This window comes from Emys orbicularis, chromosome 1 (genome assembly GCF_028017835.1).
Source record: "Emys orbicularis isolate rEmyOrb1 chromosome 1, rEmyOrb1.hap1, whole genome shotgun sequence".
Taxonomy (NCBI): Eukaryota; Metazoa; Chordata; order Testudines; family Emydidae; genus Emys; species Emys orbicularis.
Window position 1 is genome coordinate 320,703,340 of NC_088683.1, and position 124,443 is coordinate 320,827,782.

At 43.2% G+C, this 124,443-nt stretch overlaps 1 protein-coding gene across 1 annotated transcript; it reads left to right on the plus strand.

Annotated features, from left to right (window-relative positions):
* The first annotated feature begins 20,969 nt into the window (after positions 1 to 20,969).
* LOC135878182 (NEDD4-binding protein 2-like 2) lies at positions 20,970 to 121,588 on the plus strand. Its single transcript, XM_065403774.1, has 12 exons — positions 20,970 to 21,109; positions 23,286 to 23,337; positions 24,018 to 25,474; positions 41,375 to 41,499; positions 51,517 to 51,605; positions 52,005 to 52,081; positions 60,645 to 60,825; positions 107,119 to 107,242; positions 110,110 to 110,195; positions 112,872 to 112,917; positions 116,110 to 116,308; positions 121,455 to 121,588. Exons 2-11 carry the CDS (start codon positions 23,335 to 23,337, stop codon positions 116,298 to 116,300), a joined length of 2,379 nt encoding a protein of 792 aa, XP_065259846.1. The 5' UTR covers positions 20,970 to 21,109; positions 23,286 to 23,334; the 3' UTR covers positions 116,301 to 116,308; positions 121,455 to 121,588.
* Positions 121,589 to 124,443: the final 2,855 nt, after the last annotated feature.

A 124,443-nucleotide genomic window follows, 5' to 3' on the forward strand; every position in this document is an offset into this window, starting at 1 on the left:
TGTAGACCAGGCCTCAGACTAACAGGGCTACCCCTCTGATACTGTGCAATCAATGTGACAGATGGGAGAGAAAGATACAGTCTATTTCACCGTGCAAAAGAAATATTTCCTAAAATTAGCTGGAATTATAAACTACTTCTAGTATAGCAATCATGAATAAATGTGTTTAACCTTGGGAGGGGGTGAGAAGGAGAGCTGAGCAGCTCCAATAAGTGCATCACTTTATTGGGAGGAAAGTGAGAACAAATGTGGTTTATTTCCATCTCCCAGGTAAACACTATGAAAGAGGGGAGCCAGGATATCAGAAGACAAAACTAAGCAGTTTAAACTGCAGTTATGTTTTTTAAAAAGTGACGACACTTCACTCAACAAGTCTGCTAATACAAGTGGCTTTGTCTAAACTAAAAATAACTTATTTTTTTTCATTAGTTAACATGTTACCCTAGCGTAGACAGGTTTCCTAGGACTCTCCTCAGCTATCTAACACATTAAAATACAATATGTGTGATCTTCACTGAAGTTTTAAAATATGTTAAAATATGCTAACAAAAACATCTTTTATTATAGTCTAGATAAAGCCTACAAGAGTAAACTGGATCCTTCATTGCCAGAATTGTTAGTTTAATCCAGTTGCCAGGGCCAGGCCAAATCCTGGCCTTCTTTACATCTTTGCAACTCTGTCTGCTCTCGGTTATGCCTGTTCCACCATTCTTGAAAACAAAAGCATCACTGCACAGGTATAAAAGAGGGCAACATTTTGCCTGACAAATCTTTATTGCGGGTGATAATTTACCAAAAGTAAAGAAGCCAGCTCGACTTTCAGGGCTCAGAGGAAATTTGTTGCACTGGCAGTTCAGGAAAACATTTTTACTTGCAACCTGAACACATACGATATGTCAATAATAATTAAAATAAATTTCCCATGTGACCATGTAAGATTATTTTCCTTTTCTGCCCCTTTCCCAGTCCTCTTCCTATTGTGGTGATCTTTACCTAGATTATAAGATTTTATGGTCAGGAAGTCTGTCTTTATCTTTATTTGTTGTGTGAAGTGCTAGACACATATATAAATCTCTATACGTATCTCTTTCTCCTCATTCCTGGGGCAGGGAAGGATACTTATCCCCTCCATCTGATGTCAGGATGCCTGTCAGCTATGGACAGACATTTGGAGACTGAAAAATGGTGAGGTGGATGCTGTGAGGAAGCCTAAGACTTGATCCCAAGTTACCAGAAGGTCTTCATAAATGCCCACACATTTGAATGTATCTGCACTTAGTCATTCAAAAATAACAGGAGTACTTGTGGCACCTTAGAGACTAACAAATTTATTAGAGCATAAGCTTTCGTGGGCTACAACCCACTTCTTCGGATGCATATAGAGTGAAACATATATTGAGGAGATATATATACACACATACAGAGAGCATGAACAGGTGGGAGTTAGTCATTCAGTCATTTCAGAAGTTAACGCTTTTAAAGAAATCCCTTTATTTTTTCTCCCCTCCTCTACCAGTGTTAATTTTCTTGTAGGGGTTAACACACAAACAAAATAAAACACCCACCACTAGTTTACAAACTATGGTACTTAGCTACTTCTTACTGCTTGGTAACTCAACAGCAATATCTTTCATGTTCCTCCAGAGGGGGCCCTTACAGCACCACTTTTCATGAGGGTTAGCTGCTGTTTCCTCCTCAACTGTCCTATAGGGGTGATGGAACTTGGATGCTAGGAGTGTGGCTGCACCTCCAGGCTGGAAGTAATAATAGCAGCTGAATGCACGGCTTTCATCACATTCAGGGTTTACAATTCTGTTCAATGGTGTTCAGCATCCCCTCTATAAAAATTGTTCCAGTGCCCGTGCTGTTATTCCCAACTGCCAGAGATTGTTCTGATTCTAACATCCCCTCTTCTTCTTGTAAAGGGACATGACTCAAAACATTCAAACACTGAAGTTTGAAAAGAGGAAAATAATCACTCCATACACACACCCTACTATACATGCAGCAATTTTTCTGCTCCCATTGTTCCAGCACCACCCCTGGAGTTAACTTATGGCAGAAAACAGCTCCTGATGCTACAACTTCAGAGAAACGGACGAGCAAACTACCGTAAATTGGATACTTGCCCAGGGTGGTGATAATCAGCAGTACTGCCCTGCCCACATAAGCTGCAGGAGGCAGCGAGGAGCTGCTGTTACCCAAACACCAGCCAAATCCAGGTGCATACTGACTGAGGCCAGTGATGAGGCTTTGCAGAACACTCTCATATGTTGCATTAAATGTCTATTAAAATTAAAATTACAGGGTTATGCTGCTATAGTCCCTGTAGTATAAACATGAGTTGTGTCTCAGCTCTCCATCTGTAAAAATGAGGATTATAGTACTTCCCTACCTCACAGGACTACTCTGAGAATAAATACTTTAAAGACTGCAAGGTTTTCAGATACTATGGCAATGATCCTATATAAGTACCTTAGATAGAGAGAGGCACATGAAGAAACAAAATTCAGTACACATTCCCTTGTTCTGGCTCTTCAGTGCAAATAAGAGTAAAAAGCAGTAATAATGGCCACAGGCTAAATTGGCCCCTTTTCCTATGTACTGTAAAAGATAACAGTATCCCAGAGAAAACCTGGAAGAACACTGATTCAATTTTTCCACATCATTCTCCGGACTCTTTCCTCACTGAAATAACCCTGAACTCAGAGGACAAAGATGTGTGTGTATATACAGCTGGAAAAAGTTTTCAAGTGAATAGTTTATTCCCCCAGAAAATGCAGTTTCAGTCAACCTGAAACTATTGTGAATTGACCTAATTAGTTTCAGGTGAGAAAAAGATTTTCAGGGCCATCTTCAGAAAAGAGAGTGAGTGTGAGTGTGTCTGGCCATCTGATAACACTAGCCCAATGGTTAGGCCTCTCACCCAGGATATTAGAGACATAGGCAAGAATGAATCCCCATTCTATAGCAGGGATATCCCCCTGCTAACCACCAAACTATAGGCTATTCTATTCTCAGTCACTCCTGTTTAAGTTGTTCCACTTCGTATAAATACATAAATATTCATTGGGCCAAAGAGATAGAGAGAGCAAGAGAATGAGAATGACTCCATAGCCTGGTGATTCATAAGACATTCACCTCAGAGGTAGGAGATGTGGATTCAAATCTTCTCTCCCTGACTTAGAGGAGGGATCTGAATCCACATGTCCTACCTCTCTCTTCGGGCCAATTAAATAAGTATATATACAAAGTGGAATATCTTCTATAGGAGATGCTGAGAGCAACCCACCTCAGAATAGCTGATAGCCTGATGATGAGGATGATTACCTGAGGGAGGGGAGACATACGTACAACCTGAAACATACTTTTCTGATTTTCTGACAAATTCCAAATATTTTGTGAACTGAATCTAATATTTTTTCTGATTTTTCAGTTTGCTGACTGAACAGAGAAATCACTTATTTCCCCCAGCTCTGTGTATATTGATCTCCTTACCATCCTCTCCTTGAAGGCCCTACTATTCTCAATCTCTGATTTAGTTTCTTATCCTGGCCTCCGAAGTCTCCTTCACTACACCCACGGTGATAATCTCACCATTCTATTTGTTTCCCTCTCCCACCTTCATGACTTCTTCAAAGTTGCCCCTTACATAGAATGACACCCCAACTTCAATACAGCAGACCCTACAGTTTCCTCATTCAAATCTCTTCTAAAAACTCACTTTGTTTTATTGTATCCAGCATTCAGGGCATAGATTATTATTCTTTCTATAAATCCAACACATTACCAGCATTGATTATACATAATACATATGTGGTCATAGTATCTATGAAATAATTCCTTTATTTCTGCTGCCATGAAGTAAACTGCATTTATTCTGGACCTTCTGCACTCTGTCCTTTGATTCATATTCAATAGGGTAAGGGCTAGCCTTATTTGTAGGGCCCTAACTTGCTGGAGGGACGTAACAGGCTATGAAATGCCCCATTCTCTAGTTCAGTGGTTTTCAAACTGTGGTCTATGGTCCCCTGGGGATCCGCAGACTATGTCTAAGATTTCCAAAGGGGTCTGCACCTCCATTTGAAATGTATTAGGGATACGCAAATGAAAAAAGGTTGAAAACCACTGCTCTAGTTACACAACCAGATGAAGAGAAAGGGCCAGTCTGAGAGTATAGAATTTGAATAAAACAGAAGCTCAAGCAGCCAATTGCTTTGCTTGTGCTTGAAAGCATCCCAGCCCAAATTACTTGCTTCCAAAAGTCCAAACCTCTATCATTCCAGAACAAAATGTTTAACAGAACCTACCAAGTATGTTTTCCTCTCTCTATGGATCAGGTAAAAGCAGGGGTCTGAAACAAATTTTGTCAGAGATATCCAAAAGATAAAAGTTTTGTTTTACCTTTCTTCCCCTTAGTGGCTTGACCTTCCTTTGTAATGTGATTGTGACAGGCTAAATAAGAGAATGCAAGCTCTGTTCTAACATTTGTATCCCTTCCCCTGTATCAGTTCTCTTCTTTTCCTGTTCCCTGTTATAATTATTAAACGTAACTGATTTGCTGTACCAAGAACTGTGTTTGGTTAGAGAAGAAGCTAAATGAGTACAGATCATTTATAGAATAACACCAGCCCATTGGTATGGTTTACAACAATTGGGAGAGGGAGGTAGAGATAGGGCCCTATATAGACCGTACTTAACACTCAGTCTGTTCCAGTACCTGGGAAAGAAAAATATCGTTGATTCATTGGACTGGTCCTATATATCTCTATACATAAATAAACAGTTGTTTATTTTTAACTTGTTTGCACTCAATTCTATTTATAAATTTATGAAAAAACATTACTGCCTATGTGATTGAATAAGCATATAATGGTACACAGTACTGGCAATTTGGTGGTGATTTAGCAGCTTGTACAGAAATTAAATTTTCCCTTTAAGTTAAAACAAGAAAATTAATTTTCTAGCTTTCATGGCTAAATTATGTAGTTCTCCACACAGTAGTGTCTTACTGGTTCTGTGGATAAACTGAAGCAGTGACTCAGAAGTGACACATATTAACACTTAATTGAGCCAAGTGAATTCGGAAGCTGAATAAGGAGAATGTAAATGTCAATATTAACTGTTTCAAAGATAATCACTTCAGTAGATGCATCCAGCTATTCTTGCATTGTGGCACTATTTATAATATACAGTGAAAGGGCAGAAGTCAACTGAGAGGATATAGACACATGAACTACTTGTAAAGCATTAAACTTTGGGGCTAGAGGACAAAATCAGCTAATGGCAACAAAATCCACTTATTTTGTCTATCACAACCCCAGCAGCTCTCTAAATAGGGCTCTTTACAGCTGATGGGAATGTTGATCTTGCAGGACAGTTCAAATCAGACTAAAGTGACTATCACCAGCAGCCTTTTAATACTGGTCTTTTAAAAAGGTACTATGACTCTAACAGTTATGTGGCAGTAGCTTCTCTCTCTGATTTCCTTACTCTTCCTGTTTTCCCTCTTCATCTTTAGGTCCTGTCTAAGGAGAGCTGTACTATTAGAGTCCCTTATGACAAAACAGTAGAAAAAGGTGCTTATGAGCTCTTCCATGTGATAGCAAGAGTAGGATTGGGTGACATCCCTCAAATTGAAAGCTCTTTGGGGCAGGTACTGTCTTTGCACTGTTTACAGTGCCAAATGCAGTGAGATCCCTATTAATGATTGGGATATCTAACTGTTACTGCTATCGAAACAATTAATAAACCTGGATAGCAACAGCAGTAGGTGTGTTGGGTTACAGAATATTTTTTCTCAAACCTTTTCCTTAGGAGCTTCTGACACCAGCTTCTTTCATGGCTTCCTGACAGTTTTCTGTCTCCAACTGCCATGGAACCTTCTCTGGTGTTTTATAACACCACTGACAGTCTGTCTCATACATTAACAATGACAACTCCAGTTTTTTACAGAGTATACAGCTGACAATATTAATTTTAATAAAGAACACAGCAGTTACTATCCAAAAAATATGAAGCTTGAGAAAATAATTGTTCCTGTCTCTACCTTCTTTCACTGTATGGAAGATAGATGCCTTGCTGGCAGATTGGGTATCAGAGATCTAGCATTCTTGGAGACTGCAGGAGCAGTCTGCCTCCTTCCAAGGTAACTGACTGGCATCCATAGAAATGGTTTAACCCAAAGTTGTTCAAAGCCCTATACTAATCTATACTAGGATACAGTTCTGTATCTGATTTCACAGTTGCTGCTACTGTATTTTTGTTTGTTTGTTGTTTATTGTTTTTATAGGTGGAGCGTGGAGCTCTGCATATACTTACAGGTGCCTAACACTTTCCATTATAAGACTCTGTTTTCAATTGCTTATAACGTTGCCAAACTTAAATCCTTTGAGCTGAAATTTTCCATGATGGATATCTGCTTTGGACTAAATACTTTTGGAACGTTTGAGCTAAAATGGTTCAGCTGTTTCTAAGAATGAGGTTAAGGGAAAATTGTTTTGCCCTTGTTAAAAAATTCTTATAATCATTTCACTGAAAAGATCTAGTGTCTCCCATGTTTTGGTGCAGGGACTTGAAATTTTGCAAGGGAGGTGCTAGTGTCAAGGAGGTGCTTTTGGCTGCTCCTGGGAAAATCCAACCAAATTTGGCCAAGTTATACATTTCTGCAAAATTGAAGGTTGCACATACTCAGTGGAGGTTTGTTGGAGTCTGGCAGCATTATTCTCCAAATTTTCTATCTGCACTGAGCATACTTCATTCCCCCAGATCTGGCTCCTATTTGCTGACTGGACTGACCATGCTCCATTCCAAGTTTGCAAGGGCTGACTAGGACTTTTTCTGCAAAAGTTCTTCATAGCTATTGGGAGCTATTGTGGCACCAGGTATCAGAACTGAGAGTAGGGAAACCATGTCACCTGTGCTTTCTATGTTCCCGTGCTCGAATCCAGGCATCAAGAGGAGGAGAAGCAGCCTGACCCAAATGCAAAAGAGCAGCAGAAGAAGGGGGAACCAAGGTAAAGTGGAAGTGATAGGAATATGGTGTGGTGCAGTATAGGAGCACAGGGGACAGGGACAGGAAGCAGGATGGTGGTGGGTAGCAAAGAGGAGGATAGGGAGAGAAGCTGGGGGGTGGTGGCCATCTTATTCCAGAATTAAGTTTGCCCATGGAACCTTAACTCAGCACTCTGTGCATATGCAGTCTCTACTGTACTGTGCACTCAAGTGCATACAAAACACTAACATGATCAAATCAAAATATTGTTTATAATTAAAACAACTCTTTGCAAAAATTCCCTTCCACTGTTCTCTCAGCTGTACTAAATACTACATTGCATTAATTAAAACAAATGTGACCACTTCTGCCCATAGTATTGTATCAGAATGAGCAGTCAATTTCCAATGTCTTGATTCCAGGGCGAAAATACAAATACGTAATTTTTACACTTCCTCCTTTTTAACATTTTCCAACCAATGTACAGATGAGTAATTACTCAACAGGTTACTAACAGTAATTACTGATCTGTACATTTGATTGAAAATGTTAAAAAGGGAGAAATGTAAAAATTATTTATTTGTATTTTCGCCCTAGATTCAAGACATTGGAAATTGACTGCTCATTCTGATACTATACTATGGGCAGGGGTGGTCACATTTGTTTTAATTGATGCAATGTAGTATTTAGTACAGATGAGAGAACAGTGGAGGGGAATTTTTGCAAATAGTTGTTTTAATTATAAACAATATTTTGATTTGATCATGTTTTTTTAATACCCAGCAGACAGACTTTTTAAAAAATTCACATTTATGTACAAAAGTAACCATACAACATTAGTTTTAACTTTTTTAAGGAGGAAATACTCCAGCGTGTAAAATGCAGTATCAGTGCTAAAATAAATCACCGGTTAGCAATAAAAATATTATTTAACAGTTATATCACAATGGAGGAAAGTTAGCTTAGGGAACCAAAAAAGTAGGATTCCTGAGTTCTATTCCCAGTTCATAAACTAGCTTGCTTTGTGACTCTGGGCACATCATTTAGACTCTTTCTGCTTCATTTTCTCCGTCTGGAGAAGCTAATATCTGCTCATCTTTGTAAAGCATTTTGAGATCCTTGAGATACTATAGAAGGGGAATACAACATTTATTTGTAAATGTTTATTAATGCATGTTTCAACCTATAGGTTGTTGGCTTGAGAAACTGCTTTAGTCCAGTTATGCATACTGTTTTATATAGAATAGTGTGCATATGAAAAGCTGTTCCAAAGTATCAATCTAAACAAAATATGTATTTTCATTTCTCATTAATGATAATCATATTAAGGAAGATAAACCAACATGTTAACTGCAAATACCCTTTATCCCCAGATGACGTATGATTCATGATTTATCTCCTTAAATGTAGAAAATCATTCAGTATTGTAAACGTGCCCAGAGGCTTGGGCAATGGGAATATGTGGGGTTTTTTTTTTTTATAAATCTAAATAAATTAGCACAGCATCAACATTTGTGCAAGACAGAAAAATCGCTTCTACTGTGCCAGGAGACCCAGACATCATTATTTGGTTCTGTTTGTATATATATTGGGACTTCTAGTTCTTAGTTTGGGTTACCTCCTACACCTTTGACCTATGTCAATATCTGTTATATTTTACAATACTGTAGGTGTGCATAAAAGGAACACATAAAAAGACAGATCCCTATTCGGTGAATTTACCATCTAACAGTATGTCTATATTTCAAATTAAGTTTACTCGTGAGGGCATTCTGCGCCAAAAAATTTAAAATTCTGCAAGTTTTATTTGTCAATAAATAAATGCAGAGGGGAGCATAGGCCACTGGCTGCACGAAGGTGGGAGAGCACCCTGCAGACCCCCCATCCCCACCCTTGGGACACGATTTAGCGGTGAGGCTGCACCTGACTCTAACACAGCACAAGGCCTGGACCTGCCCCTCTGCGCCAGGCACACCAGGTGTGTGGCAGGCAGGCTCAACCAGGCAGGATCCAAATGTGAAGGGGCTCAGTGTGGGGGGATACAGGTGTGGGGTGAGAGGGTTCTGTGTGGGACAATCTGGGTGCAGGCAGTTCATTGGTGGGCCCAAGTGTGGGGGAATCTGGATGCACAGAGGCTTGTTCGGGGGGTTCCAGGTGCAGGGGCAATGGGACTCTGCAGGGGCTTCCAGGTGAAGGTGGTTGGGGCTCAGCAGAGGGATCTGGGTGCTGGGGGAGTGAGGCTTGGTGGGGTGGAGGTCTGGGTGCAACTAGTTGGGGGTAAGTGCTGTGGGTGTCTGGATATGGGGGCTTAGGGTGGTGTGGGAGGGATGGGATTCATCAGGGTGGGGGTTTGAGTGCAGGGAGCTCAGTGGGGGGAGGCCTGTGGTGCAGGGGTGGGGGTCCAGAGTCAGGAGGTTTGAGTGCAGGGGGGCTGCAGATGCAGGAGTTGAGATTCAGTCAGGTGGGGTTCAGGTATGGAGTGGTAGGGGGGTTCTGGGTGTACAGGGTGAGGCTTGGCAGGGGTGTCTGTGTATGGAAGGTCTGGATGCATGGGGGTTGGGAGGATGGGGGAGCAGCTCCCCATACAATGACCCCTCCCCCCAGAACTGAGGAGTGATGGGGGCAGGAAGGGAAGGGGAGGATGCTGAGCTTCCTGCAGGTGTGGGACATTTCTGGGTGTGTCTGACACAGCCCTAGCCACTCCTTGCAGGGGAAGAGGAGGTCCCGTCCTCTCCTGCCTCCAGCCCAGCCAGGACTAGCAGCTGATCCTGGTTCAGGGTAGGAGCCACTGGCTTAGATGTCCCCAGACTCGTGGTGATTTACCTCTCTGCCGGCTGTTCCAGGTGCCTGAAATGATGTACTTGTGCTGCTAGGGAGTGGTGCGTGACTTCTCTTGCAGCTTCCCTTTGCTTCCCTGTCAGAAAGTCATTTTTCTTTGGGGAAGCACAGAAATCTGCAGGTGACATGAATTCTGCGCATGTGTGGCACAGAATTCCCCCAGGAGTAGAAGTTGTAGTGATAGAAAGGTAGACATACCCATGCTAACTTTAATCTAGCTAGCACAGTTAACAACATTAATGAAGATGCAGCAGCACAGGCTTCAGCATAGGTTAGCTGTCTCCATACAAGCCCAGCAGGTGGGTACTCGGGTTGCTGGCCCTTGCTGGCCACTGGGTCTTCACTACTATTATTATCTGCACTAGTTAGATTAAAGTTAGTGTTGCTATATCTGTGTTACAATTACACCTTAATTTGCAGTGCAGACATACCTGAAGACCTCAGTCCTGTTAAGCCTTACAAATATATTAAACAGGGGCAGCCCTGCCCCCCTGCCTGCTGGAGCCCCAAGCATTCCCCCTCATGGCCAAAGGAGCCTCTGCCTGTCCACCCCTGCCAGCCCCAGGCCGCTAGTGGGCTGGCAGGGGTGGACGCCCCTCCCAGTGCCAAGCTGAGCCGCTGGGCCAACTCCCTCCCTCCGCTGGCCCCAGCACTGCCCCAGGCCGCTGGTGGGCCCAAACTCAGGGCCGCCAGCTGGAGCTGAGCCCCTGGTGTCCTGAGAGCTTCAGGTAGAAAGGGAGGGTGCGGCCTCAGGGTGCAACATGAGCAGGGCCACATCCTGCGTCAGGTAGGATTGCCAACTTTCTAATCACACAATACCGAATACCCCTTCCCTGCCCTTTCTCTGAGGCCCCGCCCATCCCCTGCTCCTTCTCCGAGGCCCCACTCCCCGCTCACTAGATCCCCCCTCCCTCCATTGCTTGCTCTTCCCCACCCTCACTCACTCTCACCGGGCTGGGGCAAGGGGTTCGGGTGCAGGAGGGAATGTGGGCTCCGGCTGCGGGTGTGGGCTATGGGGTGGGGCCGGGAATGAGGAATTTGGGGCGTGGGAGGGGGCTCTGGGCTGGGGCAGGCGGTTTAGGTGCGGGGGGGTGAGGGCTTCGTCTGGTGGTGGGACTGGGGATGAGGGCTTTGGGGTGAAGGAGGGGACTCCGGGCTGGGGCCAAGGGGTTTGGAGTGTGGGAGGGGTGTGGGCTCTAGAGTGGGGCCAGGGATGAGGGGTTGGGGTGTGGGAGGGGACTCTGGGCTGGGGCAGGGGGTTGGAGTGTGGTGGGGGGTTGAGGGCTCCGGGTGGGGGTGGGGCCGGGGATGAGGAGTTTGGGGTGCAGGAGGTGGATCTGGGCTGGGACAGGGGGATGGGGTGTGGGGGGGTGAGGGCTCTGTCTGGGGCCACAGGCTCTGGCTGGGGCCAGGGATGAGGGGTGTGGGGTGCAGGAGGGGGTTCTGGGCTGGTCCAGGGGGTTGGGGTGCGGGCTCCAGCTGCGGGTGTGGGCTCTGGGGTGGGGCCAGGGATGAGTGGTTTGGGTTGCAGAAGGGGGATCCGGGCTGGGCCAGGGGGTTAGGGTGCAGGGGGTGGGGTGAGAGCTCCAGCTGGGGGTGCAGGCTCTGGGTGGGGCCGGGAATGAGGGGCTTGGGGTGCAGGAGGGGGCTCCGGGCTGGGCCGGGAGATTGGGGTGCCGAAGGGGGTGCAGGCTCCGGCTGGGGATGCAGGCTCTGGCTGGAGGTGTGGGCTCTGGGTTGGGACCAGGGATGAGGGGTTTGGGGTGTGGGAGGGGACTCCAGGCTGGGCCAGAGGGTTGGGGTGTGGAAGGGGGTGCAGGGTCCTGATGGTTCTTACTGCGGCTCCGAGGAAGCGGCTGCCAGGTCCCTGCAGCCTCTAGGCACATGGGTGGCCAGGCGGCTCTGTGTGGTGCACGCTGCCTTTGGGCCCGCAGGCACCGCCCCATGCAGCTCCCATTGGTCACGGTTCCCAGCCAATGGGAGCTGCAGAATCGGCACTTGGGCGAGGGCAGCGCGCAGAGCCTCTCAGTCCCCAGCCACCCCAGCACCTAGGGCCGCAGGGACCTGGCGGCCACTTCCGGGAGCCACACAAAGCTAGGGCAGGCAGGGAGCCTGCCTTAGCCCTGGGCCTCTGCTGCGTCATCAACCGCACTTTTAACAGGGTCCCTTTTTGACTAGGCGTTCCGGTCAAAAAACGGATGCCTGGCAACCCTAAGGTCAGGGGAGGTTTAGCCTGCCCTGGCCTATGATACCCGCCATCCATGATATTAACTTTATGCATTGTGAGTAGTCTCATTACAGTACATGCAAAAGTCTTTACAGGATCAGGATCTTAGTAAACTTTGAATAGTATTTTAATTTTTAACTTTTCAGAGTTTTACAGAAGAACTATTAGCACAGTATTTCCCAAGCTGGGGGGTGGGGCAAGGCTTGGGGTAAATGACAAGAGCAGCAAGGGCCAGGGAAAGTTGACTGATTCTAGATTTAACCTTGCACAGTTGCACTCCTTCTCTTCTCCTCTCCTTTCCTTCCCCAATTCCCCCATTGCAAACATGCTTCTACTGCAGCGGCTGGCTCCTTGAAAGCCACCTACCAACTTACCCACCCACTGTGCTCCTACAGGAGCTTCTAATGCAGCTGGGAGAGAGCTTGGAGAGAAGTTCATTCTACTATGGCTTGGGGAGCCATATTCCAGGAAGACTATTTTTATCTATATAATAACCAGATATAGCAGTTTCCCATGTGGGAGCTGTAGCAACTGTAGTCATATCATCAGGGAAAATTTATTTTATCACCTTCATTGAGGTTAAAAAAATTAACATTGGGGTATTGTCAATTATACAGTTATGTGGTTTATTTAATCAGGTACATCAGTACTGAGAGAATTCCCAAAATGAAATATATCTGAGACAGGAAATGACAAGAGGCACTTGAGATTGTTGTTATAACAAGAGGCACTTGAGATTTTTCATCTCCAGATACTGGCTGCAAAAGACACAAATGAGGAAGCAAATACAGTATATTGTTTTCCTATCTAAAAGGTTAATTTTGATGTTTCATGATTTAGCTTGTCTAGGGACCTGAGCAGTAATGATTTAGGATGGGATATCTTGAGCGGGGGCAGGGAGGTCTTTAGGAGCAAATAATCAACAGTACCAGTATTCAAAGTTTTTTTTTGCCATCGAAATCAAGAACACTTTGTGCCCAAAATCTTCTTACATTTGAAAAATCAGGAGCAACTCCAATGACGTCAGTAGAGTTAAACTAGTGAAAAGCTGGTGCGAGTGAAAAGAATTGGATTTGTCTCCATTTTGAAAATGGACATTCTAATGCCCTTTTCAAGTTAAAGTAATAGTCCTGCTTGCATGCATAATAAATAAATGAGTGTATCACTCTCCTAGCATCCAGTCCTCTTGTTTTAGTTTTTCCACTGGAAAAGGACAATTCTTTAAACCATTTCTATTTTCTTTCTCATGAGAGTTCCTGTACGTTTAAATGATACAAGCTCCTTTACACATTCTTTTGCTGTGGGCTCTGAAAAATTATTAGAGCAGTCAGGTTTCATGTCTCCAGGCAGCGGTGTTATTGAAGAAAACACTGTTCCAGCCCAGGCAATGAGTATGTTGGAAGAGGTCCCACCCTATTTCCTGGCCTGGAGTGCATGGAGACTGTGCCAGCTCTGCTCCCTTGGAAGAAGCTATACACTGGTTTCTCAGAGTATATCTACACTGGCAGAGTTACATCACTGGCAGTTACATCGCCGCTCAGAGTGTGTTCACATTGTCAGCTGCCTGAGCAATAGCGTGTTCACACTTGCAGCACTTGCATCAGTATTCAGAGCGGTGCACTCTAGGCAGCGATCCCTCAGAGCATCTCTTCCTCTTCTGCCACTAAGAGTTGTGGGAAGGCGGAGAGGGTCACAGGGCATCCTGGGTCCTGTCCCAATGCCCCGTGATGCATTGCTTCGCATCCCAGCAATCCCTGCGCTTCCGTCCGCATTTGGCGCCATCTTTCAACGGTTTGTGTACTGTGTGCTCTGTCTCTTCGGTCTGCAGGAATGGATCCCGCACTGTTGACCGATATGCTCCTGGCTGTCACTAACACGTCTCATGAGTGGCAGTGGAGCCTTAAACTACAAAGGCAAGAGGACCACGCCATGCGTAGTAGCTACGACATGAGATTGCTTTTGGCATTCACGGAGGTGCTGACCACAGTGGAAAGCTTCTTTGGGGCTCGGGAAACAAACACTGAGTGGTGGGATCACATCATCATGCATGTCTGGGATGATGAGCAGTGGCTGCAGAACTTTTGGATGAGGAAAGCTACATTCATGAGACTGTGTGATGAGCTCACCCCAGCCCTGCAACACAAGGACATGAGAATGAGAGCTGCCCTGTCATTGGAGAAGTGCGTGGTGATTGCACTGTGGAAGCTGGCTACTCTAGACTGCTACTGATTGGTCGCTGACCAGCTTTGGAGTGGGAAAGTCGACCATTGGACTCGGGTTGATGGAAGTGTGCAGGGCTATTAATCGCATCCAGCTTGAAAGACTGTGACTCTGGGCAACATGTGGGAGCATTTCACAGACATTAACGCAGGCTGGTCCGGAAAGGTGCATGATTCATGCATCTTTTGGAACACTGGCCTGTTCAGGAAGCAGCAAGCAGAGACTTTCTTCCGGGACCAGAAGATCACAGTAGGGGAAGTTGAAATGCCCATTGTGATCCTGGGAGATCCTGCCTACCCCTTAATGCCATGGCTTATGAAGTCATACAAAGGGAACCTTGACAGCAGCAAGGAGCACTTCAACAACAGACTGAGCAAGTGAAAAATGACTGTTGAATGTGCTTTGGGCTGTTTAAAGGCCCGCTGGTGCTGCCTCTATGGGAGACTGTACCTGGCTGATGACAATATTCCTATGCTTATAGCCGCGTGCTTTACTCTCCATAATACTTGTGAAGGGAAGGGTGAAAGCTTCACTCAGGGCTGGACTGCTGAGGCTCAGCACCTGGAGGCTGAATTTGAACAGCCAGAGACCAGGGCTATTAGAGGGGTGCAGCACGGGGCCATAAGGATCAGGTATGCCTTGAGGCACCAATTTGAAGCTGAAAACCACCAATATTTGTTGCTATACTCGGGAATGCAGTGCTTGTAATGCTAGGAGGTGATTGTGATTGGTGCAGACGATACACTGTGAAGGTTTAAGAAAATTGCCTGTTGCTTTGCAGGGCTCTGTTTGCTTTCAATTAATGGAATAAAGATTGCTTTCAAACCAAAACAATTCTTTTATTAAAAAATAACAACCGGAGGAGAGAGACAATCAAAAAACCACATCAGCACTGTGGGGAATGGGAGAAGGAAGAGTCCCAGGAGGAGGTGGAGTCCCGGGACGGTTAAAGATTTGTGTATGTCCAGGTATCATATGCAACCTTGTCCTTTGGAGTACAGTGCAGCGGATACTGTTCTTCAGCAGGCCTAAAGTGCAGAGGGACGGGTGTTGAGTGCAGTGGGTATTGGGAGTCCGCAGGGCTGGACTGTGACGGGGCCGGAGTGGAATGCAGTGGGTACAGACTGGAGCCAGGAGTCTGATAAGAGTGTGTTGGTGGTGTCTCGGGGGTGCATGGGAAAGAGTTTTGCGACAGCGGCTGCAGGGAAGGGTGGGCGCAGAGCTGCTCGGTTTGCAGTTCTAGTAGCGCCTAGAGCATGTCTGCTTTGCGCTCCATAACATTTAAGAACTGCTCCGTGGTTTTGTTCTGGTGTGCCACATTCTCCTTTCGGTCCCTCTTCTCGCTGTCCCGCCACTCCTTGAATTCTTGTTTTTTGGCCACGGAATGCATCATGACATCACGCAGAAAGTCCTCTTTAGTTTTGCATGGCCGCTTTCTAATTCTGCGCAGCTGTTCAGCCTGCGATAACAAAGAGGGAGGTGAGGCTCCTAAGGTCATATCTGTGAAGCCAAAATGCAACATTTTATGGAAGCAGTATTGTTTGCAACATACAGACCACTGATTCGGTGATTTAAAACACAGCCACTATTCACATACCTGTCACTAACTGGCTGAGCCCAGGCAAGCACACATGAGCCACAAGACCCCCAAAATGGTGAGTAACCACAGGGGAAATCAGTGTTCCAGGACCGTACTGTACACTGGGCACGTGGCTCCTGGGGAGAGCCAGCACTGTAGTGGGGGGTCTTATAATCATTACTGTCCCCACATTTTCCATAGGCTGTGTTCATTATGGAAAATATCTCGCTGCTTAGGGTGAGCAGGGAATCAAGGGAGGGTCTTCTCCAAGACTGCGGCTTCTGCCCTGGCCCTTATGCAGCTCAACTGTGTGCAGCAATGCCCCCCTCCACACACCCCCAGTGATGGCAGAGTGGCGCAGGAAAATTACCCTTAATGGGGCAAGAAACAAAGCAGCTCTGCCAAAGAACCTATGGCAGCAGATTGCCCAGTATCTATATGAGAGTTTTGTAGAGATCTCTGAGGCAAATTCCTGTGAAGTGAGGGAGTCAATCAACACCCTGTTCCGCTGCTCAGACTAGGCATGTGGTGGTACGTGCATCATACAGACACAAGCCTGCTTTCTGCAACCCTCCTGCCCCCAACAACTTGCTTCAGTGATTCCCAAAATCAAAGCTGCTTACCAGGGCCTCCTCTCCTGTTTGCGCTTCGCCAAGCTCCGACTGCTGCGACTGGCTAGCTTCCTCCAGGGTAGAGAAGAGCTCCTGGCTGCATGCATCTCTGACCTCCGAGTCATCCTCTGCCTCTGGATCCGCCCCCCCTTCATATCCTCGTCCAAGATTTCCTCCTCCTGGCTTGGTCTACTCTCGACTGGCACATGAGCCATCGAAGTATCCATAGTGGCCTTCACAGTGGAGGTGGGGTCACCACCGAGTATCATGTCCAGCTCTTTGTAGAACCAGCAGCTTGTGGGCGCAGCACCGTAGCGGTGCTTTGCCTCCCGCGCCTTGTAGTAGGCGTTCCGCAGCTCCTTCACTTTGACCCTGCACTGCAGTGTGTCCCAGTCATGGCTCCTTTCTGTCATGCATCGTGAAATCTGTCCATAGGTATCATAATTCCTACGGGTGGAGCGCAGCTGGGACTGGACAGCCTCCTCTCCCCAAATGCTGATGAGGTCCAGCAGCTCGGCATTGTTCCAAGAGGGGATCGCCTGGTGTGTGGAGCAGGCATGGTCACCTGGAAAGTTGCGCTGAGATCACTGCACGCATCACCGAACAAACAGGAAGGGGACTTTCAAAATTCCCTAGGAATTTAAGGGGTAGGGCTCATGGTTGGTCACCTGAGGGCAGGGCTGTAGAGTTCAAATCGATGACCAGAGAGGCAAGAACAGACATTGTGGGACAACTCCCAGAGGCCAACTGCAGTGCAGTAATCGACCAGGGTGTCTACACTGGCAGCGCAGTGCTGTAGCCCTGGCGCAGAAAGCTGTATGCCTCTCGTCGGAGTGTTTTTTTACAGCGCTGCAACTGAACAGTTTCTGTGCACTATGTGGCTTGGCAGTATGTACACCTTGGGAGTTACACCGCAGAAAGCTGCTTTACTGCGTAGAAACTTGCCAGTGTAGACAAGGCCTCAGGCTTGGTTGTGGTGAAGAGGAAAGTTAGCCATGGAAGATAACACACAGCAACCACACCCGAGTTGTCTCCATTAGAGCAATGCTACCACGACATAAGAGGTAAAGCTACACCCTGCTCACTGGGACTAATGTATATATAGGGAATGGCTGACATAGAAGTAACAAACACTGTGAAGTGCTTGCTGCATATACTAACTGAACTGGTGTCGTTGAGACCTTTTTCCCATCTTACAAATCACCGTTTATGCAACAGAGTGATATGAAAGTTTAAATGTTTGTTTTTTAATACAAGTAGTTTTAATACAGTGGTTCTTTTAAGTAATTTGCCAGTATTAATTTTACATATCTTGTATAAGAGACCATGATAGGGAAGTATCAGAGGGGTAGCCGTGTTAGTCTGAATCTGTAAAAAGCAACAGAGGGTCCTGTGGCACCTTTAAGACTAACAGAAGTATTGGGAGCATAAGCTTTCATGGGTAAGAACCTCACTTCTTCAGATGCAAGTCTTGCATCTGAAGAAGTGAGGTTCTTACCCACGAAAGCTTATGCTCCCAATACTTCTGTTAGTCTTAAAGGTGCCACAGGACCCTCTGTTGCTTTTTACATGATAGGGAAGAGTACAAAAGAACAGCACAGGCATGTAGGGACTAAATCAGAAAGGCAGGAAGGATGGGCTCCACCTAAATCAAAACAGAACCAGATTGCTGGCATGTAAAATTAAAAAGGTCCTAGAGGAGTTTTTAAACTAAGGGCTGGGGGAAAGGTATGGAGGAGCACACTGTTCAGACAGAGACATCAGCTAGGTGAGGATCTATTAACAGGGATTCTCTGTAAGCTAGTGTAGGCCTTGCTGGAGCCCTAAGCATAAGTAACAGTATGAATCAAAGGCTGTGAACCAGACTAAGCCTGGCTTTGTCAAAATAGTGATGTACAAAGGTGTCAGCTAACCGAGTAAGCACATTCCTGACCGGAGAAGATGGTACAAAAACACACAGATCTCTCAAGTAACTGTAAACACATTCTGAAGAGATGATACAACGTTCATTCCCTCTGAAGCATCTGGCATTGGACACTGTCGGAAGACACGATACTGGGCTAGATGGACCATTGTACTGACCCAGTATGGCCGTTCTTATGTTTTTATCTTAAAATCTGTGAATGTCTTTTTCTTGAATCTAAAGGAAAATTAATAAAGGGGACCAGTTTCTTGGAAGTAGTGTGGCTGCTTTGTTTCACATTCCTAGTAGCATCCGGCCACAGGAGTACTATCCCATGTAGGGTATTCTCTGGTATATTTGGGACGGGACCAGCACACAGCCAGCCCAAAATCAGGGGAGTGCAAAGGTGAGCTTTACATCCTGCTCTCCCAACCCTGCATATAGTGTGCTCCTTAAAGGCAGTTGAGGATGTGGCCAATTACCCTTTTTCCTTAAAAGATTGCAAACTATTATTGTTTAAATGACCTTGATGCTAAGCAAGCTTTTTCACAGATTAATAGAGTTTAAGACAAGAAAGGACCATTAGATGATCTAGTCTGACCTCCTGTCTATCACAGGCCATTACATCTCACCCAGTTACTGCTGTATTGTGCCCAATAACTTATGTTTGACTAAAGCATATCTTCCAGAAAGGCATCCACTCTTGATAGGAAGACATTCAGATATGGAGAATCCAATGCTTACCTTAGTAATTTGTCCCAAACGTTAATCATCCTCATTGTTAAAAATGTGTGCCTTCTTTAAATTTACCTGGCTGCATTTTCGTCAGTGGTTATGCCTTTCTCCACTAGCTTAAAGAGTCCTGGAGTACCAGTATTATCTCCCCTTATCAACTGTAATCAGTGTATATGACTATGTGTTATGACAGTTATTATTTTTGCCATTATCAGTAAAGCATTGCTCTTGTGTGTTTGACTTTCCCAGTCCCTATGATCCAAATGATCTGTTCTCAGGAGGAATTCTGCTGTCAGCTATGCTGATGTAAATCTGGAATCACTGAATCTCTGGAAAGCTTGCTTCTTGGTTAGGTAAAAAAAGAGCTTCTGTTTCTATAAATGTATCTTTCATCATATCTGCATCTTTAAAATGGATATATGGAATCCTTTCTACTTTAGTGCCAAATCCAAGTCCTCTGAAATTAATAGTAAAACTCCAGTTTAAGTAAATGGAACCAGTATTTGGTCAGTAATTTTTATAAACACATTATTTATAATTGTTTAGTTGACCCTTATTTGTCTCAACTGGCTTAACACAATAGAAATTAGCTATACATTTTGCTGAAAATTTAAAATAAATGTCTAAATTAAAAAATTAACCCATGTTTAGGACTTGGATAAACCTGGGGTTTAGTAACACAATTTGTCACCTTTCACAGCCAATTTTAGGAGTGTGGGCAAGAGAATCAGAAAATCAGTCTTTTCATGAACAGCTAGAGAAAGAGGAACAATTCTGAAAAATATGTAAGAGAGGCAATATACTGTAATCTGTTTTAGTACAAGACAAATGCAAGCCAAAGAAAAACGATTTCTCTAAATCTCAGAACTCTCTACAAAAGAAAACTGATTATGTCGTTTCTTTGCATAGTAAAAGAAAGTTAGTCTGCTGAGATACAAACAGCCATGGGGATGGGGGAAGAGAAGTATACTAGTCAATATTCAAATTCATATTGACAGAGCAGTTACTAGCCAGGATCTACCACTGTAGTTTATTTGTAAGAAAAATAATCCAGTATTAAAGAGTTCTAGGAAGCAAAACCAAACAGCAGCAACCACAAATCGGAAACAGTTTCAAAATGTGATTGTAGGTATAGTTTGCAACCTTCAGCAAGTGGCCACTGAGAAGAAACCACAAACCATCAGCCATGCCCCATGTTTTCAACAGCATCCGAAGAGGTTTTATTTTTCTTTTAAAGCTTTAATACTTATAATTTAAAGAAATCACACTTATTACATGTCTGCAGTCCAACTCTGTAAAACTAACACTGACGTTCTCCCCTCATTCCTAACACTCAGGGAGAGGGGGCAAGAGACTATAACAAATGCAGAAACCCCCCGCCCCCTCCTACCAGCAAACAGATCATTCACAGAGAGGGAGACTGGAAACAAGGGCCCTAAAAACCAAGCCCCAAACAGGGGATATCCCATCCCCTCCGGAACAAGGGGAGCTCCCCGCTTCCCAGTTAAGGGCTCCCCCCAAAAGAGGGGTCCGCACCCTAGTAATAATGTGCGTTGCATATTCCCGCCTGTCACGTCATCCCCAATGCAGGGGTCTCCTTGTGACTCATCAATGTACAAGGCATCACCCCAGCCCAGACAGAGCCTGCGCTCACACACACGAGAGACCTTCTCCCCAGCCTGCCCTGGTTCACCACGGTCAAGCAGCCTCTGCCTGCGCTTCTCTACGGACCTTCCCCTGCCCTGGGCAGCCCCGCGCCTAAGCTGTGGCGGAAGGGCCGCCCGCCGGGCATTCTGGGAGTTGTAGTTCTAAGCCCGGGCCGGGCTGCACTACAAGCCCCACAACAGGCCGCGTTCGTCCCGGCGCGGCTGCTGAGGTTGCTAACGCCATCTTGAGAGTAAAGAGCCGTAGGAACTCCCCTCCCCCAACCGCCCGGGACTGCGCTGCTGCGAGCCGGAGGCCAGGCTAGGCCGCGGAAGGCTGTTGCTGTCTCTGCCTGGAGGTTGGTCCCTTCACCCAGCCGCGGTTGTGATGAGAGGGGGGCGGGCGGTGCCGGGCGCCTCCCCGCGTGAGAGAGGGCGGTCGAGGGGGGGTCCCCCGAGAGTGCTGCCGGGTGGGCCGCGCAGTGCTGGCCGGGGCCCAGTGCGAGAGAAACCGAGTCAGCAGCAACACCCCCAGCCCAGAGAGAGCCTGCTGTCACACACACACACACACACACACATGGCAACACCCCCAGCCCAGAGAGAGCCTGCTGTCACACACACACACACACACACGGCAACACCCCCAGCCCAGAGAGAGCCTGCTGTCACACACACACACAGGGCAACACCCCCAGCCCAGAGAGAGCCTGCCGTCACACACACACACACACACACACACGGCAACACCCCCAGCCCAGAGAGAGCCTGCTGTCACACACACACACACACAGGGCAACACCCCCAGCCCAGAGAGAGCCTGCTGTCACACACACACACACACAGAGCAACACCCCCAGCCCAGAGAGAGCCTGCTGTCACACACACACACCCCAACACCCCCAGCCCAGAGAGAGCCTGCTGATACACACACACACACACACCCCAGCTCAGAGAGAGGTTGTCACATGCACAGCAACACCTCCTAAGCCTAGAGAGAGTCTGTCACACACACACAGCAACACCCCCAGACCAGAGGGAGAGTCTGTCCCACACACAGCAACACCCCCAGACCAGAGAGAGACAGATACAGCAACACCCCTCCTCCTCCCAGCCCAGAGAGAGGTTGTCACACACACAGCAACACCTCCCCCAACCCAGAAAGAGTCTGTCTTTCACACACAGAGGAACACTCCTCCAGTCCAGAGAGAGTCCGTCTCACACACACAGCAACACCCTTCAGCCCAGAGGAAGAGAGACTGTCACACAGCACCCTTAACTCTCAGAGAGAGAGCACGTGATAGACACACACAACAACACACACCCCTTCACAGAGGGAGAGACTGTGTTACACAAACAGCAACACCCCCTACAACCCAGCCCAGAGAGAGGGGAGAGACTGCAACACACGTCATTACCCCCAACTCACCGCAGAGAGAGAGACCTTCTCGTGCGCACAGCAGCACTTCCCACCCCAGAGAGAGGGGTGAGACTGACACACAGTAACACTTCCCACCCAACCCTCCCCAGAGAGAGGGGAGAGACTGATACACACAGCAACACCCCCCAATCCACTTCAGATAGAGGGGAGAGACTGTGACACACACACAGCAATAGCCTGCACTCTATCCCGGAGAGAGTAACGTTCTCCACCCTAGCCTGTATCATTCTTGAAGTTGAGGGTTGCGGCACGGATGACAATTGGGGAGACAAAGGGGTGTGTGTGTGTATGTGTGTTTATATATGTGTATATACACACACACACAATCTGCATCCCAAGAGAGGAGAGAGATTTCTTCCCTTCCCAGTCCAATCTTATCCCCAGAGTAACTCACAACACAGAAAACAGCAAAGTTCTCTTCCCACCCCTTGAGATGGAAGAGACTAATATGCGCATAGCAAATTTATTCTTATTTCCATATTGGGGCGGGAGGGTGGAGGCTAACCTTACTCACATACAACAAAACTTTTTTCTGTAAATGGAAGACTATAAAAACTACGTAAAACTTCGTGTTTAGATAAGGGAATCTCACTCTCCCTGCAAATTAGAGAGTTCTCTTTTAATTTTATTACAGTTCAGTTAATGGATGCCTGTCACTTTCCCGAGTTCAGAAGTTTAATAGGTTACAGACACTAGTAGAATTAACCCTCTAGTAGGAACTTGAAACTGGAAATTGTCTGTTATCCACCATCTTGTCTGATGCATTTATCACATTATTTCATGCCAAAAAAATAGCATATGTCTTGTCTTTTGAAAGGCAGTTGATATTGCATTCCATCTACTTTATATACCTCTGGAATGCCATGAAAGACCATGTACTTTTGAGTTAGGTAACTTAATATGTAGGTGACTGGATGACATTCAGAGGAATGATAATGGTGGCATTTGGAAACTACTGCCTGTCATGCTGACCACTATTATGTCACTGTTTCCTTGTACCCTTCCATCTGTTTGTATCCATATGTTGTCTCTTGTCTTGTACTTAGACTGTAAGCTCTTTGAGGAAGGGTCAATCTTTTTGTTCTCCATTTTTACAGTGGCCTTTTACAGTGAGGTCCTGATCCTTGGCTGGGGCTCAGAGGTGCTATGGTAATACAACTAATAATAGATTACAGCTTTAATTTTTAAATCTGATCTACTTTATTATTGATTAATAACTGGCATCTAACAGATGTTTGGTGGGCTATGAGTTGGATTAGTCCAGTGCATATCATAGAAATTACATCACAGTGGCTCTAAGTAACAGTTTGTTGGCAGTCTGAGTAGAAAGGTCAAGCATTAACCAAATGTCTGTGCTCAGTTATCTAATTCTTAGGGGGGATCCCAGCAGAAAAAGGATTGAAGCTTGTTGGCAATGATGTAAGTAATTGCATTGCTAATGCCCATACTGAACCTGTACTGTGGATAACTAGAGAATTCCAGTATTCAGGCTGCTGATCTAATTTATTTCTGAAACACTAAATTCACTTTTAAAAAATAGCTTAGCACAGATAGTAAATTGCTAATATTGTCACTGAAATACGAGAAAAGCTCTACACTAAAATAGTTTTTATTATAAACCTACTGAAATAGGTAACTTTTATTTAAAACCAAAACTACATTAGCCTATAGTGGATGCTTTCTTCAATGAAATTAATAACTAACTTATTTTAGTTGTGAAGGTAGATAAACTCTGATGTTACAAATTATAGCTTAGAATAACTTCTAATTTTGCATAATGTATTCTAAAGGTGTATGTTTTGTTAATATTCTTGCTTTTTTTCTTTAAGATGCTTCATGCTGAATGTAAAGTAAGGCCTTTGGAATGTCAAGATGAAATGACAATTGAACCGTGTTCTAAAAAAATTAAATCAACAGAAGAAGCTCATGATAAATCCTGTGATGATGGTTTCCAGGGATCTCTTATGAAAACAGACACTGAGAGAATAAACAAAGAATGGATACCTTTATACATCTCTGATGACCAAGGAAAACAGGAAGTGCAGCAGAAAGAGAATGAATGTTTCCAAGACATCTGTATTTTCAATGACGAATTCCCTGGTAATAGGCCAGGGATTATTGAGTCTACTCATTCAACGATCATGCAGAGTGTAAATCTTCCAATAAAAGACACTGAGGTTACAGAAAATAGATGCCCATTCATTACTGAAAAAGTTGATGAAGCTAATATTAAAGAAACTAGCAAAAAATCATTCACAGTAAATGGAGATGAAGTAGAGGCTGAAGAACATGGTACAAGCAAAGTATTTATTGGGCCCGTTTACAGACCTGTGGAGGAGAACAAACAGGATGAAACCAGGAATTTTACTAAATTTAGCACAGGCAAAGAGAAACAAAATGTTGTACTTTACCACAAAAATGACAAAGAAGCAGCAAATAAAATACAGACTCTCTCTTGTGATGTATCAGAAATAGATGATGAATTGTGCCAATTTTATAAAGAAATTCAGCAGCTTGAAAGCGATAAAGATGAGTTAGAAGGTCACTTACAGGAAAAAGAAACCGAATCATCTCAGGAACGATTTATATCATGTAATAAATATAGTCAGTCATCTCACGAGGATGAACAAGATACCTGTTACAGTAGAACACAATCATATTATGACCATGAACAATGTTTCTATAATGAACCAAGTGACCAGAAGACAGTCAGTGAACCAAAATGTTTTGACAATGAAGCAAATGGCTGGAGAAGTGAGAATCATTTTAATTGGCAAGCGGATTCTAAATTCTGGAACCATTCAGTCCCTCAGTTTAGGCCGGCATGGCAGCCAACACAATCTTTCATAATACCTCAGGGACCTCTTCCTCCTAGGTTCAACCATCATTTAGATGTTCAAACTCTTAATTCCACACCACATCAACCAAATACTCTCCATCCTCAGAATGATGGACTTCCTCACAAGAATTATGCAGGTTACCATGGAAATAGTGGCAGTACTAACAGGAGCTGTCCATTGTTTGATCAGAATAATAGTTATGCTGGTCATATTGGTATCCATAGTATGCAAGTCTCCAGAAATGGATATAGCGACCAGGATGGATGCATGAATAATGGTTTCTGTGAAACCAGAGAAGAGTGTTGGAAAGATCCTAGAACTTACCAGAAAGAGGGAATACACAATTTTAATTTTCAGCAGTTTTCAGAAGACAAGTTATGTAGGTCGCAGAAATTACTTCTAATTTTAAGAGGTCTGCCTGGCTCAGGAAAAACAACACTGTCTCAGTAAGTATATGTTGAAAATAATTAAAAAAAAAAAAGTCTGCTAGGTTGTTCTTGTTTTAGGTCCTGATCCTGTAAAGATTTACACAAGTAGTATTCTTGAAGTCAGTGGGACTACTCATATGTATAAGTCTTTGCAGAATTGAGGTCCTAATTGTTACATAGTGAAGGGGTATAGTAGTGAATATTGGAAATATTAGTCACTTCATTGTTAGCTGTTCTTTTGGTCTTTTTCAGTAAGAATGCTGATGATCACAGAAAGCTGTTTTATATTTGTTTTAAAAATATTTTTTTCTTCTATCCAGTGACTCATGTATTCTTCCATGCTGACTTCTGAGGGCTGGTCTACACTAACCCCCCCACTTCGGACTAAGGTACGCAAATTCAGCTACGTTAATAACGTAGCTGAATTCGAAGTACCTTAGTCCGACGTTACCGCGGTCCAGACGCGGCAGGAAGGCTCCCCCGTCGATGCTGCGTACTCCGCTCGCCGAGCTGGAGTACCAGCGTCGAAGGCGAGCACTTCCGGGATCGATCCGGGGCACTTCCGGGATCGATCCGGGATCGATTTATCGCGTCTTAACCAGACGCGATAAATCGAACTCAGAAAATCGATTGCTTACATCCGGACCCGGATGTAAGTGAAGACGTACCCTGAAACTCCAAATGCTTCTAATATGAAAGTTAGCCACTCTCTGGTCTTTCAGATTCCTTTCTTAAAATGTCTTCTTCCAAGTCTACTAATATTAATTCATCTAAATTAGAAGTGCTCTTATATGCCATTAAAATAAACTTTAATGGGACATTATCAACTTGAAAAATCTCATATGAATGTTTTACATTTTCTATTCTTATTTAATTTTACAAATAACACTTAAGATTATTAGAAGCGAAAGAGACTAGAGAGAGAGAGAGAGAGAGCCTCTTGTTTTTGGTGTGTTTCATTTGTGCATAATTAATTTAATAAAACTTTGTTTATAGTCACTTCCACTGTTTTTCCAGTGTAGTCAGTCAGTTTCCACATTTGTTGGTGAAGGCCTTTCCCACAACAAAAGGGGATAAGTTTTTTAAAGGAAGATATGCTAGTTAAACTATAGAAATTCTCAGGGACTCAAGTCTGGTAGGAACTGACACCACTTCTAATTTTTTTTAAATTATTTTAATTGACTAGTTTTCAAGTTCATAGTGTCTTACAACATTCTATGACAATGTGCCTGTCATCATGGAGCATAGTTTATGTATCTGTCACATCTAAAAACCCTACATTAAGAGAACTTTGAGTCAGTAGTTTCACTCAATTTAATAAAATCACCAGAAACAAAACTTCCTGGATGATTTAAAGGAGCTTACCCAGTTAAGTAGAGAGATCTGATGATCATATTACTGCATATTATTTCTCGGAACAAAAAAAAGCTCACTGTTGTAATAAATAGTTTTTGTGTTTGATTTGTAAAGCTGCTAAAAGTTCCTTAAAAAAGAAAAAGAAAGTTATTAAAGGGGGGAAAAAAACAATATTGAGCATGCTAAGTCAAGCACTCAAAAGTTAGGAAATGCCAGAATTAAGTTTGTCTTAATTTGAGCCCCCTTGTGCATATGCATTATGATATGGTCTTTATTTATGTGATGAAATATTGTTGTTTCCACAGGACCTTGCCTTATTCAGGGCATAGAATAGACCAGGGGTCGGCAACGTTTGGCATGCGGCTCGCCAGGGTAAGCACCCTGGCGGGCCGGGCCAGTTTATTTACCTGCTGACGCGACAGGTTCGGCCGATCGCGGCCCCCACTGGCTGCGGTTCGCTGTCCCGGGCCAATGGGGGCGGCGGGAAGCGGCGCGGGCAAGGGATGTGCTGGCCGCGGCTTCCCGCCGCCCCCATTGGCCCGGGACGGCGAACTGCGGCCAGTGGGGGCTGCGATCGGCCGAACTTGCCGCGTCAGCAGGTAAATAAACTGGCCCGGCCCGCCAGGGTGCTTACCCTGGCGAGCCGCGTGCCAAACGTTGCCGACCCCTGGAATAGACAGTCCTCACTTAATGAGCAGCTATTTGATATTTTGTTTCCTATGCTTTTCTTACTGCATCTTATTCAAACCCTGCTCCAAAGACAGAATTGTTAATTTCTTAATAGGCTTTTTATGGAATTTGATGCTATAGTATATGAGTGCTTCACAAACATTAATTTGTTTTCACAACACCCCTATTAGATGATCTGGTTTTATTATCCCAATGCTACATATGGGGAGCTGAGAGACAGACACTTTAAGCTCAGAAGTATCCACTAACTTTGGGTGCCCAGCTTGAGACACCTAGAACCTGATTATTTCAGAGCACTTAACTTATATATAACTTTGTACGTTCAAAGGACAGCTCCCAGTGATTTCATTTGCAGTTGGGAGTGCGCAGTACTTCTGTAAATTAGACCCCAGGGTCTCAAGTCAGGCATCTAGAAAATGAGGGACACGCAATTAGTGACCACCTGTAAAAAGTTTGGTTTATGTGATGCTTGGCAAATCACGTAGGAACTTGTTGGCAGAGGCAGGGATAGAATCCAGTTCTCCAAGGCAGCATTCAGCTGCCTTAACTATGCTACAATTCTTTCTCTTCTTGCAGTTCCGTCTCATTCACTACACACCTTTCAATTTCTGCAACAGAGTTAGGGCAGACCACAGCTCTTTTAGTTCACAACCTTGATTCATTCCCAGAACAAGTCCATTCTGTGCGCTGAAAGAGGCATGGGTCCTGTGGAAAAAATAGTCTGTGATCATGTAATTAAAGACTGAATCCTTAATAACATTTTAAATGTAGATTTTTGTGTGTAATTTCCTAGATTTTTTGAAAAACAAAGTGAGCAAACCGAAATTCCATCGTGACATCATATTAACACCTACCTGATTCATCAGCAGGGATGGAACCTTTAGATCTACTACACAGATCTGTGCCACTTGAGCTAATGGAGTAACTGGTAGAAATAGTAGGTTGTCATCCTCTTTGCAGACCAGCACTATAGGGCGCTGAGACGCACACTTTGCCCAGGGGATTTCATAGATATGTACTGACATCAGAGAAATGTCTGGAGTGGAATGTGGTCTAGTAGGCAAGGACTTTTCTGCTCATTCCCTCAAAGTTTGACCCCTTCTGCCTCATCCCCTTCAAGCTGTCCCAGTCCTATCTGTTTCCCATACCATTCCCCTCATCCAAGACCCAGGTCTCTACTCCTCAATCTCTAATCCCAAACCAAGTTTCCTCATCCAGCCAGTCCTGGTCACCACCTCCTGACTCCCTATCCCAGTTTTCCCCTCCCAGTCTCCTTGTCCACCCATTTCCAGTTCCCCCAAGCCCCTTCAGCTCCTTGTTGCCAGTTTCCTTGCCTGGCCATTCCCATCCCTCCTCCTTCCCCTCTACTCCTTGTTTGATATGTCTTCCTCCCCACCCACTTTTCCCATCTCCACTGGGTCCCAGTCACAGTTTACCTCCCCGGTCTCCTTATCCAATCTCATTTCCCACCCCCGGCTCCTGGCTCTTTGCCCAACCAGTCCCAATTCTCTCTCCATGCCCTGTCTCCTCATCAAATCTTTCCCCCGTACTTCCTTCTGCCCTTTCTAATGGTTCCAAGTCTTGTTGCCCAGCTAGTCCCAATTCCTACTCCTCACTTCCTGCCTGGTCCACATCTAATTTAAGTTTTCTCCCCCACCTCCCTGGAAACTGGCTCCCAGACCCAACCCCACATTTCCCACCTTGGCTCCCATTCCTAAGCCCTTTTCCCAGCCAGTCTCTTCCCCTCCTCCCTGCTACTTGTCCCAGTTTGCTCCCTAATCCCTTCCTCAACTCTTGTCCCCTCTGCATCTGAATCAGGCAGCTTCCTCTTCCATGCTGCCTGGGACCAAAAACACAGGATTGACATGCTCCCTGCTCTTGCTGGCAGCAGCCCAGAGAAACAATTGTGGCGGAAATACTTGCTCAGTACAGATGGAATTTTCAGAGATTTTAGCTATGCTAGCACGTGTCTGCTGAATATATGTGAACTGACTTTTTTTCAAAGGTTTATAACTTGGCCAAATTTGGGTTGTTATGGGGATGGCATATGGCCCACCTTTGGCATTAAGGTTACCCCCTGCCAAATTTTAAGTCCCTGCTTCAAAGCATGGGGGCACTAGAACTTCTCAGAGAAAAAGGTTGCCAGAATTGAACATTTGCAAAACGCTGTATTTTTCCATAGCTTAGTTCTCAGAATTTAGCACGACAGACACCTCTCATAGAAAATTTCTGTTATAAGTTATAAGCAACTGAAAACAAGGTTTTATAGGTCATGTAGGTAGTCTGGTGAAATGGAATTGAACTCTGGTCTCCTGAGTCCAAGGCTAGCATCCTAACCACTGAACAGTCCTTCTTTTATAGATTCATAGATTTTAAGTCCAGAAGGGACCATTAGATAATCTACTCTGACCTGTATAACAAAGGCCATAGAACTTCACCCAGTTACTCTTGCATTGTACTGTCAGTTTCATCTGTTAATGTGAGTCTTCAACATAGCAGCAAGAGGGGAGAAAGAGACATTTTTAAAAATAGGAAAATGTGGATTTTTTGATAAATTTGTAAACAAGGGATTAGGAGTCAGGCCACCTAGGTTCTAGTTACAGCTGTTCTGCTGACATATGTGATCTTGATGTTAATTTTTTGTCTATAATACTTCTCTGTCTTCCATGGGTATCCCATGGATGTAATCTTTGTAAAGAGCTTTGAGATTTTTGAATGAATTATTAAGCATTAAAGTCCAATTCCTCCAGGACTTGCTCTGTGGAAGTATATGTTCAAATAATGAGTTTTATAAAGAATATCCATTATATCGTGACATGGATCTATGTAAAAATCCAAGAATTTAATATAAATCTATGAAAAATTACTTTTCTAGTGACATGGACCTTCAATTCTTAATAACATATGAATACAAGAGTGCATTACAAACCGTCAAAATTAGTCCTGTTATTCTTTAAATGTACTACATGTCAAGACAGATGTCATGAGGTTAAATTTGGCTTAATCTAGATTTTGTGAAAACAAGCTTTTACAAATCATTTTAACTGTTTACGTTCATTTTTAATTGTAGTTTAAAGATTTTGTTGTTGTTTATAAAGTGCTGTGAGAATGAAAAATGTTATATAAATGCTAAATGTTATTAATATATTTAGATATTTAGTAGTGTTTGCAACCCAAACAGTGCAACATTTTATTCCTTCATGAGATCCTGCAGGTGGAATTGACTAGAAACTGACTATGAAGTTGTATGAGCAAGTTTAATTAGCAGGGAAATTTAGGATGCAGATTCTGACCTGAAACCTTTCTTGGGGACCATCCTTTTTTGAAAGTGAGGTCTCCGGGTCCCCCAAGTGTACTATAGAGCTGAGGGTTTTGCCTATAAAAAGGCTCAGTTATTCCTCAGAGATGGTGGAAACCTAGTAAGTCAAATTGCATGTTTAACTCCATGGACTACTGAGACTGGTGGCATCTTCAGATATCTAGACTGAGGCCCTGTTTCTACACTGCAGGATTTTGTGAACACAAGTTACGCAGATGATCAAAACCCGCTATAATTACATTGCTTTTGCATGTTGACACGACACTCCTTTCGGCGGAGCGCATCCATAGTTGGTGCTCTAGCATCGACAGTGAGAGCAGTGCTGTGGGTAGCTATCTCACTGTGCTACTCACCACCTTCTGCAGCTAGGAGTTATGGGAAGGTGGAGTGGATCACAGTGCATCATAAGAGTGGGGTCAGTGTCCCATTATGCAGTTTTTTCTGTCCCATCATTCCATGAGCTTCCGACTGCATTTTGGGTAATTTTTCAACAGTTCCTGTTTACAGCGCGACTGCCATCTCTGCCTGAAGGGATGGATCCTGCACTGCTCTCTTCTGTTATGGTCACAGTTAAGAAAACCTCACGGCTGGTCATGCAGTATATCATGAGTTCCCAATCCGAATAGGAATCCTGATCTGACCTGCTATATGCCATGAAAAGAAACAATGCCAGATTACTTTTGGCATTCATGGGGCAGATGCATACAGTGGACCATCACTATGGGGCTTAGGAAACAAGTACTGAGTGGTGTGATCACATCATTATGCAGGTCTGGAATGACGAGCAGTGGCTGCAGAACTTTTGGATGTGGAAAGACACCTTCCTGGAACTGTGTGCGGAGCTCGCCCCAGCACTGTGGTGCAAGGACACCAAAATGAGAGCTGCCCTCTCAATGGAAATGCGCGTGGCAATTGCTGTGTGGAAGTTGGCAACTCCAGACTGCTACCGGTCAGTCACAAATCAGTTTGAAATCGGGAAGCCCACCGTTGGGGCTGTGTTAATGCAAGTGTGTAGGGCCATTAATTGCATCCGTCTAAGAAGGACTGTGACTCTTGGAAATGTGCATGAAATAGTGAATGGCTTTGCGACAATGGGATTCCCTAACTGTGGTGGGGTGATAGAATATAAGAATGGCCATATTGGATTGGACCAATGGTCCATCTAGCCCAGTATCCTGTCTTCTGACAGTGGCCAATGCCAGGTGCTTCAGAGGGAATGAACAGAACAGGTAGTCATGAAGTGATCCATACCCTTTTGCCCATTCCCAGCTTCTAGCAATCAGAGGCTAGGGACACTTCAGAGCATGGTTTTGCATCCTTGCCCATCCTGGCTAATAGGTGAGTGACCCCTAGTTCTTCTGTTATGAGAAGGAGTAAATAACACTTCCTTATTTACTTTCTCCACACCAGTCATGATTTTATAGACCTCTATCGTATCCCTCCTTAGTCATCTCTTTTCCAAGCGGAGAATTCCCAGTCTTATTCATCTCTTCTCATACGGACGCCATTCCATACCCCTAATAATTTTTGTTGCCCTTTTCTGAACCTTTTCCAAGTCCAATATATCTTTTTTGAGATGGGGCGACCACATCTGCACACAGTATTCAAGATGTGGGTGTACCATGGATTTATATAGATGGAATATGATATTTTCTGTCTTATTAGCTATCCCTTTCTTAATGATTCCCAACATTCTGTTCACTTTTTTGACTGCCGCTGCACACTGAGTGGATGTTTTCAGAGAACTATCCACAATGACTCCAAGATCTCTTTCTTGAGTGGTAACCGCTAGACCCCATCATTTTATATGTATAGTTGGGATTTTGTTTTCCAATGTGCATTTGTATTTATCAGCCATAAATTTCATCTGCCATTTTGTTGCCCAGTCACATCAGGAGACTGCCCTTCACTGGGTAGGTTCTTATAGCTGTGTGTAACTCCAGATGTCATTTTGGAACCTGTCCGAAGGGGTGGAGTGAATGGGGTACTGCGATGTGCCAGGAAGATGCAAGGAATGTGTGAGAGGAGTTTGGGGAGGGGATGGAAAGCAGTTCTGTATGGGCTGTAGGGGTGGGAGTGAGCACTCATGTATTCTGCCTGCAGTGCGATTAGGGACTTCAATATTTCCGTTTGCTCCTCCATCACTTCTCCTTCCTCTCCTACCTATCTATTTTATTATTTTAATTTACAGTCTCTCTCCATGCCCTGTGTTCTTGTCTTTTGGCATCTGAGGATTGGAGCACCTCTCGGAACATGTCCTCCTTGCTCCACCTTGGTCGCTTCCTTATCTGGCAGAGGCATTCCACTGGTGTGTAGGGGGTTCCCCTGAAAGCCACATCAGCAGAAGCACAAGAAACAGTAAATTATAGCATGATGGTTAGTGCACTCAGAGCATCGAATCATTATAGTAATGATTCCCTTTGTTATCTTTCTCGCTGTCCATTGGCAAGCATGCAGCTTGGCGAAAGCCCTAAAGATGGTGAGTTTGGCCTGGGGTGTGTGTGCTCAAGATGGGGAAAAGGGTCTTGGTGGTTTTCTAAGGGGATCACTGCAAGTGACTAGAGACAAAATTGTAAATTAAGCTACCATTTTCCACAGGCGGGGGTCATTGAAGCTGATATCTCACTCTGAGGGTAAGCAAGAATGCAAGGGTGCATCTCCAGCATGTGTGTGGCCTCTGACTGGGTCCCTCTGCTTCTCGCCTGTGTGCTACTTGGGTCCCTGTACAAGGGATTACCAATAAACGTGGGAAAGTTTCCTACAATGGGGGAAGGAACAAAGCAGCTCTGCCAAGGAGCCTTCAGTAGAGAATTGGCGAGTACCTCCAGGAAAGTTTCTTAGAGATCTCTCTGGAGCATTCCCGTGAAATCTCAGCATGCATTAACACACTGTTCTGTCCCACAGCATAGCTGCACAGGGGAATGTGAAGCACACGCAAACACAGCTAGTCTTCTACATTTCTATCCCTTAACCCACTTCTAGCATATAACAAAGCAAAGGACAGTTCTACTTCATATAAGCAAGCAACATCAACACAAAAAGATCACTCTCCTGCGTCATGTGTGCCAGAGAAAGAATGCTGGATTGGCTTGAACCCTCCTGGGTCGAGAAGAGGTCCTGGCTCACCACGTACTGGACGACCCTGTCGCTTGTCCCCTCTCATCCTCCAACTCGACCTCTTCATCCACCACTTCATCCTCGGGGTTCATTCCACTGTCCGCTGTCTCCACCCTACCCCCGAAGTATCCACAGGGCTCTTGGTGGTGGAGATGGGGTCACCGCCAAGGATAGCGTCCAGCTCCTTATGGAATCGGCAGGTCTTCGGCGCAGCGCCAGAGCGACGGTTTGATCCCTTGTCTACTGGTATGCCTGCTTCACCTCCTTTATATTCACACAGCATTGATGCGTGTCCCATTTGTACCCCCTATCCAACATGCCACGAGAAATCTGACCATAGGTTTCGAAGTTCCTACAGCTGGAGCGGAGCTGGGACTGCACAGCCTCCTTTTTCCACAGAGCCAGCAGATCCACCAACTCAGGTGTGTGCCAAGCAGGGGAGCATTTGCTGCCATGGTCAGCTGGGAAGATGCGATGTGACCCTCCATGCCAAGCAAATGGGAAGTGGAATTTCAAAAATTCCTGGGCCTTTAAAGGGGGAGGGTCTGATGCCTGGTCTGGTGCAGGGCAGCAGAGTTCGAACTGCTCCTGGAGGTTATTTACAGTGACATAACCAAGCACAGTGTCTACACTGACACTTTGTCAATCTAACTTTGCCACAAAAAGTTCTAAGCCTCTCATCAAGGTGGTTTTATTTTGTCAGCAAAGCAGGAGAGTTTTGTCAGCGGAAGGAGCATTGTAGTGTGTACACCTCCACTGTTTTCCTGACGAAAGCTGACTTTTGTCAACAGAAGTCTGTAGTGTAGACAATTTCTGAGTAGTAGTAGTAAGATAATGAAAGGGTAAGAATGAGGGACAAGGAAGTAGCTAAAATTTGTAGCTCAATTTTAAGTATATTTTGTTTTCCTTCTGTTTCTATTTAAGTGTTGGCTCTTTTAATATTTGTTTTGTTGTTTCACGCCTGTTGCAAGTGACATATTTCTATTTTTGTATCCCTTTACTCACCTTAGTAATAGTTTAGCTTCTTATTAAATGTTATCTTTTAATCCCACACCTGAGCCATTCTTTTTAGGTGACAAATCTGAGGAACTGTCCCAGATTGAGGTGTCAGTTGAGGAGTTTTTGGAACAAATTGATAAATTAAACAGTAATAAGTCACCAGGATCAGATGGTATTCACCAAGAGTTTTGAAGGAACTCAGATGTGAAATCGCAGAACTATTAACTGTGGTATGAAACCTACATTTAAATCAGCTTCTGTACCAGATGACTGGAGGATAGCTAATGTGATGCCAATTTTTTAAAAAAAAGGCTCCAGAGTCGATCCCGGGATTACAGATCAGTAAGCCTAATTTCAGAACCAGGCAAATTAGTTGAAACTTTAGTAAAGAACAGAATTATCAGACACATAGATGAACACAGTTTGTTGGCGAAAAGTCAACCTGGCCTTTGTAAAGGGAAATCATGCCTCATCAGTCTACTAGAATTCTTTGAGGGGGTTAAGAAGCATGTGGACGCTGGTGACCCAGTGGATATAGTGTACTTAGCCTCTCAGAAGCCCTTTGTGATAGGGTCCCTCACCAAAGGCTCTTAAGCAAAGTAAGCTGTCATGGCATAAGAGGGTAGGTCTTCTCATGGATCAGTAACTGGTTAAAAGATAGGAAACAAAGGGCAGAAATAAATGGTCAGTTTTCAGAATGGAGAGAGGTAAAAAGTGGTGTCCCCCAGGGGTCTGTACTGGGATCAGTGCTATTCAACATATTAATAAATGATCTGAAAAAAGGGATAAACCGTGAGATGGAAAAATTTGCAGATGAAACAAAATTACTTAAGATCGTTAAGTGATCTGCAGAAAGGGGTAAACAGTGAGGTGGCAAAGTTTGCAGATGAGACTAAATGGCTCAAGATAGTTAAGACCAAAGCAGACTGTGAAGAACTTCAAAAAGATCTCACAAAACTAAGTGATTAGGCAACAAAATGGCAAATGAAATGTAATGTGGATAAATGTAAAGTAATGCACATTGGAAAAAATAACCCCAACTATTCATAAAATTAGCCCCCATCATATTGAGCTACAACTAATCAGGAAAGAGATCTTGGAGTCATCGTGGATCTGAAGACATCTACGCAGTGTGCAGCGGCAGTCAAAAAAGCAAACAGGATGTTAGGAATCATTAAAAAAGGGATAGAGAATAAGACGGAGAATATCTTATTGCCCTTATATAAATCCATGGTACGCCCACATCTTGAATACTGCATACAGATGTGATCTCCTCATCTCAAAAAAGATATACTGGCATTGGAAAAGGTTCAGAGAAGGGCAACTAAAATGATTAGGGGGTTGGAACGGGTCCCATATGAGGAGATTAAAGAGGCTAGGACTTTTCAGCTTGGAAAAGAGGAGACTAAGGGGGGATATGATAGAGGTATATAAAATCATGAGTGGTGTGGAGAAAGTGAATAAGGAAAAGTTATTTACTTGTTCCCATAATATAAGAACTAGGGGCCACCAAATGAAATTGATGGGCAGCAGGTTTATAACACATAAAAGGAAGTCCTTCTTCAGACAGCACACAGTCAACCTGTAGAACTCCTTGCCTGAGGAAGTTGTGAAGGCTAGGACTATAACAGGGTTTAAAAGAGCTAGATAAATTCATGGAGGTTAAGTCCATTAATGGCTATTAGCCAGAATAGGTAAGGAATGGTGTCCCTAGCCTCTGTTGTCAGAGGGTGGAGATGGATGGCAGGAGAGAGATCACTTGACCATTACCTGTTAGGTTCACTCCCTCTGGGACACCTGGCATTGGTCACTGTCGGTAGACAGGATACTGGGCTGGATGGACCTTTGGTCTGACCCAGTATGGCCGTTCTTATGTTTTGTTTATCATTTTTACAGTGCAAATATTGTAATAAAATAATATAAAATGAGCACTATATACTTTGTATTCTGTGTTGTAATTGAAATTGTTATATTTGAAAATGTAGAAAAACATCCAAAAATATTTACTAAATTTCAATTGGTATTCTATTGTTTAACAGTGAGATTAAAACTGCGATTAATCGCAATTAATTTTTTTGAGTTAATTGCATGAGTTAACTGATTAATCGACAGCCCTAATTTTAATCTATTTGTTATGACAGTTTTAATTGTGCTGTAGTCAGAGTTTTGGCTGGGGGTAACCAATACATGGAAAATAAAATAATTTATTGTGTTTCTGGGATTGCAGGACTTTCGTGCCATTGTCAATGTTGACTTTAGCAAATAGGAGAATACAGCAGAATGTGCTCGATATGTGTCAGTACAACATAAAACGCTATGTCAATTGTACATAACAACACTGTAAAATTTAAAATAAAAATGCAGGTCCCACATTTAGCCTTGCAGAGAGACTTGTTGAAGTCATTGGGGCTCCACAGAGGTGCATGAATATGGCTGTATGCAGCCAGTTGGTGTATTGTGGCCTAGTTATCTACTAGCTGTTTCATTAAGGTAGGTACTTTCTCTTAAGATAGGAGATATTTTTGTTTATAAGAATCTACTGAATTGTCAGTTATTGCTTGGGGAGAATAGCGACACCTGAAGTACATGTGTTTTATACAGTAGGTGAATAATATGGAAGCTGGATCTCATTGCCAAATGCAGAATCATCTTTAGCTGAATAAGAAAATCAGCTACTTGTCTGAAATCATGGCTTCCTGACTTGGAATGTAGTATCTATAGAATAAATTTTGATGGGGGGAGGGGGAGAAATGAAGTGTTGTCAGACATGGGCAAAACTCACCATTTACCTCAAAGTTGTTAAAAAGGCCTCAGTACTATGAGCTTTATTTGCCCAGGAGGAAAATTGTGTTCAAATTCTTATATGTTATATCCCAAACCAGCCCAACAAATCTTTTGCTAAAGGAAAAAATATTCCACTCAGTTTACTGTTGAACAATTGAACCAAAAGTATATGGAATTATACATTTAAAATGTCATGTCATAAATTGTATTACATATGTTGATAAAGATGTTTATGTAACCCTATCTATAGGGGTGGGGGAAGAAAAAAAAATTGTTCTTAGCACAGTCTTGATCATACTACTTGGATCATTAGTAACTTTTGGACTTCATTATTCTTAATGCCATTATAAATTGCTGTGTTAGGACACTATAAATGAATAAGTAATATAAAATATACACAGATTAGGTACTGTGTTATGAGCTTTATCTTCATGATTGATCTGGCAGAGTGGCATGTCAGATTCCTTCTGTGGTTGAATTTTTAAAGAAGATGTGTGGTTTTGTGACTGGTCTACAATGTTAGATTATATACTAATGATCCACAACCAGTCTCTTGCTGATGACAGTGGGTTCTGTGCACAAAGTTAGAGGAGAGAATTGTGTAATAACGAAACTTTTAACTAGTAAAGTTATTATTGCAAATTTTTATGGACAGGTATGGTAATTGAGAGTGCAAATGGACACACTTATGCTTCTACGTTATTTGTGATTTGGCCTGTTCTCCTCCTTTCCTGGTCTCTAAGCTGTAGGACATCCCAGAGTACAAGGCCCCACATACTGCTCTATTTCTTATCCTCTGGCTACTCTGTCTCCTTTTAAGGCAATATAGCATAGCTGCCTAGATTTCCCAGAATGCACTGATAGAGATATCAGTGTGATAGTTGTGGACATGTGTTGGTAGTGACAGAAAGACTGCTGTGTACATACAAATTTAACCATGTTTACTTGAAACCTGTTAAAGTAATAGTGGGTCTAAGAAGTGGCAGATAAATATGAATATATTAAGAAGTCTCATTCTGCCCAGGGGTTGAGATTTTGATTGTGCTGGTGAGGTAGCAGATAATTCTGTTCCTATAACTGAGCTGTAATAAATCAACGTTGCTCATTCACAAATACGTTTTGGCAAAACTAGGCAATATTTAAATGAATTTTGGATAAAACAAAAGTTTGTTAATTTTAGTTTTATTCAGAATTTAAAAATTGAAAAGAATAAAATCATTCATTTAAAAATTGAGACCTCTTCTGTAATGGCTTATTTATCATGGTAGCTGATGACAACATTAGATAAAAATATAGAATTATAAAAATGTGTGTATAGTAGATTTTGGTGACACTGAGTGATATGTTTTCCCAAGACAGAACTGCTTTTGCATTACTGATTTGTATATTTGAGATTGCAGTAGCATTTCCAGTGAAAATAAAATGCATATTCCCTTAAAAAGAACTGCACAGACAGACCTCCCATGGCTTCAGTGGGGCTTCATAGTGTTACATTGATAGATTGTGGCCTTAATTATGTACATACTGTTCTTCTGATGGATACTACAGGAGCTGCAGAGGGCACTTGATGGATTTGTTTGGGGGATGATATGGCTTTTATAAAATAATAATTTCCTGGCTCTGTATATTTGAAATCTGAAAACACTTGATTCGTTAAATAACTAATAATTAAGTGTTAGGATGTCTGAATTAAAAAATTAGTAGTATTAAATGGATCCAGTCCATGATACAATACCAAACTGGCATTGACAAATTTTAAAAGAAAATGTTTAAAGTGGAGAGGGAGGTGAGGTGGTTTAGGAGGATAAATTAGTAAGAGAACAGGTAAAGGAAAGAAGAGCAACAAAAGGAGAATGATTTATGTTATATGAATTTCTGCTTTCTCTTTTTCTTCGCCATTTCTTTAAAGCTTTTTAAGAAACTATTGTCAACCAAGATTGTTTAATGCATAGAAGTAAATATTTATTTATTTAAAGTGTTGGCAAAGGTTTTATTTTAAATTAAAAAATACTGTGCATCAAATAATTATGAAATGTAAACGCTTAATTATTAAAATTAAGATATTTAATTTTTTGGCATTAGGGAGTGATAGTGTGATGATTAGATTTAGTATTACATTGATGGAGGAATGACTGCTTTTTTTTTTTCCTGGTTGAGCTAAGAGTGCATGCAGTGACACTAAAACAGTGTTTTCCAAGTTTAGGAAAGATGGAGGGTAGAAGGAATCATCAAATGATTTCTCTTTGTGACCAAAAGTGGGAGAAGTTAAATTTGGGGCGGGGGGGGGGGGAGAGAGAAATCAAATTGCTTGTCTTATTTTAAAATAAGTTACTGTTGCAGTTCTGACTTTCCTCAGTAGAACAGCCCTGCAGGATTATTACATTGGTTCTGCTGTCACTGCCTGTTTTTCTTGCCTGTGCAGCAGCAATAGAGTAATTGACGTGTAAGTCTTGTTAGTTTTACTGTGCTGCTCCAGCTAGGCATGTACAGTACTACATACTAGAGCAAGGGTTCTCAGGACAAATTTTTTGGTGGCCTCAGAGTATGGCTACCAACTCTTGCTGGTGGCCGCTCTCACACTTTTCCCTAAAATACTTAATTAGCTTTAGGAAAAAACAAATAAATATGCACATAGACAGTCCAAAACATTGTTATTTATTTATTGCTAGTTAGAAAGTCTGTTGTGAAAAGTGATATTAACAAACATGCCAGTATCACGTTTCACTGCTGACTTACTCAGCCCTGCCCTGCCAAGCCCTGGATGGGGGGCTGGGAGAGGCAGTGGGGGGCTGGAGCCCAAAGCCTTGGAGCCTGGGGTCTACCGCTTCATAGCCGGAGCCCGGGACTGGAGCCCAAAGTCCCTCAGCCAGAACCTGCCGCCCTGCCACCCCAGGGCTGAAGGCCAAAGCCTGAGCCCCACTGCCCTGGGAAGGTGGGGAATTCACTGGCTGCCTGATCCTCCAGCCTTGTGCCTCAGGTGTCTCCAGAGGGGGGCAGAGCCCAACTGCTGCTGGCAGCCCCAGCAATCAACACTATCATGGTGCATCCAGGAGCAACAGGGAGGGGGAGAGGCTGCTATTTTGCCACTCACCCCCACCCCATCACAGCACAGGAGGGTGTGGCCGCTAGAAAAGCCCCTGGCGGCTGCATGCGGCCATGGTGGCCGCATTTGAGAAACAATGTGCTAGAGTTGCACAGGTACAAATGAGAGAAAGGATGGTCTAGTGGTTAGGGCACTGGTCTCTGACTCAGGAGACCCAATTCAATTCCAAACTCTGCCACAAACACCCTGTGTGATTGTATCCCATACTACCCACCTGCAAGATGGGAGTAATACTTCCCAGGAGTGTTGTGAAAATATATACATTAAAAGATTTGGAATGTGCTCAGTTGTTACTGTCATGGAAAGTAGGCACAAATGTGCATCCTGTGAGGAAGGGAGAAAAACCAACAAATAAGGAAACAGCGGAGATAAAAGAAAATGCTTAATTTTGGGTTGGAAATTGTTGGGTTTCTTTTAGCGACAAAACTGAAGGTATCGAAGATCAAAAATAGTACAACATTAAACTTCCCTATATCACTTTATTGTTTACCCTCTAAAGAATAAGATTTGGCTAATTTGTAATGGTTTTGCTTTTTCCTTTGTTTGACAGTATTCTACTTGGTCAAAATCGTGATGGCGTGGTGTTCAGCACCGATGATTATTTTCGTCAGCAAGATGGATATACATATAACGTTGCTCAGCTTGGTGATGCTCATGACTGGAACCAGAAGAGAGGTGTGAACACAGTAGAGGAATTATTTTAGATCTCGAATGGTTAGAATGTGCATGTATAGCATAAACATGTATATACAAGTGTCAGTGGTCAGTTTACATGGAATTCACAAATACATAACTTCTGTACCCTTCTTTAAAACTAAAGATTCAGATGTGAGAAGACCATAGACAAAAATCCTTTTTCTTCTTTGTGCAAAATCCACAGATCTATTACAGTGGGTACTTCAGCCTGCTTGCAGATTCAGGGCAGAACCAGATCTGTTAGTCACTGGTAGCAGGGGAACACACTGTGTCCTGAAGTTCCCTCCAGTGACCAGCATCTCTGCCACCCCTCCCTGCCACAGAACTTTTCTGTGGGAAATTCCTGACTTTTATTTCAAAATTTTAGACTAACACCTGTCCTCAGTAATGTTTCTGTCTAATTCCCAGTCATGTCCCATGGCTGCACTTGATTTTGGGGGCAGTTGTCCCCTCAGCTCTGATTCCCTTTCTGAGGTGTTTGCAGCGAATGGTGCCTCTGCAGGCTTCAGGGTCCAAGCTAGGTCAAGAAAAGCTAGAGGCAAAAGGAAGGCCCTTTTGTCTCCTGCTCCCCCACTTACTTAGTGTCTCACTGGGTATCTCAGCTGGCTCTGCAGGCAGGACAGTTTCCCTCTCCGCCCAGGCATGGCAGGGTTGGCTTGTTCCCTCACCTGTTCCTGGGAAGAAAAGGAACCAGACAGTACTGGGGAAGCCAGCTTTGCTGGGCAAGATGCAGCTCAGGCTTGGTGGCGTTGCTTCAGACCCTCTTTGCCCAGTAGGAAAGGAGTCAGGTAGGACTGGAATGAAACTGGCTCTAGGGCAAGCAGCTGCTCCCTTTTCCCTTCCCATGAGGGGAGTGAAGCCAGAAGGGCAGCACACTAGATGGAAGATTACATCTGAGTTCCTATAGCCTGCACCAGCAGCTGTACCTCTGACTGAGGAGCTCAACTGCCTCCTCCCTGTCCCCTTCCACTGTTCTGTAGGTCACAAGTGGAGGGAATCGGACACAGCATGGATGCTGCCAATACTAGAGACAGTGGTAAAGGGCCTTTGGACCCAGCTCCTTCCCCATCCTCTCAACTCTAGAACTGCCTCCTCTAGGAATCCCTACTCCTATTCCAGGCTGAGTCCTTCTGGGAAACACTGACCTATCTGGACCATGTGGATCCCAGGCAGTAGAGAGGGGTGGAGCTCCTGGGGAAGCCCATCTTTGAGCACCAGGACAGGGCCATCCTGAGAGACCCGAAAGGAAAACAAATACGTCCAGCCTCATTGATGACAGAGATATCAGTAGCCACTTGAAATATTTCTGGAGCAATTTGGGACCAGTTTCACTCCCCCTTCTGAAGCAGGATTATGAGGGCAAACTCCCAAAGAGGGAATAAATTAATATTAAAATTGGCGCTGTTTCCCCTGCTGACCTTCACAAAGTGCAGCAGGGCAGATAATCCTCAGTGAGAGTTCCTCTGCTCGCCTTCAAAGTGCAGCAGGGCAGATCAGTGCAGAAAAGACTAGGCCAGGGGTAGGCAACCTATGGCACGCGTGCCGAAGGCGGCACGCGAGCTGATTTTCAGTAGCACTCACACTGCCCGGGTCCTGGCCACCGGTCCGGGGGGCTCTGCATTTTAATTTAATTTTAAATGAAGCCTCTTAAACATTTTAAAAACCTTATTTACTTTACATACAACAATAGTTTAGTTATATATTATAGACTTATAGAAAGAGACCTTCTAAAAACGTTAAAATGTATTACTGGCACGCGAAACCTTAAATCAGAGTGAATAAATGAACACTCGGCACACCACTTCTGAAAGGTTGCCGACCCCTGGACCAGGCCATAGACGTGTTGATTCCTCTAGGCGTGCACCTCCCCCCCCCCACTTAACACACATGCAAAGGGAATTCTTCCTGCTTGCAGGAGGAAGGCCAGCAGATGAAATCAGAGTTAGAAAATCAAATATAAAATACATTTAAACAAATAACACAGCAGAGGATAGACACTGTTAGACAATAGAGTACTGAGTATTGTGAAACAACATATAGGAGGTCTGCAGTTTCTTACCCAAGAAAGGTTGTAGCCATATACTTTTCCTTATGCACTCTGGGAAGATGTACTAAAGGGATAGGGATTTCTGGCCAGACCAAAAAGCCTGGGAAAGTATCATGCTGTCATTCCCAGCTGCTACTGTGCATCACCATGCCGTAATATCCAGGTTATTGTTTCCAACCTCTGTTGCAGGTTGCCATGTCTCTCGTCATCACTTCCATCCCTTCCCATCAGACAAATGGCTATGGGGTAATGAAAGAGACAGCAACCCAGATGTGAAAGAAACAGTGGGCAGTGTTGGGCCTCTTGACTCACCATTTATTTATTTCTGCCCTGGCCTCCATTTTATAAGGCCAGAAGATTCCTCAGTGTTCACTAGTCAATATTTAACATAGGATTGGTGTCATAGATAAATGTGGCTGTTTTCCCCTGCGGTCAGGGATTCAGTGTTTTGAACTCAGGGAGATTTTTACTTGAAAGAATGGCCTCTTCACTATACAGACCCTTTACAGCTAGCCAAGTTCAGTCATGCATCATCTCATCGCAGCCTTCTCCTTTGGGCATGGAAACTTTTAGGTGGCATCAGACGAACAAAAATAAACCAATATGAACTGTCATCTGACACGCTGAGTGTCTCCCCATGCTTTCACAAGCAGCTCTAACATAAGTGGAGATTATTGCAACCTAAAAATTGCCTGGCCTAAGGACTTTTCCCTGGAAAGGAGAAAAAAGGGATTCATATTTGTTTCATGCATGTATATGGGGCTTTGGACCTTGGAATTAGATGCTCAGACAAATCAGTTCCCAGCTATCTTAGTGATACAATGGGAAACTTTATAGAAAGCTGAGGCTGCTCATGATCAACAGAAGAGTCTTTACAGTTCTGACTCCTGCCAGACATCATCAAAAGGAATACAGGTCATATGGCAAATTGAAGAAGTTTGTGAAGTGTAGCCGATGAAAATACATCTTTACAAGTGGTAGCTAGAACAAGTGCCAGGTCAGTAACTGTCCTCTGTTGCTTCAGAGGTATCTGCGGGTCTCACAACCAGCTTTAACTGGAGGTAGACACCTGATTTGTGACAGGCTCTCTTATTTTGCGGGCAAAAGGTCTTACCTGTAACTTTGATCAAATGGGGTCACTGGACATTGTCCAGAGTGAACTACCTATGGAGCTTTGGAAGAATTTCAGAAATATCTTTGTCCCATTCCCAGCTACTTACAATCATAGCATTGTAACCTGCTCCTAGTTCTAGTCACACAAAATTGGGGTCAGGCAGAGCAATGTCCTTCTCTGAAACATCTAAATAAGTTCCTAATGCCGGTTTGTCATCAAAGCCTTCCCATTTTACCATCATCAGGCAATTTTTATGTTTTCCAATTTCTATCTTTACCGTATGATCTTATGTGTGCTCCAAGGGTCTCTCGCCAGGATCAGGGTACCAATAATATTCGCTTTAGGGAAGAAGGAAATTCACTCATCTCTTGTCCAACTATTTGTCTTATCGGGGTTCTGTACAGATAGAAAGCTGAAGAAGCAAACACACCCAGAGTGATGCAGTTCCTGGAGTTCCTTTGGATTCAGGACAAACACAGACATATGGTTCCAAGGAATTCAGTCATAGGCCTGTGATGAGAATTAATACCATTAGGTACAAAGGAACATTCATCTCAGAAAAATGTTAACAGAAGATGAAGATGGCCATAAGGGAAAACAAGTGCTGTCACAGAAACAAAAATCCAATTCTTATTGGAGCCTTTTAGGAATTCTGATATCGTACACATACGATACTGTTCATACGATACTTATCCAGTAGATTTGGGTATCCCCTCCATATCTTGCACTGTCTTATCTGTTGGCAGAGAACAAGCTCCATTTGTATGTTCTGTGCTCCTATAACTGGTGTATGTAGAAAATCAGATATTTTGAAGGGTTCCTCCAGATCAGGGTACCAAAAAAAGGGAGATCATGGCATCCACTAGCTGGAACACAATGAATTGAACTGAGATATCAGAGCATTGCTCCTTCTATGGATAACAGACCTGTTTGGGTCATGATAGTCAACGTAACTGATAGATTTTCATAATATATGGGAAGAACATAATCAGCTCTATCCCAGAGAGAAATTCTGTCTTCGGTGGAGCAGAGTTTCCTCTCTCTCTGTGTGCACTGCCCATCAAGGAGGCAGTGGTCATCAAGATTTACACATGGCAAAAGTCAGATTAGCAGAGTGACTTCTACACCCAGAAATAACTTGCTAATTTTAAATCAATTTGGTGGGCTGATGATTGACCTCTTTGCACCTGGAAACAGTAAATAAGTGCCCTGAGGCCTCTCTGTGTGTCAGGACCCAGGAAGTAAGGTGGTGAGTGACATCTTGCTAAGTTGTGCAGGGTCCCTCCTATATGTCTTCCCACCTTTTCCACTGTTCCCCAGAACAATACAAAATATAGGAATGAGAAAACAGTAAAATATCATTTAAGCCTTTCTGGAAGAAGGTGCTGTGGTTCTCAGGTCTGGTTAACATAGAAATGGATCTTTAGATGTCCCTATTTCACAGAAGAGATCTGCTGTTGCAAAACGAATCCTTCCTCTGGGACAGGTTTAAAATGAATATTTGGATGAGGTGACTTATTGCTGTCATGGACTCCAAAAGAGAAGGAAACAAATAGAACTTAAACTGTGGACTGTGCACCAGCCAGTAGAATAACTACCATGTTAAATCAGTGAAACATATCCTTGAGTGGCCATAGCCTGGAGCGCATTATTGTGAGAGCATGAGTGTCCCAGCAAAAAGGTCAAGGCTCTGTAGTATAATGTTCTCAGCATATTCAATAAAAGGCAGTTTTTTACACATCCCAACATTAAATATCTCTTTAGGGCATCAATCTCACCCTAATCTCACACAGTCAATGTGTCACACAGGCATGGTGTCCTGCTCCTTACAGCATTGCCCAGATTGAAACCTTGCAGGAAGGGTTGTTATACTTCCTATCCATTAGAGTAGACCTCCAGATAGCTACTATCTTCAATCAGATGTTTCTTTTTTTTTTTTTAAATAAATTGAGAGCTTTTTAACTGAGATTTAGTATTGTACTTTTAATTCAGACAGCTGTCATAGCATTCATTCCTTAAATAAATTCAAGAAATATTCCTCGTTCAGTTAAGCATCAAAGTCCAGTCCTTAGGAGCATTGACAGTGTCAGGACAGAGTAGTCATGTCTCTGCTATTGAGATCTGCCAGACTTCACCATATTCTGAATATTTGCTCATCCAGTCTTAGCCAATGCCATTTCCTTTCTTTGGGCAGAAATTTTATCCACACCTTAATGCCCAAGGAAGGATGGAGGCAATATTTATATAATTTACTTTGTTTTGGAAGTCCATTTTTAAAGCATGTACCTGCTTCCCATTGTGGTAGGACACTGTTATGAAAATCCCGTTGTAATGGATCTGTGGATCTATGCACCAAGAACAAGAAAATTTATCCATGCTTACTTGAAAATTTTCTTTCTTTAAGTAATAAGGTCCACAGATCTGGCCCACCATGGAGACAAATAGATCATAAAGAATAGAGATGGAAATTGACATCCAAGGATTTGGGTTTGTTGCTATTAGTTAGAATTTACCTTGCTTTGCAGTAGGAGAAATTGTTGTGTTTTTCCTCAAAGTATATTTAGCACAATCTATACATTTAAGTAGGTGTGAATTATCCTGGCTGTGGAAGTTATCTGAACTGGAGGGAACTTCAGGAAGTAGGGCATTCCCAGGCTGGTAGGTCTGGTTCTACCTTCAAGCAGGCTGAAGTACCTATTGTAAAGGATCTGTGGATCTTATTATTTAAAAAAAGGAAATTTTCAAGTAAGCACAGATACATATTCGTATTCCATCAAAATAGTGGAACAGCAACAGTGTAGGCTTCATCCACTGCTTCTCAATAGTGTTATAGAGGGACCAGCTTCAGGAGTAGAGAGTAGGTTAATTGATTCAATGGCCGTTTGTTTAAAACTGCCAACTATGGTAATTGTGGTGGATTTTCTGATATAGACACTTGTTCACTTGGAATGAAACTGTAACTCATTTGGTGGCTAATCTCTTCCTGGTAATGGACAACAGTTGTTTGACTATTCTGATCCTTTAAAATCTGTCAGCAATCTTTGATAGTGAGGTTTTGTTAACCTGCCTGTGGCCACTAGTTGAAAGTTTCCTCTCCAAAGCTTTGTATAGAGTAGGGGAAAAGGTGCTTATTTTCAATCAAATTAACTCAATTCAATTTAAAACCCAATTTAGCACCAGTATAGACTTAGTTTTATATCCTTTGCTCATTTTTAGTATGCCAAGGCTATAATTCACCTGGTAAAATTGAGCTAATGTTGTTAATTCCGTTTAGCACCAATATACATAGTTAAACTCAATTTGAAAATAAGCACCTTTTTCCTACTCTAGACAAGGCCCAAGAGGTATTGGAGAGTGGTTCTGAACAATTGCTCATCTGTTCTGAAGAATCTCTTATAAATGGTGTGAAATTTTGGGTCATCCTTATGCAAATGACGTGCTGCTCTGCATTTTCATTTTTATCAGACCTGGATGATGATGTGTCTGTGCTTTCTCAGCACCTGGCCAAGATTGGGACTTGGATGAGAATAATCTTTCTGTGTAAACCAGACAAAATAGAAGTGGCTGATGGGTTAAGGGAAACAATTATTTCTACTCCTTTTATTTGCTCGTTTTTTGTCCAAGGAAATTTAAACGTGGGAATGCTCTTTGACCCCTGTAAACCTGGGTGGTGGGTGTGGAGGTGGTGAAGAGAGGATTTTGGTTTGTTTGTTTGTGTTTTTTTTTTTTTTTACATCTGTCTGGCAAGTTCAAAAAAGAACTAGATAAATTCATAGAGAATAGGTCCATCAATGGCTATTAGCCTGGATGGGTAGGGATGGTGTCCCTAGCATCTGTTTGCCAGAAACTGGGAATGGGCGACAGGGGATGGATCACTTTATGATTACCTGTTCTCTTCATTCCCTCTGGGGCATCTGGCATTGGCCACTGTCGGAAGACAGGATACTGGGCTAGATGAACCTTTGGTCTGACCCAGTATGGCAGTTATGTTCTTAAGTTGTTTACAACATTTTCTTACACATCCAAACCTCATCACAGTTATCCATGCCACTGTGTTTTCTGGATTTGATTACTGCAAAATGCTCTGATTTGGGGTACACAAGACTTCTTCAGTGTGGCCCAAAACTAGTGCAAAATATGGTTTCCTGCATGCAGGAAATGTATTACAGAAGTCTTCATAGTTTTCCAATTCATTTCTCGATATAGAACAGAGCTTGACTTTAATCTTGAAAAGCTTTACTTGTTCTAGATCTTAGCTATAGAAAAGACCACTTTTCTCCCAGTGAGCCAGCATGGTGAATCAGGTCAGCTGAAGTGCTTGAGTGAATAGATTCTAGATTTAAATGTTCAGTGATAGAATAGTCTCAGTTCAAAAAAATGTTCCTGTGTTGGTCAGTGATAATCTGGTATGTTGACCTTATGAGACAGTGTTTGATAAGAGATTGTTTTGGAAGGGAATTTTGTTTTGGAGAACTGTAATTTTTTTCTTCTTCTGGTAGAGGGCAAAAAATATACATTCTTAAGTGTTTTTTGTCCCTGAGATATGTTAGAGGGCATTTTATAAATAAAAATATAAATAAAGGCCAGCAAACAGTCATATCATAATGATTTTTAGTAATTTGATAATGATTTTTAGTCATTTCTGACCTGAGACTAGCTCAAACTAGTGACCTAGAGGTGAAAAGCTCTATATCTCCTTATCCATTTATCTAAGTTATCCAATATTTCTGTATTTCAATATTTAATAGGAAAACTATTCCTATTTTTTGAAGCTGGGGTGTGTCTGTGCAGTACCAGAACAGCTGATTACCTTCAGTTTTAGCTTGCAATGAATGCCTTTGTACAGCTTTGGGTGCAAGCAGCTATTAATTACATCATTATGTAGGTGGTGGGGAGGTGCATACATTTATTCATAGACTTGCTAAAGTGCTTTGTAGTCCTACACACGTATATAAGCCTTGAATACTACTTATACTAGGATCATGGTGAAGAAAGCAAAAATGAAAGTACACTTCCCAAATGAGGAAATTAGTCAGTCAACGAAAATTTATGAAATTTTTGTAAAGCTGAAAAGGTAATTTAATGTTATCCCTGTCAGAACACTTGAGAGTTACCTGATACCTATTTTACAAAACTACTGATTAGATTTTAGCTCTGAGTGAAATTTTAGACTCCAAAATATTAATTTGAAAATTAAATGTAAAGATTGTAACTGATACTAAAGCAATTTGTATATTATAATTATATATTGCATTTAAAAAAACTGTTAAAAAAGTAAGGTTGCAAAGTCAAATAGTCAAACATTAGGAAATACCAGAATTATGGTTGCTTGTGCATATGCATTATGCTACTGTCTTTAATTACGTGATCACTATCACAGTTACAGGGTGACCTGTACCTGAGTCCCTCTAGTGCACCCTTCCAGTGATAGACTTCACTACTACAACTTAAGTAACAAAATGCTCTCTTCTCTAATAAGATATTGCTTACCCAAAATGCTTTTCATGGTGTTTTCAACCAGAATGGCTGAGACCATCCTTTCATGAGACCAAAGGCCTGCTGTCACCTTGTCTTCTTACCCCTTTTTTGCTTTTGAGTCAGTCTTCCCTCCTTCTTACCACCCCATGTTGCCTAGTGGCTAGTCCTTCCTGGAATACTGCATTCCGTTTTGGTTTCCACACTTAAAAACGGATTTTGACAAATTGGAAAGGATTTAGAAAAGAGCTGCCAGAATGATTTGAGGTCTTACAGTGAGACTAAAACTCCATTCAACAAAGAAAGTTGACTGGTGATACTTGATCCGTCTATAAGTATCTATATGGGGGAAATATTTCTGGTAGTAGAGGCCTTTTCAGTTTAATACATGAAGCCATAACAAGATGGAGTGACTAGAAAAGTGGTTCTCAAACTTTTGTATTGGTGACCCCTTTCACACAGCCAGCCTCTGAGTGTGACCCCTCCCCTTATAAATTAGAAACTCTTTTTTACATTTAATACTATTATAAATGCTGGAAGTGAGCAGGGTTTGGGGGTGGAGGCTGACAGTTCATGACCTCCCATGTAATAGTCTTGCGACCTCCTGAGGGGTCGCGACCCCCAGTTTGAGAACCCCTGAACCAGAAGCTGAAGCTAGAATAAATTAAGATCAGAAACAGGGTGCAGATTTTTTTACAAAAAGGTTAATTAGATATTAGTACAATTTACCTAGAAATGTGGTGGTTGAAGTCTTTAAATCAAGATTGAAGGTCTTTCTAAAATATATGCTCTAGCTCAGCCAAAAGTTCTGGGCTTGATAGTTTGCAGTTACACATGTGGGATTTTATTAATGGAAATATTAGTTTCTTAAAGCAATAAAGTATCTTAAGCATAAGTTTTTCTAGAAGCATTTTCATGCCATCTCTGTCACAATAAATGTGTATTCCATGTAATGTGGCCCTGGTAATTATTATTCTAGGAATTAACTGTAAATGTAACTATAAAAGTTTAGCCAACAACTCTTCTTGTCTTGTTTCCCACGACAAATGCCTCCATAGCTTCTTATTAGGAATCAAGAAGGCAATAGGCAGTTTTCCCTGTTAACTATATAGCTCTGTTAGCACTTGTCTCTGTTAAGTAGATTACTGTTTGTTGGTTTACCCTGAAGCTGTGGCCTTCTTATTTAAGTGGAATCTAATTAAATAGAAATCCAGTTTAGATTGCTTAATTAATCACGACATACTAATGCAAACCTCTTGTAGAACAAAAATGCTTGTCATTATTTTACTTGAAATAGAATATTCATTCCAATTTTTCACTCAGATATTGAGGGTTGTATTGTAATCTTTATTTACTGCAGCAAAACAAGCAATGGACCAGGGAAGATCTCCCATTATAATAGACAACACTAATACTCAAGCCTGGGAAATGAAGCCGTATGTGGAAATGGTAAATATAACTACTGTGTAATTAAATCCATTGTTGTTATACTGTGGTTGTGTTGTTGTTTTTTTGCAGACCTACCTTCACAAAGCACGAATGCAACTACTTTGTCTAGTAATGGGTCTTCCTTGTTGACATTCCTTCCTCTCCTCGAACAGGCTTTTTCTTTGACATAGCCACTAACAGGTAGTCTAGTTTGGATTGACTTGACCTCATGTTTTTAGCCTAAGATGAAACCTAGAGGTTGTGGGGTAAGTGATCTAAAGTTCAGTGGGCTAAGACTGCTTCGTATTTAATTTTAATAACAATCTGGTTTTCATTAATATTTTTTCTATTTGTTGCAACATAAACTGGTATAATAATGTTACACCTATCATGCAGACTGTATTTCTTTGTTTGCTGTAGGCTCTAGGGAAAGGCTACAGAGTGGAATTCCATGAGCCAGACACATGGTGGAAGTTTGATCCAGAGGAGTTAGAAAAGTAAGACTTGTGTTATAGTAGCCATCATAGTTCTGTTCTTTTTCTTTTGTATTGTGGTTTAATTTAAATTTTTCTCAATACTTCATCAGTTGCTTAAGTGCTTTACCGCTAACGTGTTTTCTAGTATGTACTGACTTCTGTTAATATTTATGTAAATATACTGCTTACTTAAATATCAGCTCAGGAATACACAGAGGACCCTGCGTCCTGGTCCCTTTGAAATCAACAGCAAAATTTCCATGGACTTAAGTGGGAAAAATAATCAGGCCCATAGGACACACTTCCTTACACAGTGGATGATTAAACTAACCTGGGAAGTCATTGCTACAAGATGTGACTGAGGCCATGAGCATTTATGTAGATTAGACATTTATATAGATAAGAACACCCACAGTTTAATTAGGTAAGATAAAACATTTTATAAGGAATAAAAATCCTCATGCCTAAGGGTGTAACTCCACTCCTAACTAGTGGGGATTAGGAAGAAAATTCCCATATAAGCAGGCTATTCCATAATTGTCCATCACAGTGTTACTTGAAACTTTTCTCTGTGCCCCTCCGCCCTCCCCCCCCCCCCCAAATCATCTGGTATTAAGTACTGTTGGAAATGTGATACTGGATTAGATAGACATTTGATCTGATCTGTTATTGCGGTGCCTATTTAATTTTGTTTGTTAATTCCTGATGTTTGTCATCCACTCTAGATCCTCTTGAAATTATGGGATTCAGTGCATGCCAGGCAAACTTGGGAGAAGTCAAATGTATAAATATTTTTACTATTTTTTCCCCATCTCTTGTTGATATGGTATCATTCTAAGGCTACGATATGGTATCATTCTAAGGCTACCGACAAAGTGATTGGGTTGAGTTAGCCTTGCAATGGTATGTTAACAAGGGATAAGGAAAAAATAGTAAGAACATTCGTCTTCTAACTAGATAGTAGAAGAGCACGGTTTTTGGTTTTCTTGTTTTGGTAACTAAAAATATTAAAATAGTGTATATAAAAAGAAAAATAATTACTAAACACTAAGAAATTGCATGAATAATCTCACTCAAATTAAACTAAACTCTTTATGACCAAGTATCTGAACTCTTTCAAAATGTAGGTTATAATGAAAACTTACATAAAGAAGTGTAATGGCTCTAATATAATACTGGAGTGAAACAAAAGTAGGCATACCAATTCAGTATCTCATCAGCTCTTAATAGCTAAGCAGGGGAAGGTCTGGTTAGTACTTATGTAGAAGGTCATCAAGGAAAATGCAGGGTTGCTTAGGAAATGGCGTTTGGTGGTTCAGTAAGACATTCTATCCTCAAAGTCAGTATTGAACAGGCGTTGCACATGTCAGAGGCACTTTGCTGTGAGAATCAACATCTTACCGATTAGTTCTGACCACATGTAATTATGAAATAGTCCATGAAATTATTTTGCAAGAGTTAGGGAAGTTAACACTGGTGACCTGGCCAGATTCCTCTCTTGGTAATTGCACTTTACATTTCTCCTGCAATTGGGTACAGTATTGGCGTGGAGTGTTGCTATACTCTGTTAAACAGTTGCTGTTTCTCCCTCCATAGAGGCCTGCCTTCATTCATTCATCTATATAGGTCTAAAGTGAATTGTATGTGGAGGTACAAAATTGTAGTTCCTTGTGCTGGAGAGGTTCATTGTGCTTTGGGAGAATTTACAATAGGGTAATGGCAAGTGGTGGTTCTACTATCCCACTTCTTCAGGTTTTATGCCATTGGAGGGCAGCCTTATGCTGCATTCAGTGTTCCTTAGAAATCCTGTCTGTGGACACTATTGTGGGGATGTACTGAACGAATGCATCAGCAACTGTGGCCATGCCCCCTCCACTGTCAGCACCGCGCACCTTTGTGGCCTTATTGGCTCTCTGCAGATGCCTTCCTCAGTGCAAATTCTTTGCATCTGCCTGTGCCACTGGACGCTGCCCTTCCTCCCCACATCCCTTACCAATTCATACAAAGGAAGACTTAAAATAGGAGTGACCACATACTAATTCTGTGCTAGGGGCTGAATTATTATGGCATTGAAAATCAGAGAGTTGGGAGTAAAAGATTGACTGGCAAAATCAGAAACATCAGCCTCCATTGTTAACAGAAGAGGTCTAGATGGACAAGGATGGAAGCAGAAATGAAAGCCTCTTTTAGCCGATCGAATACCTGTTGAGTCTCCGCAGACCAGACAAACCAGGCTCCCTTTTTCAGAAGGGCCATTGGGGGGCTACCAGGTATCGAAATCTCAGATGAAACACTGGTAGAAGTTAGCAAACCCTAAGAATCATTGTATTCCCCAGACATCCCTCGGAGCAGCCCACTCTGGGATGGTAGAGACCTTATGTGGGTCCATAGCCCCTCTGGGGAGACAACTATGAATTTAATTTAGTGTATAAGTCGTCTGACATATTATTTCTAGAACATGGTTTACATGCTGTTCATTCTGGTTCTTGTTTTCAGAGAATATCAGGATGTCATCTAAGTAAATTACTACAAAATGGTCCAATGTATTTTTGAAAATGTCATTTATAAAATGTTGAAAAGTAACAGTGGCATTGTGTAGTCAGACCAGCATCACAGTGTATTCAAAATGTCTGTAACAGGTGCAGAATGTAATAGTCAACACACAGGTGTAGGAAACCATCCTTCTTGGTGACAAATAAAATTGGAGCCCTGGCCAAGGACTTGGAGGGACAGATGAACCCCTTGCACAGACTCTCTTGTAGGTAGCTTCTAAGGGCCTGCAGCTTGGGTTCTGAAAGGGAATAAATATGTCCAAAAGGAATTTCCACTCCGGCCTGGATATTTATAGGGCAATTATAGGGCTGATGAGGCAGCAAAATATTGGTCCTCCCTTTGTCAAAAATATCAAACAGGTCCTGGTACTTTGCAGTTATAGCCATAGTAGTTGGGGGGCTGGCTGTGTCTAGTGAGGCCCCTCCTAACCTGCCTTAGCCTGGCTTGGAGAGAGACAGCTTCAACAAGTATAAGATGGGGGCTGCCTCTTTCCCCTGACTGAGGTTGAGACGGCAGGTCTGACATGATTGCAGAGAGGTGAACTTGATCATGCTAGAGCTCCAGCAGTTGTGGGGGTCATGGGTGGTTTGCCAGGTGATGCCAGAAATAACTACAAAGAGGGGGAAACAGATTAGGCCAAACTGTAAGGTCTCCTGGTGGTCCTGGATAGTGGCGACTTCTGAAGGAGCTGTTTCTCATGTAACTGGGCTGGAGGAAAATAGAGATCCATTGACCGCTTCAGTGAGGTCTGGGATGGAATTGACTCATGTTGGTATCTGGTGTTATGAGATGCTCCTGTGTCCACGAGGGCTTCCAGGTGGATGTCTGCCATGGCCAGATGTCTTAAGCAGAGTGGGAGCTGAAGGTGAGTAAGGTGGAGCACTGCCACTAACCTGTGAAGTGGTACTGGTGTATCGAGCTAGATCCAGGGGAATTACACCATCCCCAACCAGGATTCTCGTAGAAGGTTGAGGCCTGGTATTTCCTTGCTGGGAGACGGACTGACCTTTAGCTGGGCAACTTGAGCTGTAATGTCTAGTTCTGCCACAGTAAAGGCATAGGCCTTCCAAGTGGCATTGGTTCTTTTCACCATCAGAAAGGCAGGACCAGACAGTGTCAAGTTGCATAGGATCTGGTTGCGGCAGGAGGTCGGTGGGGAGCTCAGTCTGAGCATGAGTGACCAAGACTAGTGTATGATCAAGGCACCGTTGCCTTTTCTTGGCAACGTTCCAATAGCCGGCTATCAATGCTTATGTTTATGTTGATCGGGGTGCCAGTCTGGCCAAGATTTCTGCCCAGGCCACTTCGTCCTTCTCTTCATCACTCAGACCATGACAGAAGTGGTGGTGCTGCATGGCCTTGCTCCATTCCGTGTCAGCTGCGAGGCAGCAGAACTTTGTGGCATAGCTAGTGACCAGCTTGTAGCCTTGTCTCAGGGCTTGAAGTGCTGATTCTGCTGTATGTGTCCGGTTCAGGTCATTGAAATGTGTTGTCATGGCCTGGATAAAGTTCTTGAACTCCCCCAAGAAGGGACTGGCTTACTCCAGAGAGGGGGAAGCCCAGGCAAGCACCTTCCAATCAGGAGACTAATGATGAGCCCCACCTTGGCTCTACTGATGGAATAGGTCTGTGGTCTTATCTGGAACAGGAGTGGCATTGGTTCAGAAACCCATGAGAAGCCCTGTGGTCCCCATTGAACTTGTCTGGGTGGGGAATCATAGGACTGGAAGAGACCTCGAGAGGTCATCTAGTCCAGTCCCCTGCACTCATTGCAGGACTAAGTATTATTTAGTCCATTCGTGACAGATGTTTGTCTAACCTGCTCTTAAAAATCTCCAATGATGGAGATTCCACAACCTCTCTAGGCAATATATTCCAGTATATTAACCACCCTGACAGGAAGTTTTTCCTAATGTCCAACCTAAATCTCCTTTGCTGCAATTTAAGCCCATTGCTTCTTGTCCTATACTCAGAGGTTAAGAAGAACAATTTTTCTCCCTCCTCCTTGTAACAACCTTTTATGTGCTTGAAAACTGTTATCATGTCCCCTCTCGGTCTTCTCTTTTCCAGACTAAACAAATCCAATTTTTTCAGTCTTCCCTCATAGGTCATGTTTTCTAGACCTTTAATCATTTTTGTTGCTCTTCTCTAGACTTTCTCCAATTTGTCCACATCTTTCCTGAAATGTGGCGCCCAGAACTGGACACAATACTCCAGTTGAAGCCTAATCAGCGCGGAGTAGAGCGGAAGAATTGCTTTTCGTGTCTTGCTTACAATGCTCCTGCTAATACATCCCAGAACAGGGGTGGGCAAACTACGGGCCGCATCTGGCCCATCAGAGCTTTTAATCCAGCCCTCAAGCTCCCGCCAGGGAGTAGGATCGGGGGCTTTCTGTGTGGCTGCCAGAATCAGTGGCATGTCCCCCTTCTGGCTCCTACATGTAGGGGCAGCCAGGGGGCTCCACATGATGTCCCCCCCGCCCCCCCAGCTTCTATTGGCCAGGAACTTTGGCCAATGGGAGCTGTCTGCGGACGGGACAGCGTGCAGAGCCACCTGGCCACGTTGTGCCTCCGCGTAGGAGCCAGAGGGGGGCATGTCGCTGCTTCCAGAAGCTGCGGGGGCGGTGCCTGCAGACGGGGCAGCGCGCAGAGCCGCCTGGCCAGCATTGTGCTTCTGCATAGGAGCCAGAGGAGGGACATGCTGCTGCTGCTTCGGGGAGCTGCTTGAGGTAAGCGCCACCCAGAGCCTGCACCTCTGAGCCCCCTGCGGCCCAACCTCCTGCCCCAGCCATGATCCCCCTCCCGCCCTCAGAACTCCTCGGTCCCAGTCTGGAGCACCCTACTGCACCCCAGACCCACCCCAGAGCCTGCACCCCCCAGCTGGAGCCCTCACCCCCCCCCCTGCACCCCAACCCCCTGCCCCAGCCTGGAGGCCCCTCCCACACCCTGAACTCCTCATTTCTGGCCCCACCCCAGAGCCCGCATCCTCAGCTGGAGCCCTCACCCTAACCCCCAATTTTGTGAGCATTCATGGCCCGCCATACAATTTCTATACCCAGATGTGGCCCTCAGGCCAAAAAGTTTGCCCACCCCTGTCCCAGAATGGGATTTGCTTTTTTTGCAACAGTGTTGCACTGTTGACTCATATTAAGCTTGTGGTCCAATATGACCCCCAGATCTCTTTCCGCAGTACTCCTTCCTAGGCAGTCATTTCCCATTTCGTATGTGTGCAACTGATTGTTCCTTCCTAAATGAAGTACTTCGCATTTATCCTTATTGAATTTCATCCTATTAATTCAGACCATTTCTCCAGTCTGTCCTGATCATTTTGAATTTTAATCCTATCCTCCAAAGCACTTGCAACCCTTCCCAGCTTAGTATCGTCCGCAGACTTTATAAGTGTACTCTCTATGCTATTATCTAAATCATTGATGAAGATATTAAACAGAACCGGACCAAAAACTGATCCCTGCGGGACCCCACTCGTTATGCCCTTCCAGCATGACTGTGAACCACTGATTACTCTATGGGAACGGTTTTCCAACCAGTTTTGCACCCACCTTATAATAGCTCCATCTAGGTTGCATTTCCCTAGTTTGTTTATGAGACGGTCATGTGAGACTGTATAAAAAGCTTTGATACTGTCAATAGGAATGAAAAGGAATCTTTGGTTCCTTTACTGTATACTCCACCTGCAGAGTGCTATTCTGCGCCTCTGTGGGGAACCCAGCAGGTCAGCTAAGGAAGGACCTCCGTGTGCAGAATCCATCCCTATCAGTGGCTCTTTTCCCTGCCCCTCTCTGAGTCTTCTCTTCAGTTTTGTGGGCTGCTCAAACTATAATGAACAAGCCATGGGCAGCCTTGCCTATTGGTCAGGGTGGGAGGCTGGCTTAATGGTTGGAACAGAGGTAACCAGGCTTAGTGGCCAGGTTTGGAGCCAAATTATCACGTTTGGGGGGCTAGCCGAGAGCCAGAGACCCAGAGCCAGGGGCAGAGCAGTGATCAGAAACTCAATGTCAAGCCCAGGGAGTGAGCCAGAAACCAGGAACCACGGGTCAGAGCTGTGGTCAGAAGATGAATACCAAGTCCAGCAAGCAAGTCAGAGCCAGGAATCAGGAGTCAAGGGTCAGAGCCAGAGTGTAGGCCGGAGCCAAGAGCAGGGACTAGGAACTGGAAACCAGGATTAGGAATCCAGGAACAGAACCAGAGACAAGGAACAGAAAGCAGGAGCGGGGATTCAGAGTAAGGGCTAGGAGCAAGAAGGGAGCTGAGAGCAGGACCAAAAACATAGCTGCTGCTGTGGAATGCTGTGGAGCAGCCAGGAACCTAGGGCTGCTGCAGTGTTTGTTTGAGACTGTGAGTGCTGAAGTCTTCAGCCAATCTGGGTTCATTAGCTGAGTCAGCCAAGTACAATGAGCAGGGTCTGTGTTCAACTGGGGGTCCCTGATATGGCCCCCATCACGGTTGTATCTAACAGCATCATAGTATCTGATAGGTAAATAGAAAGAAGAGTTATCTTAGAACAGTATACACATATTGTCCATATTAACAGTGTGTAAGATATTGCAAACCCATGCAGTATCTTTGGGGTCCATTGTTTTAAATAAATGGTTTATGTATGATTGTGTTCTACTCCATGAGGGAGGATTACCATAGCTCCTCCGGGAATTAAAAACAGTGGGTCATGACTAAGGTAAATCAGCCAGGTTGTAACCCTCCCAGAGAGGTACCACTTCCTGGAGAGGCTCACATACACTATTTTTAAGCAGATTCTCCAAAGACCGATAGACAAAGAAAGGACTTTTGGATAAATAGCCTGAGTTTAAACCAGGGGTAGGCAACCTATGGCACATGTGCCGAAGGCGGCACGCGAGCTGATTTTCAGTGGCACTCACACTGCCCAGGTCCTGGCCACCACTCCGGGGGCCTCTGCATTTTAATTTAATTTTAAATGAAGTTTCTTAAACATTTTAAAAATCTTATTTACTTTACATACAACAATAGTTTAGTTCTATATTATAGACTTATAGAACGAGACCTTCTAAAAATGTTTAAATGTTTCGCGTGCCAGTCATACCTTAAATTAGAGTGAATAAATGAAGACTCGGCACACCACTTCTGAAAGGTTGCCGACCCCTGGTTTAAACTGACTCGGGGTCTTATTTCTAGCCTATCAAACAGACAGGAGCTGCTGTCCAAGGGAGGCCCTATCCCTTGCAGAAGAATTGGAAAGACTTTGGCCTACTGGGGCCCCATAAGACTAATGGGTGACCTCTGGTAGGCTGTTTGTTTTTACATGTTTGTTTACCTGATGAACAAATGTACTTGCTTAGAAAAAGCTGTGTGGTGACCTGTAACAGCCGGTATTCACACTACTTATAGCCCTTGGAGAGAAAGCAAAGCACAGGTCTTGTTTTTTTTTAGGCAGAATGGTTTGCTGCCGTTATTGCAGTAGAAGACCGGGAGCTGTGCAGCCTTAAAACCACTGGTTGGGGGGAGTGAGATGCAGGTCTCTGCCCAAGAGAGGTGATGACTGGGAGCCAGAAACCTTGAATTGGGTGACCTCAAGGGACCACAGGGGGGAAATACAGGTGCAGTTCTGCTGAAACTGTGACAAACAGCACCACATTTCTGTATAAAGGAAAATACTTTTTTAAAAATATTTTTGAATGTACAGTATATACAATTAATTGTGTTAAAAAGATGGAATACAATTTGGATATTATAAGATGGTAAATATTGTGTAATTAAATCTGAACTTCCACCCACTACAGCATATTGTTTTTGAGAAGTGTGTAGTCAGTTGTAGTGAATTCATCTGTTTCAACTATATTTAAGCTTACTGTTTTGTAGTGTTGGAAAAACCTATGTGATCCTTCTGGATCTTGAAAGTGGGCAGAAGATTAAATGATGGCATTTGATAGTCTGGATAGATGGAGAGGATAAAACACAAGATACTCTTCAAAAGTTTAAGAAAGACTGAAAACATATAAAAAGTACCAAACAGTTTATTTAAATTATTATTTTTGTAGGAGGAATAAACATGGGGTCCCTCGTGAGAAGATTGCTCAGATGTTGGAACGATATGAATATCAAATGTCCATCTCTGTTGTAATGAATTCAGTGGAACCTCCTCACAAAAACACACAAAGGCCACCTCCACAGCGAAGACAGAGGTGGGGAAGCTGTATAGACTCTTGGAATTCTTTCAGTGTTTCAAATAACCGATAACTCAGGTTATATTCAACTAACACCATTTTTTTGATCACCCTTTTAAAAATATTGAACAGTGGACTTTCTCCTGAGGTTTAAGTAGGCTTAATGCAATTAAAGGACCATTCTCTCTTGGAGATTGTTCCATTAAACAAAGTTTTGGAGGCTTAAATGTAAATAAAATTTAATATAAAAATGTATGTTAAATGTTTTTACAATCTCTATTTATTACATTTGTACTAACTTTGGTTTTGGATAGTATGAAGTAAACAAGTTTTCCTTTATAGTTGGGTCTCAAATAATGTTGTCTAAGGAGGATACTGTTGAACAGTTTTTTGTTTTTGTTCTTTTTTTGAGGAAGTCCTGACAAAACTGTTTTTTAAATAGAACTCAGAAAAGCCTAGAGGAATAGGTTATGTGTGTAGTTTACTGCATTTTAACTATTTCCACTGCTTTTTAATATTTTATCCAACTTTTACCAGGTTTTTATACTGAACAATTATGTTTTCTATTTCTTGGTGAATGCTTGTTCATTTTAATTGGTATCCAAAATGTTGTCACACTTATAACCCAGATTTTCTTCCCTCTTCCCTTTGTTTCCATCTTCACTTTTGGCCCAGAGTTTCATCTGGAAGCTAAACCAATGTGCTGCAATTGCAGTATTCACCAGCCTGAAATTACAAACCATCTATCTACTGAAATACCAAATGTAATTGTGCCTAGAGACTATCTAAATTTATTTTTTGAGATTTTTGTTGGCATGAAAATGTACAGCTGCGTTTCTTTAAGTTACAGCATTAAGATGCTTAATTAGAACTGAGTCTTTTGGGGCCAAGTGTTCTAACTGGGCAAAGAAAACAGAATACTTAAAATATTAGTCTCTCAGGGTCCATCTGCAGCTGGAGTGTGTGCAATTCCACCAAGTAGGTACAGGTGGACAGTGGTCTCAGTTCTGTAAAACCACATTACATTCTTTTCAGGATTTTGGCACAGATAATATTCTCTTCTTAGCAGATACCTAAAACTGAACCAGCATGGAGATTGATCATTTTATTGCCATAGATCCTTTTTACCTTAGGCTTAAACACTGGTATGGTAGTAAGTTTTAAATTTAATCCTTGCATTTTTCCTGGTCCCTGGACTAATAAAGTATCTCTCTGTCTATTATTGCTGCCATTGTTTTAGTAGTCCAATGTAAGTCTGACAAAATTAATGTTTTGTTCTTATGTTTTATGGTTTTATAGTACTTAAACAGCAGTTGATATAGTGCATCTTTGGACTCTGCCAGATTGGATTTTCTGTTGTGTGTTAAGAAACGTGGGGGTGATCTTGATGGCAAATTTGTTCAAGAATATTTGTCCATTGCATAAATAGATCTTAATTTAATATTTAATTCTGTTCTTCAAAGACAATTGTAAAGAACTTGGTTGTGTGCGGTACTATCAGCATAAGATAGCAATTATATTGCAGACACCAAGATGCATTTTTTACAATGAATGGATACGTTTATCATGCCTCACTGAACATGTTTATACTGTAGTGATAACGATGGCAGAAAAAAGAATCGGCATATTTACAATGGCTGCTCAAGTAAACTGCCTAAAGCAAACCTCATTAATTTCAAAGAATGTAATATGGTATCCATTTGTACCTCTACAATAAGGGGCTGTTCATACAAGATATCTACAGGGAATGGGATGAATTTAGTGATCTTTAGATACTTGTAAGGAGAGAACAAAGGTCATTGGCTGTCTATATGCTGTCTGACTGATGAGAACCACAAAACAAGTTTTCAAATCTGAGGCTCTTACTTGAAAAGTGGTTGATGCAATTAAGACTTCTGTAATTGTGTAGGAAACTATAACAAAACAAGGAGGTTTTTTCAATTTTTAAATAAAATCTAAATCTTGGGTCTAAAAGTACTTGACTTTGTCCTTCCCATGGCACAAAGTGCATTTGTCCCAGGCACCATTTATTGGGAGTACAGATATGCAATGCAAACTTTTAGGACTTTATACAGCTGTCATTCTAGTATTCTAAGAAGAGTATATGATCAGGCCCCATTATAGTGGTTTTGAAGGGGAACATTTGAACTTGTAATGGGGTCAGGTTGAATAAACCATAAAATCATTATTTCGTTTTTGAGAAAGGGAAGAACAGAAAGGTTAAGGCGAAGTTGTAGATGCCTTTGAAGGATGGCTTCATATAAAAATACATGTCATATCACTAGGCCTCTCAATTAATCGCAGTTAACTCATGTAATTAAGTAAAAAAATGTAATCAAGATTTAAAATATTAATCGTGGTTAATCGCAGTTTTAATTGCATTGTTAAACAATAGAATACTAATTGACATTTATTAAATATTTTTGGATGCTTTTCTATATTTTCAAATATACTGATTTTAGTTACAACACAGAATACAAAGTGTACACTGCTCACTTTATATTACTTTTTATTGCAAATATTTTCACTGTAAAAATTATAAAAGAAACAGTATTTTTCAATTCACCTCATACAAGTACTGTAGTGCAATCTCTTTATCGTGAAAGTGCAACTTACAAATGTAGATTTTTTGTTGTTGTTACATAACTGCACTCGAAAACAAAACAATGCAAAACTTTAGAGCCTACAAGTCCACTCAGTCCTACTTCTCGTTCAGCCAGTCGCTAAGACAAATAAGTTTGTTTACATTTATGGGAGATAATGCTGCCCACTTCTTATTTACAATGTCATCTGAAAGTGAGAACAGGTGTTGGCATGGGACTTTTGTAGCCCTTGCAAGGTATTTATGTGCCAGATATGCTAAATATTCGTATTCCCCTTCATGCTTTGGCCATCATTCCAGAGGACGTGCTTCCATGCTGATGATGCTCGTTTAAAAAAATAATGCATTAATTCAATTTAGACTGAACTCCTTGGGGGAGAATAGTATGTCTCCAGCTCTATTTTACCCACATTCTGCCATATATTTCATATTATAGCAGTCTCGGATGATGACTCAGTACATGTTCATTTTAAGAACACTGTAGCTGCAGATTGACAAAACGCAAAGAATGTACCAATATGAGATTTCTAAAGATATCTGCAGCACTTGACCCAAGGTTTAAGAATCTGAAGTGCCTTCCAAAATCTGAGAGAGATGAGGCATGGAGGATGCTTTCAGAAGTCTTAAAAGAGCAACACTCCGATGCGGAAACTGCACCAAAAAAGAAAATCAACCTTCTGCTGGTGGCATCTGACTCAGATGATGAAAATGAACATGCATCAGTCCGCACTGCTTTGGATTGTTATCGAGCAGAACCTGTCATCAGCATGGACGCATGTCCCCTGGAATGGTGGTTGAAGCATGAAGGGACATATGAATCTTTAGCGCATCTGGAATGTAAATATCTTGTGATGCCAGCTACAACAGTGCCATGAGAACACCTGTTCTCACTTTCAGGTGACGTGAACAAGAAGCAGGCAGCATTATCTCCTGCAAATGTAAACAAACTTGTTTGTCTGAGCGATTGGCTGAACAAGAAGTAGGACTGAGTGGACTTGCAGGCTCTAAAATTTTCCATTGTTTTATTTTTGAATGCAGGTTTTTTGGGACATAATTCTATATTTGTAAGTTCAACTTTCATGATAGAGATTGCACTACAGTACTTGTATTAGGTGAATTGAAAAACATTATTTCTTTTTTTAAAGTGCAAATATTTGTAATAAAAAATATAAAGTGAGTGCTGTACACTTTGTAGACTGCATTGTAATTGAAATCAATATATTTGAAAATGTAGAAAACATTCAAAAATATTTAAATAAATGGTATTCTATTGTTTAACAGTGTGATTAATCGCAATTAATTTTTTTAATTGCTTGACAGCCCTACATAGCACTAGAGAGTAACAAGGTCCATTGCACAAGATAGTAGAGCACTGATTTAAGATATTGGTTTTAGAAGAATCATCTGTATTTTAAAAAAAATCAGGATTTGGTAGTTAAGAAAAAAGGTTTGAAATTTGCTAAGATTTTTGAGATGGTTTTCCATATAAACATATTAGGCAATAAATAGAAATACTTGATGTTGAACTAATGTTTTAAATACACTTTTTGGTTTAGTGGGGTTTAGTTTTGAAGACTTGCGTCAGCATGCTTTTGTTTTATTATGAAGCAATTGTGAAAACAGTATTTTAAATTAGAGTCTGAGAAACATCAAGATTGAAAATCCAGACATTTAATGCAGTCTCTTTCTGTGGTTCTGTACACCTATTGTGCAATTTTAAATTTGTACAATGTGATGTATATCTAACATAGTGTTTTGATAAGAAATTTTATTAAAACTAAAAGTTGACATACTATTTTGTTTTCTTTTTAGTAACGGTTTTAATCATTTGCAAGTTATTGCAGTTAAGATGTTTTTGTAGTCAGTGCATGAATTGTTAAAATATTTGAATTATAGTGTATTTCATAAGTTAACGTTCTATTAAATACATCCCCTTATTGTATCTTATTCACAGCCACTTGTATTACTTTTTCTTCAGTTTTCATGTCTGGTTATCAACATAAATATACTTAAAGAAGGCATAGAAATCATAGGAAAAAGACTCAATTATTTTTCTATATCCCAAATCTTTGTACACATTACTACTTTAAGAAAAAAAAAAAGTGTTAGGAAGCCTCATTTCACTTACCATTGTGATTCTGTCAGTTTCTATAGCCCATAATTAGGTTAGAAAATTACTTGGTTTTGTCTTCAGTTTACATCAAGATATTATAGAAAAAATAGCCAATGACTGGAATCTGATTCGTTTTTGTAAGGATTTTGCAATAACTTAACCTTCAGCTTTTAAAGGAAGTTTGGAAGTTGACACTGAGTTTTAGTTTTCACTTGGAAATTTTTGTTTAAATTGTGAGGTTTAATTCTTGTCTAAAAGGTTAAAAAACAATGTACAGGCATCTTCTATGTTTTTGGCCTGTCTGGAATTATAATTCATGGGTCGTGGTTATGTTTTTGGTATAAAAAGCACACAGATGAAAGTAGGCTAGTATGTATGAAGAATATATTACTTTTTACAACTTAGCATGTTACCAGCATTTTCTGTAAACCTGTATTCTACCTCATTTGTAAATCTATATTCTAAGGTAAATGCAAAGGTGTGGTAAGTGTAAACAAAATGAAAATGCTCTGCTGATTGTATAGTATGTGTCCTTTGTTATATATATATTTTTTGCTATGTTTTATTTCCTTGTGTTTTCTATATCTGTATCTGCTGGGGGTATGAAAAGTCATTGTAATGAGCACTAATTTATAAATAATATCAGAACATTAAGCCCTTCATGGCAGAAACTTTGCCCTCTTTTTTGAGTCTATGTCCTTAGGGGTGCTCCACCATAGGATGTACATGTGCCTGTGTGCTCTCAGTCGGAGACTGCAAGTTAATGTCCTTAGACCTGCACAGAGTAGCACCTCATGTGCTAAACAAGGGCATATAGGGAGGCGTGAGCCCACGCCCACTCAGATCCTTCTCATCTGCCTGCAGCTTGAGATAGAGGTCTGCTGTATTCACTTCCCGCCTTCACTTTGTGAATTCTTTATTTTGTTTATTTGTTTTAATAGTTTTTCATTATCTATTTTCATTTGATATCTTTATTTTATTTAGTACTCTTGTATTAGTTGAGGGGCAGGGGGCTCTTTCCTCTTCTCTTTTTTTGGTCTTTTGTTTGTGTCAGAGCACAATTTGTTATGCCCAAGACCCCACAGCTTAGGACCTGAGAGATTTGCCACATGTCATTTCCCCATAGTGAGGAACACTCTAGCTACCTGTGGTGTTTGGGGACCCCTCACAACACTTCTAAATGCAAGATCTGTCTGGCTTTGAAAGGAAGATGCAAGAAAGACAGGGAGAATAGACTTAAGCTCCTATTAATAGAATGTGCTCTAGCTCTGGAGGGGTCTGCTTCCCCTCCCTGTACATTGGCCTCTACATCTCAAGCTGCCTCAGTCTCAGTTGCTGCCTTGTCTGCAGCCCTGGACAATAAAACTCTTAAAAAGAAGAAAACATAGGTCTCAAAGCAAGGAAATGGAGAAAAAGGGGCAGGTCACCCCATGAGACTCGCTGTCGGGAGACCTCTCATTCCTGTAAGGATACAGGAGATGCTCTGACTGAGCCCAATACCAAAGCAGAAACCAGTTTTGACATACCTACCATCAGAGCAACTACCATGGCAGCACCATCTGATACCTTATAGCACTGTGAGATACACAGGACTCCTATCCATGCCCTGGTATCGGTATTTCACTGTACCTCTGAAAGGGGAGATGACTCTGCAGTTTACCTCAGTTCCACAATAGCCTCCATCTCACCTGCCAGTAACTATCCAAACCTTATGTGAAAGCCCTCCATCTCCTTCCAGGTTCCTTTCATCAGAGGATCTCATTATCTCTGATGCACCTGTGTCGCCAATGCTGGCAAGATCTACCAGTACCACCACCTTGGTACCACTACGAAAGGAGCAAATTGAGACTTGTTTATGTCTCAAGGCTTCAGTACTGGTTAGAACACCAGAGTGCAGCTCCCTCCTCCTTAGTTCAGGGGAAGTTTTCTCTGATTCAGAGATCTCGGTACAGGGATACATACCAGTACTGTATTACCCTACCCTCATGAGTCCCTTTCATGAAGAGGATCCTAGAGAACCTACCAGACATCATAGGCTCAGAGATTATGATTATCATTGAAGTCCCTTCTCTTATCCCCTTCCCATTGGGGTTACTGGGATCCATGGGGTACTACAGCAACCAACTCCATCAGGTGCCTAAGAGAAAGCACTGGCACCCACCAGTACCCTATCAGCCACTGGCACCTACAAATCACCTATAGTATTGTGTGCATCTGTACCACACACCTCAGTACCACACAATTCTCCAGTGCTGGACAATATACAGGAAGAGCAAGAATTGCAGGCTGAGGAGATCTCCCTTTATTTCCAGACTAGGCAGTAATGCTACCACCTCACTCTTACACTGATGATTTTAAGATCTTCCAGGATCTCCTGAAAAGACTAGTGGACTTACTTCAGATCCCACTAGAGGAAGTTCAAGAGTCAAAACATTACTTGATGGGCATCCTGAACATTAGTCTCAGAGAAAGGTTGCCCTACCCATCATTGAGGCTTTATCATCTGCTGCACATACCCTTTGGGAAACACCTGCCACAATCCCACCAACCTGTAAGTGGACAGATAAGAAATAATACATCCTACCGAAAGCAGTGAAGTACTTCTTCCACTCTAACCACACTTTCCTTGTAGTGGATGCAACCAGTGTAAGGAACTGTCAAGCTTACTCTAGATTCCCTGTCAGATGGAGATGCCTAAACAGCTGGACTTGCCAGGAAGGAAGAGCTACTCATCAGCCACTCTCCAATTTTATATTACCAGCTACCAGGCCTTGGCAAAATATGATTTTTAACACACACTCCAAATTTACCCATTATATTGAGCACGTGCCACAAGACCAGAAAGATCAATTTCAGTCTGTCATCACTGAGGGGAAGTTGGTTGCAAAAGCCTCCCTGCAAGATGTTGTAGGTGCTGCTGACACAGCTTCCAGGTCCATGGCCATGGCAGTAGTTATGAGAAGAGCATTCTGGTTCCAATCTTCAGGCGTTGCAAGGGATGTACAAAACACAATGAAAAATGTCTCACTTGAAGGGCCCAAGTTCTTTAGTGAACATACAGACTCCTCTCTTTACATGCTCAGGGATTCCAGAGCAATGTTGCAGTCACTGGAAATGTATGTGCCTGCAACGAAAAGGCCTTTAAGTAGATTCCAAACCACTCAAAGATCAAAACCATTCCAGTACCATCAGCACACTTTCTCTAAGCCTCAGGAGCCCTTCAGGAGAAAGGCCAGGATACAGAAACTGGGGCCTCCAATCCCTACTTCTGCCCAATCAGCCCCCTCCCTCTAAGAGGCACTTTCGACACCTTGGTCTAGAGCAGGGGTTCTCAAACTGGGGGTTGGGACCCCTCAGGGGGTCACGAGGTTATTACATGGGGGGTCGCGAGCTGTCAACCTCCACCCCAAACCCTGCTTTGCCTCCAGCATTTATAATGGTGTTAAATATATTTTAAAAGTGTTTTTAATTTATTGGGGGGGGGTCGCACTCAGAGGCTTGCTATGTGAAAGGGGTCACCAGTAAAAAAGGTTTGAGAGCCACTGGTCTAGAGCATCAACCAATTCAGTCCACTGGATCACATGTTGTGTGACCATCCCTCCTTTGGAGACCATCACGCAACCTACTTGTCTGGAGTACCTTATCTCAGATCAGTGCATCGTGGAGGTTGTCAAAATGGGCTACTCTGTACACTGGGTTCTTTTCCTCCTTCCTACCCCCTTTCCATTCCTCTTCAGGGATTCTTCTCATGAGCAACTCCTAAAAGAAGAATTTCATTCTCTCCTCCTCCTAGGAGCAGTAGAACCAGTCCGACTAGAGTTCATCGGAAGATGGTTCTATTCCAGTTACTTGTTCCCAAGAAAGGTGAACGGTGGACACCAATCCTTGACCTCAGGAACTTTGAACAGCACTTGAGAATGGTGTCATAATTCCATCCCTAAGTCTATAGGATGCCTACTTTCATATAGACATCCACCTCTCCCAAAAGCATTTCCTAAGATTTGTGATGGGGCACACTGTCAATATTGAGTTCTCCCCTTCAGACTCTCCATGTCCCCAAGGGTATTCACAAACATTCTCTCAGTGGTAGCGGCTCACAATGTTCCCATATTTAGATGACTCGCTTCTCAGAGGCCGGTCACCGCAAGATGTCCAGTCGGCAATGTCCAGAGCAAGAACACTATTCCAATTTCTGGGCCTCCACATCAACCACAAAAAATCCATACTAACTCCAGTATAGACAATAGACTTTATAGAAGCTACTCTGGACTCTGCAACAAGAGCTACCTCCCCAATGAGAGATTCTTCACCCTGTCCAACCGAATCTCAACATTACAGTGCAGGCCGCAAACTGTGAGACTTGTCTGCAGGATTTGGGCCACATGTCGGCCTCCACATATGCGACTCCTCACAAGGAAGCCTCCAGACATGGATAAGAACAGTGCATACCCCAGACCCAACCTCTCCAAATGTGTTACAGTGCCTCAGAAGGTGTTGGACTTTCCTACATGGTGAAAGGACTCAAGGAAGGTCTGTGTTGGAACCACAGTCTTAAATCAAGCACTTTTGAAGGCCCTTACAACATGCATCTCTGTTAGAATGGGGAGTTCAGCATAGGGAGACAGCAAAGGGCAAATGGTTGTCACAGGAATTGGTGTTCCATATCAATATCTTGGAGCTAAGACTGGTACATTATTTTTGCCAACACTTCCTTCACACCATATGAGGTCACTCGGTCAGAGTAATGCCGGACAACAGGGCAGTGATGTATTACATCAACCTCCAGGGCAGAGCAAGATCCCAGTCCTTATGTGCAGAGTCATTAAGGCTGTGCAACTGGTGTATCTACCAGCAGATAGAGATATCAGCAGTCTGTCTACCAGGGCTCCAGAAAACAGTCGCACAATCCCTGAGTAAACACTTACAGTAAGATCAGGAATGGGAGCTCAAAGACTTTTCCGCAGCATCTGCTACACATAATGTAGTCTGTTCTACTCCAAGGGAGGTTACAGCCACAACACTCTGGGGGATGTACTGACAACACGATGATCCCATACCCTTCTTTGTACTTATACCTATACCATTATCCACAAGACTGTTCTCAAGCTGCCCAAGAAGGAGCGAGAGCTATCCTCATAGCACCTGTTTGTCTGAGACAGATGAGGCACTCAAACTTGGTCCGCGCCTCAGAGGTAAGACCCCTCAGACTTCCTGTGTTCTATTGACACAGAACTCAGAGTCCCTCATGCATCCCAACCCCTCCTCCCTGAATTTGAGAACAGGGCTCCTCAATGGCATTCAAGCATGGAAATGACCATTTTGGATAGAGATCAGTCAGTTCTCTTATCCGGCAGAAAGCCTGGTACTTACAAGACTTGCCTCCAAAAGTGGAAGCACTTCCAATCCTGGGGCTCCCTTCCATCTTCTCAAGCCTCAGAAGTTCCACTTTCCAAGATCCTGGACTACCTGCTAGAAGGAAAAGCACAGGGTCTCTCAATGAGCTCAGTCTTAGTCACATCTGACCGCCATCACAACCTTCCACTCATCTATCAAGGCATCTCAGTCTTTGCCCACCGTACTGCAGCCAGATTTCTTAAAGGCCTATACAACTTGTTTCCTGCCATTCAACAACTGCCCCCCCAATGGGACCTCAGTCTGGTTTTAAACACTCTAAGGAAACCCCGCCTTCAAACTAATGGTGACCTGCTCCCTCCTCCACATTTTCCTCAAAATTTTGTTCCTAATTGCCATCACCTCAAGGAGAATGGGGGAGCTAGGAGCGCTCATGATGGACCCAGCATACACCACCTTCTACAAATACAAAGTTACATTGCATCCCCATCCTTGCTTCCTCCCAAAGGTCTAATCCTAACATCACGTTAACCAAGAAATTCCCCAAGTTTTCTAACTGAAACCTCATATCTCCAGAGAAGAATCAAGCCTTCATTCACTGGATGTCAGAGAGGCCCTTGCATTCTATCTGGACAGGACTAAACTATTCTGGGCCTCTCCCAGGCTATTTGTATAGGATGAAGGCCCAGCTGATTTCCACAAACAAGTTGTTTAAGTGGGTTTTGGGTTGCATCTTGAGCTGCTATGAAAATGCAGTCCCCTCACAGAGTAACAGCACATTCCATTAGAGCTCAATCCACAGCTATAGCTCTGCTGAAGAACATTCCCATAGCAGAAATCTGCAGGACTGCTATTTTGTCTTCTGTTTATACCTTTACCAAACATTACCCCATCTTACCGAAAGACACCACCTTTGGTGATGCACCTTTGAACTGTCCTGGACTTACCTCTTCAGCACCCACCTCCTCATTGAGTTACTGCTTGGGAGCGCACCCACAGGAACATATACTTAAAGGAGAGGTTACTTACTTTACAGTAATTTGAGTTCTTAGAGATGTTTTTTCCCTATGGGTGCTGCTCCACCTCCCACCCTCCTCCTCCTCTGCTTTGGAGTTCGGCTTCGCAGTTGAGAAGGAAATAAGTGGCAACCAGCTTGCACTTCCCTATATGCCCTTGTTGAGAGCACAAGGCACTTCTCTGAGCAGGTGCAGGCCCGCAGATGTTACTTTGCAGTCTCTGATCAAGAGCATTGGACACGCATAAAATATCTTGAAGAACTCAAGTGACTGTAAGGTATATAACCTCCCCTTCTTGCCTGTTTGAAGATCATAGAGCACACTGAGTGCTATATAAATAAAAATAAGAGGTAATGAATAATAATAAAAGAGGAAGTGAAACTGAAGGGAATTGCAGGAGAATTTCCCTTTGTATCCTTAAAAGTAAGGAAAATCACCAATTTTGTCAGCAAGGAATACTCCTTGAGGAACAGACTCAAACGTGGGGCCTAATCCTTTTAATGCTGTCAAGCATAGTGCTTAATACTGTGAATAGTCTTTTTTTTTTCTCAATGCAGTAAACTGTATGTATATACTCATTCATAAGCCTAATTTTTTTAGTAAAAAAAGGGAAGCACCAGGGAAGGGGGTTGGCTTATGAACGGCTATAGAGAGGGAGAGGGGGGACACAGCCCCTCCCCCCAACAGAGGGAGCAAGGAGAGGTAGCACAGTCAGCAGAGCCAGAAGGGAAGAGGCGGGGCCAGAGTCTCTCCGCTTCTGGCCATGCTGCTCTCCCCCGAGCCTCCGAAGCAGCTGCAGCTCCGGGGCTGGCAGGCTGCAGCTGTGTCGCTCAGCCCCACCCCCAAGAGCAGGCTGTGGCTGCGCCGCCCGGCCTGCCTGCCGGAGCACGCTGCAGCCGTGCCGCCCGGCCCAGCCCGCTGGAACATGCTGTGGCCAGATAAGGTGGGGAGGGATGGGATGGGGAGAGTGTGGGGGTCCCGGGCGAGGGGTGGGGTCATGTGGAGGGTGGTCCCAGGGGTTACTCCCCTGACTCCCAGCTTCTTTCCCCCCAAAAATTTCCCCACCAGTTGCTGTCTCGGCCCATCAGGGTAAGCAGCTGGCGCGCCGGAACACTTTGTTTACTTAGGTTTACCTCTGTGTCTGCGGACGCTCAAGGCAAACAAACCATCTCGGCCCACCAGCGGCTTATCCTGATGGCCCGGGATCCAAAGTTTGCTGACCCTTGAATTATAGGATCGGCTTATGAACGGGTTATAAAAAAATTCCATTTTTACTTATCCATCTTGGGGGGGGGGGCGGCTTATAAACGAACCAGCTTACGATCGAGTATATACGATATATATATCCAGAATCAGGTCCTCTTTGAATATTTAAGTAACCAACTTGTAACGTAAACTGCCAGTTCCTTGTATTTTATGAATTAGTGGAACTAGAATTTGCTTTCTCAGTAGTTAATATACAGAATTGCTCAGTTTTCTAATCTAAATAATAGCCATTGAAGTAGGAATACTCTTTAATGCTGATACAATGGCATACAACAGAATTTAGCTAATCCACATTTTGCTAATACTTTTCATAATCTACCCCAAACTATCCATATTATCCTTACCTCTCAGCAAAGATTCAATAAGTGCTATTGCATGGTATTACAAGAAGTTCTTGGAATGTATTGGAGAAAATTTTTTATTTCAGAAGATGCAGAAAGCTCCTAGGGGAGAGGCTGTTCTAGATTTGATTTTGACAAAGAGGGAGGAACTGAGAATTTAACAGTGGAAGGCAGTTTGGGTGACAGTGATCATGACATGATAGAGTTCATGATTCTAAGGAATAGTGGAGGGGAAACAGCACAATAAAGATAATGGATTTCAAGAAGGCAGACTCTAGCAAACTCAGGGAGTTGGTAGGTAAGTCTAAGGGGAAAAACAGTCCAAGAGAGTTGGCAGTTTTTCAAAGAGACATTATTAAGTGCACAAGAGCAAACTATCCCACTGCGTAGGAAAGACAGGAAGTACAGCAGGAGACCACCCTGGCTTAACCAGGAGACATTCAGTGATCTGAAATTCAAAAAAGAGTCCTACAAAAATTACAAAGGATTAGTATAAACAAATAACACAAATATGTAGGGACAAAATTAGAAAGGCCAAGGCACAAAACGAGATTAGCTAGAGACATAAAAGGTAACAAAAACACATTCTATAAATACATTAGAAGTAAGAGGAAGACCAAGGACAGAGTAGGCCCGTTACTCAAAGACGGGGGGAAACAATTAACAGAAAATGCGGAAATGGCAAAAATGCTAAATGACTTTTTTTGTTTCCGTTTTTACCAAAAAGTTGAGTAGCAATTGGACATCTAATTTAATGAGTGCCAGTGAAAATAAGGTAGGATCAGAGGCTAAAGTAGGTAAAGAACAAGTTAAAAATTATTTAAACAAATTAGATGTCTTCAAATCACCAGGGCCTGATGAAATACATACTAGAATACGCAAGGAGCTGAGAGAGAAGATATCTGAGCCATTAGCAATTATCTTCAAAAAGTCATGGAAGATGGGAGAGATTCCAGAGGACTGGAAAGGGGCAATTATAGTACCCATCTATAAAAAGAGGAATAAGGACAACCCAGGGAATTACAGACCAGCCAGCTTAACTTTCAATACCCAGAAAGATAACGGAGCAAATAATTAAGCAATCAGTTTGCAGACACCTAGAAGATAATACGGTGATAAGTAACAGTCAACATGGATTTGTCAAGAACAAATTGTGTCAAAGCATCCTAATAGCTTTCTTTGACAGGGTAACAAGCCTTGTGGATGGAGGGAAGCAGTAGACGTGGTATATCTTGACTTTAGTAGGGCTTTTGATACTGTCTCACACGACCTTCTCACAAACAAAGTAGGGAAATACAACCTAAATGGAGCTACAATAAGGTGGGTTCATAACTGGTTGGAAAGCCGTTCCCAGAGAGTACAGTAGAACCTGAGAGATACGAACACCTTGGCAATGGAGGTTGTTCATAACTCTGTAATGTTCGTAACTCTGAACAAAATGTTATGGTTGTTCTCTCAAAAGTTTACAACTGAATATTGATTTAATGCAGCTTTGAAACTTTACTATGCCAAAGAAAAATGCTGCTTTCCCTTTATTTTTTGTAGTAGTTTACATTTAACACAGTACTGTAATGTATTTGGGTTTTTTTTTGGGGGGGGGGTGTCTCTGCTGCTGCCTGACTGTACTTCCTGACTGGTTCCAAATGAGGTGTGATGTTGACTCGTCAATTCGTAACTCAGAAGTTCTACTGTAGTTATTAGTGATTCACAGTCAAGCTGGAAGGGCATATCAAATGGGATCCTACAGGAATCGGTCCTGGCTCTGGTTCTGTTCAATATCTTCATCAATTATTTAGATAATAGCATAGAGAGTACACTTATAAAGTTTGCGGACGATACCAAGCTGGGAGGGGTTGCAAGTGCTTTGGAGGATAGGATTAAAATTCAAAATGATCTGGACAAACTGGAGAAATGGTCTGAAGTAAATAGGATGAAATTCAATAAGGACAAATGCAAAGTACTCCACTTAGGAAGGGATGTTGTACACATACAAAATGGGAAATGATTGCCTAGGAAGGGCAACTGCGGAAAGGGATCTGAGGGTCATAGTGGATCACAGGATAAATGAGAGTCCACAATGTTGCAAAAAAAGCAAATCTCATTCTGGGATGTATTAGCAGGAGTGTTATAAACAAGACACGAGAAGTAATTCTTCTGCTCTACTGTGCACTGATTAGGCCTCAATGGGAGTATTGTGTACAGCTCTGGGCACCACATTTCAGGAAAGATTTGAACAAATTGGAGAAAGTCCAGAGAAGAGCAATGAAAATGATTAAAGGTCTAGAAAACATGACTTATGAGGGAAGATTGAAAAAAAATAGGTTTGTTTAGTCTGGAGGAGAGAAGATTTAGGGGGGACATAACATAAAAGGTTGTTAAAAGGAGGAGGGAGAAAAATTGTTCTCTTTAACCTCTGAGAATAGGACAAGAAGCAATGGGTTTAAATTGCAGCAAGGGTGGTTTAGGTTGGACATTCGGAAAACCTTTCTAACTGTCACGGTAGTTAAGCACTGGAATAAATTGACTAGGGAGGTTGTGAAATCTCCATCATGGGAGATTTTTAAGACCAGGTTAGACCAGTGCCTGTCAACCTTTCCAGACTACTTACTCCTGGGGGAATTCTGCACTACTGTGCACACGCATAATTAATGAGACCCACAGATTTTTAATTTTTTGCACAGAAAAAGCTGCCAAAATGTTGCTGCAGTTCCATCTTTTGCGCACCAGACAGTGCTGTGGCAATAGCCTCTTTGTGGCCATGTCTGGGGATTAGCTCCATTTAGGTCTGACACCCCATCTCTTCTGATGGATTGCTCACACCACATCTCTCCTTGCTCTCCAGGACTTGCAGTGCTTCCTTTTTGTGGCTCAGTCCTCCAGCCAGGTCACTGTGTAATCTCCCGTTCCAGTCTTCTGCTCCAAGGCTGGGTCCTATGCCACTTCCCCCTGTGATTGACTGGGGAATCCAGGCCCACCCACTACTCTGAGTTCCAGTCCAGGGACTCTATGTCTAGCAACTATGCTCTGCTTGCTCCCAGACTCTGTAGCTATTTGCCTGGACTCCTTCCTACTTCCTTGCTCTGTCTTCTGCCCCCTCCTTCCCTGGGGTTACTAGCCCAAATTCCCTCCTTTCAGGGAGTACCTATAGGCTACTTCCCTCTTGGACTTCTTGCCAGACTCTGTAGCCCTAAACACCCCTCTCTTTTCCCAGGGAGTGACTCCAGATTACTTCCCCTGCGGCTCCCTTCTGTTCTCAGCTTCCTGGCTTTCTACAAGCTCAGCCTATCCCTGCCCAACTGAACTTCAGTATCAATTAGACTTTCAGTTGCTGGCTCTCCCCCAGGTGCAATGTACCAGGTTAATTGGCCTGACAACCTGCTTTGCCTTGTGTGGGAGAGCACACTCTCCACCCTATCACAGAAATACTTTATTTTGGGTTGTTTCATCCCAAATGGGAATACTATGTTTTTTGAACTGACCAGGAACATTTCATTTCAAATGAGTTTAAAAAAAATTTAAACTGCATTTACATACAGTGCATTGCTGTATGGGTGCTGTAGTTATTATTAATTTGTATTACCAAATTGTCTAGGAGCCCTACTTATCGACTAGGATCCCACAGTGCTAGGTGCTGTCCAAACATAGAACAAAAAAAAGGTCCTTGCCCCAAAGTTCCATTCCCTGTTCCCTTCTATGGGCTAGGTTCCCTGGAAGACATCATTACATAATGCAGTACATTCCCCATAATGCTTTTCCTCTGTATGATGCATCATGGCTGTCACATGAGTCTGGGTGCATTATGGAAGATATATTTTGGCCAGGAAGCCTGGCCCATAGGAAAGAATGGGGGTCTGAACTACAACTCCCATAAGGGAATAGGGAAATGCAGTTTAATGTTGAAATGCAGTTCAACAAACTGAGACAAAATTTCTATTTAGGGAGTATTTTGATAAAAAATGTCAAAATAAGTTGTTTAGACATTTCTGAATCATAATATCTTTGAATTTGTCCATTCTGCAAAAAATTTCAACCTTCAACTTTTTGTCCTATTTCAGGAAGAAAACAGATTTTGAAATATCAAAATTTGTCCTGGAATAGAAATTAATTTTGCTCGGCTCTCGTTAAATATTTGTGCCTTATTTCTATTTTTAATTCGTCAGGTTTTAACTACTAGACATTGATTCTTGTTATGCCTTTCTCCACTGGATTAAAGAGCCCTGTAGTACCTGGTATTTTCTCCCCAGGAAGATACTTACTGTATATACTCATTCATAAGCCGAATATTACTAAATAAAAATATGCAGTTAGCTTTATCAACCAAACTTCATCAATCTCATAAAAAACAAAGTCAGGTTTGATTGGCATTAATTGTATTCCCATTCTTTTAATTCTTTATTAATAGAATCCTGCATCAGCTTTTCCATTATTTTGTCTGAAACTGATGTCAGACTAACTGGTCTATAATTACCTGGGTCATGCTGCTTGTGCTTTTTGAATATTAGCACATTAATACTCTTCTAGTCTCCTGGAATATTCTATTATTAAAAATTAACATCAGTGAGCCAGAGATCTCCTGAGCCAACTCTTTTATGACTCAACTTGGGTGCAAGTTACCTGAGCCTGATGAAAATGTTTATCCCTAGTAGATGCACTATAACATAGAATCATAGAATATTAGGGTTGGAAGAGACCTCAGGATGTCATCTAGTCCAATCCCCTGCTCAAAGCAGGACCAACACCAACTAAATCATCCCAGCCAAGGCTTATTTACTAATAGACTGAAGAGTTCTTCATCGTCTTCCTGTGATCTGAGTACATCATTCTTCTTTCCAAATAGAGAACAGAAATATTTATTGAATACTTCTGCCTCTTCTTATTTATTATTAGAAATTTGACCATCTCCATTTAGTAATGGCCATATATCATTGTTAGGTTTTTTGTTTCTGATAGATTTTAAAAACTATTGTCTTTAGCACAGCCAACCATGCATTTTTTCCTTGATGCCTTTAGATTCCCAATCAGTTTTCCTCACCACATGACTTTCATTTTTGTATTGTATGTTAGTTATAGTGTGCCTTTGTTTTTAAGTGAGTTAATTATGTGAAAAGTTTGAATGAGTATTAGGGTGTTTTACAGCTAACAAGGCACAAAAGTAAGAGAAGTAAATTTTGAATCAGGCTAATTTTACTTACATTTAATTCAAACTTTGACCAATTTTCTTCACACTTTACAGAAAAATTCTATCCAGCCTTTAGATTAAACCTGGCAATTTTTAGGACAAACCAGTTTTACTATTCAAAGATATAAAGGGAATAAATATAGAACTGCTTAAGAACCTCGTTGTAGCCTTTATTGTGAAGAGCAATATTCTCTCCATAATAGACGACTGAATTGCTATCAGACAGGGATGACTTTTTTTTCCCTACCACCTGGGCTGGAATCAGATTGCTGGCCTAGAGTGGGAAAGCTCTGTGGCATTGTCTGCACTAGCCTTTTTTTCTGGAGAATTTCTCATTACTGCTAACACTAGTGCAGTTTCACTGGATTGGAGTGCTAGTGTAAACAAGGCTTCAGACTGTTGGCATTTTAACTACTGTGTCTTTTAAACTTTCTCAAAACAGGTCTACACAAGATGGAGGTTAAAACACCCATGGCTCCCTGGAGCTTTGTCCAGAATAGCACTGTCACCACAACTGAGCAGAACTGATGATAGAGTTGATGTGGAATTTTTTCAGAAAATAGATTAGCACAGACAGGACACTAGCTTGAAAATCTTCACTTTCTAATGCTGCAAAGGTACAGTTAACAGGGCCTGGGTCTAGGAGTCACTGAATGGCTAGTTCTCCCACTGACTCTGCATCTCTTCTGTAAGATGATAAAATATTTACTTTTTAGAGGATGACAGATGAAAACACTATGTAAGTGCTTATTATTATTAATTTTCTTCAACATAATTATTATATGGAGAAGTGAAAATCCTATTAAGCATTAGAGTATCATCTTCACGAGAAAAGAAGAGAAACTTTTCCCTGTAAATCAAAAACGATGGAAAGTAAAACATCTGGAATTGGGTAAGTCAAAAGGTCCTAAAAATCCTAACCTTCTGTATTTTAGACTTTAGTAAATACTTACTCTGGTGATTTAGGTTCAATTTACAGATTATATAGCAGATTACTGCATGGTATATGCTCAGAATATTCAGATAAGTATATATGAAGAAATTCCAGATATTTTTTTTAATCTCATGATGACTACAGTTGGAAGAGGGTTTGCCTTTGGCCACATAGGAAAAGTAAAAAAAAGATTTTGTTCCATTTTAATATCCTCATTCATCTTCCACTTTCAAAAAAAAAATGGGTTTCTGATTTTCAGCATCTTAAAGTTTAAATGATGAGACTATCTTTCACAAAAAGTATGAGGAGAAAAACCCTTTCTGTTTATTTTTCTGGATTTTCATAAAGGAATTACTTATAAAACACGTTCAATGAGAGATTGAATAGGCAAAGCATAAAGAGCTAGGGGCTAGGAGGCAAAAAGTAGAGGGAAAATATTCAAATATTGGGAAAAGTAGAAGGAAAGAGACTTTTTACTGTAAAACTATTTTAAACATAATTCTAGAAGCTGCATTTTATATAATATGCAGACCTAAAAGTTACTTGACTTTGTTTTTCAGCAATCCATACTAAGCGTACCAGTTTCTAACACTATGTTCAGGTTACTCCACTAGAATGTATTTATAATGTTGTCTTTGGACACTGCAAATTAAGGGCAAGATCGTGAGGAAATGATCTCCTATGAACAAGGGCAACACTCCCTCCTGGTTCCCCTGCTGCCCTAAAAGGGAATAAATTGGATGCAGGATGGTCCTGTGGTTAGGTCACTAGCCTAGGGCTTGAGAGTCCTGAGTTAATTCCCTGTTCCACCACAGATTTCCTGTGTGACCTTGGCAAATATCTTAGCCTTTCTGTGCCTCAGTCCCCTCTGTGTAAAATGGGGATTATACCTGTGAGGATAAATACATGAAAAATTGTGAGGAGCTCAGATATTTTGGTGATACGAGGTCTACACAGTGGGGATCTACACCCCCAGTTTTGTGGAGACAAGGCTTTTCCCATTCTTCATGCCATTCCACCCCCTCCCACCCACTTGTTCCAGATGAAGGGGAAGTAGCAGCTCTGTAGAGCCTGCTTTCACACTCATGCTATGATTTGTGATGTGCCCCCTTTTGCCCACGTGCTGCTGTGTTAGCTAGGCCATAATCGGGACCATAGTAAGTACAACAGTTGCACCCTCCTCAGGTTTCATCTTCAGAAATTAGGACTATGTTCGCTAATAGAATAATACTTTATACTTTTCATTCATAGATCTTAAAGTACTGTACAGAAATGAGCACTATGAAGTTCATTTATAGATGAAGTAATTAAAGTTGTATCAAGTCAAGTTGTATAAAGTTGGATAAAGTGGCCAGATCCCCCAATTCCTGGCTCTCTTCTCTAATTATCAGACAATAGCTGTCCCCCTCTACTCTTAGCTTTATTGTAAGGACAGATTTCCCAGTTCACTTTTCTTCCTGTATAAGTGCTACAGTAAATTTTTCCTCTCAGTAGAAAGGGAAAATATCTTTCTACTGTCTTAATCCCTGTATTCCTCTTCCTTGGCATAGCTGTCTTGGAAAAATGATCTTCCCATTTGAATTGTTGCCATTTAACTAAAAAAAGTAGCATTTTCTAATCTTCATAGGAAACCTAAATACATGTATTAGTAGAACCCTACAAATTCTCAGATATCCACTTTATATCTGCAGACCATTTTTGCAGATCACGGATCAGATGTGGATAGAAATTTTGTATCCGCACAGGGCTCTAGGTATTAATATCTATCTGTTCTGTTAGAGGAAAGTGATTAATGGAAAGGGGTACATAATACTTCTCCTGACTGACTCCAGAAACTACCCATCCGTGCCAAAATTATTACATTTGGAAAGAGAAATTTGGGCTCCTACATAAAGGGTAGCTTTAGCCTCATAGTTTTTCTTTGTATAACTTCTGCTCTCCCCTTTATACTTTGATTTCTTTTTAATGGTGCTTAAGCATTGGTGAAAGGTATTGAATTGACAGATGTTTCCTGAGGTCCTCTATCTAGCCACAGAATTGGAATAATGGGTATGTATGCTTCTTCATGCAGTGCATGTTTCTTTGTTTCAAACATGTCGTGGAGGGACCTCCTCAAAAAGTAAAACGGTAGCTGACCACATGCCTGTTGAGTCTTTGGTGCCTCCACTGAGAGCACCAACAAAGATGCTGAGGAGCAGTATTGAGACAATCAAATGATTTACATATAGGCCTCAGATGTTAAGAATGTGAAATCACTATCAGGTCTGCTACAAGAATTTACAGGGCGTCAGAAGTAGGGTTCTACTGGTGCACATTGCACCCTCACCCTTGTGAGAAACCTATTGTCTCATGGTTCAACCTCCTCTCCCAGAGCAGCAGCTGAAGGCACCAGCCAGACCTTCTGCTGCATTTACTTGGACTGATTATTCTGTTCTTCAGATGCATTCATGAAATGCCATCAATCCAAGCACAACTACCTTGGCTCATCTCTCTTTCCCATCAAGCAGTGGCCATGACTATTACAATCTTGTGTCAGATTCATACTTGTCACCTAGACATGCAAAACTTCTGTATTCTATTATTTATACCTTAAATAGTTCTGATTCTAAATTCACTGACACCAATGTCTGTTGATGACCATCAAATTACCGGATGGGGACATACATGATTGTATGGCAACATAAAACAATTCTCTATCCAAACCACTTCATTTTATCAGAATAAAAAAGTAGTACTTGTAGTTGTACATTTCTCCAGATGATAAGACGAGTATGCGACAGTTCTTCGAGTGCATGCTCATGTCCATTTCATATTAGGTGTGTGTGTGCTTGCCACATGCACCGGTGCCGGATGTTTTTCCCTCAGCAATATCTATAGGGGACTGGCTCTGGTGCCCTCTGGAGTGGCACCCGCTTGACACAATATAAGGGGTGTCGCTGGCGCCCCTCACCCTCAGTTCCTTCTTGCCGCCAGTGACGGTGCTGGAATGTCTGCTGCGACAGCTAGCATTGATTCCTTCTCTGTTCTTGCAAACTTTAAAATCCTGTAAAATAGTTATACATAGTAGTTTTCTTAGCTACCCTTAGTAGTAGTTCTCAAACTCTCCATTAGTCCCAAACGGGACCCAGCTGGGGGTCGGGGCATGCCCTGGTCCCCAGGCTTTAAACCCTGTGATCGCTGCAAATGGCCTATGCCTGTCAGTGAGTCCCATACCAGCTGCCTAAGGTGTTTAGGCAAAGGGCACATAAGTGACAAGTGCCGTATCTGCAAGTCCTTCAAACCAGGACGAAGAAGGAGCGCTCCTAATGGAGTTGGCACTCACTCCGGCACTGGAGCAGTGGTCTGACTCCACACTGAGCACCATGGCCTCCATGCACAGTGCTCCCCTAGCACCGTCCATGAGCTGGCACCGGTCTACCTCCATGACTCCGGTCAAGAAGCCAAAAAAGACACTGAGGGGAAGATCTCCTACCTCCCATAAGGGAAAGGAGAGGGCAGGGGGTTAGCCAAGACCCGTGTCAGGCAGCTCAACGTCCACCTCGGGAAGTCGGGCCCCAGCTCAAGTCGAGCGGTGCAGCCCATCCCATGCTTTGCCTGTGACTCCAGATAGTAGTGCAGGCCCCGGCCAACTTCAGGTGCCGTTGACCCCCAAAGCCCTTCAAGCAGCTCAGGAGATCCTGACACTCCTGGTGCCACTCTCACCAGCTCCCGCGGTACCCCGGTCTCGGGGAAAACCCGCGTCGGGACCTATGCATGTGACCCTGCCTCAGCGGTACCATTCCCCATTGAGAGGGACGTCCCACCAGAGTTCACCCGCCTGCAGCCGTCTCTCCCGTCCTGAGGAGTGGCAGGCTCAGCGGAGCCCTCTTTGGTCCCCGCACCGGGGGCATCGATTGAGGGACGCGAGGCGTACCTCGCTGGTAGATTGGCACAGACCCTCTGAGGCATGTACCACCCGGCAAGAACTCCCGGCCCGGCCCCGTCCATCTTCAAGAGCCGGGTCCAATCCCGGGACTGATCGGGCACCAGAGACCACCGATTGCCGGGCCATCATTGCTGTCTCCAAAAGGAAGGTCACCCTACTCAGGATGAACCTCCCGGCAAGTGGCTCATAGTAGCTCCCTGTCCCATTTGACGTCCCGGTACCGGTCGAGTAGCGTGAGGTGTGGTTCACCGCATATCTGACGCAGATCAGCCGAACACCATCGGTCCCCGAGAGCCCGACCAAGACACTCCTGCTCGGACAGGTCGGCTTCGGGACTACCGGTCAAACAAGAGCCACCGCTCAGCCTGATCCTGCTCGCCTGGGACCAACCACTCCGCTGCTCCTCGGCTTGGAGCGAGGTTCCCTGACTGTGGGACAAGCCCTGGTACCAACGGTGCTGACTACATTATCAGCACCGAAATCTGTCCCATGGCCCCAAGCACAGTGGCTGGTGCCATGGTACCCGTGAAACCCTTGGGGGTTCACCCAGCCTTCCCTGGCTCTGTGTCGGGAGCCTCGGAGAGGCCAGCGGCCTTGGTATCCCGTCCCCCTTCGGTACTGGAGACTTCGGGGGGGTAAGAGCCTGCAGCTCCAGGATGAACCAGGGGAGCAAGCTGCTGGACCACCAGTGGACGTGGAGGTTCCCGCAGCACTGGCATTGTCCTTGTCATCGCCAGACGAGGCTATCACGCAGCCCCCTCACCCAGTTCCTCAGGATGATGCCAAGATGCACCAGGAACTTTTGAAGAGGGTAACCTGGGGCCTCAGGCAGAGGAATTGGAAGAGCTCTCGGACTCTCTATTTGACGTCCTCTGCTCCTTGGCTCCTGCCAGGGTGGCTTTACACCTTCATGAAGCCCCCAATTCCCTCATGGTCGAGGCAATTAATCACAAGGAGAGGCAAGGACAACCCGAGGCCACTCCCAAAAATAAAGACTCGAGGAGGCTGGATCTTTTTGGATGTAAGGTTTATTCGTCTTCCAGTCTTCAGCTGAGAGTGGCCAACCACCAAGCCCTCTTTGGCCGATATGACTTCAGTATGTGGCAAGCCATTGCAAGTTTGAAGGGTCGCTCCCTGAGGCTTCCAAGAAGGAGTTCCGAGTGATCCTCGATGAGGGCACGACCATGGCCAGGGCGGCCCTCCAGGCGGAATCAGATGCTGCAGACGCTGCTGCCCACACCATGGCTTCTGTTATCTCCCATGCAGCGAGCCTCTTGGCTGCTCCACTCTGGGTTGTCTACCGAGGCTCAGAAGTCAATGCAGGACCTGCCCTTAGATGGCTAGGCCCTATTTGCAGAGTAAACAGACAGCAAATTGCATGGCCTCAAGGACTCCAGCACCACCCTAAAAACCCTGGGTGTCTGCGTCCCAGCCCCGGCGTGTAAGCGGTTCAAACCGCAGCAGCCGCAGGGCCAGGGGTGTCCGCCTCGGCAGAACCAGCTCTACAAACAAGCCAAGTGCTACAAGCATTGCCCAAGCCACTTGCTTCCACCCTCTGCCTAGTCAGGCTCGACCCATAATAAGCAGGGGTCCAAACAGTCATTTTGAGGGTGCGCCTGAGGGCAACCTACCAGACTATTCCCTGGATCCGTCCTTCCCTGTGTTCTCCAACCGCCTCTCACTCTTTCTCCCTGCCTGGAGGGCTATAACCTCGGACTGATGGGTCCTTAGCACAGTGAAACAGGGTTATACCCTCCAGTTCCTTTCTACCCCCCTTCCCACCCGCCTTCCCCATCCATCTTCAGGGACCTCTCGCACGAGAGTCTCCTCGCGCAGGAAGTAAAGGGGTTGCTCCAGCTGGGTGCGGTGGACAAAGTTCCTCTCGAGTACAGGAACAAGGGGTTCTATTCCCAGTACTTTTTAATCCCAAAGGCCAAGGGTGGTCTACAGCCCATCCTGGACCTGCGAGACCTCAACAAGTACCTAAAGAAGTTAAAGTTCCGCATGGTTTCCCTGGCTTCTATTATCCCTTCCCTGGATCCGAGAGACTGGTATGCCACCCTCGCCTTGAAGGACGCATACTTCCACATAGCATCTGTGTCCTTGAAAGATTGCTTTCTCCGGTTTATGGTGGGGCCCCACCACTACCAGTTTGCGGTCCTCCTGTTCGGCCTGGTGATAGCACCGAGAATGTTTACCAAGTGCATGTCAGTGGTAGTGACTTACATCAGCCGCTGGGGTATTCAGATTTACCTGTACCTTGATGACTGGCTCATCAAGGGCAGCTCCAGATCTCAAGTCCAAAGGGTTGTCATGGTGCTTCAGGCCATGTGCTGCTCTGTGGGCCTACTGGTAAACAACAAAAAGTCGATATTGGTGCCGGTGCAGAGGATAGAGTTCATTGGAGTGGTCCTTGACTCGACCTGTGCCAGGGCGTTCCGGCCGCTGGAGAGGTTCCACACGTTGATGAACCTCATCACAGAAGTCTCTGCGTTCCCTCTGACTAGAGCCAGGGTCTGTCTGCGCCTCCTGGGTCACATGGCAGGGTTCACTTATGTGGTCCGCCATTCCAGGCTCCGAATATGGCCCCTGCAACAATGGCTGGGGACAGTCTATTCCCAGTCCAGAGACCTACTTGAAAAGAACGTTACAATTCCCCAGGCGATACTTACCTCGCTGCGATGGTGGCCTGACTGCAAGACAGTCCTGGAGTGGGTTCCGTACAACAACCCCCCTCACTCCATTGAGTTGGTGTTGGATGCCTCGGACTTCGGCTGGGGTGCACATCTCGGCGACCTCCAGACACAGGGGATGTGGTCCCTGGAGGAGGCGAAGTTGCACAGAAACGTCAAAGAGCTCAGAGAAGTCCGGCTGGTGTGCGGAGTCTTCCTGCCCCACCTGTCAGATAAGGTAGTACAAGTCCTGACGGAGAACACGGCCTTGATGTTCTACATCAACAGGCAAGGGGGAGCGCGCTCTTCAATTCTCTGTCAAGAGGCACTCAGTCTATGGGACATCTGCATCAGCCACTAAATCCACCTGGAAGCTTGTCACCTTCCTGGTGTCAAGAATATGCTGGTGGACCAGCTCAGCAGGGACTTCTCCTCTCACCACAAGTGGTCTCTCCATCCAGAGGCAGCCTGCATGATCTTCCAAACGTGGGGAACTCCCCAAGTGGACCTGCTTGCTACCAGACAGAACAAGAAATGCCACCGGTTTTGCTCTCAGCAAGGTCTGAGCAAGGGCTCTCTCTCCGATTCCTTTCTCCTGTCATGGTCAGGGAGCCTAATGTACGTGTTCACTCTGATTCCACTCATCTGGCAAAGATCAAGAGAGACAAAGCGCAGGTTGTCATGATTGCCCCGACGTGGCCTCACCAACATTGGTTCGGCACGCTCATGAACTTGTCAGAGGCCCCTCCCTGGCCCCTGACCAACCGCCCGGACTTGCTGTCACAGGACCACAGCCATCTCCAACACCCCAACCTCGAGTCCCTCCACTTCTTGGGGTGAATGCTGCGTGGCCGAACCCGGAGGAATAGACCTGTTAGGAAGGAGTCCAACAGGTCTTCTTGGGGAGTAGGAAGCCCTCAACCAGACTGACTTACTTGGCCAAGTGGACGAGGTTTTCCCGCTGGTTGTCCGAGCGTGGCATCTGTCCCTCACGTTCCTCCATACAAGCTGTCCTGGACTACCTGCTCCATTTGAGGAACCAGGGCCTGGCACACACTTCCATTAGAGTGCTTCTAGTGGCCATCTCCAGTTTTCACCTCTGATCCAAGGACAGATGATGTTTTCTCGTGACATGATGGTCAGATTCTTGAGAGGGCTCGCGAGACTCTTCCCGCAGGTACGTACTCCTGTCCCACAGTGGGAGCTTAACTCGGTCCTCTCTAGGCTCACCGGCCCACCCTTTGAGCCGCAGGGTTCCTGCTCCCTTTCCCATCTGTCATTGAAGGTCGCGTTTCTGATGCCGGTGATGTCGGCAAGACAGATCTCTGAAATGAAAGCCTTGTCCTCAGAACCTCTGTACACGGTCTTCTACAAAGATGAGGTTCAGTTGCGGACCCACCTGGCCTTCCTGCCAAAGGTGGTCTCCACCTTCCATATGAACCAGGACGTCTTCCTCCTGGTGTTCTGTCTCAAACCACACAAGACCAGTGAGGAGAGGCATCTTCATGCCCTGGACGTCCAGAGGGCCTTGGTTTTCTACTTAGAACATACCAAGCCTTTCCAAAAATTGACTCAACTCTTCGTCGCTACAGCGGATAGGATGAAGGGTCACCCGGTGTCCTCGCAGAGGATTTCCAATTGGATTACTTAGTGCATAAGGACCTGTTACAACCTGGCAGGGGTTCTGTTGCTGCCAATTGTCAGAGCCCACTCGACGAGAGTGCAGGCGTCCTCGGCGGCCTTCCTGGCACAAATCCCTATCCAGGACATCTGTAGAGCTACAACGTGGTCCTCTGTCCACACATTTATGGCTCATACCACTCATTATGCCATCACTCAGCAGGCCAGAGACGACGCTGAGTTTGGCAGAGTTGTGTTGCAATGTACATATCCGTGAACTCCTACCTGCCTCCAGGGGTACTGCTTGGGAGTCACCTAATATGGAATGGATATGAGCAAGCACTCGAAGAAGAAAAAACAGTTACCTTTTCCGTAACTGGTGTTATTTGAGATGTGTTGCTCATGTCCATTCCATAGCCCACCCTCCTTCCCCATTGTTGGAGTTTCCAGCAAGAAAAAACAGGGTGTTATCAGGAAATAAGCAATAAGACTCTTATATCATAATGACATAAAGTGTCACCTTTCAGGTTTACTTATGAAGAAACATTGTTTTTATACTTACTGTACAGCAATATTTAAATAACAAAACTGAAACAACTACTTGGTTTATTTTCTTGGTATTCTTTGGGGTTTGGTTTTGTTTTTTACACAGTCCTACTAAAAAGCTCCACTTTGTAAACAACTATCTCCATGCTGGTTCTCAAATTTCCTCAGTGTTTCAATGTACCTTATTATGTGTGTGGTTTTATCATACGGAAAACTCTCCACCATGGATTTAGGAGTGATCAAAAAGAGAATGAAAGAAGCAAATGTTTCTACTCATTTTCTTTGATTTTTATTAAATTCTAAAATCTTAATATATATATATATATATATATATATATATATATATATATATATATATATATAGAATATACACCAGGCAAAAATATTATTCCTAGTGCTGCTGGCACAATGAAACATTGATAAACACTTGTCTTATCAACCAGATTTAGGATAGAATCCATTGCTTGAAATGCATCTGTCTGGGCAAAGGAGAGGTAAAGAATGAGGTCAGATGTTTGATCTAGAGTGTAGCACCAATGCTTGTTTTTTTTTTTTCACCCAGAGTTTTTTGCTAAACTGGCTGAATGTGTCTCGTCCTACTAATACTTCGTTTCTTCCAAATCCAAAGTCACTGACATGGTCTTATGAACGTGGAATGATCTAGCTCAGGGGTAGGCAACCTTTCAGAAGTGGTGTGCCGAGTCTTCATTTATTCACTTTAATTTAAGGTTTCGCGTGCCGGTAATACATTTTAACGTTTTTTAGAAGGTCTCTCTCTCGAAGTCTATATTATATAACTAAACTATTGTTGTATGTAAAGTAAACAAGGTTTTAAAAATGTTTAAGAAGCTTCATTTAAAATTAAATTAAAATGCTGATCTTACGCCGCCAGCCTGCTCAGCCCGCTTCCAGCCTGGGGTTCTGTTCACCTAGGCCGGCAGCGGGCTCAGTGGGGCCTGCGGCCGGGACGCTGGCTGGCAAGGGGCCGGCAGCTGGGACCTCAGACTGGGGTGGGGGTTCAGGGGTCAGGGCAGAGGGCTGGGGAGTGTGTGGGGGTGTAGGGCAGAAGGCTGGGAGTGAGGGCAGTGGGGATGTGGGGGGTTCAGGGCAGAAGGCTGGGGGTGTGGGGGGATTCAGGGGTCAGGGCAGAGGGGGTGTGGGGGGGGTCAGGGCAGAGGGCTGGGGGGTGTGGGGGGTGCAGGACAGAAGGCTGTGGGGGGGGTTCAGGGGTCAGGGCAGAGGGCTGGGGGTGGGTGGGGGTGCAGGGCAGAAGGCTGGGTGTGGGGGGGGGTGTTCAGGGGTCAGGGCAGAGAGCTGGGGTGTGTGTGGAGGTGCAAGGCAGAAGGCTGGGGGTGGGGGGAGTTCAGGGGTCAGGGCAGAGGGCTGGGGGTGTGGGGGGGTGCAGGGCAGAAGGCTGGGTATGGGGGGGAGTTCAAGGGTCAGGGCAGAGGGCTGGGGTGTGTGTGGAGGTGCAAGGTAGAAGGCTGAGGGTGTGTGGGGGGGTCAGGGCAAAGGGCTGGGGTGCTCGGCTCGTGGGGGTGCTCCCAGCCCCCTGCCCTGAGCGGCCCATGGCAGGGGACTGGACGGGATATGCACTGTTCCACCCCCTTCCCCAAGGCCCCATCCCTACCTCTTCTCTGCCTGCTCTACGGAGCAGCGAGCACGCTGCCGCTCGGCTCTGCTCCGCTCCCCCTCCCCCTCCCCCTCCCCCTCCCTCTCGCAAGGGCCATCAGCTGATCGGCAGAGGGAGGGGGAGGAGGAGGAGGGGCAGGAAAGCACCACACTGGGGGAAGAAGTGGGGGAGGGGGGAAGCTTGGCTGCCGCAGGACCAAACTTCTGCCTCCTGCCTCCGCAGGGGAGAGCGGTGGGCGTGGGGGCTGAGTGGGGCTGGGGGCCGGGACCCCCCCCCCCCCGCTCTCCCCTGCGGGGGCAGGAGACAGAAGCTTGGTCCTGCGGCAGCCAAGCTTCCCCCCTCCCCCGCTTCTTCCCCCAGCATGGTGCTTTCCTGCCTCTCCTCCTCCTCTCACAGGGCAGGCAGCGTGCCACTCAAAATCGGCTTGTGTGCCGTGTTTGGCACGCGTGCCGTAGGTTGCCAACCCCTGATCTAGCTCAATCTTTGCTAAATCCATCAGTCCAGATTGATGGGTTGCACTTCTTATTGAGTTTGACAGGCAGCAATTTCAATGAAATAATATCTGTTGGTTCCACTAGATCCTTCAGATTCCTGTTTCCACAGTCTCTGGTGCCACTAGTTGCTCCAACTGTGAAAATACAGTTAATGGATATACAATCATCGAAATGTAGGGCTGGAAGGGATCTCAAGAAGTCATCAAGTCTAGCCCCCTGCTCTGAGGCAGGATCAAGTAAACATAGACCATCCCTGACAGGTGTTTGTCCAACCTGTTACTAAAAACCTCCAATGATGGGGATTCCACAACCTCCCTTGGAAGCCTATTCCAGTTCTTAACTACCCCTATCATGGGCGGTGAGTATCGTAGACTGGGATAGGCTATGCCTCCCCAAACAGTCTAGCGTGGCCCCACCCCCAGGGCCAGGTCCCCCTCCTGCAGTTCCCCCTGGCCCAGGATGGCTGGGGCTGGCCGGCCTGTCTCTTGCAGGGACTCAGGGCAGCTGGCGCTGGGGTCATGGTGCCTACCCAGCGCTCAGACCGTGCCACTTGGCGCTCTGGGACTGGCTGCCCAGCGCACCAGGGCTGGGGGCACTGCTGCCCGGCGCACCAGGGCTGGGGGTGCTGCGGCCACGCCACCCAGTGCACCGGGGCTGGCGCCTCAACCCCTGTCCACCCAGCGCTGGGGCTGAGGGCCACAGTGAGGGTGCTCTGGACTCCTGTGGGGAAGGGAGGGCAGAAGGGGAGGGGGAGGGGCGTGGCCCCAGGCACAAGGGGAGGGGGTGGGGTTTAGCCTCCCCCAATGGCCATGTCACCGTCCGCCCATGATCCTTACAGTTAGAAAGTTTTTTCTCTAAATCTCCCTTGCTGCAGATTAAGCCTATTACTTCTTGTCCTACCTTCAGTGGACATGGAGAACAATTGATCACAGTCCTTTTTATAACATCCCTTAACATATTTGAAGACCGTTAGCCGGTCCCCCCTCAGTCTTCTTTTCTCAAGGCTAAACATGCAGTTTTTTTAACCTTCCCTCAAAGGTCATAACCTTTCCTCATAGGTCATGTACTTCTGCTCTTCTTGCCCTGCAAATTGAATCCTGTCAGGATGTTTTTCTGCTACCTATTTCAAAATGATGATTGGGGCAGGGAGGAAGACTAACTGTGTTAGTCTTGTGAGTTTTTCCTCGCACTTTTGTAAACCTCTGCAATACTTTAGGAAACCACCCTCCATTGTAGGCCACAAGAGAACTGGGCTCTCATGTGGAATGGATTGAGAGAAGTGGCCCAGTATATCAGGAGGGGGTGAGTGAGTCCTCCATTTTTTGTCTAATTTTTTAAGCCCATGGGGAAGGTACAGAGAACCTGCTTTAATCAGTACTTGTAATGTTCCCTTCACTTGGGCCTCAGCAGGCTGCAAAGTCACATCTGGGAGAGGAGAATGGTAAGAAGGGATAGGGCTAATCCAGCAACCATAAGAGAAGTAAATGATGACTCCATACCTTTGCCTCTGGATTTCAATTATACCTATTCCTGCTAACAACATTGGTAGTATATCTCTCAGATCTTTATAGTTGTTCAAGCACTTTTGTACTGTAGTAGCGTAATACTTTGTTCTTTTGTAATAGCAAGGAACCAGTTACTGCAGAGACACAGGGCAGCTCCTTTTGTGAAGTTGGGACATCCCTGTCTTTGTCTCATTGCAAGAGACCTTTAAGGAAGAAGTTTGCATCAGTTCTAGAGAAGTCTTCTAGCATCCCTGTAAATCTTCCATATAGAAATGTAGGGCTGGAAGGGATCTTGAGAGGTCATCAAGTCCAGCCCCCTGTGCTGTGGCAGGACCAAGTAAACCAACCATCCCTGACAGATGTTTGTCTAACCTGTTCTTAAAAATGTCCAATGTTGGGGATTCCACAACCTCCCTTGGAAGCCTATTCCAGTACTTAACTATCCTTATAATTAGAAAGTTGTTCCTACTATCTTACTTAATCTCCCTTGCTTTAGATTAGGCCCATTTCTTCTTGTCATACCTTCAGTGGACATGGAGAGCAATTGATAACCATTCTCTTTATAACAGCCCTTGACATATTTGAAGACTGTTTTTAGGTCTCCCTTCAGTCTTATTTTCTCAAGACTAAACATGCCCAGTTTTTTTAACCTTTCCTCATAGGTCATGTTTTCTAAACCTTTTATCATTTTTGTTGCTCTCCTGTGGACTCACTTCCATTTATCCACATTTTTCCTGGACACAGTACTCCAGCTGAGGCCTCACCAGTGCTGAGTAGAGTAGGATAATTACCTCCTGTGTCTAACATACTACACTGCTGTTAATACACTCCTGAATGATATTCGCTTTATTCTCAGCTGCATCACATTTATGACTTACATTTGATTTGTGGTCCATTATAACCCCCAGATCCTTTTCAGCAGTATTACCATGTAATCTTTTGTTTACCCATTTTGTAGTTGTGCATTTGATTTTTCCTTCCGAAGTGAAATATGTTAATAGATTCACAGATTCTGAGGAGCTGAAGGGACCATTGTGATTATCTAGTCTGCTCTGCTGTATAACACAGGCCATAAAACTTTCCCAAAATAAGTCCTAGAGCATATATTTTAGAAAAGGATCCAATCTTGATTTTAAGATTGTCAGTGATGGAGAAATCCGCCATGACCATTGGTAAATTGTTCCAGTGATTAATTACTCACTATTAAAAAATTACACCTTATTTCCAGTCTGAATTTGTCTAGCTTCAACTTCCACCAATTGGTTCATGTTATACCTTTCTCTGTTAGGTTGAAGAGCAAATTATTAAACATTTGTTCCCATGTAGATACTTAGATTATAATCAAGTCACCCCTTAACCTTCCCTTTGTTAGACTCAAAGAGCTCAATCTAGTTAGCTTATCACTATAAGGCATGTTTTCTAACTCTTTAATGATTCCTGTGACTCTTCCACCCTCTCCAATTTATCAACATCTTTCTTGAATTGTGGGCACCAGAACTAGACAGTATCCTGCTTCCTAGGATAGAGTCCCCCATCCTGTAAATATAGCCTACATTCTTTGTTTCTAGATGTATGTAACGCCAACAGACCCCGGTCACCGGCGGGCGGGATCGAACCTGGGACCTCTGGAGCTTAGTGCATGAGCCAACTGACTGCTAGCTAAGGCTGTAGAGCAGACTCATCACACCCACACCCACCTCCACCCCCCTTGGTGCCACTAGATGGGACAGAATACCACACCCAGCAGGTGTATGGGTTACATATACATTTAGCCATATTAAAACACACATTGTTTGCTTGTGCCTAGTTTACCAAAGGATCCAGATCACAGTGAATCAGTGACCTGTGCTCTTCATTATTTACCATTCTCCCAATTTTTGTGTCATCTACAAACTTTATCTGTGATGATTTTTTGTTTTTTCCCCCAGGTCATTGATAAAAATATTAAATAGCATAGGGCCAAGAACCAGTCACTGTGGGACCCCACTACAAACACACCCACTTGATGATGATTCCCCACTTACAATTATATTTTGAAACTTATCAGTTAGCCAGTTTTTAAACCATTTAATGTTTGCCATGTTAATTCTATATTGTTTTAGTTTTTTCATCAAAATGTCATGTGGTACCAAGTTAAACATCGTATAGAAGTCTAAATATATTACGTCAATACTATTATCTTTTTCAACCAAACTTTTAATCTCATTACAAAAATAGTTTAGTTTGACAGTTTCTATTTTCTGTAAACCCATGCTGATTTAAATTAAAGAATGAAAGGAGGGTAATGTAATTATTAATCAAGTCCCATATCAGCCACTCCATTATCTTGCCTGGGATCAATGTCAGGTGATAAGCTTATAATTATTCAGGTCATCCCATATACCCTTTTAAAAAATTCTGACAACACTAGCCTTCTTCCAGTCTTCTGGAAGTTCCCCAGTGCTTCAAGACTTATTGAAAATCAGACGAATGATCCAGTAAGCTCCTTAGCCAGTGCTTTTAAAACTCTTGGATGGAAGTTATGTGGACTTGCTCATTTTAAAATATCCAACATTAATAGCTTCTGTTTATCATCATCCAGAGATACTAGAGGAATGGAAAGAGTTATCATCACCAAATGATTAGACTATATCTTTTTCTCCTCTCAAATAGAGAACAGAAATATTTATTGAACACTTCTGCCTTTTCTTTATTATTATTGATGATACTACCATTTCCATCTAGTAATAGACCAATATTATTGTCAGGATTCTTTTTATTCTGAATAGATTTAAAAAACTCCTTATTGTCCTGAACTCTGCTAACCATAAATTTCTCCTAGTGTCCCTTTGCTTCCCTTATCAATTTTATACAGTTCCTAACTTCTGATTTATATTCATTACTGTCTAATTTCCTTTTCTTCCGTTTGATATATGTTGTTTTTTACAGCTGCCTTCACTTCCCTTCCTCTGTAAACTCTTCACTTGAATTACATCTTGTTGATTTCAGACCAATTCTCTAATTTGTCAAAGTCATTTTCAGTTCTAGTACTGTCTCCAAAGTGATTGCAACCCTTCCCAACTTGGTGTAATCCACAAATTTTATAAGCATTCTTTCCACTCTATTATCCAAGTCATTCATGAAAATATTGAATAGTTCCAGACTCAGGCTGACCCTTGTGGGATTCTGGTAGATACGCCCTTCCTATTTGACAGTGAACAGTGACAGTGAACCACTGATAACAACTCTTTGAGTATGGTCTTTCAACCAGTTCTGCACTCACCTTATAGTTATTTTATCCAGGCCACATTTCTGTAGTTTACTTATGAGAATTTTGAATATCTGAAGAGGAAGAATTAATCAGCTCTGTATCAGGGTTAAAGGGATTTATTCTGTTTTTCCTACATACTTACCCTAGAAATTTTTTGTCTCTGTATATGTCAAACTTTCTACCCAACTGCTAAAGCAACGTGAATAATTTTTATATCAGAGTGTTGTCAAAGTGTTAAATATGGCCCACTCAGCTCTAAAATTCATTCCAACACCCTGTGTCTTTAATTTATTGTAAATTTCATTCATAGTTAGACCTAAAAGATGCCATATTTTTAATAGGGAGTACTTGAATGCAGACACTCAGGCTATGTACACACTACAGCTTACGTTGGTATGAGTTATGTCACTCAAGGGTATGAATAAGCCACTTCCTTGAGCAACATAAGTTACACCGACCTAAGTGCCAGTGTGGACAGCGCTATGTCAGTGGGAGAGCTTCTCCCGCTGTTATAGCTTCTGCTGCTCGCAGGGGCTGGAGTAATTAAGTTGAGGGGAGAGCTCTCTCCTGTTAGCATAGAGTATCTATACTAGCAGCGCTACAGTGGTGCAGCTGCGCCGCTGTAAGCTCTGTAGTGTAGCTATAGTCTCAGCTACTACAACAGTGTGCATAATATAAATGTTCAGCTATGTAAATGGGGTGGCATGGGATAGGTGGTCTCTCTCAAAAAAATCTCTCCATTTAATGTGTTTAGGTTTATTGTTATCAGGAAAGCTTTTTGACCCTTTGGAAAAGTAGAGCCATATCCTGAACTTTGAGGATACTTCTGTAACAATGTACTTCAAGAAATAGGAAATGATGGATTGGAGGAGGAGAGTGAGTTTCCTTTTATCTAAGTGGAGGCATCCCCTCGCCTTAAGAGCCTGCCATCTATTAAGGAAGACTAATCTCTTAGTAGAATTCCTCAGCTGGCTGTCAGTTCAGGGGAAGCTAATGTGCACCCAAGCATGTTTAGTCTCACAGATGCCAATAAGAACTCCCAAGACCCTTTTTGCTTCTTTGAGCAATACTGAGCTGTCCACTTCTGCAGCTGTTGTCAGATAACATGGTGATTTTCATGGTCACTTTTTTCCCCTATTGCCGTGGTTCCAGAATTTTATGTCATATCATTCATGCCCAAAAATAATTCATTAAAATGGAACATCAGGCAGAAGACCCCAACATATCTTAGTAGTTCTTGCCGTGGACACTTCGGCTCTGATTTGTCAATATGGTTCCCTCATTCTGTTTTGAATTCTTTCATGAGAGGGATACATTTAACTGCTTATCTGTCCCCTCAAGTACTCATGGATTGATCTGTGAGAGTGTGCATCTTCAGAGACTGAGGGTCAAGCTCACCTGTGCTCCATTAGGTTATAAAAGGCGAGTCAAAAGTGACTGGTTACTTTTAGCGTGAGTTCCCTTTTGAACAGTTGTTCAACCTTGGAGCCTTAATATGCTTAATTAAACTGTTGTCTTTGGCCACTCATGTTCTTGAGCATTAAGTGTTCTTTTAGGCCTGTTGTATATTACAAAAAATAGCATTCATTGTAATGCAATTGCCAGCATTGGTAAGGCTGCAGTGATGGTAGTAATCAGATAAGTGCTAATGTAGAACAGCCTCAGGCATTTTTACTAGTGTTATTCTAGTAACTTAGCACAGGTACAGCTGCCCTGTTGTTGTGGGCTGCTGTAACACTTTTTCTAGTGTGCGCACATACATTGGTGACCACAGAGTGACAAGCTGGCAAATTGTCTTGTATTATAGTTTTTGTTTTATATAGGGAAAGTATTTTGTGTTTAGGACCATTTTCTACTTCCTTTTTTCTGTTTATCTCAAGGTTTATTTTGAATTAAAAATGCACTTTTTTGTCCCATTCTGTATCCAACAAAGAGCACGTTTTGGTGCTTCTTTAATTGAGGAGTCTTCTGTGATCATCTGGAAAGAATTCAGCATGTTTCTGCTAGTGGAGGGTCTCAAGTATGTTCACAGTTTAGATACCAGGTTAATTGATGCCTTTTTTAAAAACTGTAATATAAAAGGGAATCAACACTTTCAAATCCACTATAGCTTGATGAATTTGTCTGAGACCTACCTAGAAGACTGAGACCTATCTTTGTCTGAGACCTACCTACCATGTCCACTGAGAGTCAAGGTGCCTCTTCTTTGATTGGTGGTCCCAATGTGTATTCCACTCAAGGTGTGCATGCGCTCCATGCATCTGAGACCAGAAGATTTTTGCTAGCAGTGTCAGTTGGTCCGCACCAGTGCCCTTCTGCTCCTTATACTCTGAAGTGAGGGCATAAAGGGTGGTCTAGACCAATGGCCTCTCCAGTTCCTTTCTGCCACCTGTGGTCTGAGATGGACTTCTCTAGAGTCCATAGCTTTAGCTAGCATTCCTGTTAAAAAAAAAAAAAAAAAAAAAACCCCACCACTTAGATACTGTTAATAGTTTTACCAGTTTAGATAGTGTCATTTCAGTAGTTCAGGAATACAAGGGGCACCCTCACCCTGATACCCCCCATGCAGGTGCCTAGGATGCCCAAGACCCTGGGATTCAAGATCTGTGTGGCCTGTCCCCAGGCTTTCCCAGTCAGTGACGACTTTGATACATGCCTCTATTGCCTCAGGAAAGCTCATATCCTCTCTCAGCGCAGTGTCTGTTGGTCCTCTCCTCACCAAACTAATCAACCCTGTGAGTTCAGACTTAGAAGATTCCTGATGGATCATTCCATGAGACCTCATCCAGTTCTGGACCATCAGACATCAGAGAGAGGCACTGAGAAGCTCCCCCTTGAAGCATGGTGGTCTCTGGCTCTGAGGCTGTTCAAGGTGGAGTTAAAGACTCTACTCAGGAGGGTAAAAGCAAACACTCTCATAAGAAAAGTGAGAAATCTCCCTCCAAGACCTCATCCAAAAGAGGACTTCCTCTCCGACACCGTTTAAGTCAGGTGTCACTTTGCACCTATGGGTGTGGTGTGGAGCTCACAAGGAGCACGGTATTGGTTCCTCAGCACTGAGAACCAAGAGGGCCCCAAAACTGTTGACAGCCTCAGGGCTGGAAACATCCTCAGTACTGATGAGGGAAAGAAGACAGTGGACACCTCTTACACCGATGATACTGATGTGCAGAGAAAAGGAATAGTCGGTACCAAAAACTGCTGTCCATCTGAAGCTGGCACTGCCAAAGTACAGGAGCCTGACCCACTGTCCAGCAGCTGGGGCTGCCACTAGATACACTATACTGGAGGACCTTACGATCTGTGCAGACCAAGAATCACCCATACTTTCAGATCCAGTCCTAACCAAGCAGGTCCGTACACCAACACTTCGGCACTTTCCAGTATTATCGACCAGCTGAATCATAATGAGACCACAGATACCGACAGCACCTCCTGTTGTCACAGAGACCTCATTCTCCTCCAATGAGTCTGGAATGAGTGGGAGAGCTTCACCACCCTTATCAAGGCAGGAAGTGAGCCCTAAGAGAGGCTCCAAGATCTCCAGGGCACCTTCCCAATCTCACAGGAAGGAATACCCAACTCGGAACGAATGGTGTCCTCCTCCATGGGGACAACCCTGTTACCCCTATGATTAGGGTTAAGATTTTATCATGGTTATTTTTAGTAAAAGTCATGGACAAGTCGCAGGCAATAAACAGAAATCCACGGAAACCCGGGACCTGTTGATGACTTTTACTAAAACTAATTTTTTTTTGGTGGGGGAGAGACTACCGGGGGGGACTAAAGCCTGAGTTCCATGTCGGGGGGAGGAGCCTGACAGCTCCAGTCCCCACCACTGGCTGAAGCCCAAGAAGTCATGGAGGTTCGTTAAAGTCATGGAATACGTGACTTCCATGATTAAAGCATATCCTTACCTATGATCCCTCACACTGGCCTTATTGGGGTCCCTGGAATCCATATATGAGGCATCCCAAATAGGCAAGGTTTCAAGGGGAGTCAAGACAGGCTTCCCCATCTGGGGAAGAGCCTTAACCTGCTCAGGGATACTGAGAAAGAGGAGCAACCTGAACAGGTGGAACCACTCGTTGCTGAAGAATTATCAACATCCTCACCAGATAAGGCAGTCACAGCAGCCTTGCCATCACCACCTGATAACTACAGGCAATTCCAGGGCCTCCTGAAGAGAATTGCAGACACACACCAGATCCGACTGGAGGAAGTATATGAGACCCCTCATAAGATACTGCATATCCTCCAGAGCGCTAGTCCCAGTATAGTGGCACTGCCTGTTAATGAGGCTATTTTAGAACTGGCCAAAATAGTCTGACATATTCTGGCCACTTGCACTCCCACTCCCAAATGAATGGAAAAGAAATACTTTGTATCATTAAAGGGGGGCAGAAAAGTTACTTTCACACTGTGCTCCAAACTCTTTAGTGGTGCAGGCAGTCACCAGAAGGAACAAGCAGCAGCCAAGCTGGATCTACACCCAAGACCAAATGTGTAGCCCTCTTTGGAAGAATGAATTTCACATCTGCAAATTTGTAGTTCTACATAGTGAACGACCAAGCATTGATGACACTAAACTGGGAGGAGTGGTAGATACGCTGGAGGGTAGGGATAGGATACAGAGGGACCTAGACAAATTAGAGGATTGGGCCAAAAGAAATCTGATGAGGTTCTGCACTAGGACGGAAGAATCCCATGCACTGCTACAGACTAGGGACCGAACGGCTAGGCAGCAGTTCTGCAGAAAAGGACCTAGGGGTTACAGTGGACGAGAAGCTGGATATGAGTCAACAGTGTGCCCTTGTTTCCAAGAAGGCTAACGGCATTTTGGGCTGTATAAGTAGGGGCATTGCCAGCAGATCGAGGGACAAGATCATTCCCCTCTATTCAACATTGGTGAGGCCTCATCTGGAGTACTGTGTCCAGTTTTGGGCCCCACACTACAAGAAGGATGTAGAAAAATTGGAAAGAGTCCAGCGGAGGGCAACAAAAATGATTAGGGGGCTGGAGCACATGACTTATGAGGAGAGGCTGAGGGAACTGGGATTGTTTAGTCTGCAGAAGAGAAGAATGAGGGGGGATTTGATAGCTGCTTTCAACTACCTGAAAGGGGGTTCCAAAGAGGATAGATCTAGACTGTTTTCAGTGGTAGCAGATGACAGAACAAGGAGTAATGGTCTCAAGTTGCAGTGGGGGAGGTTTAGTTTGGATATTAGGAAAAACTTTTTCACTAGGAGGGTGGTGAAGCACTGGAATGGGTTACCTAGGGAGGTGGTGGAATCTCCTTCCGTAGAGGTTTTTAAGGTCAGGCTTGACAAAGCTCTGGCTGGGATGATTTAGTTGGGGACTGGTCCTGCTTTGAGCAGGGGGTTGGACTAGATGACCTCCTGAGGTCCCTTCCAACCCTGATATTCTATGATTCTATGATGTCTAAGTAAGTATGATTTTATTAATTACAATAAGCTCTCTGAATTCACTAACAAACTACCTCAAAAGGATAGATTTCAGTTCCAAGCAATCATTGATGAAGGTAAATTGCTAGCTAGATTGGCCCTTCCTGGCTTCGGTGGACGCAGCAGGTACAGCCTCCCTGTTTGATGGCAACACCCATAGTTATGAGATGGGCTTTGTGACACCAATCCTCCAGATTTTCAAAAGAAGTTCAGTCCACTACAGAGGATCTGCCTTTCATGGGAAATAACCTATTCAGTGAGAAAACAGAGGAATTGTTACATATCCTCAAAGACTCAAGAGCAACTCTTTGTACTCTGGGTATCTGCATTCCAGCACCAAGGAGGATATATATCCTAAGGCTCAATCTTACATGCAATAACCATCTCCTCAGTCATTCTACCATCAAAGAGCTTTCAAACCTCCTAGAAAACACCAAAGAATACAGAATAGTGAACAGAATGTTCCTTCTTCATTATCCTTCTAGCCCCAGCCTCCCACCAAGAAATCTTTTTGATGGGACTTTTGTGTCCCCCACCACATCCACATATACGGAGATTCTATACCCCAGTCTAAAGAGTGTATTCCAACAGTGGGGACTCCCATTGTAGGATCTCTTTGCATCGCAAGAAAACAAGAAAAGCTGGCATATTGCTCCAGAGTGGCTAGGGGCCTCTGCTCCAGAGTGGCTAGGGGCCTCTGCTCCAGAGGGGATGTGTTTCTAGTACAATGACCAGAAACACTGATGTATTCATTCCCACTCATCCCTCTCTTACGTTGAATCCTGAGTAAAATCATACAGGACAAAGCATTGGTGATCTTAGTTTTTCCTCAGTGGTCAAGACAGTTTTCGTTCACCAGTCTTCTCCAGGTGGCCTCACACCCGTTCCTCTGCATTCAGCTCTTCCCAGACCTTTTGACCGAGGACAAAGGCAAGATCCTCCATCCGAACTCAGTATCTCTCCCTTTAACAGGTTATTATGATGGATGACAAACGTAGAATGATCATGCTCAGAGATAGTACAATCCATTCTTAGTTATAGCCAAAAAGACTCCATGAGAAAATGCTATACAGCTAAATGAAAAAGATTTTCTACCTTGTGCCAGAATCATCATAAACCATCAGAGGATGCTGAGATCCCTACTGTTCTGGACTACTTCCTCTCTCTAAAAACATTGAGACTATCTAACATCTCCTTGCAAGTGCACTTGAGAGTAACTTGTGCCTTTCACCCTCCAGTGGACAGACATTTGGTCTTTGCCCATCCTCCTACAGAACTGTTTCTGATGGGACTTGTCAGAAACTTTCTTCTGGTACTGAAACCTACCCCAGTATGGAATCTCAGTTTAGCCCTAATAGCATTAATGAATGTTCCATTTGAACCATTAGCTCCATTTTCCTTTGCTTATCTAGCTACAAAGGTTACCTTTCTGGGTGCAATTACCTCAGCAAGAAAAGTAGGTGAGCAGTGGGTCATTATGGTGTACCTGCCCTAGATGGTCTTCCAGAAGGACAAGGTTTCCTTGAGGTTATAGCCTAAATTCCTCCCCAGAGTAATCTCAGAATTCCATCTGAACAAGGTCATCCACTCACCTGTCTTCTATGTGAAGCCACATTCCACCAAACTGCAAAAGCAGCTATACTCTCTGGATGTTTGTTGAGTCCTGACATTACATCTACAAAAGGACAAAACCCTTCAGGAAATCCCCTAAACCAGTGGCTCTCAAACTTTTGTACTGGTGACCCCTTTCACATAGCAAACCTCTGAGTACGACCCCCCCTTATAAGGTAAAAACACTTGTTTATATATTTAACACCATTATAAATGCTGGAGGCAAAGCACGGTTTGGGGTGGAGGATGACAGCTTGCGATCCCCCATGTAAGAACCTCATGAACCCTGAGGGGTCCCGACCCCCTGTTTGAGAACCTCTGCCCTAAACTGTTTGTCTCCTTTGCCAAATGCACAAGTGGGGGGGCAGTCTCCTCACAGAAACTTTGCAAAGGGATTTCAGGCTGAATCTTGCTTTGCGATGAACTAACTGCGACCTCTCCCCCACAAATGTGAGGGCCCGCTCGACCAGAACCCAGGCTATGTCAGTAGTTTCGCTTTGAAGTGTCCCTCTTGTGGAAATCTGTAAAGCAGCAGGGTGGGACCCTGTGCACACCTTTGTGAGACATTACACACTAGTACAAGCCTCTACAGCAGATGCAGCCTTTGGCAGAGCAGTCTTCCAATCTGTGGTAGCGGTTCCTCACCCCGACTCCCCTTTTCAATGAATACTGTATGTAAGCCACCTCAAGTGGAATACACATAGGGACCATCACTCGAAGAAAGTACGGTTACTTTTCTTGTGCAGTTACTGGAGTTCTTTGAGATGTGTAGTCCCTATGTATATTCCACTACCCACCCTCCTTCCCCTCTGCTGTGGATCCTTCTGGTAATTCACTATAGAGAAAGAACTGGAGAAGTTGTCAGTGCACAGTGCCACTGATGCCCTCAGTTCAGAAAAACAAGGAGGAGAAGGGTGCAGGCATGGATCAATGGAGCAGGGGGTTGGACTAGATGACCTCCTGATGTCCCTTCCAACCTTGATATTCTATGGTACTGCTAACAAAAATCTTCTGGTCTCAGACACATGGACTATGTGCACATCTCAAGAGGAATCCACATAGGGACCAAACATCTTGAAAAATTCCAGTTACTGTACAAGATAAATAACAATACTTTTCCAGATGGACTCAATAATTCAGAAGATACTAACTATAAAAAATCCTGATTGACATACAAGTTTAATAATTATTACCATTCCCTCAGACCTACTGCTCAAGGTACCATGTTTAGTATGTGTACACATACAGTTTATCAGGGGAGTATAGTACCTCTAATTACTTACTTACTTAATTTGGAACAAAGTGGTACCTCATGACTGTCAGAAGGGAAGGCATATTTAGGCCTTCCGGAAGCCTGCTGTGGATTTTAAGATTCTGTTCTGATAAAACAAATCTCTATGGCTGTGGCCTCGAGGTATGGATGTGGTACTCTACTGGTGGTGTCAACTTTTCCCTTATTTTTTATTTCTATAGAATCACTTCTCAAATTGTATCAGTCTGTTCTGGTGTATATGAAGGTACAAAAAGAAACCTATTTTACCTATATAGGTCATCAACCTCTTAGATTCGTTTATTTAGAATTACCTTCCCTTCATTGTTTTTCTCTATAAATAAAAGTATATCTATAGACTATATTAAATTCCTGTAATAGGTTTCCCTAGTTATCTTCATTTTCTTTATTTAGGGCGTAGTTTGGTTAGAAACCTGTAATTGGGAAGTGTGATGCCAAAAAGTTTAGTTGCCATTTTTATTTGTACTGCTGCCTGTTAATCTTGATGAGAAGTGCAACCCAAGAATTCAGATGTATAGACCTGAGATTCATAAGTAATCTTACACAATTGCCTACTACTAAATTAATTTGTCTCTAGTAGACTTAGGTCATTGGATTGAGGTTCACTTACTCAACAGATGGGTCTAACAAATATTTATTAAGGCAAAACACTCAGCAAGTAGTGATCAGTTACTTATAAGTAGGATGCTTATTAGAACAATCTCATCACAGTCACCTCCAGCACCAGACTCTACAGCTTCAACCTTCCTTTGTTACACAAACTTATTTATAATTTTTTGTTATCTTTTCTTATACATATATATTATTCTCATTTCCATGTTAACTCTCCTTCCCCATCAGTACAGGTTTAGTATTAGTTCAAACTAATCTTTTCAAGCTTTTTAATTAGTTTATCTCTTCTTGTTCTCACAAACATGATTACTCTGCAATTTCTTACACATGTGCAGCAATAAACATAATTATTCTGCAATTTGTTAAACATACAGTTCTATTTATGCTTAAACTATTGAACATTATCAGAACAGAATCTTAAAATCCACAGCAGGCTTCCGGAAGGCCTAAATAAGCCTTCCCTTCTGACAGTCATGAGGTACCACTTTGTTCCAAATTAAATAAGTAAGTAATTAGAGGTACTATACTCCCCTGATAAACTGTATGTGTACACATGCTAAACATGGTACCTTGAGCAGTAGGTCTGAGGGAACGGTAATAATTATTAAACTTGTATGTCAATCAGGATTTTTTTATAGTTCGTATCTTCTGAATTATTGAGTCCATCTAATCTATTTTGTCCAATAGAAGAACACTCTGATATCAGTGGGATATTCTAACAGAAGGAAAACAGATCATTTTACTCTCCACCCATTTTCCACCATTCTGAATATTGCACAAGGTGGAACTTCACAAAATTACAGAACATGGGCAAACCCTAGATGCTGAATGACTAGTGGGGATCAATCATTCATAATTTTGAAAGATGCCTGAAAATGCTGCTTTACCTACTGCTTTGTTTTAAGTTGGAAGTTCTTGAAATGAGATTCAAACTAAAATTCAGTGTGTGTATGTTAAACAGTTTAAAGATGCTTTGTGAATTGTAAGATACATTTACATCATGTTTCTGAAATATACAGAAATGGTACTTTTTAAATGAAGTATCAGGATTTAAAAAAACAAAAATTTCAGTAGTGAAGGGATCAAAACTTGATTACCCAAATAGTTAAATAAATATTTTTCCTAAAGCTGCATATTATGAGTAGGTTATTACTGCTATGGATTTTCTTTCATATTTAGTTTTTTATTCTACATTTAGGGAAACAGACATTAAGAAGAAACCTGGGCACAGACTGAGCAAAGCTAAACAGAGGAAAAAGCGAAAAAGAAACAGAAAAATGAAGCATGATCATATTAAAATCACAGAGAAAAAATCAGATGGAGCCCCTTGTCATCTAATTCCTGATGACCAGGAAACATCAGACAGTGAAGAGGAAGATTCAGAAGAAGAAAACAGAAAATCAGTATTTACATTTAATGGAGATCCAGGAGATGAAGGTTGTGAAGATCGTTCCAATGGTGATGGTAATGAAAGCCCAAAATCTACAAAGCATCAAACAGGAAGTTTACCTATTGCTGTGTCTGAGACTTCAGCAACACTATCTAGTCCAGTGAAAAGTGACTTGTTTACAGAAGATGACGGTACATTTCTAATAAATTTGACATCTGCTCCTAATAAAAACTTAATTGAATTTGAACACACACTTGATGATCAGGTGGTTGATCATAACCAAAATAAAAACCTTATGGTAAATGAGAGCAATTCCTTAGATACAGATGATCACAGTTCTGTTCTAGACACAGAATATAACAGTAAAGAAAATAGTTCTATGATGTTAAACAATCAAGATGAACTTACATCAGATCAAATTGCATGTGAACCTGACCTAGAAAGTAAATTGTTAAATGTAAGTAATGGAAAAAAAGAAACCCTGTCTCTCCAGCATGATTTGAAAACATCTGAAATTTGTGTTGTCTTGCCTGATAAAACCATGAAAGACGGACAGACATCAAAAAGGTATGAGAAAAATCCTTGGGCTTTTTTTTCAATTGATTTAACTGATATACAATTCCAGCTTGGCTCTGATAGGTCGGGTTCTTGTTCTTGGCCTGAGGGTACCCATAAATTCATATGCGAGCAAAGACCAAAAAGAGTGAGGCGGCCTAAAGAGAGCTATCCTGACAGCACAGTAGAACAAACTCGTGAATCTAATGAAGAATTAGAAAAAGAAACCAGTCTGCAAACATTAATTGAAGAGAGTGGCAGTGTAACACATGGTGGTCTACAGTCATCACTGATTGACAAAGTACATAATATTTCATTTATAGAGTCGGGAGTCACTGTCACAAACTGCTTAACTGAAGTCAATGTTCCAAGCAATGTAGGTACACCAGTTCCATCAAAGAAGAAAGGAAGATGCAAAAGGATTTTCAACTTGGCACCAAACTTTCATCTACCAAGGCAGATTGCTGTTAGTACAAAGGAGGGACTGAAGGATGTTCTATTAATGGATGATAACCTATCAGAAAATGTTTTGAAAACAGAACAAGAGAGAATTTCAAATAAGGACAATGGAAAGAAGAGTGAACAAAACCTTGAATTTCAAGAACATCTAGCACCTTCTAATAATGATGTGACAGATTCTTCACTTAACCATGGTGTGGGATCTCTCTTACATAGTAGTCAGTTGGGACAATCTCTGTGTCTTTCAAAGAAAGCTGTTTCTTCTCCAGCTCAGAAGTTTCCCTCTAGTTTTTGTATAGTTTCTTCAACAAGTAAGGAACAAATTACAACTTTTAAACAAGAAAAAATACTTGATAAAAAAGAGGGTGAGAGAGAACAGTTCTCTTCAGAGCTTACAAATAGTCAACCAGATATTTTGTGTTCTGTTAAAGTAACATCTGACTGTCCTACATACCCTAATGTATTTGAAAGCTGTGGTGAAGATATGTACAAAACCGATGAAAGTAAGCCATCACAGTCCTCACAAATTGAAGCTAATCAAGATACTTTAAATACTAAATCCAATTTTTTGGGTCTTCCCTTATCATTGGGATTTGCATTTCAACTTGTAGACCTTTTTGGTTCTCCTGGATTTCCACTGGGTAATATTATTATTTATTATTATTTATTTTTAACAGTGCCTAATGATATAAGTCTGTTTCTTATTGCAACTAGCAATTGTACAAATGTGATAATATACTGTAGCTGATCACTGCTTGCCAATATAGATACTTTTGATGGCATTCACTTAGTGTCTTGCAAATGGTACTTTGCACCAAGATTTTGCTTTTCAGCTCTGTAGATTATCTATTATGCAATGATCATTGTTTTCTTTTGTTAGCAGTTTACCCTCATTGCATGATCTTGAGTAATGCTGAGTATTTACTAACTTTAAATCCAAGGAATGATGTCCTTGTAGCTGTGTTGCAATTTCAGCTGCACAAATACATCATACTGAGTGAATTTTTAACCTGTCATTTAGAAACTGCATGAAAACACGTGCTATTTGGATTTGTATTTCTTTGCTGGTAAATGTTTGTTTCACCTTTATAATGCAGTAGTATCCCTTTACTAATAATGTAAAGTTATAGGGTAAAATTTTCAAAAGCACCTACATTACATTTTCAAATGTGCCATAGGCATTTTGGAGGCTTAATCCCACTGACTTTCAAATAGACCTACTCTCTTAAATCACTTCAGCAGTATGAAAATTTTACCCCTAATCAAATTTAATTTTAAATTGAAATTAAAAACCATAAAGTATATTTTCTAGTACTGAACATATTCTTTTAATCATGCAGTCCACACCTTCAGATGTCATGGTTAGAAGGTAAATGAACAAATAGAGCTTGAATTTTCATATTCTAGTGTCATTTAATGTATACTAACTCATGTAGTGTAAATACTTTCAGAAAGATCAAAAAAGAATGAACTGCTTAAGCTATAATTCTTCAGACTTAGGCACATGGTTAATTTTACAGTGGGACTAGTCACATGTCTATATTTGAGTGTGCATAAATCTTTAGAGCCCTGCGCAGATTCAAAATTTATATTCTTATCCAATCCACGATCAGAAAAAATGGTCTGTGGACATAAAGCAGATATCCACAGATTTGCAGGGCTCTATAAATCTTCACAGAATTGATGTCACGTAGGCCCCTGTTTAGCAAGCTACTTGTGAACCTTCTAACTCTCTAATTGTAGTCTCTCCTTAATGAAAACATTAACAACTGCACCAGTGCAGCTACGCCGCTATAAGTTCTCTATGTAGCTGTTCTAACCCGATGGGAGAGAGCTCTCCTGTCGGCTTAATTACTCCAGTCTCCACGACAGAGGGTGGCGGAACCTTCCGAAAAGTGGGGGGAGGATGGCCCTGCCCCTTCTGCCCAAGGCCCTGTCCCTTCTGCCCAAGGCCCTGTCCCTGGACAAGCCGGAAGCTGGAGCGGGCCAGGAGCCGCAGGTCCTCCACCTACCTGGCTGGGGGGGCCAAGAGCAGGCCCCGGCCCACGTCCGTGCCCCACAGGCCCCCCGCCCAGGCCAGGAGGGTCTGCAGCTCCCCACAGCTGCCCGGGCAGCTTTTACCTGACCTGACTCTGGCCAGGGGATGGGGCCTTGGAGCCACAGCCCAGCCATGGTAAGAGCCATGCACCCTCCATCTGCCCTGGGTGGGGGACCTAGTGGGGGTGGGGACACGGGATGGAGGCTCCTCTCCGCACCCCGGCTGCTGGAGGGTCCGCGGCACAGCACCCCATGCTACCCGGGGTCCCCAGCCAGGCTCCAGCTGCCAGCCTGGCCGGGGCCTCAGGTGGAAGAGGAGGGGTAGGGGCGGGGCCTGTGGCAAAAAGTGGATGGGCCAGGCCCATCCACTTTCAAGAAGTAGGAGGGCCATGGCCCTCTGGGCCCCCCTATTTCACGAGTGGCGGTAGCTATGTTGGTGGGAGAAGCTCTTCTGCCAACATAGTGCTGTCCACACCGGTGCTTAAATTGGCATAAGTTATGTTGCTCAGGAGGGTGGCTAATTCACACCTGTGAGTGACATAACTTATGTCGACTTAAGCTGTAGTGTAGCCATAGCCTGAGGCACTGGCCACTTGTGATCATTAAAGAACCCATAGCATTTTTCTCCGAATTATAGATGTTAATTCCACTTTCCTAGCCATATTCTGATTTGAGTATCAATATTATTTCTTTTTAAATGTCTGCTTCAATTTCAGTCATAGATATTTTTCCTCATTGCCTGTCCTAAACTGTTATGTACTGCTGCGTATTTTAAGGCAACTACAATGAATTTGTGGGTGAATGGTTTCATAAAGCATTTAGGAATATTCCTAAATGAAAGGTACTATAAATGTTGTTAGTTGTTCTATGGGAAGGTAAATAGCTTTTTAGTTAACAAATTTATTTGTCACTTATTTACAGTTAACACACAGAACATATATTCCATAAACATTTTACACTGTTTTTCTACAAAGCATTTCTTTTCAACTTTAATCATTGAGGAACTCTATCAGGTTAAAAATATGACATATTTATAGAACAATTTCCATATACTATGTTAAAATATCCTCTTATTATAAATGGTTAAAACTGATAAAATTTTAAAAACTAAATTTACTTTTCATTTAAGATGTTTGTTTACTTTTTGCATTTTACTCAATTTAGAGAATGAAGTTTCACTTTTGTTTTTAGTGATTTTCCTAGTAAATTTCACTTTCCAGTTCCCATGTGCTTGGACAAAGCAACAATTTTGGGTGTGTAAATACTGCAGGAAAATCCTTTGGTTTAAAAAATATCTTTACATTGGCATTAAACAAAAATATAGAATTTTTTTAATTGGTCTTAGGTTCTGTAGAAGCTTATTTGTATAAAACCTCAATTCTGGGCTTTGTTTGAGCTTGCAGTATCTCCTTCAGATATGCATGAAACCTGACAAAATATAATGCCATGAAAATGTCTTGTTCTTTTTCAGAGTCTTTATTGCCGGATGATTACATAGTTCCTCTTGACTGGAAAACATCAAAGAAGATCCATTTACTATGGAAGACATCTGTGGAGGTATGGGTTTTAGTTCTCTGCAAGGCTTTCCTGTATTTTAGGAGTAAAGAGGCACCATTTACTCTAGGGTGCAATCAGAATTTTCCGAAGAAGTGGGCCCAGGTCACCTGCCACGTCCTCACTGAGCCACCATCTCTCCTTCCAGAGTGAGACCATAAGTGGAAGAGACAGTGTGAGGAGATGGCATCCTGGGGTTCTGGGAAGCAGAGAGCTGGGTCGAGGGGGTGCTGGGAGCCAGAGCCACAGGAGAAGCTGCCACCCCATGTCCCTGCCGTCCCCTCCCACAGTACCAGCTGGGACCTCCCCTTCCCCTGGAGAGACTAGGGGAGACTGTGAATTTGTGTTAGCATCTATGCCCCTCCTGTTACCCCCCGCCCATCATTGTGCTTCTGCATTCAGTTCATGTGGAGAAAGAGTATTTCTTGCTGATAGATCCATGTTTTATATAAGTGAATACAAACAGTGAAGGAAGAGCATTATATAGGTCCTGTCCTGCAAGCCCTGTGCAAGGGAGAGCTCTAACCTTATAGCAGGGTTGAGGGTTTAGGTGGACAGAGCAGAAAAATATATGAACCAGTCAACAAAAATAAAACCTTTCCCTATTGCTCAGGGTCCTTCTTTTTACCCTGCAGATACTGTCCTCCACTTTCCTTTTCCTCCTCCTGTTCTTCTACCACCCTCTAAGCAGACTCCGCCCTCTGGTATCTGCAGTTCCTTACCCATCAATTCTAGCAAAAATGCTCTCAGTATCTGCTGAGTGGCTGACTGGGATTTAGCTTATTTTGTCTGGTCAGAAACTGTAATTGTTTTATACTCTATCAATGCACTCTATTCCGAGACCCAGCTCAGTGCCACTCCCCTCTGTTGGTGAAGAGAAAAAAAGAGCCTTTCTCCAAACCTTCCTCCCTTGTGGGGGTAGATAAGAAGAAATCACCCTAAGTGTGTTGAGGGGAGGAGGTGAATGAGCTTAGAATCATAGAAACATAGGCTGGAAGGGACCTCAAGGAGGCAGAACCAAGTGAACCTAGATCTAGCTTATATGTCTGATGAGGGCAATTATATGTATCTTATGACTTTAAAAACAAACTTTGTATTTGTGGATAATCTAAGCACTATACCCAGATGTACAGACACTCTTTTCTCACCCTATGTATTATATAATTTTATTAACATTAGCTTTAATAAAATGTATGTGCTTGGAGGGTATATAAGGGAGAATTCAATTGATGGGATAATGTATAAGGTGTGTCTGAATGGCTGAGGAATGAATTAAGGGAGACAAGGGAAATCAGAAAAATTATACTCCAAAAATAAGTTTAAGGGGAAAACAGAAGAAAAAAGAAAAGTTATGCCAAGATAGATAGGCAATGGAAAGGAAAAAGTAGGGAAAGAAAAAGAGAATGGACAGGGAACACAGTACATTTTAAAAAAGTTTAATGCCAGTGTTATTTTAAATAATTTTAAAATGGGATAGACTAGCTGGATGGGTTGGGGAAAGTAGTGCACCCACTGGAATTTTCTTAGGCCTGGTCCACACTAACCCCCCACTTCGAACTAAGATACGCAACTTCAGCTACGTTATTCATGTAGCTGAAGTCGAACTATCTTAGTTCGAACTTACCGTGGGTCCACACGCGGCAGGCAGGCTCCCCCGTCGACTCCGCGTACTCCTCTCGCAGAGTAGGAGTACCGGCGTCGACGGCGAGCACTTCCGGGATCGATCCAGGATCGATTTATCGTGTCTAGACAAGACGCGATAAATCGATCCCAGAAGATCGATTGCTTACCGCCGGACCCGGAGGTAAGTATAGACGTACACTTAGAGGAGCAAATTGCCTAGGGCTGTGTCAGATCTCCGTACGTACTTAGAACCCCTCTCATTTAAACAGGAGTTTGGGTGAAGACGACTTTTAGGATGGGGCCCTGTATGTATACATATATTTATATACTGTTTACAAACTTTCAGAAAGTAGCCTCTGCATGCATGGATATCTATATCCATACTTTGAGCATTGTCACTGGCACTTATAGTTGATGGGTTTTGCATATGCAAAACCCATCACTTGCATGCAGAAGTGATAGATTATGTCACATGTGCCTTCACATATGTGTGATTCAATAATATGCATGCAAAACAGTGGCTGGGTTTGGCCCTCTTAGAATATTTGTCCCACTATATACATATACATATTTGAACATGCAGGCATTCTCTACTGGTTGAGGGTACAGTATAATTTCACGTTAGGAAATACCCTATTATTAACAAAGTAGGACAATGCAGAGCTGTAAGTAGATCTTCTAAAGGTCTGAATGTAAGCATAGTTTCATATTTCAATATTACATATTTATATACTGTTTATACCAGAGTAGTTTAGTCAATAGTTGGACTGAATCATATTTCTGAAATAATTTTTATATTTCTTAACCTTTCTTTTGCCACTTCTCAATGAAAGGATAGCCTATTACTAGGGCTGTTGTTTTATGGTGGCAGTTTTTAGGAGATAATACAGGATAGTGTGATGAAAAGGACAAAAGCCTTGTAAATACAGTTTAAAAACTTATGTAATGTAATATGGACTTTGTTCTGTACACTGATTACCCAGCCCCCCAGACCATCATATATATTTCCTTTTTCTTCTTCTCTCCTTTATTATTGCTTATTTTATTTGTTTTTAGAGGAAACAAAAAAATAATGGATTACAGAATGGGAATTCTTTGGCTGGTAAGCATAACAAAATGAATGTAAACGTTATTTATTCAGTGCAACAATCAGTTAATATGTTACCCGGGGTTCTTTCAACCCAAAGCACTTGGTAACTTTTACTCTGTGCGAGGAGGCGTCAGGAAATAAAACAGGGGAGACATGGCCATCCGACCAATAGATGGTTGGCACAAACAGGACAACACAAGAGTGCTTTCACTTAAAGCTAAACCTTTACTTAGTCTCAAGCACTTGCACACGTCTGCAATAAGATTAGTAAAACACCCCCAACCCTTGATAATTACCAAAGCTGAGTGTGGCTCTCGAGTGGCACAGCCGCAGCCCGTTTGCCGGTGGGGAACACAAGATGCACCCAGAGGGAGAGACCAGTCCCGAAGAGTCCCCCACAGGAGAGTCCCACCTATCTCAAGCTTTTCCCACTTATTTATACAGTAGTAATACAATGACATGTCCCTTAAAGAAAACTTGTCAAGCAAACAGTTCCAATGGGCAAGCAAGAGGCTCCTTCTGATTATTGATTAACCAGGTGTGGGTTTTCCAGAACTTGCAGCCTTGAGACCTCAATAGACATTCCTGGGACATATCCTACTCTTTTGAAATGCATGTATCAGCAACTTCAACACAATTCTTATCAGGAAGGACGCGGGATCAAGCTGCCCTTTCTGTGGCACCCCAAAACCCCCTCCCCTCCTGCCTTGGTCAAGCTGAGATTGCTGAATGCCAATTTACAGCTTGCTGACTAGGTTGCTTTTTAACAATAAGCCATAGTGGTTTTAGGCACTTTACTGGTTTGCCAAAATCTCCCCGTACAAATGTAGAAGTAAGTAAGTTGAAAGTTACTGTGTTCATAGTATCTGTAACTACTTCTTGTGCAAGTGCAGGATTTCGTATTGTAGTGTATGGTATTAAATGTATGCCTCCATATACAGTATACAAACAATGTGGCAGAGTTACAGCTGCTGTGGGACCCAATTTTGAATTTCCTGACTTGTGATTTGAAATTCTCCACCTTAACAGTTTTTCTTATTAAATGAATCAAATAATTTTACTTTGAGTTTACTTGAATCCAATTCAGATGGAGCTTAAAGTTGTAGTGCATAGGCTTGCCTTTACTATATTCACTGCCTTGCCTTAATTATATTTAGCTGCTTTCATTATATTCAGCTCTAATGGAAGAAGCCTACAGTATCCTATATCCTGTAATACATTAACTGAAGCATAAGCTTGCATAAGTGTGGTTAAGTAGGCTGTAACCCTTGGCGTAGATCAACGGTTACCTTTAGATTTTAGGAACTAAGAATAGCTTGCTCAATGGTAGGAGGTAGAATGTTCCAGTAAGTGCTACCACAAGGAACATGGAAGTAATAACCCCAAATCCGCTTAAGCAAGCGATGGCAGATATGATCGTGAGTTGAAATTGTTGTTACATGTATCAATATACTAACGTATAGAAAGAGGACACCTCAACATTAGTAGGATGAGGAAATACATATAAGGAAAAGGGGAAAAATCCCCTACTGACTATGCATTAGATATAGTGGCATCAGCGTAATGTATTATAGAAGTTGCATGCCAGGCTTTGGGCAGTAGGAGAGAGAGAGCTGTAGCCCTTGGAAGGGACCAGAATGATGGCCACTAGTGGTGAAGAGGAAGGTGATGGTGATGAGGAAGATAATGGTTAACATTTCAGGTCGTACTGCAAGGGATGGTGTGAGTATATGGATGCTCAGATGTACATTCTGTAGTCTCTCTATCTGAGAGTTAGAGTGTTTGTGACTTTGCTAAATGTATTAATAAACTATTTGGAAATATAGAAGAATTCTGATACTGTGAGTGTTGCAATTGTGCACGTTGGGGTTCCGAACTATATAGTAATTTTAATAATACTGGGCCTGATCTTGGGACAAGAACCTGTCAGCCCTCAAAGTGATCATTGGGAATTCTTAAGTAATCAATAGAATTAATACATAATCTATAGATCGGGCTACAAAGTGAAAAACATGTTGTCTTAGATTTTATCTGTGAAGTGTTGAGGGTCATCAACTCTCATTGAATTCAGTGGGTATTGAAAGTTATCAACACCTCAATGGATCAGGCTCCTAGGCAGCAAAGGAAAGAGGCTTGATGAGAAACATCAAGAGCTTGGTGTTAGGTGAAGGAATCCTGTAGTGTTCAGATGGTAGGAGCATGTTTCCAGTTGCCTCACACTCTGATTTTAATTTCTTAGGATGGGTGGGTCACCACTGGCTTCCACTCAATGTCCTACTACTTTGGGGATTGGGAGCATCAAAAGCATCCATCCCACAATTCTGCTGTCTTCAGTGGGAGAGCTGGCTTCCAGCAGCCTCCCTCTGTAATCACCAACTGCATCTATCCTCACTCTAGCCCATAAGGTCTCTGAAGGCAGCTGGAGAATACCCTGCTGGCAGCCTTTCTCTAAAGGTATCTGCTGCAGCAGAGTTTGGTAATGCATGGTACTTCATATACTGTATATATGTGTTCTAAAATACTATACCAGAGGAGAATAATGACATCTAGGGAACAGCTTTTGTTGTTTAATATAATTGCACAAGTTGGCATAAGGCCTTCTAAAATTGTTGGAAATGCATGATATAATTGTTCCCTGGAGAATGACAGACAAGTTGGTGTCTGAAGTTGGGGACAGATCCTGTGGGAAAGGCTGAGGGTATGTCTACACTGCAATTAAACACCCGAATCTGGCCTGTGTCAGCTGATTTGGGTTCACAGGGCTCGGTATAAGGGGCTGTGTAGACGTTTGGGCTCAGGCTCTGCAATCCTCCCCCCTCATGGGGTCCCAGAGCCTGAATTCCAGCCTGAGGCCAAACGTCTACACCTCAGTTAAACAGCCCCTTAGCCCGAGCTCTTTGAACCCAATTCAGCTGACGCATGCCAACCACAGGTATAGACATACCCTGTAGCTCTTGGCTTGGAAGTTAATTTGCTGGAGAGCCAAGAGAGATTCAGACCAGTAGGGAATGTGTGTAATTGTTAGGGCACAGCTGAAAAATCCAACAAAATAGATTAAATATTTTGTGTGTAAAATTGGTAACATTTGTAGTTTTCTAGGGCAATAATCTTGTTCTGTAAATAATCTTGACATAAATACAAATGACAAACTATATAAATTATACTTTGGGTGTCATTTGGGAAATTACAATCATGTTTTTTTAGTTGGTGCCAACATACTGGAAGATACAAATAAAGATTGCCAAAAGAGTCAAGAATCTTATGAAACACTTCAGGAAACAAATCTATATCAAGATGTAGTAGAAGAGAACTCTGTGACTTATCCAGACAATAAGCACTTGTATAACGTATCAACCAATCTTGAATGTCATCTTAAACAGAAAAAGTCAACATGAAGATAAAGGTAACATTTTATAAAACTATCATTCTTATGGATAATGCTGGTCTAAACAGCTGAAAAACAAAGATTATTGCATTCATTTTTAATAAAATGATTTTAAAAATACTAACAGCTCATCCTGTCTGTAAGCACCTATGACTTTACTATAAGTAAATATTTAATTATTTATACAAAGTGGAACAGCTCCAACAGGAAAGACTGAGAGAGACCCATCCCAGAATAGCTATAGCCTGGTGGTTAGGGCACTCACCTGGGATATGGGAGATCCAGGTTAAAAGTTCTTTCCAGGCAGAGCAGAGGATCTCACACATTTCAGGTGAATGCCCTAACCACCAGCCTATTGGCTATTTTGGGTGGGGAAATCTCACTTTCTCCTTTTGACCAGAAATTCCATCCTGGACCTGAGAAACCTTCCTGATAAAAGTTTAATTGAAATTCATATGTTTCAACATATTTTCTGATGAAAAATGTTTTGTCAAAAAAATCCCAACAACCTCTACCTACCATTAAGTGGTGCTAACGAACAGCACATACTGTGTCTCATGATCCAGAGGTTAGGAGCTTCATTTCTCCAATCCTTTTAATTCTAACTATTCCAAGTAATTATTTGATATTTTCCTAGATGATATTTCTCAAACCCATGGTTTGTAGGACAGGACACTGGCTGATATCTTAACCATTAAACTTATGTTACTTATTTGTGTATTTTGTATGTACAAGTATGTCTGTGTTTATGAAGGTATGTGTGAACATTATGAGCATGGGGAGAAAAAACTTTCCAAGCTCCAAAAAAAACCCACTTTGGTTTAAATAGAAGTCCTAAAATGTAATGGATGTCATTATAATGACAGAGTAAATTTGGGGTGTGATATTCCAAATGTAACTAAGGTGGTTATTTTTTACAATTCAATGCCTCTCTTGTAATGCTGTACATCCTACCTATCAGACTGTATGTGGATGGATGTTCAGTAAGTTCTTAGTTGAAATACCTTCAAATTTACTCAGAATGGAGTAAACGTTATTTAATCAACCTCTTTGGGGTTTTTAAAATTATGCATAGATAAATATAGACAGTGACAAATCCAACACATGATCATGTCATCAAATGGTGAAAGGAGGAGTCTAATAACATTTGAGTTGTTGGTGATTGGGTTATTTTTCATTCTGACATTTTGAACTCAATAGTGTGAAAGATCTGCTTTTAAAAATGCATAATCAGATATAATTACTTATAAGTTAAGTTATAATTACTTAAACATACGGGGGGGGGAGAGGGATAGCTCAGTGGTTTGAGCATTGGCCTGCTAAACCCAGGGTTGTGAGTTCAATCCTTGAGGGGGCCACTTAGGGAGTTGGGGCAAAAAATCAGTACTTAGTCCTGCTAGTGAAGGCAGGGGGCTGGACTCGATGACCTTTCAAGGTCCCTTCCAGTTCTAGGAGATAGGATATCTCCATTAATTAATTAATTAATTATGTGAAAGTATTGAATATGTGTGAGATATGCAGGGATGTGTGTGAGAACTAGCTCTGAGGGGCTCACAGGAGCCTGTTGCTAAAATTTTGCCATCAGTTTGAAGGGAGGTTAGGGTAATCTCTCCCCCTCTCAAGAAATCACACATTTCCCACCTCCCCAATGGATGCTAATAAAGTAACCCAGTCAGAAGTGATATTCCGGAGGCTTTTAAAAAATACTCTAAAGACCAAATATAAAAATCTTGAAATGGACCAGATTTTACCAAATGTCAGGTATTTTAAAAATAAATTTCACAGAAGAGAAGACTCCTGGGAATTTCCACTGTAACCTCTTTAAATTACACAAGTTGAACGCAGTGCTAATGCTGCTATCATAGTCAGTATATTTTTGAGAAACAAGTTATATATATTTCTAGCAAAGTTCAGTTTAATATAAATCTGTTTGCCAACTGGTGGTGCTTCCTTCCTTCAATAGCTTGTGTGTTTTTGTCTAAATGAAAAATGAATATATTTGTCTCTCTCTGCTCCTCTTTGCACACACATGCCCCCCAGAACATGGTTTGTTTCTGGTTAAGAGACAACATTTTTGTAAGAATTCCTTATCAAAACATTGACAACAAATCAGTGGTTGAATAACTTGTTCTGGGGAACAGGCAAAATAGACTATGATCAAAACTACTACTGAAATAAGCATCCGTAGATCAATGGAAACAAGTGTTTTTATTTATTAATTTGTATTACCATAGTAGCTAGAAGCTGTAATCAGGGACCAGGACCCTATTATGCTAGGTGCTGTACAAACACTGACAAAAAATGTTCTCTGCCACAAAGAGCTTGCAGTCTAAGACAAGAAACAACAGACAGGTGAATACAAGGAAACAGTAAGACAGTATTGGTCAGGATGATAGGCAGTCGTCTTAGCACACCAGCAACCTAACCATTGTCCAACTTTTTTGCAGGCATCATAGAAAAAGAGAGTTTTAAGCGGAGTTCTGAATGAGGATAATGAGTTAATTTTCTGCCCAAGTGTGAGGGGCAGCATAGAAGAAAGCACAAAAGTGCTTATTTGAAAATTTAACAAGTGGGCAAAGAGGCCAGGATCATACTCCAATCAGCGGCAGGGTACAACATCTTGATTGCGAATGAAAGAAGATAGGTAGGGAAGGGAAAGGGCGTGAAGATCCTTAAAAGTGAAGACCAAGTAGTTTATGGAAACGTGGACAAATTGCTAAGGATTGAATACAAAAGAACAGAGCAAACATGTAGAGACAAAATCATAAATGCTAAAGCACAAAATGAGTTACATCTAGCAAGGGGGCTGTTATAAAGAGGACTGTGATCAATTGTTCTCCATGTCCACAGAAGGTAGAACAAGAATTAAAGGGCTTAATCTGCAGCAATGGAGATTTAGGTTAGATATTAGAACAAAAGTTTCCAACTGTAAAGATAGTTAAGTACCAAGGGAGGTTTTGAAATCACTGTCGTTGGAAGTTTTTGACGACAGATGAGACAAATACCTCTCAGGGATAGTCTAATTTGCAGAGTTGTTATAGTGGTGTTGGTCACAGGATATTAAGAGACAGGGTGGTGAGAGAGACAAACTTTCAAGCTTACACAAAGCTCTTCTTCAGGTCTGGGCCCAGCTCACATTTTATCACAATGATAATGAAAACTTAATGTTTTTTTTTGGACAGGTGACTAAAATATTATGTGCCCAGTTCTCTAACTTTAGTGGGAAGTATAATCTATTAAATACATATAGTAAAAGTTATTTTATCTGGCACTTCACCAACCAGAAAGCTCTATAAACTGGCATTTCTGATCTTCATTGAAATTCTGGTTTATAGTCCAGTGTGCGTGGGACTGGCAAGGGGCTGGGGTGCAGGAGGGGTGCGGAGTGCCGGATACAGGGGGCACTCATCTTGGGTGGCTCCCTGCAAGCAGCAACCTGTCCCGGCTGCTCCTACGTGGAGGTGCAGCAGGCGGCTCCGCGCGCTGCCCCGCCCCAAGTGCTAGCTCCGCAGCTCCCATTGGCGGGGAACCACAGCCAATGGGAGCTGCGGGGGCAGTGCCTGTCAGTGGAGGCAGCGCACAGAGCTGCCTGTTGTGCCTCCGCCTTGGAGCTGCCGGAACAGGTCTCCACTTGCGGGGAGCCACCCAAGGTGAGCGCCACCTGGATCCGGTACCCCACACTCTCTCCTGCGCCCCAACCCACTGCTCCAAGTCCCCTCCCGCACCCAAACTCCCTCCCTCTTAGTTAACTGGCATTTTTCACTTACTGGCATCCCCCATTTCCCCAACATGCTGGATAAAACAGCTTTTACTGTATTATCTTGGAAGAACTGTGTGATGTAGTGAGTATACAGATATCCACAAAATTACATTTCTAGTTTACTGAATCTTTCCGATGTTGGTATAACCTTTAATTTACACTCTATTATTATTCAGCATAAGAGAAAACTCTAACAATCTGCAGAAAAAGGTATGCTAATACAATAGACACGTGGATAGTCGGTGCCTTTATGAGCACAGAGATATATCCATAAACAGTCTCTTCTCATCATTAAACGCAAAACCTCTACACAAAACAAAATAGATCTTAAGGCCTGGGGGGGGGGGGGGGGGGAGGGAGGATCGACCTAAGATACGCAACTTCAGCTACGAGAATAGCGTAGCTGAAGTCGACGTATCTTAGGTCAACTTACCTTGCGTCCTCACGGCGCAGGGTCGACTACCGCCGCTCCCTCGTTGACTCCGCTTCCGCCTCTTGCCACAGTGGAGTACAGGAGTCAATGGCAGAGCGATCGGGGATCGATTGATCCCCGATCGATCGATCACTACCTGCCGATCCGTCGGGTAGTGTAGACGTACCCTTAGACTGTTAGACATTTTATGCTAGAACTAAAGCTCAAATGAAGGAGAATACTACCACCTTCGTTAAAATAAAATTATTTGTTTAAATATACGCAGAGATAGGACAAATCTGGAGCAAGAACTCCCTTGTACAATGTTTACCAATAGAGCCCAGCCTCACATTTGACTTCAAAAAGAGAGGGAATAATTGATAGGAGACACAAGAGTTATAATAGAATAGGCTTGTATCTACTTAGAAGAGCTTAAGAAATTGTAGATCAAATTATGCTGATATCTTCCACAGAATTCCTCAGATTTTTTATAGACGACAATCAGGTTCTATATAAATTTTACAGAGAAAAAAAAATTTAAATCAGTTTCTGAAGCCTAGCTATGATTGAAGTAATATTGGTGGAATTTTAAATTCATTTTAAGTATTGTTATCCTTTATTCCTTTTCTTGTTTTTGATTCTTCATGATGTCTAGCTCCTTGCCTTTCTCCATCTCTGACATCGTCTTCCTATCTTCCCTTCCTCTATAATCTTTTCAGTTTTCCCACCTTTTATACTCTCCACTTCATTTCTTTTCTAAGCCTTCAAAATCCCTCTTTGTACCTCCTTCAAAATCAAACTGCTAAAACTGAGAAGGAAATAGATCCCTTTATCAGGGACTGGAGGTGAAAAATTATCCTTTAATACTTTCTTTTAGCCATAGGGTGGGATGTGGCAATATTGAAACAATGTTTACAACAGTTAGTATTTTTTAAATCTGCAGTGACTGGTTATTATGATACTTCAGCAGACGCTCTTCTTTTATATTACAGAAATTTGTCAATCTTGGCACCATCATGGAAGGACCTCAGTTTACAATCAAGTGTTATAAATGTAAGGAATAACCTGGAAGAAGTATTCAGTGTAGAATTTGGTGCTTAATCCATGACCCTCAATAATCCTTAGGCTTTATATCCACATAGCCACCCATTCTGGTTTTGAAATAAAAAAAATTGTAATAATTTTTGATTGTCAAATGGCCACTTTCAGAAGTCACTTGATATTTATGCTTCCTTTACTCATCCTTCTATGACACAGAGAGACTGAAAATAAAGGAGATTGCTTTGGCCAATGTTTAGCCTGAAGCAAAAATAGCAAAAAGATTTCCACAGTGAAGGATTTCTGTGTTTACAAATCAAAGGAAGGGGAGGGGTCTGTTGTCTACATAAACTGTGAGCTTCAGATTCCTGGATCTAATTCACTACTGGAACACCGAAATATTTGCTACATGCATAAAAAGGTAATGGCTTGATGGTAACCATGCGTTTGCAGAGCTGGGTATCTCACTTCACTGCTGGTGTCCCTTTATAAGTCTTGTGTTTGTGGCAAGTTAGATGATTTATTCTTTCTACTTCTGCCTACTTCTGTTTTCTCCTATTCCTGTTACTAATTGTTTTCATCCGTTGCCGCCTCATGATACTAAATGGAGCAAGTCTTCATCAGTCTCTCCTCCCTATTCCTTGTTCCACAAATACTTAACCTTTTCTTGTTCATATTTACTCTGTCTTGAATCCATGCTTGCCATCTCCTTTAGACTACATTGATATAGACTTATTTCTGACTATAGAAATAAGTAGAAGTCATCTTTGATTTTTTTGTTATTGGGGCTGATCTAAATCCCATTGAAGTCAACGGAGACAGTTCCCTTAACTTCAATTGGCTTTTGATTGGGGCCTCTACAAACATTGATATTTAGTTATTTATATTACCATCAATGATGCTCCTTTTGCCTCTATTGTCTAAAGAACCTCATGATGACTCATGGAAAACTTTGAAAATAACCTAATTAAAAATAATTCTTTTCCTGGTATAACACATTTTTGTGTTTTACTTCCCTAGTTTTAATTGCTGGGTTTTTCCTTCAGAATTAATTAGCTGCTGCTTATTCCCCACTTGAAGCCAGAGTCTTGTTGGTAGCATCTCTATTTGTTGCTCTGGAAATGATCATAATAGCACTAACAGAAGATTGATTTCATGTGGGGAATGGGCAACAAAAGCCGATTAACAATGCTCGTGTTTTTAAAATAGAATTTCAGTTTTCTTTGAGGCATTAATGGGTTTCATAAATTTGTCTGTTCTTTGGAGGGTATAGGAACAGTGTGGCTCAGCAGTGCTTTAGGACTTCCATGGGGAAGCATCAAATTGCTCTGCTGCCAGTAGTGTTGCGGTGCACAGCTCACAATCATGCCATTCCTTAAACTGGCGCTCAGTTACTTGGAGTCTCTGAGAGGCAGAGGTGGGGAGTGGAGCATGTTTCAGAGGTGCTGCAGGAGGAGAGTGGTCAAGTAGCACTGAATGACCAGCACTCATAGATTAGGGTTACCATACGTCCGGATTTTCCCGGACATGTCCGGCTTTTTGGGCTCCAAATCCCCGTCCGGGGGGAAATCCCAAAAAGCCGGACATGTCCGGGAAAATCGGGACATGTGGGGCCGGCGGTGCTGGGCCGGGGGCCGGGCCGGGGGCCGGCGGTGCTGGGCCGGGGGCCGGGTCGGCGGTGCGGGGCCGGGCCGGGGGCCGGGCCGGTGGTGCCGAGCTGGGGGCCGGGGACCGGGCCGGCGGTGCGGTGCCGAGCCGGGGGCCGGGCCGGGGACCGGGCCGGCGGTGCGGTGCCGAGCCGGGGGCCGGGCCGGCGGGGCCGGGCCGGCGGTGCGGTGCCGGGCCGGCGGTGCGGTGCCGGGCCGGCGGTGCCGAGCTGGGGGCCGGGGGCCGAGCCGGGGACCGGGCCGGCGGTGCAGTGCCGAGCCGGGGGCCGGTGCCGGGGGCCGGGCCGGCGGTGCCGAGCCGGGGGCCGGGGGGGGCTGAGCCGGGGGCCGGGCCGGGGACCGGCAGTGCTGGGCGGGCCGGGGGTGCTCGGCCGGGGGCCCGGGGGCCGGGCCAGAGACCGGCAGTGCTGGGCGGGCCGGGGGCTGGCCCGGGGCCGGCACCCCAGAGCCCGAGCCGACCCAGGCTGGAGACGCTGGGGGGGCCAAACTGGGCCGCGCCTCCTCCCCCCAAACCCCCCTTACCTGCTTCAGGCTTCCCGCGAATCAAATGTTCGTGGGAAGCAGGGGAGGGGGCGGAGTTGGGGCGGGGACTTTGGGGAAGGGGCGGAGTTGGGGCGTGGGTGGGGCCGGGGCCCTGTGGAGTGTCCTCCTTTTGGAGGCTCAAAATATGGTAACCCTATCATAGATAAATGGTGTCAGAACAAGTGTGGGAGGGGTGAGGAGCCCAGAAGGGAATGAATGTGGTGTGGTGAACTAGAGGGGGAGGGGGGAAGCAAGAGGACATATGTAACAGAGAGGGGAGTGGAAAGAGGGGATAAAGTATGAAGAGGGAGTGGTTTGGGCTATGAAAAGGAGTAATAACACACAGGAGGAGAGGAGGAAATTAAAAGCAGTAAAGGTGAAGACTAACTGGAAAAGGGAGTTGGGGGGGGGAGGTGAAAGGACAAATTGATAGTTTATGGCATAGTCTGATAGCACTGCAAAATAGTTACACCTAAAGAAAACAGAAGGGAAGAGAGAAAATTCTACTTACCACTAGCACAACTTTTGTCAATCACAGGAGTGGATGAAAGCTTCTCTGTGATGTCTGGGAATGAATAGAGAAGGACAAAAATTACCTTGACACATGGCAGGTAAAGTGGAAAAAATGAAAGAACAGGGGGTGGAAGAGTGGTGAGGCTATCACATTAGAAAGCTTAGATTGAATATGTTTGTCAAACAAACAAACCAACGATCCGGATTAGTCCTTCCCCCCACCCCCCACACATACACACAT

Excerpts from the sequence above, each read along its gene's own strand:
- LOC135878182 (XM_065403774.1), top strand. Across the intron at positions 52,082-60,644 it reads GATCCAGAGGAGTTAGAAAA|GAGGAATAAACATGGGGTCC; the intron begins GTAAGACTTGTG and ends TTATTTTTGTAG. Across the intron at positions 60,826-107,118 it reads ACTCTTGGAATTCTTTCAGT|TCCTCACAAATTGAAGCTAA; the intron begins GTTTCAAATAAC and ends AAGCCATCACAG.